Genomic DNA, 121896 nt, shown 5'->3' on the forward strand with positions numbered 1-121896 from the left:
TGTGCCAGAGTCACGGCTGTGCTTGTGTGTACTGCACCAGTCTGATGGACAGGGTCTCTGTTAAAGGGAAAGCTCAGTGGCAAAACTCACTTCTTTTCTTTTAATCTTCCAGTATGAAGAGAATTGTTCTCCTGCAAAAACAAACACTAAATTAAAAAGACTGGAGAGTCATCTGTTACAGTTAATGCTCTGTGCTTTGACTTGGGTCCAGGTTTGCCCTGGCCTCCCTTCAGTTCTGCCTTTAGGGAACTTGAAACAGTTAACTAGAAATTAAGTTTGGAGTTCCTGACACCTAAATTTGAGTATGTCAGGAATGGGTAGTGGCAAGACTTGGCTGGGATCTGTATTAGCATGTTTGCAGATACGGATCAGAGGTTGGAAATCCACTTGTCAGAAGGATGAATGAAGAGGAGAAGTTGCTAATCAAATTTTCAAGGGCTGCAATGCAATAAGGCAGAGTAACTAGATGGCAAATGTAATCAAGCCTCCTAGTCTGTTTTTCTGCTACATTCAGGCTCCAATTTTTCAGCCCTTCTGCCTTCCTCTTCACGTGGACTTGAAAGGGAATGAGATGTCTGTGAGCATCCATGAGGTCATTTAGTGCTATCAAACAAGTCCAGCAGGCCCACTGGATGGATCTTCCTGATGGCTCTTGTTCATAACTGCAGGCAATATTTAAAGGAATTCTCCATCTTCAGACTATTACTGGCACAGATAATTCCAAAGCAGAAGCATAATGCTGGAGTAGAGAGGGAGAAAAAGATATTTTCCACTTATTAGCCAATAAGTGGCTGAAGTTGAAAAGCATTTTCTATCTTGCCCCCTGTTTTTCTGAGTTCCGACGCTTGATTTTTGTGGCAGGGAAAACTGTTAAATATACTCATGTTTGTGAAAGGAGTGCACCTGAATGTAAAATGTTTATCGGCAAAGAGTAGAGATCACAGACCATAATGGATGGGATGTATATTTTATTGATGTGTAACAGATGTCTGCCTGCAATGTACTGCCACCCCTTGATTGAATGAGAGTGTCTCCTTGCTTAAAGCATGAGAGCTCTTACTGGAAACAAGAATCTGAGGTATTCAGGCGTCTTTCTTGTAGGATGAAAGCATCTGAGCAAGTTCACAGCCGATCTGCAGGTGTTGGCTTTCTGCAAAGTAACCCCAAATGCTTTTCTCCACCAAATTATGCAATGTAAAAACACCGCAGTGATTGATGCTCTGCTCGCCTTTTGAGTTTTAGCCAATATTTAACTCTGAACATAATAATGAAGAATTTAGGTTTCTGTAATACTTCAGGCATGTTAGTAGGTTTAGTGCTGTGCCTGAGCAGGAAGCTGTGTGCAGTATTGCTGACTGAAGACTTAGGAGCTCTCTGCAGATCATTAATTCTTCCTAAATTCTTTCTAAAACCTTGCAGCCAGGTTTAATGCAATGTAACGTTTAGCTGGAGCTGCCTGATGATAACAGTAAGCTTTACCTTTCAGGGAGACATCTTTTGGGACAGGAGACCTATAGGATCAAGCTTTTCTGGTTCCAACTTAGAGGTGATTTGTATCTACGTAGCAACGGGGATGTGTATGTATCCAGGGTGTTACACTGTAGTACAAGGATGCTATAAGTTCTTCCAGGAATGAATATATGATAGTGTCCTGTAGGGCTGGTGGAGATGCAGTTGTGATTGTAGCTGAGGAGTTCTAAAGCTTCTTGTTTTATTCGAGCGTCCTTGCTCTCAATGGCCACGCAGTGGCAGCAAAACCCAGACAGGTTACCCCCTTCCTATAGGAGCAGTGGGAGGAGGCATGAGCCCATGGCTCTGTTTCTTGCTGAGGATGACACACTGCGCTTTAAGAGTCCGTTTTCCTTCAGTCTGTTCGGTCATAGTGTTACTTACAGCTTCAGGCTCCTATATGACTGCGTGCTAGCGTGAAACAATCCCAAAACCGAACCACCGAACCTCTGAACCCTGAAGCATAGAGAAAATGCAGTAAAGGGGCAATTTAAATACAGATAAGGAACCAAAGCGTGGAAGTAAAGGATTGCTTTCTTATAGCACAGGGTTTATCTAGACACAAGGAGCTGGATTTCTTTATTTTAAGAGCCTTAGATTCATAAATCAGATGCAACTTCCACAGCATGTAGCTGTTGGAGGGCTAGACTGACCGTGGAGGTGATCTGAGAGCCTTAAGCTTTTGAAAGTATGTCATACATTGGAGATATCTTCTGAAAGGCTTATGTTCAGGTATAGAATCATAGACTATCTTGGAGGTGAGTCTTTCAGCTCCTGCTCAGTGCACAGCCAGCTTGGCAGTACTGCAGTACCAGTGGCTCAGGTGAGCTGGCAATGCACCTCCCTTTCCCAGGGTCCTGCTCAGTGTGGCTTTTTCCCTGAATGTTCCCAGATCCTGTTATTTGGTCTCATTCCTGCTTGCACATATTCTCTGAACCTGGCTGTTTGCATAACCAGAAGCATATTTCCTGACTGGCGTGCAGCCCTGGGGTTTATTAGCTGTAGTCTTGGATGGGGGTGAGTTGGTGCTTAGAGCATGTACTCATGCTTAGTGTGTTCTATTGTTCACATGGGTTTAGCTCTTAGTCTCACTCAAGGTTTTCAACCTGATTTAATTGTTCTTTTCTATTCCTGGTCCCAAATACTGCTGCACGTGAAACTTAAGCAGATATGACTCCCATAGAAATGGCCATGTTAGAGCATGGATGGCAAACAGGCACACCTGCCAAAAATGCAGAGGTACCCAGAAAACAACCCATGCCTATTGCTTTAGACCCTCACGCAGGTGATGCTCCAAATGGGCTTCTACTTGTCTTTCTTGAGTATGAGTGGATGTTTGATTATGACAGGCAGGAAGGTTAGTGATAAAGGCAGGGAACACTAATTAGCACACAATATCAAAAATTTTGTTCTTAATTAGTTATAAAGCGATTCCTATTGGAGATAAGAGAAGAATCTGAGCTTTCCCTTCAGTAAGAGCAATCTTTCTGCAGAGTTAAGATGTTATGATAACCTAAAGAGCAGACTAATCCGCACTGGAAATAGAACACAGCCAGCCTTCTACATGCAGTGTAATCCATGGTCTTCTACAGCCCAAAGAAATTAATGTTCTGTAGCAAGACTGTGACGTGGTATTTTCCCGTCAGTGAGATGCAAAGGAACAGTGGGAGGAAATACTCATTTCAGTGGGAGGAGATGGAGGCACTTCCATTAAGTCTCTCGTATTGCCAACGCTGAGGAGAAATTTCTTCATTTTATTTTATAACTTCACTAAATCATGTGGGAGAGTCAGGCTTTGAATAAAGAAAAGCACGGAGGAAGAGAGTGACTCAAAGGGTGATTTGTCTTACTGAAAGCAGAGCTAAGCTCTGTGCACTTACTGTTCCTGAATCTGTTTTCCCACCTTGTGAGGTTTATCCTTGAAGTCACGACTCACTTGTGGCTATGGAGGAAGCAAATGTTGTAGTCTGCACAGGATGTTTGTGGTATTTCTGGAGGGGTAAAAATAACTTTCCCAGTTTCAATTAGTTGTCTTAGCGATAATTTGGGGTTTGTGTCGTGACAATTGGATTCCTGGAGATAGTGTCTTTTGGGCTACCTGTGCTATACGTAATATTCTCCATGTATGATGCTGCTACGTTGGTTGAGAGAAAGAATGGATTGGAAAAGAAGCAGTGTTTTACTTCCCATTGTTTGTGAAAATCAGAGTGTTCAGCTTCACTTTTAAATGGCTTGATTCCTTGTTCATGGTATTTCCTAGTTGTTAAGGTTCCAGGACATACCTATTAATATTGAAATGCAACATTGCAACTCCCATTCCTTCTTATCAATGGGGAAATAACTGCACTCCTAGGTTTAATTTCTCCATAAAACCTGTACTACTCAATTTGACATCTAAATTTTCCCTTTCTTACAAGTAAAAAGGAGGGGGATTGAAGGGAGAAGGAAGAAGTGGCTATTTGAGTAGGCCACAAGATCATCCAGTCCGACCATCCAACCATTCACTTCAGGTGGGAAGCAACTTGCTCTGTCAGATTCCACATCTGACCTAGCTGCTGCTCTCCTATTACTTAAGAGCTAGGGCAAGAGCAATAATTGCAGTGGGAGTGTGATTTGGAGAAACCATAATGATACCATGGGACTTAAGGTGTCATCAGTGAGTTCTCTGTCTATAGCTGCTGGAAAATACTGCTGCTGCCTGGGTTATCCACGTCACATCCTCCTGCTGGAAGTGGCCCTCGGGAGCCCTGGCAGAGACGTTCTTATGTTGGGTGAGAGTGGGGAGAGGAAAAGGGCAGGGTGAAGGCAGAGTTTCCTTCTGCTGTCACCAGTGTTAAAGATACCATCTTCAACACCACTTTAATCTGTTATGTTTCTGAGGTGCCATGTTCTGTAGTTTGTAGCCTTTTGTGAAATAGAACTAGAATGGTCCTAAAGTACTAGAAGAGTGTTTGTGGCTTCTGGACTAGTAAGACTTGCACATATCCCAATGGACTCAACAACTGTGATAGGTTTGCCTGTAACCCCAAGATGGAACATGATCTGACTACTTTGCTAAATTAAATGTTGTTTACCAGTAGGGGGAGAAGAACTTACTCAGAAAACAAATACATGCTTCCTTTTCCCGGTATATACCCCTCTTTTTCTCATGAGTCCCTGTCTAACTTTGCAGGTTACTTGTGTGTTTTAAGGATGAGAATATGGAAGGATTCCCAGTTTGCTTCATTCAATCACCACTGTAATTCAATTTCACTCCTGGCCTTCAGCAGAATTAAGCATCTCATTTCTTGGAAAGGAACATGGACAGGAAAACAAACAAAAGTACTTACCAGCTGGTGCTGAGTGAATGGCACTGTTTGAAGTTCAAGGATATTGAGAATAGTATTTGGTATTTATGTGGCTGCTTTGCATGTGACCTTTTATAATGCTACTCATGCTTTGTATTTATATGTAAATATATATTTATATATACTCATGTAGCTTCTCTCTTGGCAAAAAAGCTTGGTTTCTCAAATCTTTCTTGATCCCTCCAGATAAATTTATTGTTCCCTGTTAGCAAATGGTCTGACTGAATTGGTTCCTCTCTTTCTGGACTCCAAGAAATAGTTCTCTCTCTCTTTTTTTTTTTTTTTTTTTTTTTTTTTTTTTTTTTATAAACCATAAGCAGAGACAGCATGTAGTGAAGAAATGCCCTGACAGCGTGATTGCAGCACTGAGATATATGGTTTGCTTTCCTGCTGCCATCTCTTGATTCCCACTACTAAACATTTCTCCCTCATATCTATCCCTTCTATTCTCCCCTCCATCACCCAGCAAATAGCTTTAGACATTGTATGCTGAGGGTACAGAGAAAGTTTGGTCTCATCCTGTTGTTCTGACTTGGTTATGTCACAACTTCCTTCGTGAACCACTAGGTCAGTTTGCAACATGGAAATGCTGGCTGTGCTGAAAGAAAGCTTTAAAAGTTAGTGTGGGTGAATACTTTTTCCTCATAGCTTTGAAGGTTTGGATCCCTGTTATTGACTGATCTGGATGGGCGATAGAGAATCCCCTTGAGTTGCCTCCAGGATTTATCCTCCAAGAGTGTGACTTTCCTTGAGTTGCACTGCAAGGAGTTAATTAACTTTGCAAAGCAAACAATGCTACCAAATGCTTGTAGAACTGTGTTGAAATTTCTATAGTCTGTTCTTTAACATATTCATGGAGGGCATTGTGAATTCATTGTATGCTGGAGAAGCAGCACAGCTTTTGTGAGGATATTATTATTATTATTATTGCGAATGTCTCATATCAAATCTGGAATAGGTTTAGGTACCTACAGAAGTTCAGAGGAATTAAGCAGTGTTTTCCTATAGTGAGAAAAATCTTGGGTTTGAGGGCAAATTGCTTCCAATTTGGCTTTGTTCTTTTTCAGATGTTAATCATTCCCATCAACTTAAGATTCATCAAGGAAGTGAATGACGAGGTGCCTAAATAATGCACAACCTTGGAGTGTCTTGCCACTTGATTTGTAGAAATGCTGTAATAACACACGTATTATGCTAAGCATTAGGAAGCCCTTTCAAGCACCCACACAACAGGTTGTGTTTCTATTCCTGTTTTCTTCTGCTCCATGTATTTTTCTTTGCTCCAGACATCCTGAATGGTCAATGTACAGGCACAAAAAAAAAAAAAAAAAAAAAAAAATCATACAGTAATTCTGTCCTATAACATTTGACTTGTATCCCTGTGCAAAGAATAGCACTGTTTCATTCCCAACTTATTGATGCTCGCGTATCTCTTATTGGAAGTGCTGGAGTTGGATGTCTGAAGCACTTGGCTGTCATTTCTGGTTGTTACCTAGAAACATCACTCAATTTCTAGTGCTCTCTCTCCCCTTTTACCCACCGAGTCCTTAGGTAAACTGTTTACATTAAAAACCTTAACAGTAACCTGCTGGGTTTATCAGGATGGGTGGAGCGGAAGCAAGCATGAAATAGATTAATGTATGCTTATTTTATGTCAGCCTTAAACTGCCTGACATGAGGATTAGGCATTCTGTAAGGCTGCAGTACTATAAATTTCTCATCTGGCACTTGTAGTTTATAGGGGCTGAGTGGCTGTGGTGATCCTCTATAAACAATTCAGACATCTGGAAGATGAATTTTAATGAGTACTCTCAAAGCTAAGTGCTTACCTCTCTCTTTTACACCTCAAATTCACCCATTTTTTATCGTTACATCAGAGGGCTTCTCTGCTTTTTGAAATGGTCTGCAGTCAGGGTGGATTCTGTCAAAGCCAATAGAAAGGGAATGTAGCATGACACACAGAGATGGGGTTCTCACCTGGCCTTGCTTAAGTGAGGATTTCAGCTCTCAGCCAAAGCACCTGGACTTTTTTAGAGGTGGGATTAGCATTTTGCATTGAGGAATTGTTTCACTTACTTTTGCCCTATGCGAGAGACTTCCATGTTTCATGTTCTGTCTGCTAAATTTCAACCTTGTTTTAGGAAAGGCTCCAAAGTAAATTGGAGCAGCCTCAGGGGCTGTTTGAAATCACAGCAGGTGAGGCTGCCCCAGCACTGCGTGATCCTCCACCCTGTGCCTCTTGCACCACTGCTCTGCAATAAGCTCAGATCTTCACCTTCCCAAAGAAAACTCTGCTCTGCACCACTGGTAGGTGTTTTCCTTGGTTTAAAATATCTGCTTTAAAATAAGAAGAGAATGAGAGCCCACTGGCTTTGCTGGGAAATGGGCATTCACCAGTTATTGTAACTCAGCATTACTGTTTATATTCTGAAGTGTGTAGACTGATGAAATAGGAAACACGTAGCTGGAATAATTGCTCCTGGGAACTGTGCCTGTAGATGCAAAGTTAACCATTCCTAAAGCTGCCGAGGACAATTTCCCTGAACTTCCAGCATTGTGCAATTAACCAGACGCCTTCTCTGGGGTTTCCACTTTGCTCAAGTCTAATAAATACTGGTTCCTGCCAGAGGCAGCACATAGAAATTGATGGATTGATGAAATGATCCAGTACCAGCAAACCTATGGCTGCAAAAATAGCCAGTTATTCTTATCATTTCCTTGTTCTGATACAATTTCCTGCCCTCCCACCAAGCTGCCCTGAAGACTGCCTGGATGACAGATCTGCTTTGAAGATAGTTATACCCTCTGCAAAGCAACGTACCTCTTCTCTTAGAAATAGCTGCGTTGAAGAGCAGTGACTGGGAGCAGGGTGAGAAGCTGAGCTGATGTCAACAGCCTTTGATCACATTTGGCACGTATCTGGGGTGGGTAGTGCTTGTTCTTAAGGTTTCTGACTTTATTGCACTGAAGCACAGGAGATGTTCTTTGCTTGATGAGTTTTACTGTACCTCCTACAGATGTAGTGGTCGGCAGCCTGCCTGGAGCAGCTCAGAACAGGAATGTGGGGACAACAGCAGCAAGCCACTCCCAGATATGTTATATAGGGGGATGTAGATATGAAGAAGTGATGGAAGTGAAAAGACTTAAGAGTGCGTGGGTTGGTGTTATTCAAAAGTCTGTTTGCTCATAGGAAATCACTTGGAGAGCCTCACTTGGTAGTACTCTAAGCAGTCTTGGGCTTATGTCTATACTGAAATACTTGTTCTCATCCAGTACCCTTAACCTTGTGTAGTGCATTCAACACCTACAAGTGTCTGCAAGACTGATATCCCTCAGTCAACAATTCTAGTGAGTCTGATCAGTCATTTCCAGCAGATTGTTTAATAAATATGGATGGAGTCTGCTGTGCTTCTAGTTTTAGAGTCTGGATTTAGATACCTTCATCATACTACCACAACACCTTATTACGTGGTGATAAATACTGTAATAGAAGGGATATTCATTTATGTCAGTTTTGAAGGATGAACAGCTTGCTTCCTAGCTATTAAATACAAATAAACACAGTTGAGTCTCTGATGTTAAAACTTCGACTGTGTGTGAATTTTCCTTCCTTCAGCAATCCCAGCTCACAATTTATGAGCAAATGCCAGTTCCCAGAGAGGCGGTGTGAGGCAGGGATATAGGATGTACTGCACTGAACACGCACTTCTCTGAAAGTAACCATAATGGAAAATTATGCTGCTTTGTGTTTATCAGATGTAAGAACACAAGGGGAAGAGTATATACTTAGAAGAAAAAAAGGAATGGCTGAAAAGAGCAAATATCTCCTGGTTTCAGTAGGTGTGTTCAAACCATCTGCTGCTCATGTTTATCAGTGCTGAAGGTTGCAGTCAAAGTCAATTTGGTGATTAGGAGTAAAGTTTAGGCTAGAGATTGCTGTGGGGTAAAATGATCTTTATATGTTACTGACCAGTGCTTCTGGTATTCTGTAGCTGCCACAATACTATTAATGATGTGTCAGTAGTAAGATTTAACCTGTAGCTACGTTTAGGTTTAATGTTTAAAGCTGATAATAATGTATCAGCAGTATGAACAAGGCAGCTTAGCTGGTTTCAAAGGAAAATTGGGTTGAATATGAGAGATGCGAACTTCTGACTGCTGGCTCCTGCTGCACTCAGAGCTCAACAGGAGCTGAGACCACCTTCATCCTTTCATGGCAGGATCTCTGTGCTCTTTGAAACACCTATTGATTAACAAGAAGTGGGAAGGAAGCAGTGGGGTCACTGATCCTCACTGATTTCAAGGACCAAATATTTCATTGTAACTCTGGAAAGAACACTGAGCTGGAAGCTGAAAACTTTATGGACTCCATTTTCCTAGAACAAGGAGTACCAGCAGAACAGCCAAACCAAAATAAATCACTTATCTTTTCCTTCCTTCCCAAATACTTTATTACTGGAAGAATCAATGTTATATTCTATTCCTGACTGTTATTGGATTTTTATAAATACATATTCCCATATAACTTTAAGCCAACAATAGAACAAAGTCTTAGCTCATCAGTCATGTTTATGACTGCTTCTGAGATGTATGAGGATGAACTGATGCTGGTGAACTGCTTGGAGATTCTTGGATGCAGCTCCTTATACTGCTCCCTGTGTTTCTGTTGTAGTTGTCAGCTGCTCTCAGAAGCACACAGATCTGGTGTATAGCTCTGCACTATTGTGGGGATGAATCAAAAGCCGACTTTTCAAATGTTCCTGAGGTCCATTGTTTGCACAAGAAACAGTCCTCTGCATCACTGTGCAATGAGCTGTCAGGAAAATTACTACGCAGATAATAAACTATAAGATCTGCCACAAAATGCAGCATGCTTGAATAATTTTCAAAGCTATTAATAAATCCTTTTGTAGTTGAAACAACTGTCCCTGTTCTTTCTCAGCAGAGACAGCTGATGGAGATGTGGTCAGCGCTGAACAGCTTGGCATGGCAGAGTTGCACTCAGGTATGGGTGCATGACTGAAAAAGAGGGAAGAGGAAACTTGAGATTTGAGTGCTTTTCAGCAGCATCTCCTCTGTTTGGGCAGAAAAATGGCCAGGGACAATTCTTCACCTATGAGGCGATTCACCAAGAGTGGAAGGTATGTGTTTATCAGGGTAAGTTATTGAAGTTGGAAGTGATAATTCGAGTCGTAACCAATTAGCATTGTTCATATTTTACTCCCAAACAACCAAGAAGTCTAAGTGTCTCCAAGTCTTTGGTATGTTTGTGTAGTTACACAGTGACTTACACCTTGCACCCAGCTTGGTTTGCATTGTGGGAATGGCTTAATGCTCATGGACACGGACAGCAAGCACGCCCTTGGTCCTGCTCCAAATTCCACCTGTAAACCAGGTGCTCTGCTGCAGTTTAGGGACCTTCAGTTCTGTGCTGGGGTCACTAGGACTTCTTGGTTGTAATTGTTATGTAATAAAAGACATAAAGCCAACAAATGTTGCTGTGTGTGTTTGAAACACATTCATTGATTGTGTGCCTGAAGGTTTTTGTCCTAGGCTAACAAATGTCAAAGAGATCTGTTAAGTAAACTTCTCCAAACAAGTCAGCGTTGAATAGCTGGGTTCAGACGGTTGCTTTAGGAGTCAGCTAAAGAGATCTGTAGAGCTTCTGGTGGTGACCAGTGCTCACAGCAGTGAACACCTTCTACTTGTAGCTGGGACCAGAAATGTTTAGAGGAGTAATGATCAATCAAAGCTTTGAACTCCAAAAACTTGTATTACTACACATAATACCTATAAAGTCAGGGGAAAGGCTGTTTTAATGCATATGGAAGGACTACTTTTTTCTTGTGATTGGGTCTCCTCGTGTCTGATGCTGCTTCCATTTCCCTTCCTCGTGGCCCTGGAAGATGTGCTGTTGGAAGGGAAGCAGAGAGGTGGTTTAGATATTAATGCTTTTCTTGTTGCACCTCTGCAAGATTGCAGCTGAATTTGTGGTTCTGTGTTGAACTATTCTGGACAAGTTTTATTAGCAGCCGATTAAGTTATATTTTTCCAGTAGTTGTACTGCAAGGAAAAAAATAGTGTGGGGGTAAAGCTGCATTTCTTTTCTTTGCTGAGAAAAGAGCTTTTATTTCTTTCACGAGAAAATGAGACATTTTCACAAAAGACAAGTAGAATTTGATAATGCCAACTGTAGGTTTCAATTATATATATTTTCCTCTTTTCTTCCCCTAAAGGAATCGTTAATGCCATCCTTCATAACATCTAGAGAAAATCATTTGTGTGCGTGAAGGGAAAGTTGTACTGTGGCTCCTTGGAAGTAACCCACAGAGCTGCCTGGAAAGGTAATAAAGAACTTTTAGATACATATATTCTATTTATTTTTTTTTTTTCCCAATTGAAACAATTTTGTCTATATTTTTGACCATGCATTCATTTGTTCATGTGCTGTTTACAGCAGGATTTGATTAGCATTTTTATGTCAAAGTCCAGCACTAAGTCAGTTAATATCAACTGATGTCGTAGTTCTTGATGGCTTCAAAGTGCATTGGTTGCATTCATAAAACATCCTCAGGTTGGCTCCGCTTCTGTTTTAGCACTGGCTGTACCAGGGTTTTGGTGATCCTTCCTAAGTGTTGTCTTCCTCCTTTTCTCCACTTCAGTTTCTTAATGATGAGTGCTAGTAAATTACTGTGTTGTTACAGATAGAAGATAAAGACAGAAGAAGTGTTCTCAGCAGTACTGATTTCTTGCCCGTTGGTAATAATTTGTTGTTTAGGTTGCTGTGAATATGTAAAACAGAGGAAAGAAGACTGTGAGTAATTGAAACAAGGTCTCTATAGGGGCTGAAGAGCAGTAATGACTCACCACACACACCAGCATTCACAGCAACTAGAAATCAGGTATGGCTTCACCCTCAGCATCTGCTTTACAGTGAGACAGATGTCTTCAGTAAACAAGCATTATCTGAACCCTTCCTTGTCTTAGATGAAAAAATATTAGTGGTGCAGGCCTACTCTCTGCTTTCAGCTGAGTTAGTTGATGGGTTTTTCTGTCCTCAGCAAAGTTCCCCTTAAAGCATGTATTTTTAATTGCACAAGCTAAGTAAAGCTGGCTGCTCAACATTCAGCAGAATTTTGGGAAGCCATATGCACTCTAGGAGTAGCCGCGTATTCGATGTAACAGTGACTGTGGTAACTGATCCTCTCATTGAAGCAGTGCTGGAACATTAGGAGCTGGCCTCTCAAATAAATCAGGAAGTGAAATACAGCTTTGTCAATACTGCCTTTAGCCCTGCTCCTATAAATACCTCGCACACGTGAGCAATAACCTTAATGATGCATATGTAGTTCTTTGTACCTCATCCTGTAGGGATGTGGTGGACTGGCAAATGTGAATTCGACCTGTCTAGATTTGGTAGAGATGAGGGTGATAATATTCAAAGTTCTTCCTATGTTTTCCTTCAGTGCTTAATGAAATTGTTCATTGCACTATGACAAACCCTCACCAGATGTGCATGGCAATTTGTTTCACAATGGCATAATGTAACTGCATCAGCAAGTTTTACTGGGTTATGTGAGGTCTCGCTATGTCACCTGTGCTCTTGAATATACTCTTTAGGGTCACAAAAATGACCTGAGGGATGGAACACGTCTAAAAGGATCGGCTGAGATCTTGTTTGTCTTGTGTGAGATCTTTCAGGTGTGGTGGAGAGTGAGACCCATAGAACACTGGCCAGAAACACACTGCTGCCAAAGTACCATTTGCCTTTCCATGCTGTGCCATAGTGATGGGGGAAATCCAGGCTTGCTTCAGCTGCAGTCATGCCAGTTAATTAAGGCACCTCACCCAGCCCTGCCTTGATTGCCTTGCCTCAAACACACAGCTGTGCTACTTGGCTCTCTTGCTCGGCACCTGAAGGTGCAGCCAAGAAAACGTGTTACGTGGCAATGCTGCTGTTGGTTTTCTTTTCCTTTGCCTGTAGTCACGCATGCAATTTCCTTTCCAGCTCCACCCTTACTAAGGGCTGTCCACCACCTTCCCCGCTGCCCACGGGTCTTTGGGACAAAACTCACTGGGATGCTGTGGGGAACAGAGTGCAGGTGAGTGGGTGGGATTGGGAGATGGGGAGCTGGTGATGGAGGGACAGCGTACGGAAGGGAACGCACGTGGTGATGGGGCTGCTCTGAGGACGATAATCAGAGAGGAGGGAAACATTGCTGTAGGATGCTGCTGGGGGGGGATGCTGATATAACAGCAGGAGGAGCTGGGAACGGCCCACCCCCCCGGGGCCGCGGCGGAGGCGGGGGAAGAGCGCAGGGAGGCGGCGGCGGCACCGCCCCGGGCCGGGGGTGGGAGCGGAGCGGTTTGCGGGGAGGAGGAAGCGGAGCTGACAGCAACACGTGCCCTCCGAGGGGAGAACAGAGCGGGTCCGGCTGGAGATGGACGTGCCCGGCTGGCAGGTAACCCGGCTCGCCCCGAGTCGCGAAGCTGCGTTTGTTTCTTGTTGTTATCTGCGTCTGGTCGCGGTGGGGTAAATACGGTGGTTTCTCTTAAAAATCAAAGCTGCCTGTGGGAGCGGGGCTTTGTGCTTCTTTTATTGGGCTTAGTGGATTTAGCTTGTGTTGCGGCTGGCTGAGTTGTTATCGGACTTTGTTCTTCTAGCACTAAAGTAATCCAGGGGGAGTAAGTTTGTAGCGGGCGGTTTGCTTTTGCTTTGCAACGTGCAGCTTTTGTAGCGCAAGAGACTCGGAGCAAAGCGGTCAGAGTGCTGTGTTGTCTGTATAAGAAAGTTAGGCTGAAAAAAATCCACGTGCCTTTTACCCTATCTCTGATCTCATTCGTCCAGTTTGCAAACTGCAAAGGAGTTGAGTGAAGTTTAGGCTTGTAATGAGAAATAATCTGTTTCTTCAACTGTGTTTGCATAGCACGGCTATAGCAACTGACAGGGAAATGCTTCGTGCCCTTAATGTTATGACAGTCCCTGGAAGGTAAATCACTGCCGTGTGACGTTAAGAAAATGGAAATTCTCACCTGCGTGTTTCAGTGTTAATGTTTTGGTGATGGAGCTGGAGGAGTTGTCAGGTATCCCGCAGTAGTTTTGGTTCCCTCTCAGCAGTGATGCTATTGAATGGATGCTTCTACCTGTCAGGGTGAATGGGGGCGTTTGAGTAATAATCCTATTTGTTTGATTTCTTGCTGCTGTCATAAAATAGCTTATCGTGATGGTGGAGGTGGAGGATGGATCCAGCATGTGCAGCTTTGCTTTGCAATCGCTGTGGGAAGAGTTTGAGGGCAGAAAGTTTCATTTTATCCAAGTTAGTTTTAAGCACGCTTCATTTTTAATAGTGATGGAGGTGTTGGGAGCATCTTTAATTTTGTTAACATTGAAGAAGCCATCAAATGGGTTGAATGTGTAGGTTTATAGAATCACTTGTGTTGGAAGGAGCACCTAAAGGCCATCTGTTCTAATTTCCCTTTGCTGAATGGGGACACTTGTAGATCAGTCGGGTTGCTCTGAGCCTGGTTCAGTCTGACATATGTATATATATCTGTGTGTTTAAGCTGTTTATTAAAACCTGAGATGTAAGGAGCACCTGCAACTACACTTGGCACAGGTAGGCAGCTGAATAGCACGGGGTTCCCTAAAATGGACCCCAGTGCACCAGGTGGTCGCAGGGGTGTGAACGTATTGCTTGTCCCCTTATTTGAGGTTTTGGGGACATCTATGATGAACTGGGTGGGGCTGGTGTGCAGCCTGCATCCCTTGGTTACCCCCACAGAGATTTTTCAGGTGATATTGTACATCTGTTTGGCTGGTTCGGTTTAAGTCATAGTGATTTGCTCATCTCCTTGTCTTGTTGTTAGCTGAAGGTTGCCGTGAGTCCTCTGTTAGCTGTAGTGAAATTCATGCATATGTGCAGCAGCTCAAGGTATTGCCATGACTGGAGAACCTGTCAGTTTTGGTCACTCATCCCTATACTCTGAACTAATTGTAATGGGGGCATTTGGATTTTGGTCTTTCTGGGCGGTCTCTGGAGATGTGGGGTCTCTTAGCTCATTCTCTCTGGAGGGGAGAAGGCAGCTTCACCTTGGTGGAGGAGGCCAAAGCATGCTAAATATGCCCTAATTTCCTCTGTACTGGTTCCATCGTTGAGTGGGAAATTGCTCCTGATTTCCTCAGATCTAGAGGATTTATGTTGGCATCCTTCCCACATTCCCATTTTACTTCAAGTTGCATTTATTAGACAGCATACATGCAATAGAAACTTGCTTTTAAGTGACAGGACTGATTTTTTCCCAGTCTGTTCCTACCCACACCAAGCAGTTAAATGTTCCCCAGGTCCTGAGGGACTGTTTCTCAAAATGAAATTGCTCTTTGCAGGATTATGAGGCTGTCGGAGACACGAGAGCCTCCAACACTGCATTCAAATCAACTATCAGCCTAACAGCTGCACCTCAGAGTGCCTGTTGATGCTGTAGCAATCAAGTGATGGAAGTAGTTATTTGTTTTGGGGGCAGTTTGTGTCGCTCAGTTTACACTTTATTTTTTGGAGTGGGGGATATCCCATGTAAATGAGAGTCCTGAATGAGGGCTGTAGAATCATGTGCTAAAAGAAACTGGGCCAAGTTTCCTGCCCAGTTGGTCCAATGATATCGATCATCTTATTAAATGCTTGGCAATTTCTCACTTGAAGGAATTAGATTGGGTGTAACTACAGGTTTACCAGCATTGCCACAGAGTGGGGTGATTGCTGCGTCGGTGGTTTTGCTCTACCTTAGGCAGCAATTATAAGGAAGTTGTTAATAGAACACTTAATTTGCTAGCTGTGCTCCGTCTTCCCTGGATCTCCAGTACTGTGCAAGTAGTAAGGCACTGCAGATGCATTGTGTGCCTGTCCTGCCCCTAAAGCAATGAGGACATCACTTCTGCAAGCAAACCATGCTGTTGCCACCCCCATTACAGCTTGTCTTTCTGTGCTAGGGCAAATACCTTCACCTTAAAACAAGGTTAAACTTCTCACAGACAGTTGGAGCCGAGCTGAAAGCCATTGGACTTGTCCTTTCCACTTAACAATTGTTCATCATTTCACATAACTCAACATCTGAAGTGAGAATAAATGGGAAAAGTTCAGTGATTTTATGTATTTATTTTAATTTTGAGTTTCTTGTCAGTGAAAGGAGATGCTGTTTCACACACATAACTTAGCTATTGAACTCATCACTGTTTAGCATTCCTTTTGCTTATTCTATACGATTTAATAAACTTTTAAGACAAATCCATGTAGGAAAGTATTCTAGGGCTGGTAACCTCAAAGCTTCAGATATGGTTTCTAGCTGAAGCAGCCCCTAAATGACAGATTTCTGGAAACCATGAGATTATTTTGTAGGTGGAGTCTATATGATTTGCCAACTTTATATTCTTTGTACATCTGCTTTTGGTCAGAGTTACAGGCAGCATATTGGGCTGAAGCGATATTTGGAGCAATGCAGTTCACTTACATACTGTATGGGATAAAAATTTGGAGAGGTTATTTTCAGGTCACCATTACTTTGCCCAAAATCTGTCCGAGCAGGTGAACATTGGAGAACCCCACTTGTGTAGGTGGGATGCGTGGCGTGGCCACCTTTCATCTTACAGCATTGCTTGGCGGTAATACTCCCTGGTGGTAATGCATCCTAAGCTGCAAGTAGTTGAATTAAATGCTTTCTTTTGGTTTCTTGGTTACTGTATGTGGAGAGTTGAGTTAAACTGACGCAGAGGATGACTTTTCTGCTTGCCACGTTGGTGCTTGTTTTGTATGTATTTACACAGATGCTCCTTGTTAGCTTGTTTTCACTTTCCCACAAGAACAGTTTGCTAAAATACCAGTAAGACAGCGACATAGGTTTGGAAATCTTTTGGTTGTTATTTTGTTTACCTTCTAGATTGGGGGTGGGAGGGGGAAAATATTCATATCCTTCCTTTCTGGAAAGTACTTGTTCCCTTGACCATTCTTCCTGTTACCCACTCCGAAGAGCTCCATTTGTATTCTGCAAAGTAAATTCTGCTTCAGTGGAGTCTTTAGGTTGGTACAGCCTTCATTGGTTCAAAAATTCTTGGAGTTGTGTAGCTTTGCTGCCTTAAAATCAAAGATAAAAGTTTATTTGGAAAGGGTTCCAGCTCTGTAGAATGTGATAAGTTAAAAGTGCCTGTGGGATTTTCCAGCAAGTGCTTTTATTCCTCTTTTGCTCTTACATATAGGAGAACTGCACAAGAACTAAGTTTTAGCTGGGATATGGCATGTAATCTAGGCTTTTTGATAATCTCTTAACAGAGGTTGAGTGAAAATGAGATGACTGTTCTAACTTAAGCAGGCATTTGTCTCTAATGTTGATGTGGAAGTGGTAATGATTTGGAACTGTTGGCAAGGACTGGCAGAGTTTCTCTACTCATGTTACCATGGCTGTGATTTCTTTCTTTTTTAAATCTGGCTTATTTGGCTTTAAGTGGGAAGGGGTTATGGTGCTTAGTTCAGTGGCGTTCTACTGCAGGCCAGTTCCCCTGTTGCATCTGATGTTATTGGCAAATTCAAGTGAAAATATCCACCTAAATTGAAGTAACACAACTCAGTTCCTTATTGCTGCTTCTCTGGCTTTCAAGTGGAATGTTTTCTGGCATCTTCCCTCATGGGAAACATCTGCAGAAGAAAATGACAAATCATTAACGTTAATTCAATAGCCAGCTTTGTTCCAGGTTTCTTGTACTTGGAAACAATTAACTGTAGAGTTTTGTTTTGCCTGGTTTTCTTTTTTCTTTTAAATACAAATGTTTGATCTCTTATGTATGCCAGTGGATTTCTCAGAACTGATTGTGTGCTTATAGTCTAACTCCCTGTTCCCTACTTAGCTAGCGGTAATTGTGATAGCACCATTGTGGTTGGGGTGTGATGTTGTGTAAGTGGCTGCGTTATGCTTAAGTTGATAAAACTATAATATAGAATCGTATGTATAATATATATAACATATAATTTGGTACATAAAGCTTATGACATGCTAGGTAAGGGCATCTGAGTTTTGGATTGGATCCTTCTTCTAAGTTAAGAAGGACTCCAGCTTTTAACACCCACTGAACAATACTGGTTGTCATGGTCACATTCAGCCCCCCAAAAACCTATCTGGTCTTTGATACTAATCAAAAGACAACTGAAGATCAAGCATTCATCTGGTGCAGAATTTGTTTGAACCAGAAAATCTCTTAATCTATTTAGCTAACTGCAGGCAGTTGCCATTTCAGGACACTTGTCAAATTATTGCCTCTTGCCTGTATCTGTTAGGCACAAGTAAATGGAATCTGGATAGCTCTTAAATTCTTTAAAAGAATTACTGCATCTTTTAAAGGTTTTTATTGACAGCTGTTGCCAAGGTTTTGTTTGTGAGCTCTAAGTGGTTGTAATCTACAGAGAGGGATAGGAGGTTGTGTAATGATGCTAGCTGAATTACAGCTTTTTGTTGGTATTTGCCAGAGGTAAACATCACTGATTCATTAACTCTGCTTTTTGTTTGTTAATCATAGGGTAAGTGATCTTAAGTTCGGCACTTAAAATTTAGTTTGGAGAACGTGTGAATGGGGCTTGGTGACGAACAGCGGATTGGTTGGTTTGATCTGCTCTGAAATCTCCTGCCTAAAGCTGTATATACGTGAAAGGAGAATTAGAAACACCCCATGGTGATGCTATGAGCCAATAAGCAGTTGGTCAGTGCAGGTAAGGTGCTGCAGGCATGCTGAAGGAAAGATATTTCAATTTAAACAAAATTTGCCCCACCTCACCAGACGGATTTACCTTGGGTGAGTCAAGTCCGATGGCATTTTTAAGGGCTGTGTGAAATGCTTGGAATTTTTCATGTGAATGAGTTGGTCTGGATAGAAACCTGTCTTTGTGGGGTCTTCCATCTTGGTACAACAGGGGGACATCAGGAACTCCAAACCCTAGGGTTTGTGTTCTTCAGTTAGTCTGATGTCATTGAAATGGATTTAAATTCAGCAAACTCTGGCTCTTGAATAAAGGCATTCAAAATACCCTTATGCCAATGTTTGGGTGTCTCAGGCCAGCAAATGAGGTGATCACCCTGATGGCGTTCAGTGAGAATGGACAGTGTTTACAAAGATGCTCTCCAGACAGTCCTAGGGAGGCCTTAGTGTCACAGTGAGTCTCTCTGAACTTATGTAGCTAAAACCCTGGATGGTTCACTTCATCGTTGCATTAAGTTGAGGCAAACTCATATCTATCTATATCAATCTATCTATCTATATTACCTTCTAGTAGTTACTGGAATTGTAGCTTGTGATTTTCTTGAGGATGATGTCAGTCTATAGGGGCTTCTGCTTTAGCAAAGTGAAAAACTGGTGTGTAGGCTTGGGTACGTGACTGCTAACAAATGAGAGTTAGATTTACCAACTTTGTCTGATCTTCTCAATGGGAAAATCGGGCTGTAACACAACCCAGAGTCAAGTTGTGTGTTTCTTTTTCCTGGAGGCTGTAAACTCGTGTGGTGTGTGGAAAGATAACCCTCATAGTTTCACTTCTGTGAGAAATGACTAGTGGTTAGAGAGACCTATGCTGGTGAATGCTTAGTCAGTACAATTAAGAAGAAAGAAGTTTAGAGGAGTCATTAGGTTTATTCTGCCATTTGCAGGCTGACCATCTTAACTGCCACCTCACATGGAGGAATGGTGTGACTGGTGTTAGCTGCTGCTATAGCCAAGGAATGCCAAAGCAAGGCTTTCAAATGTGTATATTTCCAGGAATCTTTCCCTAATAATTTTCTTCTGCCTTATTAATTTCCTTAGTTTTTTATCTCAGGGTATTCTAAAGTTGAATTTTGGGCTAGCTGAGCCAAATTACGAAGCTCTATAAACTGCTCAGGTTTACACTAAAAGGATTGTGGCTGTAACATGGGCATAAGTGTGCAGTAGTTCTGTGTGCTCAAGCTTAATTTCATGGATAGCCTTCCTGCAATGCTGCCCTAAAAATCACATCAGTGAGAGAGTTTTTGTGTCCCTCCAAAAAACACTTGTTTGAGATCTATCGTATAGAGATCAGGAACATATTTATTGTGGCTGTGAATGAGCTCCCCCTGCATATGGAGCATCTGCTGACTGCTTTGCTGAACATGAGATATTTGTTTTATTCTTCATTTAAACTTAAAGCGAGTCTGGATTCTCCACTTCACTTGTGGTTGTGGTGACTGTCCATCATCATCTCTGTGCTGTGGTCACATGTTGTATTCTGGGTTGCGTGACAGCACGAAAGATGGCGCTGAAAGCCTCAAACATTTCCTTTCACCAAATGCTTCCTGTTTGCTTCATTCTATGCAGCTTTTCCAGTCCCTCTTTCACCTTTCCCAGTGGCAGTGCCTGATGCAATATACCAAAATGCAAGGATTTGCTGCATGGATGCGAATGGTTCTTATCAAGGTCTTTCCCCTGTAGCTACTGACTCTTCATAAGTGGTATGGCAGTAATAGTAGTTATTTAGGGAACACGCACAAGTGATTTGCATATAAAAAGATTTGCATATCTTTTTTTAATAAGAAGATTCTTCAGTGCTTGTAAAAGGCGCTGCCTTACCGGGCCTCCTCTGGAAATGAGTCTCCAGTTTCCTTCCTAGGTTTGTTTTCCCCGTGAGTTATGGAAAGGGATGATCTATTTCTGTGCACCTCTTGTTACAAAAATATACCTCTTGTTATGAAGGAGGCGATCAGCTTGAAGGAGAGAGTGAGGGAGGAGGCTGCAGGCCTGAATTCCCTCTGGAGCTGCTGGAACACGTGCTGCCTCTTTTCCATTGTACTGCTCCTCATGTGAGCCATCGTAAACCTTCCATTCTTCTCTTTGATTTAGGCATCACTCTATAAGTACCTACAGACTTCCCACGTCACTCCTTCCCCTTGCCGCTCATCTTACCCTCTTCCCATACTCCTGGATGTGCTCTGCTCCATGTACTGAATTTCCAGGGGTGTGATTGGAATCCATGTGGTGACTTAGAGAATCCAGCGTTAAAGTAGCATCCCACTTGCTGGCCCAATCTTTACCCGTGACACAGTGCCTTTGAAGGGCAGTATCTGTCGTTCTAGGGTTTTGCTTGGGGTATGATTAGATGTGCACAGCCCCTCCTTTGATGGATGGCTGCAAGAGGCAGAGCATCATACCCAGGTGTCCTTGGGGAGGTGTGATGCTCAGTGTGGGATGACAAAGAACATACCTGATTGTAACACCTTCGTGCAGTCCTATGAATTAGAAGGAGGGAGACCTTCTGGCACACGTAGGTACAAGTGACAGTATTTTGAAGGAAGCTGAAAGAGTGGAAGGAAATTGTGAAATATTTTTAGATAAGTGCAGCCAAGCACTTCCTCCTTCATTTCCCCACATACGTACTCATCATTTTTCTTTGGTTTCAGAATAGGCAGAAACAAACCGAAAGCAGTACTTAAGCTGCAGTCAGGCGCAGGGTTTTAACAGCAGCTTTCGCTATCAGGTGCTGTCTTAAGGTACTTGTAGAGCAGCTGGTGGGTCTGTTACTTCTTCTACTGACTGTCTGCACGTTAATGGTCAGATGGAAGCTCTGCAGGCGCGCAGAGCCTGAAAACCCTGTGGGATCTGAGGAGGATAAAGGTACAACAAAGAAACTAGCAGCCATAATTAAAATCTTATTGAAGATTCTTTTATTGTCTGCACTGAACAAGCATATTCTTCTTAAACTTTGCATTTTCCTTAAATGTTATGTCAGTTTAAAGAATTCAGCATCCTGGCATGCTTTGCCAATGAATCTGTCACAGCAGCACAGGAGTGATGTGGATAGACTTGCATTATTTGGAGCCCTGAAAGGGAAACCTGAATCCAAACACAGTGGCATGATTTGGGAGCTGGCCAAGACCTGACCCTGCTTTTGCTGCAAGCTGCCTGTGCAATGGAGATGTTAGCTACACTTCAGCAGTGTGCTCCCTTTGATGCTTGTTAGTACTAAAAATAATTCTGACACTGATTTCCCCAGGGTAATTAGCCCGTGCAGAATCAGACTGAGATTAGACTTCTGGTGCTGTCACAGATTTAAGCTCAGGTATTTACCCTGCGCTGCAGGGCATGCACACAGGAAGAAAGATCTGTCTCACTTGTTGTATATTGCCATGTATGTGTTTGATTCAGTGGCCCTTGCTGGCTTGTGTGATCACCCCCAAGGGGATGGCCTCAAGCCCACCTAGATCAGATTTCTTTTTGGACTTGTTTTTTCTGCAAAAGAAGCCTGATGCTTGAAGGCCTTGATAACCAAAGAGATATCTTGTCCATGGTGAAGTATGCAGTTCTATTTCAATTATTTTAAGTATGGGTGTAACTGGTGCTGAGTTTGGAATGTTCCAGGAGATACCGGTAGCTCTGAACAAAGCTCTGGCTTCACTTGGATGTGCAGATGTTTTGTGGCTTTGTTTAGATGTACTGATAAATATTTTCTTATCTCTATGGCAGCTTATGGTTAAGCATTGCATTTCCAAAGAAGCAACCAAAAGGAGCCACTGCAAAGAAGGAGGAAGCATGGGTTTCTTTTTCTGAAGTGATTCTGCTCTTGGTTGTTAGAACTGACAGAGATTATATAGCGTGGGGATTCCATTAGTTATTATCCAGTGTGAACCTATGGTAAGATGTATGCAACTGAGGAACATCTTCCTAACAGCTTCTAACACATGTTGCTGTTTTCAGCTACTGAGGGTCTAAATGTTGGCTAGCATTTGGTCACAGCTGAAAACACACTGGTGGACCCACTGTGAAGATGAATGGTGTATAGACTGACCCAGTGTTTTCACTTGGACAGGGGAAGTCAGTTCATGGAGGTTGTGTAGTAGTGGTGGTGGCATGTTTGGCTGTACCCAGATCTATCTGCTGGCTTTGAGGGCACATCTTAGTGCTTTGGCAGGGAGTGTTTCAAGGGCGTTTCAATGAGCATTGAGCACTTTGGATGTGCAGAGTGTGGTTACTTAAGGAGAAGAGCAGGAACATATTGTGATTATTGTGATTTCCACTATGTAAATCAGTTTGGTTTTGTTCTGGCTTCCTGACAGGGCTGTAAGCGAAACTGAATTACATGATGATTTCTCTGTGTTTTCAATGACTTTTGAAATCTCTCTTGGAGCTGCCTGTTAGAACATCTAAGCAATGCTTTACCTCTGAATATTCTGACTATTAAGGGAGTAAGTAGCGTGTGCTACAGTGAGAGGGAGCAAAACACGTTTAAGAAAAGGGAAAAGTAAACCAGAGGGCTGTGATCAGAAGGTACTTAAGGGAAGATAAACAGCTAGAATGACTCGTTCCATCAGTCAGATGATGTGCTGTTACCAGTTGTTGTATCATTAGTTTTGTTTTTTTTTTTCCCTAGTCTCTATTGCCCCCAAAAGGGGAGGAGATGAAGCAAAAGAACAAGATGTAATAAAAATGACAGGTGCAATCCGGAGTGGTCTATCTAAAGGAAGGGATTAAAATACATGGATTGCTCTGAGCCTCTGAGATTTAGCAGCACATTACAGAATATGCTGAAGAAGATGGGCTAAAATGATTTATTTTTTTTTTTTTAGTATTATTATATACTACTTCTTGCATAAGAGCAAGGAGCCATTCAATTAAAAACAACCCAGTTAACATTGATAACAGGAAATGTTTCTCCCTGAATGATCATTGTTTGCAGCTTTTTGGTACAATGCGCCGTTGATGCAAGGAAGGAATAGAGGCTGTACTTAGAGCCACTATTTGGCAAAGCACACCTCTCCCCGTGGGTGCTTAGGGGATATTTGGAGATAAGCTTGGCACCGAGCTTCTGAGACAGTGGAAGGAAAAGGAAAAGCTTCTGGCCTGTGGCAGATAAGGAGTACATGAGTGAGCAACATGTTGACACGGGGAATGTGCTTTAAGAAGAAATGGGCAATTTTTCTCTATAAAATGTGTTTTTATTGATGCTGCTCAGTGCGAGAAAGAAAAGTAGAGGGAAATTGATGGAGGAAGAGAGAATGGACTGGATTTATTAGCAGCGCAATCCAATGCACACTAGAAACAACAGTCTTACAAGTCAATGTGTGCTCTTGGGTCTGGGTTACCTCTGTTGTCTCCAGTACCAGCGTTGGGTTGTGTGGTGGTCCCCATCCCTCACTTTGCACCGTTCTCTCTGGGGAACGAATTTCTGCTCACGGGGGTGGTTTTGTGTGTGGTTTTGTTGTTTTTTTTTTCCTCCCCTGCATGAAATAAGGAAGTGAAAGAAGTGCCAGTCTGCATCTGGCAGATGTCAGACTGCATTTGCACTTCAGACTGCATTTGGGCTTTATTTTGTTTGACTAAAACCAGGACACTTGCTGCTGCAAAATAATTTTTGCAGTTGTGCTTTACAGCAGTCGTTTGGATTAAGTTGCTTGTCATGACAGCATTTGTAAAATGAAAGTGCCAGTTGCAGCAGGAGTGTGGGTGTGTGGATTCAGGGGTGGAATATGGCCAAACCTCTTGGCAGTGCAGGGCTGGGCTAAACAGCTTCTCTGGCCTCACTTCAGGCATCCCTGTGCTTTCCTTACACAGCAAATATTGCCAGCACTGCTTGGTGGCAGCTGTTGGAGCATCTTTGCTGCTGTGCTAGGAAAAAAAAACAACAACAACCAAAAGCTTTTTGTGCTTTTTCTCGAATTGTTTTTTTCTTCCACTGTGGTTGTCTGCTGTGGGGAAGAATTTGCACAAGGTGGGTTGAGTGCAAGTGGGTCTCATATACACTGCGTGGTCCCTGTGTGCCAGCCTTGCTGAGGTGACTTCTGTAGCACAGAAAAGACATACCTAGAAGAATGGAGCCACATAAAACTTAGAGGAGCTGCTAAGAAACAAAATCTGTGAGCAAACAGAAAAAAAACCATAGCAGTGGGTCGTCAAATTGAGAAGGGTGGAGAATAACAGGAGAAGAATGGGAAGCAGCAAGAGCCTTGGGAGGTGAGTGTTGCGAGCTGGGTCCTGCCTTTATTTACACTGAATTCACTTTGGCAGGTTCTGTGTGTGTAGACAAACAACGTGGGGAGTGCTGGCGTTAAAGGAGTTGTTTAAATGAGTCCCAGCAGTGGTGTTTCATAATGTTTTGTGCAAACATTTGGCCTAATGATTCCTCGTATGTGATAAAATGCTATGAAGAAGTCCTCTTTCTGCTTTATGAGTATTTTATCTAAAGAGGCAAGAAAGAGAAAGCTGTCAGCCAGGGTGAGCAAATTGAGCCATGTCTCCAGTGAACATGCGTGGGGCTCTGGGTGCTTCAGCATTGGTTTTGCTTCTCAGAGAAGCCATGAGTTAAATATCATTCCAGTTTGTCCATGTGCACTTCGATACTGGGCCTGACTGCAGGAGCTAGAGATGAAAATACTGTGTTAGGTGATGTATGTATATTAGCAAACACCCTTGTATGGAGAAAACCTGATACTGATGAGTTGAATGCATGTAATGCTGTAATAGCGTATTAATTTTTGTATTGATTATAGCTATTCTGTAGCAAGCAGTGTAATGGGAGCATCAGTATAGCTACACAGATGGGAGGCAGGAGGGTTTGTGTGATTCTACAATGGGTTTACATTGCTATTGATGCTGGTATGTGAAGTAAGCTGTATTGCATGTGTCGTCAGAAACTGTAAAAGAGCTAATCTTGAAAGTTTCGTTAGCTGTTTTCTTAATGACTTGGGTGATGATTTGACTTTCTGCTTTTCTGAAGAAGGATGGTTGTTCAGCTGTCAGCCACGAAAGACCCTGTCTGTGAGGATATTCCTGTGCACAGAGGCATCCGTTTGACCCTTGCATTACAATGCAGATTTGGTGAGTGGTTTTGGTTTGAATCTTTCCTTGTCACCCCTCCCCACTGCAGGTAGAGATGAGAGATGAGAGTCCACCAGCAGCTTTTCAAAATCCTTAATTTCTCCTGTTTGTTTCTATCCTCATTTGCTCTCAGCTGCCTTCTTGATGAGGAACATTACTTCCACAGAGGTGACTTCCATTGAGAACATGTTAACAAAAGGGAGTATTTTTAGGTCTTACTCAGACTTTCTGATACTCAGACGTTATATATCAGGACACTCTTCTGCCTCAGTCCCTTAGTTTATGGAGTTGGTTTTTTATGTTGCACTGGTTCACCTGTAAGTCACGTAAGAACCCTCACAGCTTAAGAAATAGCAAAGAATTTGTGCATTGCCTGGAAAAGCATCATCAGAAAGTGCAATGCCAGCTTTTCCACCTTTTGTGTGCTAGCATTATTTTAACTCCCATCAGTACCTTTTGTACAGAAACAATTTGAAATGCGATAAGTCACCGGTTTTTGCCTGTTGGCACTTAGCAGAAGAAATGAAACAGTATCTCCTTGTAGCAGCCATAAAACAGAGGACAGACTTTGCATTTTAGTGTAGGACTTCTGTTTTCCCCCTAAACAATTAAACCTACCTACCAGATTTCATCAGGAAGCACTTACTAATGCTTTCTGTCATGCTTTATTATTTATTTTTTTTTTACTATTTCGAAAAATGACTGAAAGTTTGAAGATGACGCAACGTGAATCATAATCTTCAACTGCTGTTCATTCGCATAATTGACTTGCTTTCTTCCTACGTTCCTTTTAATCACCCCAGGAATCGCTGATGCTGCTTCGTACCAGAGGCACTGCTGAGGTTCCGTGTGCAGCCATGGACTTGGAGAAATCATCTGTCTGGGGATCCCTGAAGCAGAGAACGAGGCCATTCCTGCAAAACCTAAGTGTGAGGAAGACGAAGAAGAGGTCGAGCAAGGTGGTGGTGAGCAAGGTCCGCTCCCTGGACCGGCGCCTTAGTGTGTCAGTGCCTGACATGCTGGAGGTAGAGACTCTCACGGAAGAAGAAACAACATATTCAAGCACTCAGGTGCTGTCCAGTGGCTGCCCCAGTGGTGCCCCCAGGTCCATGTCTATGAAAAGAAGAAACTCATCGATGAGACCGGAGGGAGAGGACTGGCCATGGCTGCAGCCTGCGTGCACGGAGCCGGCTGTGACCCACTTGGATGCACGTATGGCAGACAGCCCTGTGTCTGAGGGGAAGCGACCGTCCGGCGATGACCTCTTGGAGCTGCTGCAGAGAGCCCACCTGAGCACTGAGCTGACAAACGAGATGATGGAGGTAAGGGGCTTGGAATTAGCTAGTCTGAGCTGACAACGTGGGACTTGAGTGAGTTTTAAGGGATGGAGAAGGGCGCCTTGTGCCAGGAATGTGTAAGGAAATAAATAATGAGCATAAACCAACCATGATATTCAGACATCCATTCTGCCAGTCTGGAGCAGCAAGAAAATAACATCTTTTTTCTCACCACCTTTGTGGTCTTTGCTCCATTGTGACAGTGCTGCAGGAACTGGAGGATCCATGTTGAAATTGTTCTGAAACAGTAAATCCTGCCTGACCTGAAGTGGGGAATCTGTTGGTGCATGATAGTTGTTTGAAATGTTTTAGCCAAAATTTGTATAGTTTGTCATGTGGAAATGTGTCTCTTTCAATTGAGTTATTGCTAGAAAGGTTAAATTTTGAGCTACGTGACCTTATCTATCACTGGGATGGCAGTTTTTGTCATCTGAGATGCAAAAGTGAAAGATGTATTTTTGATGTAAAGCTCTCCTTTGAGATTTCACAGGCAAGTTTACCTTTTGAGCTCTGCATTCAAAATTATGGTCAGTGCTACTACAGGGAAAGTGATCTTTGCTGGTAGAAAACTACATGTTTTGCATTTCATAGGTCTGTGCAGTATTGAAGCAAAGCTAGCACCAAGCCTGCTGTGATGCAACATATCCCATGAGTAGCCACCGACTATCGCTTCTAGTTGCTGAATTTCAGACTTGTTGGCTTGTTGTTGTCTGCATTAAAAATAGCTAAAATAGTTTGTAACTTTATTTCTAAGAGTTGGACTCGCTCACCCCTATGGGTCCTTTCTAACTCAGGATATTCTACAGTTTATTGCTGTACCACATCTCACTTAGAAGCATCTCAGGTTAATCAGCATATACAGCTGACTGGAGACTGTGGACACGGTGTCATTTTAGGACTTTGTTTCCAGGTTGTTGATGGTACTGATGGAATAGATTAACTTCAGGTTGATTTTCCCACAGACACAGAGCAGTCTGTCTTATTCCCTGTAGCATTTAAATCATTCCCAATGTATGTGTGTGCGTTTGTGCATATAAGCATTTTAATGTTTAATCTCATACCAAACCATTGCTCTGTGTGAATGCACTACTGTCCTTCCTGTAATCTGCCTCCAGTAGCAACTTTTAAATGCAGAGATTATTTCTAAGTAACAAGTGGCAGAATGAAGCTAGTGAATGTAGAAACAGATAAGGAATATTGAAGTCAATCTTTTTGTGTTTAGCTCTTCTACGTGACTGAACAGGCACTAAATCTGTGCTGTATGTGCCTCAGGTTGAAACAGCATGTTGCATGCCTACTAGTTGAGGTTGCTGTAGAGAGCACAACAATCAACTCATTCTTTTGTGAGCAGCATTTGCTGATTAGCGAGGTGTAAATTAAAAGGAAGGCAGATCCCTGGAACAAAAATAACTAAAAAAAGCAAAGATGTAGGTTGGGCTTTTTTCCCCCTGAGTTGCTTGTCACATGCCACCTACTCATTTGTTGGTTTCCTTTGGTCACCCAATAGCATGAGATACTTCCTGAGCATCACACACGAGCACAGTGTGGGGTTGTGGCTGTCAGTCTTCTAAATGCTAATCATGGAGCTGTCAGTACATGGAGTGTTCCATCTTCAGTAAAGCTTCTCATGCACGTACTACATATTAATTTGCTGAGAGATTTACTTACTTTATCCTCTGTTGCAGCAAGTTAGGCAAATTAGAAGGGTGAAGGAGTTCCTGACCTTGCCTTTAACCCCTACCTCATCTGCTCTTGTTGCAGATGAGGTAACGGCACTTCTAAGGACACTTTCTGCCTGTGGTTGTGCTTCACTGCTGCAGTGCACTAACACCATTTCTTCATCTAACACTTGTTGTGCATCACTAGCAAACCCAAGACCTGTCTGGTTGCTGATGCACTTGATGAACTTGTTCTGAATCATTCTTCCACACCAAACAAGAGATGGTAAAGACTGTGAAGCCAATCAGGAGGAAAGTTTGATTTATTTATATGTATTCATGCACATGCTCTTGTTTTACTTTTGTACACAGATACATTTGAGACTATGACCCACTTTGTGAATGTGGCCTCATTTGCTCATATTTTAGTTCAAAGTTATCTCTGTGGTTAATTAAAATCAAGATTTCAGGGATATGTTTTCAGCTGAACTTTGAACTGTATTCAGTGATGTTATTGCAATCAGCTACTAGAATAATAGCACTTTACACTATATGAAGATAAAATGAAAAATATATTTTCGATTCTGTGTTAATGCAATGCAAAACAAGCTGTGAGGTGAAAGTATTATCAGTGCCAATGATGGTGCCTGTAGGGGATTCCTGCGAAGCCAAAGATTACCGTAGAAGTACTTGGTTTAATGCGCACAAGTGAGATTTTATGCATACTAGTCAGGATATTCCAAGTTAGGGTTCCCCTAGCAGCTGTAACTCAGCTCTGTTGTGCAAGGAAACTCTTCTGCTGCTCTTTATGGTGATAATTTTTCTACTTCTAATGTGTTTTTGCAAGGTGGCCAAGTTATGATTACTATGGGAACCATAATGTTAAATTTCGTCTGTCATGTGAGTAAAATTTTACTTGCAGCACAGAAGTATTGTGCTTCCTGATACGAAATATGTGTATTCGGGGACGGGAGAAGAATAATTACATGGAAGCTTGTATTTATTTTAGCATGTCAGTATATCTTGGTTTTACGTGTGATGCAGGAACTGGTTCTGTTTCTCTTTGTATACTGCTCAACACAATGCTGCTCTCATCAGAGAGATGTGGATGTTACCACACTGCACGCAATAATATTTTCACATGGGGATCAAATTCCACTTTGTGTGCATTTCTGTGAGGTGAGGTGGTTGTTCTTATAGTAAATCCCTGTGTTTGAATGGGCTGTGACTGCCCTGCATTAAACCAAAGAGTTGCTCATGCATGTAGGTCCTTCTCAACATAAGTGATGATGGTAGACTGTCCTGGTAGTCAAAATAGCATCAGTGGTGTCCTTACCATGGAGTGAACCCTTTGTGTGTCCAGGCAGTCTAGACACCATACCACCATAGCTTCAAGTTTTTGCGTGATCCAGTTTTAGGAGGAAATGTTTGACTTCCTCTAATGTGCTCTAATAACAACCATTTGAGCCTTCCAGTTTCTATAGTATGTGGGGGAAGTACGCGTCCAGCATTTTTTTTCCCCCTCTTTCCCTTCGACCATTTACTGCTATTACTATTACTATTTTCATGGTCTTTCCATCCCTTGGAGTTACACACATTGTATACGTGCATAGCTGAGTTACTGAGTATAAGCCAAAAGGCAGTTAATCTTTAGATCACACCGAAGATCACATTAAGTGTGCAATCACTGTAAAACAATTGAAAAGATATCCCATCTCAACTATTTGGGGGCCTGTAAGCAGAAGTATAAATAGGTTTTAACAAATAATGTAAATGGTTATGAGGGTTTTCTTCATTAATATTATGACTTGAGGGGTGCTAGGAGAATTTTCTTGATCCTTACGTTACTGTTGTCTAATTCTTTGTACTTATTTTTTATAGGAATGTGGAAGAATGAGTTTAGATTCATCAGTATCTTCTCAAATGTTTGATGATGGGATGGTAAGTCCTTGAACCTGATCAGACTGTTTGGTGGAAGCAAATATTTGTAGGCTCGGGATGTAACACTGGCGGCAATTCTGAACAGGAATTATTGAATTTTCTATGGCAAAACCTCATAAGTAGCATTGCCCACTGCTGCTTTTCTATCTTCTAGAACTGTATAAAAAAACATTATCTGCTTGGTAGCTTTATGAAGTGTGTACATCCCCACGAGTTCATTACATGATGGTGAATGCACAGTGAAAAAAACAATGCATGAGGTTGCTAGGATTTGGAAATCCTATTCGTGCATTTATGCTGTTTAATGTTACAACCCACTTTAGGGTGTAATCCTCCTTGTGTTACTCTTGGCTTTGTGAGTTTATCTGACAGCGATACTTAGCTATTTACGTAATAAAGTCTCAGAGAAACATCTTTATTCCTCCTTCTGACAAGCAAGGACTTCCAGAGTGAAAGAAGGTTTGTGAGAACCCTTGCTCTGTTCACATGTCTGCCTGGTGGGTTGTGCAGCAGGGATTGATTTCTCTGTTCATTTTAGGGTGCAGAGGAAGGAAGTGATTGTTTGAGCCATCTGCCCAGCCCCTTTGCTTACCTGCTGACCATCCACCTGAAAGAAGGCCGGAACCTGGTTATCAGAGATCGCTGCGGTGAGCTGCACCTTTCAGCTGCTTCCTTTTATGTGTTGCACCACTCTGCTTTCCCTGACTTGAGTTTGGATGCACTTTGCACCATCAGCTTCTTTTCTTATCTCTAATGCAACAAGTCGTTGACTTGCATCCAGATCAGAGCACTCAACACCTGGGTTTGTCCGCCTTATATACACAGGGGAGGGAGCTGCCCTGTGTTTGCTGCTCCTCCTGCCTGACTGTGCAGCTGCAAAACCCCTCCCTTGTACTCAGCATCTATGGTCATTAATCTTGGGAAACTCTACTCTAGCTTAAAGAAATAATAATTTTGGGGTGTTATAAATGAAGTGCCGAGTGCTTTTTGGGTTATCTGTGAAGATTTTAGTGAAAGGGAAACTGTGAGAGTAGGGGGGGTGTAAGCCAAATGTACCCCCCATCTAAGCTATGATTTGAGATGAAGGAATAGGGTTTATTCATACAGGTTTAAAGGAAATAAGCTTAAACCAGCCATAGACTTATGAAGGTTTGCATCTGGGAGAATCTGTATGGGTTAATTCACCTTCATATGGGTGCATGCTTTTAGGATTTCCATCTTCTGTTATCTCAGTTGACTTTTTCCATGTCTTCACCAACCAATAACTCTTGGCCAAGCATGTGCTACATTTGCCTTCTAGTTTCCAGCTTTTGGAAGGAGCAAATGAATACTTAGATTAAGATCATCAGTCAGATGATGCAGACAGAAGCATGTACTTCCTGACAGCATAGTAGTTCATCAGTTTTACTAGCAAGCCATGCAAGCCAGGACACATCCAGCTGTTTCTACAGAAAAGATACAATAAATGAGCAATTCCAGTAGAGGAGGACTTCTATACAAGACAGAACACAGTTTGCTCTTGACTGTGGTTTCCTGCGTAAGAGTGCAAATGCTTTAACTAAGCTTTGTACAACAGTGTACTGACGTAATCAAGGGGAAAAATCAGTTGGGGTCTGGCACTTTCTGTGGCAGATGAACTGTTCATTTAGAATACTGTGAGGTGGTAAATAATTCAGTAAAATTCTTGCTTTTTTATTTCCTTTAAGTGAACATTGGGTTGGGGGGTGGAAATAGTGACTTAGTAATTGTTCTTCAGGCACAGTTGTGTTGGTTGCCTCTTCAGGTAAACATGCTGGTGATGCCTGATGCTCAGCTACAAAGATCTGTGCTGTCCTACCGGTTACTCAGGATTTTTGTGAGATATTTAGGTCTGAGCTCCAGCTGCTGTGGTTTTGCAGTGTGCTTTTATAAATGGGAAGTTGTTGGAGAGATGAGCAAAGCCAACAGGAGGAAACTTCAGAAAACTTGTGGGCTGGGAGAATGCAACTTCCCTTCTCTCTCCCTTGCTGTGAGTCCGGATATGGCCGCTGAGCTGGGGTGTAATGTCCCCCTTCAATATTTGACTGTAGGAACATGCTGCCTGCAGCCAGTGCATCCTTCAATTTGGCTGTGGAGCTGGGGCTGGAGGCCAAATCGTGCTCATTCATGTTTTGGGAACAGGAAACCCCCAGAGGTAACCAAGCAAATCTGTCTGACGCAGCTGTGTTTCAAAACCTCTTCACCACATGTTTTTAATGTGCAGCAGGGTTCTCTGGAACTCTGCAGTGGGTAAATGCTGTGTTGTTGGTCGTGTGTTTTAGCGTGGGCAGTAGGGGTTTGAACATCCTTTGGTCAACACTGTGTGAACATCTGCAGAAATGCTCAGGTAGGTAGCAGGGATGTCAGGCTCCGTGAATAGGAGTTCAGCAGTGCTTACTCACTCACGGTGGTCATACAGTGGTGGTAAGTGATCGGAGATGGAAACGAAAGGACAGAAGGTTGTCATATAAACCACAGAGCCTGAATGAAGAGTGTATTGCCAGCATCTTCGGCTTAGATCTGTTTTGTTAAATTTCCTACGTTTTTGTTTTTAGTCATTGCAATAACAGCAGTTGCTTTGGGGGAGGAAAGACTTGGAGCAGCCTCTCCATGTGTCCCTGCTGCCCTCTGCTGCCTGTTTCCTGCCTTGTCTGCATCCTGTGCCATCCTCAGGGCTCAGGGAAGAAGCGGCGGCTTCATTGTGCGCTTTAATATTGTGTGTATGTATGGATTAATCTAAGGCATTTGGCAGCGAAGATATCAGTCTGCCATTGGAAACAGCTGTTGCTGGATAGTCCTGATTCTTCTTAGCAAATTCATATCTTTCCCTGAGTTGACTTCATTATAAGCTTGCACTGAAGGAAGTAATTGCACTTGGCTGTGTGAAGGTGAGGAATGGTTCTGCTCTAAGACTGGCATGTGGCTTCGCTTTTCCTAAACCTTGCAGATACTCTTCTGAGCTCCCATTCACTGCATACTGCTCTTTTAGGGACATGTTTCTGGTTTATTTGCTTCTTGGGATACAGGCCACCGTGGCCATACATTAGAGACTGCCTATGGAGACAGGGAGGTGTGCTTGGCAAGTGGAAGTCACGTTCCCTATGTATACATTGTGCCTTATGGCAGATGTGTGTGGGTGCTCCCATATTTATGATTGCAGCTAATGAACCAAACACTGTGTATGTGTGTAGGTACCAACCCATTACCAGCATTTTGCTTTTTGTGCACTTTGTATAGGGTTCTTGTTACTAATAACCCGGTGATATCATGGTAATGGTAAGGAGTTTGTGACTTGTGTAGTTTGAATACCATAAATGGTAACAAAGCAGAATGCATTTTATTATTGAAATGTGCCTATCTGGGAAACACTGCTAGTTCCATACAAGTGAAAATTACTGGATATCTTATTTGGCTTTGATAATATTTTAGGAAAGCCAAATGTATCCTAAGCTTCATCCAAAGCGATGTGGCCAGCAGGGCAATGGAGGTGATCCTGCCCCTCTGCTATGAGACCTCATGTGGAGTCTTCAGTACGTGAGAGGCCTGGACCTGTTGGAGTGCATCCAGAGGAGGGCCACAAAAATGACCCAAGGGATGGGACACTTCCCCTATGAGGACAGGCTGAGAGCTGGGGCTGTGCAGCCTGGGGGAGATAAGGCTTTGGGGAGACCTGAGAGAGGCCTCTCGGTACCTAAAGTAGCTCTAAGAAAGAAAAAGGAGAGAAAAGGGGACAGGATGGCACACAATTCCCTCTTTAAGCACCAACACACCTGTGGTACACCTGCACCAGCCATAGCTCTGGGCTGTCTCCTGCCCAGCACTAATGTGGTGGCAGTGCTGGAGGCGAGGATGGCTTTGCGCAAGACTTGGGGGTTTGTCGGCTTGCGCAGAATAAATCCATTGTTTGGTAAGCAAATGCTCAGAGCAATTAGGCTGAATCACTCCCTGCAAACACACTGATTAATTTAAATTCCCTCTGTTTTCAGGGTATCTGCAATTAGATCATTAGCTCTTCAGATTTATTAATTATTCAGATGTATTAGGCAACTTTTCACACTTCTTTATGAAAGGCTTAATCACGTCTAATTTACAAACACTGCGGGTTTGAATGGCTTCAGTACTCATTTGTGATGTTTTCTGGATTCCTCGTGGCTCTCCATACAGCAGCTCATGCTGCAGTGGTTGCTGTTGTGCTGAACCCAGTTTCTGTAGGGATTTTCTTCCTTCAGGTATGGATCTGCATGCATCCTTCTCATCCTTCCTGCTTTCCCCTTTAAGCCTTGATCTCAGCTATTTCACCACAAGGACAGTGGTTTTCCATTTAAAAAGTGTGTTCCATTCTAAAATGTCTTTTACTACTTGTTGTAAATAACTCCAATAATTCTATTTCTAGGAGGATTATAAGGAATCTATTCTTTATGTGCATATAAAATAAATCCTTCATTTCCTTCTGAAGATTCAAATGTAGGATTTTAATCAAACCTTGAAATGGTCTGGGTTGTGTTTCACACCGTTCTTGCTGTGAACTTTTGGGATTCTAATGCAAATAAGTGGTAATTTTTCTATTCATGTAACAAAACTTGTTTCATATGCTGCAATTCCAGTAAGTTTACTCCTGTAAAATGGAGTGTGCTTTGAAATCATATGGGATCTGGAGTTCTTTTTATTTCTAAATATGTATCAAGTGTGTATGCTGTTATGTGGCCGATGTGGCACATCCCTTGCTGGCTGCTAGAGGGCAGCAGTATCCATTTAAAAACTCCATTAACAGTTTCTTGTGCTGCTGTGAACCCTGTCTAGCTGCCGTGTCTCAACCACTTTGGCTGTGTGAGTTTGCTCAGGTTTTAGCTGGGGTTCGCTGTGCCTGGACTTGTGGCTTTATAGCGGTTGTGGGAGGTAAGAGAGGCAAAAGAATGGAGGTGAGCATCACTTTTGGTACGTTCTTGTGCAGAACCAGGTCTAGCTGGTAGAATGATCGTCTGTTTGTTGTATGGAAGTCATCCTTTCTTTTTTTGCTATTAACTGTCTTGGTTGCCTTTGCTGGAAGATCACTTAGATCACTTCTCAGAAGCTTTTTTTTAATGGCCTGTCTTCTTCAGAGTATTCTCAAGCACCTGTTGTGTCTATTAGAAAGCTAAAACAACCTCCTTTGACATCGTTTTCATATCATAAATCGCCATTCACTGATTTGAAAAGCTTCACTGTTTGGCTAGACTGTAGATTGCCCCTAATTAATAACATTGAATAAATGCAAATATCTGTCTGGTCTTGAATCCAGAACGCTTAAAACCTTGAACTCTGCTGCAGTTAACAATAATTGGCAGCCTGTGCTATTCATCCCATCAGGTGTGGCTACCCCACTGGCCCTGCTTCTCATTCCCTGTCTCCTCTTAGACTGTGCTGACCACCTGAAAGCAACCTGGGGTATCTTAAAGACCACCAGAAGTAAGTGCAGTGACCCAGGGAGACACAGCAGCTTTGCTGACACGATGCAAGGGAAACCCTGACAGCCTCAAAAGGAGCCGCTGTGCCTTACCCCCTCCATCCAGCCTTGTAGCCTAACTCCATCAGCCCGAGGAAATGCCACCGAGCCCCAGTTCGTGTCCAGCTGCCACCTCAGAGGCTGAGGTCCGTCTGCCTGCTGGCACAGAGGTGCCATTCTGTCATTTTTAGGATGCTGGAGCCGCTCTCCTGCACCGCTGGCCCCACTCCCCTGCCTGCCTAGTTGAGATGTTACCCCTCTGACAGCCCGACAGCCAAGCGCTGCCGAAACCCACGCCCGCTCACAATTATTTTCCCTAACAATTAACACCGCACTAACTTGACACCTTTCCCTTGTTTGGCTTTTGTTAGCCATCATCCCTTTTTCTATTAATTCCAGGCATTAATATTTTCTTTTGCGCAAGTGCCGCCATTCACCCGTGAAACAGTTTGAACATTATGTAGCTGTCAAGATAGCGAGGGATTACCCAGTGTGCCTTGCCGGAGTAAGTGACACCACTGAGGCCCGGGTTTGAGATGTTTATTTTGAGAGTAAGCTGACAAGCATGAAGGCCTGATCCCAGTGTGGCAATCTTATTTAATTAAAGGCCTCTTTTTTTATTAAAGCTTTCCCCCCGCTGTTTTATATATTTATATATATTTATTTGTATATATTCTTTTCCTCTTACGTGTGTGTTTATAAAAAAGAAAGAGTGCTAAAGCCTAATTCACACAAACAGCACCAGGCAGCCCCTTCCCCCTCTTTTTATTTCCCTTTATTAATGATCTGGAAAGCTTTCAGAGCAATAATGCAATTAGGATGCTTACTTAGATATGGTCCTCTTGCTTCCCATCTTCGGAGAAAGGGCTTGGAGTTTCGTGCTGGCAGATATTGAACTTGTTGGCTGTTTGCTTTCTCTAGCTCCTCATTTTCTATTTTTAGGCTTTGCCCACTCTCATGGGTTTTCTGTGCCAAAACCAGTTGAGTTACAGCCATAGACCTCCTTCAATCCTCTTCATGCTTTAATTTCATCAACCGCTTTCCTTATCTAAGCTGGTTACTATTTTGTGTGCAGGATAGGTTCTGGACATCGTTATTACTGTTACTGTTTTTGAGCGTGCAGTTTCTTCCTACCCATCCTTTCTTTTCCTTTTAAAGCAGAACGGAGTTGGGTTCTTTGGAGCTGGGAGAAACCGACACCCCAGAGCTCAATGATGTCGTTTCTCAGCCTGTAAATCCTTTGAGGGCCACTACCCACATAGCAGGGCTATGTTTTATCTTAGTATTTCCATTCATTGTGTAAAGCGTGCTGTTTTTAAGCCGTTTGCTTTATGTGGAACTTTGCTCATAGTTTTGATAGGGATCCTAGTGGAAGATCTAGTCCTAACCCGCTAAAACCAATGAGAAGTTGACCTCTAACTGTCCTGGCTTTTGGATCAGCCCCTTATTATTATTATCCCTTCTCAGAGGAGAAAGAAGTTTGTATTTGTGTGTGATATTTTTTTTCCAACAAAAACAACAACAAAAAAAAGTTAATTTCAGCAATTACTATTTAAGAAAAGAATCAGTTATGGGTAGGATTTGAAATCCAATCAGTATTTTCCTTCTGTGAATGAAACACCCACTATGTGCAGAATGGGACAGGACTCTGTGATTTATCCCTTTTGAAGGGAAAGCAGGATGAAAACTTTCTATAATTGTTAAAAATAACTCTGTGTATCCCCAGACATTCCATTCTTCTTGGTATTTACTAGTTGTTATCCTGCATGGTTAGAGGTGCTGGTGCAGAAACCATACAGTTTTCCTCTGACAGCTGCAAGTCTGTCTATTGCTGCTGAGTGGCACGAGTCTCATGGTCTGTCTATGGACATCTGCTCCATAAAAATATGGAACATGATTGCCATGGCAGGGTTTGTTGCTTGGATTAAAAAACGTGTTACCTGTGTATTGTTGATTTTCTTTATGGAATCTGCTCTCTTTGTGATTCTATTCCGAGCTGATGAATAACATTAGTATTTTTTCCAGTAGAACTTAAAATTGGGATTTAAGTAAATGGGCAAATGACACCAGTGATGAAATCCTGATGGGTTTTAGCTATTGTTTTACCGGTGTCCTTGGCACTCCTATCTAGAGTTATATTGCCTTTTAGTTTTGGTCTGAATATTTGTTGTCTTAGGATCACATTTTCTCTCTCTTACTGTCTGCGTTCCTAATTGGCCTGTAAAGATTTCTTCATCCTCGTTTGCTTTTTACTTAAAATATTAACAAGATTACTGAAGAATAATTAATACTCCATAAGAATAATAAGGAAGAGATCAAATAAGCTATGAAGATGTTGCTGTCTGCTCTCAGAGAACTTTCTGGCTACATTCAATTGATTTCCTGTGCAAACTAGAAGTTTTTATACAGGTAGTTATGCATACGAATGCATATTAGAAGAAAGACGTTACCATTTATTGTTAGGTATGGTTTTATTAGGTTGTGTTTTAAGACTGTGGGTTTACACAGGGGCAGAGCTTATCTATTTCCTTATAATGATCACAGGTACAAGTGACCCTTATGTGAAGTTCAAACTGAATGGGAAAACTCTATACAAAAGTAAGGTAGTCCAGAAGAACTTAAACCCAGTTTGGGATGAGACTGTCGTGCTGCCCATACAGACCCTTGATCAAAAACTCTGGGTAAAGGTAAGTCTTGGTTTTAAATATTTTGTAAGTGACATAAATAGCATTTTAAGCAGTCGTTTTCTGCTGTACAAACATAGTGATTGTTTTATTCACCGTAGCAGCATGATGTAAAACACGATCCGGTTTAAGGGTTTCAGCCATTTCAAATTAAAATGCACGTATGTCTTTTCCAGATTTCACTTGAATGTTTTGCTTTCATTCACTGCAAATTCAAGTCGAGATGAAATTCCTTGACTGGATATACTTAAGATTACAGAGCTGAATTCTGCTGTGCCTCACCATGCTTGTGCAAACTCGGTGAAATCAGCAGTGGTTTCATACGCTCATTTTAAGAGTGCAATTTGGCTGGATTGAACAGAGTTATTGCCTGGGATGCAACCGTGACAAGTAGCAAAGCTTTTTCTCATTATGAGTACCATTACAGTTACCAGAACTGCAGGCTACCAGTTGTGAGCACTAATTGCTAAAACATCTGTAGCGAGAACTACCTGATGTTGTGTAGCGTTTCATCATAGAGCATAAAGGAACAGGCACAATCTGTAGCAGCACACGTCTTTGTTTACATAATATTAAGACGGTACTTTCAAAACGCAGTTTAAATATTTAGCTAGAAATACAAATTAAAGCAGGGAAATGGAAAATTATCCCTGAATTATGTGTAAGCTTTGATCTGAAAAGCCTTAAAATATCCGTTCTTCTATCAGCTGGATAAAACTGCCTTGTGATGTGAAAATTCTGAATATTCATTTTGTTTTGCTGCCAGGTGTACGATCGAGACCTGACCTCTTCTGACTTCATGGGTTCGGCATTTGTAGCGCTCACTGAACTCGAACTCAATAGGTAACACGTTTATTTAATTAAGGTTGTTACTGCACTTTAATTGAGAGATGTGATAAAATAATGAAGTGCTAGAGCTTGGGATTTATCTGTCCATGGAAACTTTTTTTTCCTGATTGAAGGGTAAGGAATATGTTTTGAAAATGAGAAATTAGCTTCAGATAAATCCCTCATAGGTGTGGTTTTGTCTGGCATCATGTACTGGATTGCAGTTCTACCTGGATGGAGCCCTGTACAGAAGAAGCTGCTATTTTTGTATCTAGAAATCAGAACGAGTTTCTATATGCAAGGATTATTTATTCTAGCTGCGCCAGAATAATTTATGGAGGTGGATTTATGGCAGAAGAAAGGGGGTGGAAAGCTGAGAACCCCCTATAGGCCCCCTGTAGAGCAGGGTGCATTTTTCTGCGGGTTATTTGGCTGGGGAGTGGTTTGCCTTGCTGCTGGCGAGCTCCCCCAATTCCATCCTCCCCCCTGCAGCCACCCAGCCCTGCTGCAGCCGCATCTGGCCCTGATTTAGCGCAGAGGCAAAGCCCTTCGCCTTTTGTCTACTGCAGCTTGGTCTGAATGTGAATGTGAAGCTGGAAGCCAGGAATTCAAGTTTTATTTCTCTCTTTTATACTCACTCACTGTGTGACTTTTTTCTTTTTTTTTTTCTTTTTTTTTTTTTTTTTTTTTTTTTTTTTTGGAGAAAATGAGTTCTCTGTGTGCGGGTGTGTTAAAGCTCCCATGGCTGTTGTTTGTGTGTTTCAAGAAACATTAATGAATTTATCTGTCAGGTAGCGCCACCAAGTAAATGCCAGCATTACTGTTTTCAGAGGGGGAACTGAGTCACAGAGGGAGATTAAATGCACACAGAGGGTAAGGTAGGATACATATCCTGAGTCAGGTCTCAGGCATTAATGTTAGAAAACTCACTTGGTTAAGTTTCTCTGTCGCAGTTCTTCCTTGAGAAATGCTGGCAGCAGTAACTCATTTCAGCTTGTACCCACATCTGAAGAAATGCAGATAAGATAATAGCATTGTGATAGGATGCCCTATTAAAAGGGTTGTGCGTTTTGTTGGGACTATCAGTGAACCCTCCGGACTTCCTTCTTTCATATTTAAACTCAATATTGGGAATTCAGACAAGAGGCTGAAATTTGCACAGCTCTGAGTGACCTTTAGGAATGAACTCGAGTTTAACTGAAGACAACAAATCCACATCTTTTATGTTTCATTTTCTTTTTTCTTTTGCTTGTAGAACTACTGAACAGGTTTTAAAACTGGAAGATCCCAACAGTTTAGAAGATGACATGGGAGTGATTGTATTAAACTTGAGTCTAGCAGTCAAGCAAGGAGACTTCAAGAGAAATGTAAGTGGCTTAGGAAATCAAATTTATAGCTGCAATGTGTTGAGGCGAGGGAGAAAAAAAAAAAGAAAAAAGGACCTGACCTAATCTGATTTACTTTGAAATGCCACCTTTATTTTCATCTTCAGAGAAATCTGTATTGAAATCAATATAGACGATGGCTTTAGGGGGGGAAAAAAAACAGCAACTCTGTATTTAACTGAGTAAAAGATGCTTAGACATCTGTAGCTAAATACTTTTGTCTTGTAGTTATGAAGTGCGCTGTGTCAGTGCTCTCCATGTATCATGTGTGTGTTATCTTCCACTCTTGCAATTGCCATTCCAGAGCACGCTGTTTTCTGATTTCCATCAAAGAGCTTTAGACGTTAACACTGAGAGAAGAACTATTGGTCTCTTAATCTCATGATGGAAAAAAAATAAATACATCTAATAGTAGGGATTTAAAATCAAGACTTAAACTGCACCAGTGTAGCAGGAAAAGCACGTTGGCTGAGAGGAAGAGATTTCTCATTAACACTGATTTTTGCTACTGAGTGTCTTGACTCGAGTTCACTTGAACTTGGCTCCTGATGCAGAAATATGGTGCAGATTTGGTGCTAAAGAGACAGGAAAAAAAAACCAGGCATATACTGCGAACAAAGAGCTCAAAGCTGATGATGGTTTTTAAGTTTCTTGTTGTACATATGTTGGTTTTGTTGTTGTTTTAAACTTTGAAGATTACTACCAGTGTTGGATACAGAGTGCCATACTGGTGAACTCACATTGCTGCTGTCTACAGAGCAGCTTTGCAAGGGGTGGGGAAGAGACACAGTTTGGTATTTTCTTAGCTCAGGTTTTCAAGCTAGTCCAGTTTTAAATAGGAGACTGAAATATAAATGGAAAAATCCTCCTACAGTCTTCTGCATAGTCCAGTATGGAAGTTGCTGTTTGCAACACACTAAATTACAGGTAGGAGATATTACTGTCTAAGTGGGATTATTTACAGAAATGTAAGTGTTTCAAAGGGTTTGAAAGCAAAATGAGGAAAAGTTGGCATGGGATGCCTGCTCTTCAATCATCATTTTTCATAGTGTTGCCTTTTTTGAAAGTTCTGAAACCCTCTGTGTTAATTTTATGATAATTGTACATTTACTTCTACTTTGGTATGTGATTATTTAAAGACTTAATGACATCAAAGCTTTGTTGCTGTATTTATATGCCTATAGTATAAGACAATGGCTTCAATCTGAGATGTGAATTCCCCTGCAAGCTTGTACGAGACAGTGTTGTTGGCAAGTGTCACTGGATTACACGAAGGGGTGAAGAAGAGACATTGCATCCAGAAGAACCTTTGGAATTCCTTTGGGATTTTTAGGAAGACATGGAATAAAGTGGACTTAGCCAGTGAGACAGAAAATACATTGGTTTAAAGTAAAGGCTTTTGGTACTCTAGGGTGCTTAGTTAACATTCAGAGTGCGGATGATAGAAGAGTTGGTGCACACTGTAATTTTTTTTAAAGATGATGTTTTAAGCCCTCGTATTTCAAATGCAAATTGCTCAGCCATTTCCACTGGAATCAGAATAGTGAAATGGCTCTGTCCACATTAGCACTTAACAGCAAGATGATTCTTTTCTTTTTTTTTTTTTCTTCTTTTTTTTTTCCCCTTTTTAAAATTAGCTTACTGTAGAACCAGATGGCACCAAAAGTATAAGCCATGTTTCTTACTAATGGCTCTCTGTCCCTCAGATTATTTTTCCTGATTTTTTTATGTCCTCTTATTTTTGGTGCAATGCAGGTATTTTGAGTTTTTGATGGCGCCCTGAAATAGGAAGGTAAATTAATGCAGTAATAGATCCAAGCCCTTCCTTGTTAATGAGAGTTTCCAGTAAGTTTTATAAGCTGATGTTTGAATTACTTTACTGAATAACTTTCCCCATTTTATTCCTCCTCTGTCTCCCCTCTCCTTGGTACAATGCTGGGGACTCCCGAATAGAGATGGTCAAGTCGGAAGAAGAGATCTTCATCCAAGGTAATCTATACTTTTTCTTTTCGAAAAAGCCTGTTCCCAAATCTTTGTGCTCTCCTCTATAATCAAGTGAAAAGCATCATGACTTCTGAAGTCTAAGTGCAACCTAAGTGTGGTAGTTGCCATTCCCTTCGTTTCTGTTTTCTTACAGTATGTCCTATGGTAGCATCTATCAGCAAATGAGAGACAGGCCTCATTTACCAAAGTTCTGTAGAAAGAGTCTGAACTAACTGAAAATGAGAGTAAATTCATCCTGAATCCAGCTTGATCTGGAGGCTGGCAGCCCTGCTTATATCAAGAGTTTGGAACTACATGATCTTTAAGGTCCTTTCTAACCTTAACTATTCTGCGATTCAAATAGAACTGCAGCAAAAAGTTGTGGAGGATTTGAATTGCTTCGGAGTACCTGAATGTGGCCAGGAGAAGGTACTGGTGTTGAAAACGGGGTCTGCTAGTTCCCAATTGGATTGTCTGTGGTTGTTTCCTCTGGAGGAATTTGTGAGGCAGTACTTATGTCTTCTGGTTACTTCTATGAGTTTTCAAATTCCCTTTGTTCTTGGGGTAGAGAAAGAGCAGGCACAGGCACCAGCAATGTAATAGGATTTCAAAGGTTTGTGTTGCTACAGATCTATGGAACATGCGTTCCTTGGTCTTTTTGAGTAGCCCTGAATGCTGCCATTACATCTGCTTTCCTGCAGTATCCTATTTTTGCATGAGGTTTTAACTAGCTCAGGAAATGGACCTGTGGCTTTTCATTTGTTCTGTAAAGCTTAATTTGCTGTTGAGTAAATAATAATGATATGGAAACTGCAAGGCCCAGCACTCAACTTGAGAGCCATGAAGACTGACCTCCTGAAAATCAATATCTGGCTCCTATGAGAGCATGTATACACCTTGATATTTTCCCTAAGTAACTATTAAGTTACTATTAAGCACACACAGTTGTTTCTTGGTACTGGTTGGCTTTGGGTCCCAGGAAAGGGAGCCAGGTTTTAAACTCTGCTCCTTTTTGTGCAGAATAGCCAAACTTCTGTCTTGGTTGCTGTCATTTATTTTTTCTGTACTGTATGCGGTATCTCATTGCATTTTGAACTTTTTTTTCCTATATACACACTTGGTTAGACCTTCAGCTGTAAGCCATATTGTCAGGTCTGACGCTTCTCAAGACTCTGGCTCATGCCGTGGCATCTTTTTATATAAAACTGAGATGCTAAGGCGTGTAACCAAGTTATGAGAGATGCAAGTGTTGTTTAAAAGAGAAGGGGGGGGGGAAGCTGCAACCTTGTGCTCTATTCATTTACAGTCACTAGAGGGTAGGAGAGCTTCAGTTCTTCCAAGGGAAGACATAGTTCATGCTCCAGTGTGATCTCTAAAGAAAAGCTCTGTGACCATCCAAAGGCACTAAAAATATTTCCCAGCATGCAGTGGCAAAATCTGACAAAGCAGTATTTCCTGGTTTATTGATTCTGCTACTGCACTAAAACACTAGTACTGTACATCAATAACCATCTTTAGTTAGGAAACTCTGGGCTGTGGAAGCAGTACTAGCAGTTTGTGGCAGAACATAAAGGCAAGAAAGAAAAATGGTGTGCGTGTGGAATATAGGTGTCTAGGGAAGGCACAAGAGGTTATGGAAGAATGGCCAGAGAGTATGATGGGGTAGAAAACAATGTTGCTGGACCAGATAAAGATATAGCAATAAGGGGGGCAGGGGAAATGGGAAGAGCTCTGTAATACATGCACAGACTCATCTCCTTTTTGGCTCCTGAACTGATTCTGGTTGGTTGCTGCAGGAATAAAGGCCATATACTTTCCATTTGAGCAGCTGAACTGAGACAGATCTGAATTTCATCTCCAAGTTTAAGCAAATAAAAGTTTTCAATAAGGATTGGTTTTCCTGACTCCATTAAAAGTGAACTATAGCTGACCTATATTGTAATATTTAGCTTTCCTTTTTCTAAAAAATGCAAAGAAAATGACTTACTGCAAGGATGGGCAAACATGAATACAACTTTAGCTTTTCTTTACCCTATATGAGGGAAATTGGGCTATACTCTGTTATGGCCATTTTGTGTGCTTGGCAGGTTTGGAACATGAGTATTTTAAGTGAATTGTTACATTAGCTCTGGGGTTCTTACTGTATTCTGTTACTCACCCCAACTGTGTAGTACCTCTATTGGTAGTATTAATGCCCAGTGCGACCTGGTGTCAGACAGGTGAAGGGACTCATCTGAGCTGTTGTGGATACTACATACTTTCCATGTGTGTTCTCCACACTCCCTTGTGTTTTCAGAGAAAAAAAAACTGCATTTCAGACAACAATAGAAACAGCAGCAGTACGAGTTCATCCAGTCTAGCTACAGTAGTTTCACAGTCGTTACAAATATTACGCAGGAAGGATTTCAGCGAGTGAATATTGTCTTTTAAATCATTTTGCTGCAAGAGCTGTTAAACTGGATGATTTAGCTCTCTGATGACTGCACAGCATATATCCTTCACTGCTGCTAGAGGGAATCGTTGCACATTTGGGCAGCACCCCAAGACATGAGCAGCACATCCAGAGCCCTCATTTTTCATGGGAGCTGAGAACTGCATTGTCCTCTGCAGGAGCTGTCTCCTAAAGTGCAGCTTTCTGCTTTCTCACGGAGAGTGGTGTTCCAAGGGGAAGGGGATTCTGTTAAGTAGCATTAACGTATGAGCTCGTATGTGTGCGTATTGGCAAGCTCTCCCCTCTTTAATGGTTTTATTTCTATTTTTCTGGAGCTATCTGGGGTGCAGAAGGAGTTGGTAACCATCTCAGCTGGAGCCCAACGTGGTGATGCTCAGTAGCCTTGTTTGTCCCGGGTGGTTTGAGTCTCGCCCCGAGAGCCCCACGTGCTGTTCCCAGCATTTGTACAGCTGAGTAACCTTTAAGTGTTGAACATCTCTGAAGCAAATAAGCAGGTTTGCTTGGGGTGGATTGACCTGCAGTAGTTCAGTCCTGAAACAAAAGCGACGCAATTGCCACCTTGATAGCCGACGCTGATTGAATAAATTGGTTTGAAAGGCTGACCAGACCCAAGCGCTTCACGGCATCTCATTGCAGGGGCAAATCCCTCGCTCTGCTTTTTCTGTGTGGGCTGTTAGGTTTCATTTTGGCCTGCCTCATTCTATTTGCCTTTCTCCCACAATACCCCGTGGGCAGCAACGTGCTCGGAGCGTTGTGTGGAGCTCAGGGATTCAGCTGCCACGGGGTCACGCATCGTGGCGGCAATCTCGTGTCGCTTCACTTGCCTTTCTCGCTGCCCTCTCCTCTATCCCAAGGGGGAAGACCGCCTCTGCAAAATGGTTTCCCTGCCTAATGAGGAGAGGTCCAAAGAGTCTTCTATTTGCGTGTTGTTGTTTTCTCAAATGGCAAATTATGTGGCCCAGTTTCTACGTTGACCTCTTCACAGGGATTGCAGCAGGCTTTCTGTTGTCCTGTCTCATCCTTTTAAATGAAAGATGTGAGAGATGGGCTCACTTCACACTTGGCCACCTCGCTGTGTCATTTAAATGTACAATTTTTCTGCATCTCTTTATTGCTTCAAAAACAAGTTTGAACTTGAGGCGTGTATGTGTGGGTCAGGGAGAGAGACAGATTTGAAAGCGCTCCTGATGCACTGGAGGGGATTCACTGGGTGCCTTCAGAGGGACATTATATCCAATGGTGTTCACAGGGAGATTCAATCTCCCAAAGGGTTTTGTGAAGCTGTGGGTCAATGAGTCCTTTCTTTGCCCTCTAAAGCTCACTCTCGCTTATCTCTAGCATTACCCTCTGTGAAGGCAGTGTGGCTCACCTGCTTGTTCTCGTCCAGCTTTCTTCTTGAAACCAAGACTGGAAAGCAGCAAAAAACTTGAAAGTTGGTGCGAGAAGCTTCTCTCAACTCATTTTTGAAACCAGCAACTAAATTTGGGGAATGGTGCTGGCAGCACTGATGGTTTTTCCTGTTCAGAGATGTGCTCTTTTCCAGGAAGATGCCTTTTCTAAGCATATGGAAAAGAACCACCTCTGTTCTTTATGTGGCAAGGTCCTGCTCCACCACAAGGCTTCATAGAATATTACTGCTTGCCCCGGCGATAAACATAAGTGCTTAGACTTTAAATCCTCTGCGTGTTTTTGTGTTGGTTTGTTTTTACAGTACAGCTTTCTTGGATATTCGTGTGCTCATTTTCTTTGTCATGCTTGTGTGGGAAACATTTTGCTTCACTTCTTCCCCATTTTTACAGCGTTGAGCTGCTCATAAAGATGACTTTTATGGTATTGCTGGTGGTTATTTGCAAGCCAACACTTACATTAGATGCACGTATGGATATTTTTCAATGTATGGAGAGCTTGAATGAAGTCAGGGCTCTTGAGGCGACCCCTCAAATTCTGATCTCAGGGCCAGAAGTGTAATTTCAGAATGATGGATGCTGGATTTTGGAGGGGAGGGGGGAGATAAGTGAACTTGTCCAGTGTCTTTTGCTCGGGACACCTGCCAACTGCCATCATAAAGCATGTGTTTTCTAATTTCCAGCCCTCTAGTCAAATTCTAGCTGCAGCCAACTTTTCTGTACCTCGGCAAAGCACCTTGATTTTGTTTTGGGACATAGCCAGAGTGTGAGTTGGCTGACTGCAGCCTTTGGAGGAAAATGCAGCGAGAGAGAAGCCTTGAAGCCTGGCATGTGGTTGGGAAGCACAGCTGGAATGAGGTTCAGGGACAGGAGGAGCTGGAGCACCCACGCTCAGAGCTGTCTGCAGCTTGGGAGGCAGAAGGGAAGGAAAGAGCTGAATAGCTAAAAATGTTGTCTAATTATCACTGAACAAGCAACCTTTGCTGGGTGGCGTACAGGGACTTTGGTTTCCCTGGTATGAAGGCAGATCAGTTCAGGGATGGTTGGGGGAACAGAAGTGGTTTCCCTATGCAGGAACACTGAGGAGGGGGCTGCAGAGAAAGCACAGCTCAGGTCTTCAGTGTTTACGTAGAAGATAGAAGGTATGGGAGACGTCTCAGACCTGCTAAGCACTCACGACCTGGTCAGGGGTAGGAAACACAAAGCATTGCTGGTGTGACTGGGGCCTGAGGGGGTCAGCTTTCTTGGGACATCATGCTGTTCCACTGAGAGAGAGGGTTACAGGGACATAATTGCTGTACTGTGGAAGCAGGCAAAATTGCTGAGGTGGTGCAGATCAGCACTATATCCTGAACCAGCTGAAAACATTTTGGTTCTTCTAACAGTGTGGTGCTTTAAAGCGATGTTTGATCTTGTCCAGAAAATAGTCAGGTCCTGTTTGCACAGCTTGTGGCCAATAGACTCCACTCCTGAGCTGGACTCAGCATCCCAGCACAGGGTGCTTTGCAGCTGCCCAGCCATACAGTAGGGCTGCACAAGGCTGTTTGTTCAGGGCCGGCTGTTTTGGGAGGTCAGAGTTGAAGCATTGCAATGTGCTCTGATAATACTGAGCTGCAGGTGCTGATGTTTGCTGGGAATGGTTTGAGTACCTCCCAGCTCTCCTTTGAACTATCAAGTTAGTGGCTGAGAAGGCAGGGTTATATTTCAGACCGTATTTGGGTAGGAGGACCCCCCCCCCCCCCCCTCAGCACCGTGTGACTCCCTAAAATACCAGACTAGGTAAAAAATGAAAAGTATCCAAATTTGATTTGCAAACTGAGTGATAACAACTCTTTCCATGTTCGGCCTGGAAGCTTTGAAGAGAACGAACAGGATGCTTTGTTTTTAAAAGAAATTGTAATGTGAATTATAAACTTTGCAGGGTTTTTTTTGTGGACTAACATCAAATACCTCTTCCTCCTCTGAGGAAGGGTGGGGGGGGGGAGAGAAAAGCCTTGGTCCACAAACAGCGAGTACATCACATCAAACATGACTATGTTAAATACTAAAATGTTCAAAGTACAGCTAAGATAGATAAAGGCTTTGATGGGAAGTGGATATTTCCCAGGGACATTACAAGCAATAATCCAGATGTTATGGTGTAATGCAACGAGTGTCCATGGATAGATCGGGAGCTCAAGCCAAGCAGTGCCTGCTGTAGGCCTTAGCCCTCCACTCCCATGCTGTTACGCCATATGGAAGCAATCTCCAGGCCCCTTTAATAGCCAGCTTTGGATTCCATTTTCACAGGGCTCATAGAGCTAAGTGGAGCTGTTTTATGGACAAGTTAGATAGAAGCTTTTCCAAGATAAACATCCAATTTGAAATTAGGACATACCAAGCTGCAAAATTATTTTAGGGCATATTTCATGGAAGCACTGCCATTTTTCTAAGGCGATTGCCAGACTGCAGAATGCCCTTTGATCCCTTGTGGACATTACTCCCTTCTTTATAAAAAGGATTTTGAAATAGTTGCAGTGTTTAGGGAGGAATATATCTGCCGGGTCTTTGAAGTATGTCCATGGGAACAGCCATGCTTTAGTTTTTTGGCCTAAAAGACAAACTTTAAAACAAAAATAATAAAAAAAAAGAGAGAAAAAAAAAATTACATTGCAGCTGGATTTATGAATCAAAATCTCATTTTCTTTTTAAAAGTAGGAATTTTTTCTCCAGTGTGCCAGGAAAGCCAAACAGGGTGTTTAAATAGAAGTATATTAATATGCTTGTGGGATCCAAAGAGTTGGGTATTCTAAAATAAAAAGCGAGTAAAACTTTGTGAGTTCACCACCCGTGATTTAAGCATTTTGTAGCTGGGTAATTGATCCATAAAAAGTAATCTTCTGACATCAGGTGCTTTTTCAATCATTTTATTTAGCCACAACATTTCTTACTTGCTTTTAAAGCCAACATGTCCTGCTTTAAAGTGACTTGTGAAATCTCCTCCGTCTTGCTCCCACCTGTATATGGTATGATTGAGGCTCCAAAGCGTGGCGAGTTAAAAGTTGCTTCCTAAGAATAAAATATGGCAGGGCTTTTACTGCAAGAAGAAGAGGATAGCCTTGAGTTTTAATGTTTCCAGCTCTCACTCTTACTTCCTCCAAATAAAGGCCTATTTAATCATCCTCTGTCCAATAAAATACTGCCTGTTAGCAAACTGTTAGTGCAGCCGTGCTATGTAGGAGGAAATGGTGAAGGTAACAAATGTGCCTACTAGGTAACCGTAACTCCTGATAAAGGGCCCAGTCGTGTCAGTGCTTTTCATCAGGCACTGGTGTTTTTGGTTCCTGAGCTGGGTTTCTAGAAGCTGCAGCTCCCAAAGTCAGCAGGCAAAGAGCTGATGCGGAGGACAGACAGTGAGTGGTGGAAGATGTGGCTTCAGTCTTATACCTGTCCATAGGCTGTGTATGATTGTGGGATGCTTCACAGGGAAGGACAGACCCTGGTTTTATGGGTGTAGCTGGATATGTTTAAGTTTGCTTTTGGTTCTCCCTTCTTCTGTCCTTTTTCTGCAGTATTCTCCTGTGTCAGGGTCAGCTGTAGCATGGAATAGGCAGAAAACCCTTAGCTTTTTTGTGCCCTCATTTCCTTGCTTGCTATGAGGAACTTCTGGTACCTCTCTCACTTCTAATGATTTCATATCCCTGTCAACAATTGCATGAAAACATGGCTTAGATTGTATAACTGTTTTGTGTCTCCAACTTGCTTTTCAGTCGAGTTTCATGCGGAGCATGCGGCTCTCTGACTCTTTGCGTAAGAACCAGCTGTGGAATGGGCAGGTCACCATCACACTACTGGAAGGGAGGAACATCCCCTTAGGGGGCTTGGCAGAGGTTTTTATTCTCCTGAAACTGGGAGATCAAAGATACAAGAGTAAGGTAAGTACTAAGAATTTCCTCTAGTTTGGAACTGTTCTTGAATCTTACTATTTTTTTTTCATGTAAGCGAGATCAAAAACAGGATACCAGATCAAGGATGCTGATGTTTTACTGATATGTTATATACAGCAATACAGAAATAAGGAAGTTGGGAGCAGTGTATCTGTTTTTGTGCATATAACATGCTCATCATATTGATGGATGCTCAGCGTTAATGTGAAATGAAACAAGCCTACATGCATCACACATGTTCACTCTTCTCTGCCAACACAGAAGTCAGGTTTGCAATGTTAGGAATGCTGGGAAAGCAGACCTGAAATGGTTCCTGGTGAAGGTGAATGGTGCTTTTTTTTTTTAAAGCACTTTTCTTGTGAAGTGTTACCTTTAACAGAAAGGGGGAAAGAAACAAAATAGAAAGGAAAAAGCCCACCACAAAACCATAAAACACCTGGAATATTCCAGAGTTTTTCTTTAGAGTTTTGTTCTTTTAGGCTGCATTTACTTGTAACACTTTACCATTTCATAGGAAACTAAGAAATGAGTAGGTTCCCAAAGGTACGTGTTTCACCTCCAAAGCCTAATAAGGAAATAAGCAGTAATTAAAATACTATTCTGTTGAGAAAGCAAAAGCTCCTCGTGTCATGAACTGGAAATGTGGAGGGAGGAGGAAACAAACAAAATCCCTCCTGTACAAAACGTGCAGTGGAAGTTCACAGAACACAGCGTTCAGATGTAGACTGAAACCTGCACTCTGTCCCCCGCAAAAGACCTCAAGCAAGGTCACGATATGATGTTTTTATTTTGTAAAGCAGCTTTGAAGAGTAACAAATGGTATAGTTATTTTAGAATAAATACACAGTATTCTAGTTAAGATCCCTTTTTATGTTTCTCTTTATGGTCCATAGCTTGTGTTATGAATCCGAACGACTCTCCATTGTTTGCAGTCACAGAAAATTGAAAAGTTTAAAAGAGGGAGTTCAGGCCAATGTTGCCTGCACTGAATTAATTGCTTAGTACTTCTGTCTGGAGTCCAGCAAGAGTTGGGGACTGCAGCTTTAGCACTGCAGTAGGAATTCAAATTGTCTGTACTTCATGTTCTTTCCTGGAGTTTATTTAACTTATGAAGTACAATCTCATGGCCCAGAAAAGCAGCCAGGGTGGAGGAAATCTCCAGTCATGGTCCAGTTAATCCTATCTCCTGTTCTCTCAGTGGCCACGCTGATGCTGATGGTGGTTAGTGTAGTGTGATATGAATTGCAAGTGATTTAAGTCTCAATCCGGTGAATACTTGCATTCTCAGAGTAACCTGAAAGTGTGAAAGACTGAACTCAGAAGGACAATTTACAGATATCAAATGAGCAGCATGTTAATATTACGAAAGCTTCGTCGCTGATATCTTAACATTAAAGAGTGAAAAATACTAGCTTGGATTTCTGAATTAATTCAAACTTGCTTTTAAGGTGATCATCTTCATAAGGCGAATTCCTGATTTCTTCTAGCACGAATGATGCTGAACGATGACCGTGGTTCAGTGAGAGTGGAATTTGGAGGATCCACGGTTTCTCCAGCCGTTCATTGATATTGCATTTGAATAGCTAGCATTGTTGTGACAAAGAATGATGAAGTTCTGTTTGGCTGACTGTGGAGCTTTTAGTTTGAATGACCTTCTTAGCATTTGGTGCCCTAACATCTGGCTTTGTTGTAGAAGAAATGATATGTGCTTTACTGTGGAAATACGTGCCATTTAAGAAAAGTAAATATTATAACTGCATGTTTTCTAGACACTGTGTAAGAGTGCAAATCCTCAATGGAGGGAACAGTTTGATTTTCACTACTTCTCTGACAGGAAGGATATGTTGGACATTGAGGTCTGGAGAAAGGATAACAAAAAGCACGAGGAGCTTTTGGGAACGTAAGTTCTTTTCTTGGAGGGGGGTTAAATGCAACAGCTAACGTAATTTATGTTACATTCGTTTATATTTGGGTTGGTGCCCCAACTTACTGCATAGTCTCTAGCAATTTAGAGCATTGCCTGCAGGTGTGACCTCTCAGGTAACATCTCTGTCCTGACTGATGCCAGATTTTGTCCTGCTGCAGTATTATGTTCTAACTTCAGATTCTCAATCTCATACCATATAAGCAGCAGACATTATGTGGACTAGTTAGCTGAACCTTTCATCTTAATTTCTTAGTGGTAACAGAGTATGGCTCCTTCTGTTAAGGCCTGATCTTTTTTGTCTAACTCCGTCCATTTCTGTGCAGTACTAGCACAGTCTTAGTTTCCTAGACATAACTGTAGCTTCCTTCCTATTGCACTCATCTCTTCATTAGGCTTCCCAAACTGTGTCTGTATAGCTGGATCTGTGCTCCAGTCTCTAAACTCTTAGGGGCAGGGATGCCATCTGCAGCTGTTTGCATTCTTACCTGGAGAATATTTCACAACTTGCTGACTCAATTGCAGTAACTAATAAGAGCATCCTCTTCCTTTAAGTATTAAAATAGTTTGAAGCTGTTCACTGAAAAGAACAATCCCCTTTGGCTCTACAAATGTTTGTGGTTTTGCAGAGCAGGAAATGCTTTCTGGCTGAACACTGTTGTTCTTCACATGGAGAAGTGGCTGGAGATGAATTTGTTCCTTCAGTTCTCACAGTTACTTTTATTACTTCTGATATTTTCTGTTTAGAGTTAAGAAATGTAGCACTATTTGTGGCCTGCCTCTGTTCAGCTTCCTTGACACAGCAGGAATTTCTCCTTATATTTTTCCCCTTCTTTTTTTCCTCGTTTCATGCAGGTGTTTGGTGTGGCAAAAAGTGATCAGCTTATTCTATGAACAGTGGCATTATTAAAGATTCCAGCAATGGGAAAGCTTGTTTCCTCACAGTGATTTCACTGTAGCATCAAAAGAGGGGGAAAAAAAATAAGCTAAGATTTGGTGATTGAATGTGTAGGTGAATAGCAAATATGCAATGACCAGCCTTGTTTGCACAGCGTAGTAACATTTGAAACCCAGTAAATGTTGTTGTTTATTGTGATGTTTGGTTCAAGTGCAGTCTAATCTGGAAAAGGTTTTTGTAGGGGGGAAAAAATGCATTATGAGGTGCCATGTTTATTGTCACTGTGACTTCCAAGTTGAGTTTTGAAATCTCCTGGCTTGCCAGCTGTGCTGTAAGAAAGATTCTATAGTGAAATGCCTATGGCTTGTACCCAGTCATTACCTACAGCGTTACATCCCATCTGCCTTCATGTATCTTCATGATTTTAAGGAAAAAGCAAAATCTGCTGGATTTTAATAATTCTGTGGTTAACTTGTGGATAGAGTACAATTCATTATGTTCTCTCAGGGCTGTGTAGGTTGGACTGTGTTGGTTAGATGTTAAAAGAACGAGTTGTCACATGCTGCTGAACTTCTGGGGAATAAAGACTTCTGTTCATTCCATTAGGCCCATGGTTTCATGTAGTATGAACGCTCTAAGCTCCTGGAACGTCTCTCCTAGGCATAATTTGGTTTTAAGGTAAAATATTCTTGAAATAGAGCCCAGAGTGTCTGCGAAGCTTATGGAACGTATAGCATAAGAAATGCATTGGACCTTCAGTACTAAACGCTAACACCTGGGGCATTGATCTGCTTCTGAATTAGCGAAGTTGTGATTTCATGTCACCCTTCTCCTATTGTGCAGTGAACCCTCATTGTCAGGGTGCGCTGCAACCTAAATCATTACATTCAGCCTACCTACATTATCCTTATATTTCCATTGGGATCCAATTTCTCACATAATATACTGCAGCACTGAGGGCTTCAGCTGCCAGAGTCTGACGCTGGGGGTGGCTGTTCTTTGGTGCTGGATGAAATAATCCCTCTATTTAGTCTGCACAGAGCTGCTGCTAACGTTTACGGAGTGCTTTTTGTATCCTTTGGGATAAGAGGCATGCTATAAACAGGAGATGATGTTAATGTATATTAATAAACAAAGGTGTTAACGTGTGCAGAATTTGTCCAGGCTGTGTTAAATTGTTTATGCCAAGTTGGTAGTGAGCATTTCTGCATTCAGAAATATGTTTTGAAGAAGTGATATTGCAAAAAAAATTGGTTCTTTTCACCACAAATTTGCATCAAGAAGAAGGATTTAGAAAAATCACAAGTCTTGAGGCCATGAGCAGAGTGATGGGAAAGCATCTGATATCTCTGAGGAATGCCTCAGGGAAACGGTGCCTTTGCAGGCAGGAACAACTTGTTCTAAAGGCCGTACAGTTGGGATTTAGTGCTAAAATCTGTGATGACTGGGACTAAACCTTTCAATTAAATCTCACTGAATTTATGTCTAGTATAAGACAGAATGGGACCGTGTTCACCATCTCTGTGGCACCCCATGGCATTTGGAATCCCTCTCCAAATATTAACCTTAGGCACATCTTAGTGTATACCTGTGATGATTCTGACCTCTTTTGTGAAGGGCTTGCAAGGGTTCGGGAGGAAAAAAGGCAATCGTTTCTTTTGGCATTATCATATATACTTATGCATATGTAAGGATACTTAATGTTGTTTGAGGGGCTGCTGGGAAGTGACTAATCTCAGCTCCTCCTAGTGAAATTTTAATTTTTTATTCCTTGATAAATTAAAACAAATGGTCCCAAATGTAGTATAGGCCGTTCTCAAGTGAAGTTTCTCTGCAAAATTAATTGGAAATGGGTGAAAAAAAGATATGGCAGATACATATAAGGGCTGTAAGTCATAACGTCGAAAGAGCAATCTTAAATGAAAACTAAAGCTGTGGCATATTTCTCTACAGGACTAGAGGTCGGTATAGAGGCTTAGACTTCTATATTGATCAAGAGAAGGAAGAAAAGCGTTTAATTGAGGTAACAGACCTCTGTCCTCTATAGATCATGCGTATGGCCATGTGTGAAATATTATGCCTGAATTTAATTCCTTGATTTATGGGAGGATGATGACAAACAGAGCCACTCTATTCTGAAATAAGCTTACTACGTTGTGAATTTAACTCAGGAGATCATTTGCATTGCCTCAGGTGCAAATAATCAGTGGGTTTTTCTCTTTGTGTTTAGATCTGGCTAATTTTCAGCAAAGACCATGGAATGCCTCCATTAGTTTTATGCTGTGGCCATCCTCGTAGTCTCTTCTTGCCTTCCTGTGAAATAATTATATAAGGTTGTTCAGATATGAAGCTGAGAGTTGGAAAGTGGAGGATTTCTCTTTCAGGAGGATGGGAGATATAGTTAGACTCAGTTTAGAAGTGCTTGTATGAAAATTTGTGTGTGTATATATATAATAAATTGAACATCTAATTGCTTCACCAAGATGCATTCGTTATAGTCTGATCAGTTGCCTTCTATAACCTTAATGAAACATTGTCTTTTTTCTTAAGCCTTTTGCCATTTGCCAAGTGCAAATGTGGATTTTCTTTTCAGTTCCTCAAAAGAAACTGCAGCAGCATGCTGTCACCTTGAGTGAACACAGATGTTTTTAGGAAGTTAGCTTGCACGGAAATCAGACATGATTTGAGGAAGAAATGCTTATACTCCATCTCCTGCTGCTTTCCCCTCCACATGTGCATCCCTCCTACTCCCACACCCTCATACTCAATCTTTTCTTTGACCTTTGGCTAATGAAATTCTTTGAGTAAGTGAAACAATTCCAATTTGCCAAAACAAACTAGAATCATATTTAACTTTGCCTTTGAGATACGAGACATTTCTAAGGTTATCTTCTGGTGGGAGCTGCACCTTTGTCTGAAAGTGTTGTCTTTTCTCTCCCTTTTTACATGGAAAGTTCTTAACCTAAAAAGCAAATGCAGCCTTTCCTGGTCCTGCATTGTGTTAGAGTGGGTGTATGAAATACTGATGTGGGAGATGGGGTCTGTGTGGCCAGCTGGATGACCCCAAGTTTCTCTTCTCTCCTTGATTCTATTTCTTCATCTGTAAAAATAATAACAAAAAAAAAAACAACCAGATAATTGCACATATTCCCTCTGCATTGAATATGTACGCTATCAGTAACACTGCTGTTAGCGCAGCCAAGGCAATGCTGAGCTGAGGGGTGAAAGTGACAAGGTCTTTCTCAAATGCTTGTCTTTTTGTTTTATTTTTGGTTTGTTTTCCTTCCTTGAGCATCTTCTCTTGTCATGTCTTTGAGGAGGGTCCAGGTGTAGCAGTGAGCTTGAAGTATGACCTCTCACACTTGGAAACTGTGGAGGGGCAGCTTACTTGCCGAACTGTGTTAGGACTCTTCTTGGCTTATTTTCCTTCTCTTTCAAAGCACTTGAAAGCAGTTAATAAGAGTAAACTTGCAACCTGTTGCGTGTTCACCATGGTGAATAGCAAAGAGTACGCTCAGAGTAAAGTCATTCCCATTGACTCTGGGCACAAGCTTACACACTGAGCTGTGCTGCAATACACAGAGCTACTAGATGACTTACAAACTCATCAGAGCCACGAGTTTCACTTCCCAACATAGCTTGTTGGGTTTTCAGGCTGAAATGTTTTGGGTTTTTGGTTGCTGTTGTTGTTTTTTTTTTTTTCCACCTCCCTTAGCATTCACAGAAAATAGGCTGTTAAGAAGCGGAAAGCGTGCAATTTATAGCAGATGGGTATAAACTGCTCCAGCTCTACTACTGGAATGGGATCAATCAGGAACACTACATGCACCATTTACCCAGAAGAAACCCACCTGGGGGAACCCTGTGGAATTTTAGCCTATTAAGACAACACCTTAACAAGTTTTAGTTTAAATAAAAACTTGTCGGCAGGCATTAAGCGGAGTGAAATCTCTCTCCCTCCATCATCCGCTAGCCGTCCCTTGGAGGAACGCGGCTCCCTTTGCACTGTGGCAACAAAGCCTCTCCCTCCTGCTTCTTTTTTTGTTTCTTCCATCATCTGCAACTTTTGTTTAGGTTGTTCTTGAAAGCCAGGACCCACAGAGGTTCAGATTTCCACTCCATTTACTGGACTTCTAAGTAGAAGGCATTTAGCCGAGCAAGGTGATTAGGCTTTCAGTTGCGCTGAGCTGCTTCCTTCACGTGTAACTGGATGTCTGCTGATCTCCCCTTTAGCCCATCCTTATCTTTTATTCTTGTCTCTTCACAAATGTTTCTCTTTGTTTTATTATTTTAAATTAGATTAATGATGCATAGAATGCACTGGGGGAGGAGGGAGCTTTCAAGACAGCCCTTCCCCTTGGGAAATATAACAGTACAACTGAAAAAGTAACTCTAGTAAGGCTTGTAAAAGAGATTGGGGCATACAGTATAATGTAGCATAAAATCGAGTATGTGACTTTAAAGCAACGAATCTATTTTAGGCTAATGTTTTAAGTTTTGTGTTTGCCCCTTTCCTTTTCCCCCAGGTGAAATAAAATTCTTTGAAATCCATCACAAAGCACCGGGGGATTTGAGAGGGGAAGTGAGGCAGGCCAGAGTTAAGTTTTCTACTGTACAACCCAAACCTTTTACCTTTGCTTTACCATTAGGTGAACCAGAAAGCAAAACCAACATTAAGTACGATGGAAACAGGCTGCTTTGTTTTCCATGTTTAGTTCCATATGTGCACACACATGTGCATACCTTCACAATGCTTTTGTTGCCTGCTTGCTACTGAAATCAATATTAAATATTGCTTTATTTTACTTACTTCCTCTTATTCATTAACCCTTGGCATTGTTGTTCTAGATGTAAAGTTGACATTTCTGCCCTGTCAATGAAACAGACAAATTACTTAGAGCTGCCTCTGGAAAAACATCCGGGGTCCCTGATAATGCTGATTGCTGTCACCCCATGTACAGGAGTGTCCATCTCTGATCTGTGTGTCTGCCCTCTGGGAGACCCCAGTGAAAGAAAACAGATTGCACAGCGCTATGTGAGTTTGCATTTCTTTTTTCTTTTTTTTTCTTTTTTAACCCCTTTTCTGCTTCATTTTTCAAACCAGCCAAAACTGCGACCAAAACGAGACAAAAAGAGAAGGGAAAAAAGAAATAAGATTTGTCCAGTCATAATAACATGTTTCTTACCACAGAAAACTATTACTTGGAATAGTTATTGTCTTTAGAATGACAAGTAGATTGGCAGGGTGGATAGACTGGAGCAATTTGGATGCTTGTATTTGTTGAGGTTTTAAGCTAATGCTTTCCTTTGAAAACTTGAATTATGTTAAGACCTTATCAAGAGGAATGAGAGACTCTGAATATCAGGGAGAGAAAATAGTTTTCTTCTCTCCCTTGGGACGATATGTTTTGAATTTTCCAGTTTGGGAGGGCTAAGTCATTTGATGGCTTCCACACTTCAGTCCTTTAAAGCTGAGCGCAAAGGAATAAGCCTGTCTCTCTGTAAAATGGGTTGTGATTCTGAGGCACCATGAATTCAGAGAACGTGATAACATTTTGTAGATGACCGGATTGAGCGTGCTATCTTCCTAAACCCATGCTGCTTCTCCTGATCTACCTCTGTCCCATATTTGGTTTTGACAGGCAGATGATATTTCCATAGGCAAGCAGAGCTCTTTCCAGTTTCCGTCATGAAATAAGGTTCACTTAAGTGAACCCAGAATCCTCTTAAGAGCTGCTACTTTGAGATGTCATGAAATGTAGGGTTGCCATGCATTGAGAAGGGGATAGTGGAAGGATGTAGGTGGATATTGGCTGCTAAACTGAAGTGCTGTAGAAACAGTCAGTGAATATTACTAAAGCCATTTAGTAGTTCATCGATTTGTTTCTTACCAAATTACAATTTAACGTATCCTAAACTAAGTGTTTTTCTCTTTGCAGAGTATAAAGAATTCCTTTAGAGACATGAAGGATGTTGGTTTCTTACAGGTCAAAGTTTTAAAAGCAGTTGACCTCCTGGCAGCAGATTTTGCAGGTATTCCATTTCTGTTTTCCAGCATCTGATGGGATAGTATGTTCTGAGTGTTATTTACACTCTATGCAGTACTGTCTGTTGAACAAAGGAAAGCAAATCTCATTGCTTCTCTGCAGTGTGAAGCCTGCCCCAAGAAACTGAGGGCATCTTTGACTTGCACTGCCCAAATATGTGGGAAGGGGCTACTGGTTGGAGGTCAGGTTTCCTTTTGGATTTATGCTAGGTAGCCAGTAATCTAGGATGTCCTAATCAAATTAAAAGGGGGCCTTCTGAAATATGTCTCTCCAAATTTTGTTGGGTGTAGCGTGAATTTGTGAACAGGAGGAGGGATTTGGGGGCATCTGACACAGCGCTGAGCACGTGGGTTTGGGTGGTACTGTGGGCTCTCTCCTGAAAAAGAAAGCTCACCCGTGATAGGGAATTGAGGCTTCAATTGTAGTGATCTTCATGGCTGTCTCTTCAAGGGAAGGACAGGTTTTCCACTGTGCTTTACCTCAAGTGGTTCCTGGTCCTGGCAGCAATGGAGACTAACACATGTTAAAAATACAACTTCATATTGTTTCTCCAGGGAAGGGCTGGACAATTGATATTTCTCTGTAGTGACTGCCAGGTTATTATTATTTTTATTATCATCTTCTCCAGGATTCTGGAGACTTTTAATTCCCCTCTGTATCTTGCAGCATCTCGTAATTCACAGTCAAGGCATTGTGTGCTGTGTGTTTGCTGACAGTCTGCTGCTTTTTCTTCTTCTTTTTTATTTTTTTTTTTTTTTGTCAGAGATAGCTTGTTGATAAAGGCAAGAAAGATGATAGAGAGAAAACGCTCTTGCCCTATTCTCTGGAATTCATGCAGACAATGTAATGTAGGAGAACACTGCTCCTAAAATAAGGTCCAAAGGATAAAACCTGGCATTAATCATGACACTGTTTCAGTTTCAATTCCCTTGCACTGGGAGAGATGATTTCTGCAGATTCTGGTGCTTCAAAGAACTGAGTAATTTAATTTGAAAACAAAGGAAAAAAGCCTTCCCATAAGGGAAGGTAGCTTGTGCAGTAACTTTGCAATGGCAAAGCAGGACCTTCCTCAGATGACAGTGCTGCATCAAAACATGTGCTGTGTTGAGGGGAAGAACTGAGCTTAGGAGGTCATGGGCTCTTTGGAAAACTTCACTGATCCTAATGCAGTTGCATCAGTGATGGATTTTGGCCCCCTTTCCCTCAGTTCTTAACCGGGAGCATGTGGTTGGATAATGAACACTGGAAGAGAAACACAGGTTCTTGATTCTGAGATTCAAAGACTTTTCATACATGGTTTGTGACACACATTCCTTGTGCATAGCAGAGAATGAAATTCTGCTTAAGGAAAAGGTTACTCAGTCTGTCATTATATTCAAAATAACCCAGGCTTTGAGCCTGATTCATGAAGCAAATGACAAATTGTTTTTCAATGGCAGTGCTGAAAATATCCTAGTATTATGCTGTAATAGACCCACCAAATTGCAAAAGGATGCAGCCATTTTAGGTAAAAATAGCATAATTTCTGATCATGTAATGAGAGACATAAAGATTAATTATCTGTTCTGAGCCATTCATAAATGATTAGTGCAGCAATTATGGGCTTCCATAATAGAGCCCTCCTAGAGCAGTGCCATATTTCCTGCATTACCAGGGAGACTGCTCAGATTTATTGTTATTGATAAAAGTAAATTCCAAGTCCGGCTAAAAGTCTGATAAAGGAATAATTGTGGAGACAATAAGAAGCACGCAGATTTCCAAGGGCTTAATAAAGGAACTGTCTGAGCAGGTGGCATCCCCTCCCTGTGCTGTCCATGGCAGTAACAAGTCTCAGGTATGCAAACTGCTTGAGATGAGAAGTGCTGTGCCACTTTTTACCTCCTTCCTGACTTAGTGTGATTGGGAATTCTGTTTGCAGGTATATGTCAGTGCTGTGGCACTCTATCCCACGGAAACAACATAGATGTACCGAATACGTAGACTTTGTTCATGCATATCCAGCCCAGTTTGAGCCTTCCATACTTTAATATTCCTAGATAATAGTTTGTTGATGTGAAAATCACTTTCTGCTTTGTTGGATGTTTTCGGTGTTTGCATGGGAGTTCTTCTCAAATGTTGCATTTGCTCGCTGACCAAAAAATAGCATTCAGAATATCAAATTATACAGTGGGATTGTTTCTGGCATATACCAGTTTGCATTTCAAGCAGTTTCTCTGAAGAACTGCTTTATAGGGAATGTGTACGTAAGCTGAAAAGAAGACAAGCAGATTCTAGTAATGTAAGCGATTCTTAAATTTTACCAGTATTGACTAGTCAATACCCACTGTTTATATACTGACAAGATTCCGTGTTATTTCATAAACTTTTTAAGAGTGAGAACCTTAAGAGCCCTTCACTAATAGTACCAAAAATAAAGATAAAAAAACTAAAGCTTTGGCTTTAGTATCTTCAGCCCACTACCTAAATCCCTGCATTGCTGCCATACTTACTTGCATACATATAAGTTAGGCTGGATTGTCTGTGGCTGAATTGTTTATGAAAACTGATGATGAGATTAAATCAGATACTGAGTCAGACACTGGTAAATGGAGCTCTGCTCATGATGTAAACTGCATTATGTTGTGAGAGCTACAAATTCATGCAATGTGCTTTATCAAAACAATATATTAATGCGTTAGCAAACTTCTGCAACGTAGTATGTACCATACCAGCATCATTCTCTAAAGAGGGTTTTGTTTTGTCTACTCTATTTGGTTTTTGGTTTTTGGTTTTAAATACCCTTCCTGCTTCACACCTGGATTCTGCAGTTGGATCTTTTAGTTGATTTGGGTTTTACAGAAGCTGCAATGCCATGTAGGGTTTCCTTAGCTTCAAGGACTTGCTCACGTGGGATTGGCTGATGAATTGCTGCTGTTACACAAACACAATGCCACATTGCTCTAATTGTGCTCACTCTAATCAACTGGAGAAGACCACACACTCTAACAAGGGTGTAAGAGCTGTAACTAAAGCCCCAATACTGACTTGAGTCAGAGTAACAGTACTGCTTCCATAATGTCACCTGAGTAGTTGTTGACTTGAGCAGATTTTTCTTGCTCAACAGCTTTAGAGATTACTGTCTGTAAATCTCAGACTTCAAGTATTAGAGTGAAGACACCTGAGTGGATTATATGGTGGTGTTGATTTCAAAACTGAAGATGCATTGGTGGTATTGTTAGTTTAGCACAAGTCGTTTCACAAGTGGGAGGCCACTTCCAGTTACCTTAGTGGGTTTATATTTGGCCAGTCAAGTTCTATGGCTGTACTACAAGGAAAGAGTGTGTATTCACTACAATAACTGGTCTACTTTTCTTACTTTTCTTAATTCCAGTCTGATTTTTTCCATAGGTAAAAGTGATCCTTTCTGTGTATTGGAGCTGGGAAATGACAGTCTTCAAACACACACCGTTTACAAGAACCTCAATCCAGAATGGAACAAAGTTTTCACATTGTAAGTGAATTGCTTTTGAAAACATGATGAAACACCAAACTGTTAGCAGCTTATCTATAAAAGCTATTGACTTTGGAAAAATACAAAGGTCAAGTGTAAGATACGTCATTTTTTCATAGCCAGAAGAGGATGTTGGGGAAATATCAAATATAACTCAATTGGAGCTTTTTGCCTTTTACTAGTTCTTGCATGGAGTTTATTAATAGAAGTCATTAAGACAAGAATTACTGTGATATTTATAGAAAGAATCATGACTGGACATAATGGAGTTGTATCTGGATCCAAGAGATAATATAATGGAAAGTTATGACCAGATACTCACGCCTACGTTTTCCATAATTTAAAATGTTTCATTGAACCATGGCAGAATACCTCATTTAATCTGTAAGCAACAGGAACAACACAAGCTCTGATTTTCTGCTTGTGTCTTATGAATTTAAACTATAACCAAAGATGGCTTAACACAAATTAGAAGCTTAGATTTTTATGAAAGCAAATGTGTGTGTTTTGAGGGTGAATTCCCAAGTAAGAAAAAGTGATAGGTCAGTTATAGGCAGTCAGATAGTTTATCTTTTATGCTGAAAGGTTTTTGTGAAGATCTGATTGAAATAAATATCTGCAAGGTTGTAGTAGGCCGTGTCAAAGGAGAAAGCAGTGAGGGCTGGCAGTTGGGTATTTGTAATGTTTACAGCTCTCTGGAAACACAGTTTGAGAACTACAGGTTCCTTGCAAAAGCAACATTCCAAAACACTTAGCTCGATGCAAACACAATAAAAAGTATCGGATCTCTTTGATAGAAGTACTTTGCTGGATTTCTGTTTAAATTCATGGATGCAGCTGAATGCGTGTCTCTTGGAGTCCTTTCCTTGGCTTTGTCTGTTTTCAAGAAGTTCCCACTTGTTTACTCTGTGATTGTGCCAACAGATGAGTCTTTTCGGATGTTCAGCCAACAAAATAAACCTTAATAAGAATCCCGAATCATTTTATTTTTTTTTTTTAAAAGAAGGTTTGTTTCTACACTTCCTGAGGGTCTCAGGAATGTCAGCTGCAGGCCATCACTAACTTTCTTATTGCTGGTGCACGGCCACTCTAAGCAGCAAATGCGCAGAGCCAGGCAGGCTCTCATAACTCTCTTGGGATAACTTTCCTTACTTTCCCCCAACCCCCCAGCCCTTTAGTCAAGATCAAACTACTTAAAAGCTATTGGAAATGGTTTAAAGCAGAGTGGATTGTTCAGAGTGAATCCCTTTCAGATGGAGCATTCGATACCACCAAAGAGCCTTTCCCGTCATACTTGGATTTTCTGCAACACACTTATCTGTGTCACACTGTGGGTTTCTTAATATTTCATACCATTGGTTGCTATAATGAATGGCAAGTTGTAATGGCTTGTTAGGGGTATGTGGAGGTTTGGTGTCTGAAGTGAGGAGTTTTCATGTGTTTTAAAGACGAGGTCTTGTAAATAGTGCATATGTAGTGCAGATAGTACCTGGGTCACACTGAAGGATACGCTATGGCTGCTAGGTGGAGGGACAAGCAGATGGCTTCAAGCATGACTGCTCTGCAAAGAGCATCTCCATGGTGCCAAAGGGAGAGGTTTCATGAGCAGGACTGCCCTGAGACAGCCTTCTAGGAAGGATAGTTGCACTGATATAAATAACAAGCAGGCACTATGCCATGTGCCTCTTACTTTAATTCTAGCATGTGGTGGAGGGAAAAGAGGAAATAATGAAGGCAACTCATAAATCATCTCCGGTTACCCAGGTTTTGCAAGCACATGTGTAACATTTTTGAAATGAGACTGATTTACTGATGATCTGATAAAATACTCAGTGTTGAGCGCCTGCTGCCGCACTGGTTGAAAGTTAGGGTTGAATGGAATAAAAATATTGTACATTTGGCCTTTAATTAGGGGTTGTTAGGTTTATTATTTTTTTAAGTAATTGGTTTTGCTAATAGTTTAAAAGGAGCATAATAGCTCAAGTCAGATGAAATTGCATGTTTTGCTTCCTGGATGATTTTTCATGTATGCTCGGTGTCCTGGAGCCTGGTTTTGAATTCAGCCCTGGACCCCTCCTGGCCACCAGCTTTCTCTGTTTGAGAGCAGAGTTAATCCACTGTCACCATCAATACAGATACACAAAAAATGTCACCGTCTGGTAGTTGTTTATTCTTCACCTAGTTATGTGACTGCAACACGAGGGGAAAGCTTGGGGAATATCCATCATTTGATTCAATTTTTTTTTTGGAATTTAATTAAATTCTAGTTTTATACTCCAAGGTAATACAAACTTAATTAGTAAAACAGCATTCTCAGATCTTTGTGGGGAAGACTGCTTGCATGTGTATCGAATATCACTGTTTGTGTCTGCCCTTTTCATTTCAGCCCTATTAAAGATATTCATGACGTTCTGGAAGTGACAGTGTTTGATGAAGATGGAGATAAACCCCCTGATTTTCTTGGGAAGGTTGCTATCCCTTTGCTGTCTGTAAGTTACCTTCGTATGTCTTTCAAACATCGGTGGTTTTGCTGGGAACAAGTTGCATTTCTTTTCTTCTCTGTGCAAAGCAACAAAGATTTGGAGACAAACAGCTTTTGTGACCTATATGCGCCTTAGTTGGCGGTGTTTGTAGTCCTCTTTAGCGTAACAAGCGTTGCCAGCCCATTTTAATAGAAATTTAGTTGATTGGAAAGAAAATTGCAGAAGTGTCTGTACTTCATCAGCACTACATGCCATGTAGGTCTGAAAACATAATTGAGTTGTTCTGTGTGTTTCCACATCATCTTCGGAAGGTAACATTTTATGCATGTCTTTGTTCTGTCTTCTTTTTGCTCCAAGAAAGTAATTGCACATCACAGTAGGATTGACTAGAGATAGCTGTTGTTATTGGCACAACTGAATAAAATTACCTAAAAGGGGTGTTTTCTGCTCCACAGTGCTTTTAAAGACGGGTGGCTTTTGTTCTGTAAACAAATATGTGAAGAGTGAATGCTACCACGGGAGTATAAAATCAAAACTGGAAACAAAGCAAGCTCAGGGGAAAGGAGTTGCTCTGGAGATGAAGGAAGGAGTGTTAAAGCTTTTTTTGAAATGGCCAAAAAAAAAAAAAAAAAAAAAAAAAAGGCCAAGCCAAAGAGAAGGGAACATGAAAGGGTCATTATAAGGCATTAATAGAGAAATGGGGTAAAGCAGTTTTGTGTTTCGTAAGGCTGATTTAATTTGGAACAAGGCTGGTAATAACAGAGTAAACCAGATCAAGAGGATGCAAACAGCTCCATGTGTGTGTTTGTGGTATCATAGAAGGTTCTGGTAAATTTTGCAGTGAAGTTTGGAAATAACTTTCTGGGTTATTGCCTTCATTAAATCAGTAGCTGAGGATAACAGCCTTGTGGACTCTTAAGCTCCTATCACTCTGGTTCTGTAAGCACACACTTAACTTTAAGCATGCGATTTTCCTCGAGTTTTGAAGCATCCCCTTTTGCAGTCAGTTCCTTATAGGGAGGAGTGGGTACTGCCTCATGCCCTGTACAAACATTCACGCTTACAACATATCACACAGTGTGAGCGATGCTTGCAGCAGTGCAAACCTCTCAGTAATGCACAGTGTGATGCTGTGAGTAATAGCTCTCCTGAATAGGCAGTTGGTGAGTCTTGATTGAAATTACAGAGTACCAAATTGCTGTATTGTTTCACAAAGCATTACTGTGAAAGCATATTCACCTCTGCAAAGGCTGGCACCCATCTCTCATATTTAAGGCAAAAGAATTTGAGTCTCAGAGGTGGGCAACTGCAGGGAAGGCTCTGTTGTGGGAATGGCTTAGTGGGGCTCCATCCTTGCCCTAAGTGGAATAATGGGAGGTTTCTAGAGAGAAAGCAAAAATTCCATTAAATCAAAGGAGCCCCTCAGGGTCAGCTGGGAAATATATGGACGTAGGTTAGGTAAGGGACCAATCAAGATCAGAAACGGGAAGTTGAACTACAAATATTTGATGTTTCCAAATAAATAATGTAATGCCTGAAAAGCTCTTGAACTGTTTTAGAGAATATGATCACAGCTTAAAGAATGCTTTATAGTGGTGGAGGAACAGGCTAATGTGCTCCAGTTCTGTTACTGTTTTGTTTAAATATGTATATTTCTCGTGCACTCAAGTTGAAAGCAATGTGGCTTCTGAATTTCTTCAAGAACGTGTGTTTATGTTTGTTTTCCTCCACCATGTGCTTTTTCCAAACTATCCTGGAGTCCAGATCGTGGGCACCTCGGAATACTTTACGGAACCATAGAATGGCTTGGGTTGGAAGTGACCTTAAAGGTCATTAGGTCCCAGCCTACTTGCTGTGGGCAGTGTTGCCAGCCACTAGGTCAGGCTGCTCAGGGCTCCATCCAACTGCCCTTGCAGAAAGTGGATAATATGTGCATTAACTGCAGGAGTGGCTGTGGGGTAAATACTGGGCTTAAGGAGCCTCAGTGCTGCACTCAAGCAGCATTGCTGGGCAGAGCTGCTCTATCCATGCAGTGCATGGAGATCTGGGTGCTGGTTTGACCATGGTCACTATAGGCAGAATAATATTAAAACTTCCATTTTGGGGCTTTGTGGTACAGAAATGTACATTTTATTTGTATGCACCTGTGTTCGAGCTGCCTTGTATTCTGTCTCCCTCCATGGCTTACACTGCAAGTTCTGTCTGATGCTGTGGATGCGTTAGACTATTTGTCTATTTTTTAGTGGCTTGAGTCTTCAATATCTCCACTTTCAGAACAATATTAAAGTCAGTTTGGCACAAGGGATGGTTTGATGTTTACAGGGAAGAAAAACTCTTAACATCTTTTATTCCATTTTTGATCACTTGGTTAATTTTTCCCCAAGTCCTCATATCTCTGATGTTCCTGGAAGAGAGTGGCTGGAGCAGCTGCTCTCCTGCAGACCCAGCGCTTGCCAAATGGTCTGCATGATCGGCAGCAGGCTGTGTGGGCTCACAGCGAGAAGATGTTAGAGTTGGATTTTCTGTTGATTTTATAGGCATTTGTCAAGTATCCCTTAGGAAGCATGTAACAAGGCAGAGCAGGGGAGTGTATGTGTGTGGTAATGTCCAAACTCTATTCAGCGTAGGGTTTTTTTTGTCCAAAGTTTGAGGCAAAAAATGAAATAAAAACTGTTTATGCTTTCCCTTGCCAACTGATTTTCTTCCTTCCCATCCAAACTTCTCTGCCTCCTGTTTCGGTCAAATCTAGCATAAATATATTCATCTCTGTTTCTGATTAAAAACATTTTGCACCTATTAACTTGGTTCAGACAGAAAATGGCGGTTTTTCTAAGCTCTTTTTCTCAAAATTGAGTATTTTGACGTATGTTGTGAATTTAGCTGTGAATTTGAATCCTTTGAACCATTTAGATAAATATGCTAAAAACGAACAGTAGTTAAAGATTCAAGGAAACCTCACAAATCATACAATTTTAATTTCTCAGGCCTAATATTTGGCTTGCATTACGCTCCCTTTTGAAACAGAAATGCATTTGCTTCTTTGTTCCCCTCATCTAAGTTAAAAATGCACCAGCCTGAGTTGTGAGCTGTCAGCACGTGAAATAAGTTTCCTTCAGGAACTGCTCGTGGTTGGCTGGATTTTCTTAGTGAAGAAATGCTTTGGATAAGGGATATGAATACGTTGGAGGAATAGGAAAAGTTTAATTTGAAAGAGAATTTTGCTTTGAATATGTCCAGAAGTCTTGCAGAATAAAGCTGGAAACTTCACGTTCTTTTGATAGGCATGATAACTGCGGGATTTGCTTTGTTTCTCGCGGATCTCTATTAACAAGCAGTGCAGACATTGATTTTGGTAGCATTACACCAATGTTGGTGTTTTCTCTATGTGCAGGTAGTTGTGGACAGAGGGAGGGAAGTAGTGATTTGCCTTTTGTCATTTCAGGGAAAGGAAATGTAAATACAGAGCTTGCTTTTTACCTTGAGCTTTTCCATGTTCATTAACCTATTGCTTTCCAACCCCCCCTTCTTTATGTTGAACGAATTTCCACCTTTAAGACATGTAAATGAGACCTCATCTCAAATAATGTTTGCAGCTCCAGATATCCGCAGTCACGGAAGTGGCAGATAAACTGAAAAAGATGCAAATTACTGCTACTAGCATTGGGCAAAATGGAGCTCTGTTGTGCCAAAGGTGACCTGTAGAGTGGCTGCGAGAGGGATTGCATTCGCAGACACTGGGCAATGAGATGGAAGGTCAGACCACGTACAGCCCTGAACATAGCAGGTTTTTGTGATAGAAGCTGAAGAAGTCACTGTGAAATGGAGAAGTGAGGCAAAAAGTTAAGTGCTTCAAGAAAGGAGTTTGATAGGTTCAGTGATTTTTTTCATCACTTGTAGGTTTTAGGGGACTTGAACTCATTATCAAAGTAGTCTTTTCCCATCTCTGTGTTCGTTTGTGCCCTTGGTCTTACCAAAAGCAGCCATGTTTCTGTCTGTAAGGCTCTGAATTCTTTGCTTTGCTTCAAGAGGCTCCTCTCTCCTTGAGGGCTGCAAGTGAGAGGCACGGGATCATATCATGTGCTTCAGTAAATCTTAAAGCAGGGTATATCAAATATCCTCATATAGAAAGTCCTTCGAGTGAAGAGTTGTATGGCAGGCTGGAATGTTTTTATCTGCTGAGTTATCAGCTAAGAGTACATTTCAGCTGCGCTCTTTTTTCAGCAAACAGGAAGAGGTCTCTGAAATGTTTCCAAGTGCTGCGCAAGGTTAGTAGCTGAAGATACGGTGGAAACAACTAGCATGACTTTTGCAAGCTTAATTGTCTGAAACATGGCCTGGATTCAGAGAACAGACACCTGCCAGTTGTGATTACATAGCACTTGACCGTAAGTGTACAGCCTTTTGCTGGAGGAAGCTTTAGACTTGGAGAGAGCGTTGGAAATGGTGCACTTACGTTGCAGAGGCTGCTGTGCAGTAGATCATCTCTTCTGATTTTTACTCCTCTCATGAACCAGAAATGTTGCAACGAGGGTAAAAGATGTTGCTTCCAGGGGAAAAAAAAAGGGACACCTTATATCTGAAATAAAATATTCTGCTTTGACAATGCTCTGCTTATTGCAAATAGTATTGATGAGACAATGTGGAAAAAGTTGGGGTTTTTCTTGAGCGCTGCTTGAGATACTGGCCTCTACTTGAGTGCTCCTGGCTCTGCCTGGGATGCTGCATGCTTTCAGACCATTGACCCCATGTGCATTCAGTCTTTGGACATCAACCTTCCGCCACAAATCTGCACTTCTATTGTAGTTTAGATCCTACAGTAGGTTATTAAAAGCAAAATGTTTGGGGGAAAGAGTTTGGCATGACTGAATGGCCATTTTGTATAAAATCTAATGAATGTGTATTACAAGGCTGAAGGGAAACAAAAAAACCTCCTTACTCATATCCAGGTGGATCAAATATGTGCCTTGCTTTCATCTTTTCCTGGGGAAATATGTCCTTTGATAAGAAGAGGTGTGTGTCTATAACAAGACAGCTTTATGTTATTCAGGGCAAATGGTATGACATTGTGCATCAGCAATGAGCTCAAGCAGGAATATCAGAGGTCCCAAATGCTTTAGATGAATTACCTTTGGAGAGTAGCCATTACCCTTTCTGCACGTCACGGGTGTTGATGTACAGAGGTTTAACCCGGCATTGTTCTGTCAGGTCATCGATATATGACATCGAATCTGCATCAAAGCTGGATACGGAGTGAAGTTTTCTTAAAATCAATGTACAAGGGGAAAAAAAAAAGCCACTAAGCCATATTTCTTTGAGACAAGAGCAATGAAAAAACACCCTTTGCTGCGTAAGGGTCCTGTCTTCTCCGTGTTTTGTGTCATATCAATCTCGGCTTTCGCTATTTCATTAAAATTCCCAAGCGGTCAGAAGGTTGTTGCTTAATAGATTTAGCATTGGCTGGCTACATCAATACTGTGTTTAGTCACATTTGTTTTACTGGGGACATCTGTGGGAAGAGTTTAGCAAATACATTCACTCATTTGAAAGGAACTTGATGCACTTTGGGCCTTGACTGTTCTGTGGTTTCATGCACCTTGAATGTCTTCTTCTAGCTGGGAGGGCAAGCTGAAGCACTGCCAGAGGTTACCTCTCACTGAAGTGCTCTTGTAGATATGAATACGGAGTGCATGAAGAATTTTAGCTTTTCTTGCAGCTCATGGCTTCCTTTGCATGCTCCTGCATAGAGAAGGAAGCATGTAATAGGAGAAGGAGTGAACTGTGCTGTTAAAATGGTGCTGCTGGCATTTTGGCTTTCTGAGTTGATTCAGAACATGGAAATACCACCCAAATATCAGACATTTTCATGGGATGAGAATGCTGATTTTTGTTCTTTTTTTCTTGATGGTAACCTTGTCCAATGAAGCTTATCAGTGGGATTGGCACTACTGTCCCCCTTTGGTTATGGGCAGTCTTAATTGTCATTTGCACCCCTGTGTTCCATGCAGTTAACAAGCTATCCATGAATGCAAGCTTTAGTGTTCCTTGAGGAGATAGATATACACATAGATGGAATTAATAAGGGGATAATATTGGTAATATCTCTTGACGGACCTCTCCTGTAGATGTTTTCACTTTTAATTCCCATATTCCATTCCATTCTTGATCCTTTTACATAAGTTAACAAAGTTTAGACCTGGCTATCAGGACTGTTAGTTCAGGTATCTTGTGAAGACATTTGGATGACAGAGAAATGTGATCTTTCTGAATCTATGTTCTTAGTAGGACCCCAGCACAGGATGCAACATTGTCTGCAGCTGGAGAGAACATCTGAGTATTTTTTGGAAACAACAGAGATAGGAAGAGAAAGAAACGGATCCCAAATGAAATTAATACAATTGCTTGCCTCTTGAGACAGAGGGAAATGTTGAACAGAATCTAAACTCTGGCCCAAGAACAGAATGGTTTGGGGTGTTTTCTTCTGGGCACAGTTGAGACATGCTACCAATTTAAACTCCGAGCAGTCATGGGTGTTAGAGTTACTTTACACCTTTTTCTGAGCCTCATTGCTTTAGCATGATGCCAAAACTATTGAGAGACTTCTGTTTGACTTTTTTTTCCCAAGGATTTTTCTCTTCATCCAAATGAAAATGCAGTGGAGAAATGCCAGTTTACAGCCAATTGTTCTTTTCTCTCATGTTTCTCTCCCCTTGAGGAAGGTCAAAAGCTAGGAAGCCTGTATTAATTTTAATCTTACGAGGCCTTCTCCTTCCTTTTATTTTTTCCTCTGAATTTAGCAACTTGTGCAGTGTCCCTCTTTATTGGCTATGCTCTTAAATATGTTGGTAAGAAATATGGGATCATAGGGATGATAATCTCAAGACAAGTCCATTTGGCCTTTTATCTCTACTTAGAGGAAATCCAATTTTCAGTTTGGAAAATGGTGCATCTTTTAGTTTCTGAATAACTTGGAGTGGTTTTGTTTTCGTTCCATATCTTTGTTTCTGATGGGCAAACAGTACTTTACATGGCAGTGGGTCTGAGGACCATCTGATATGAGTGATCCTAGAAATGGGGCTGGCCACTTCCTTTGTCTCTAACTCCAGTGCTTTGTGTTTTCCCTTACATTGAAGGCAAGTTCATGATCGGTGCCTGTTATTATTAAAGAGACTCTACAAATGACTGCATAGTTCCCAGCATCCTTTTAAGCTCAGCTTCAGATGAAAACATAGTAAAAGCTGAAGTTCCTGTTTGGACCCTACTGAGGATGCAAACTTGGTCTTTATGAGAGCCCTCTTCCCTTTTAACTGTCAGCCAGGAAAGCCGTCTGCCCTTCGATGAGCTGTTTGGTACAGAAAGGGTGGAGCAGCATTGGGAAGGAAAGTGACCTTTCCCTTGTAATGTGAAATCGCTTGGTTCCTATTATACCATTTTTTTTCCCCTCCTTCTCCTTACTCATTTCTGCCATGGTTTATATGAGTTCCTCTTCTAAATGCCAGAGCAGCAATAGCCGTTTTAAATATGGTTGCAATTTCATGCCCCCAAATTTCCTCCGTTATCTTTAATCTTTGATCATTACAGTCCCCGAATGTAGCTTTTTGGTAAACTGCAGGTTTTTTTATGTTACTGCTGTTTAGAATTAACTGGTCTGCTTCCTAAAAAGCCAAATGTTTAATCAATACATATCCTACTGTGTATAATAAATACATTTCTGCCATCACTTTTAGAAGAGAGAATGCTTTTGATTTGAGCCAAATAGTTTACAAAATGGTGAGGGAGGGAGGTTGTTTTTCTTTTTATAGGCGTTTAATGTGATAGGGCCAACCGGCAGATTAGAGCATGGAAATGGTGTTGAAATTCAGAGGTGTAGTGGGGGGAGAAGTCTCTTACGTGAATTAGTTCATTTTGAACATTTGTTACATTAACATTCATTCTACTTAAGCCGATTAATTTCTTTGGATTGCATTCGTTTCCTGGGTAATGATTTGACAACCTTGCCATAAACTAAACATTTCAAGTGAGTTCGTGTACCGCAGTGTGCAGTAGGTGGGTAAGTTGTTGTCGTGGCTCTTTTTCTGAACTTTGGAAGAAAAATTCCATTTTCAACCTGTAATAACGGAGGCTGATTACTTCCCATCAACTCACTGGCTTCCAGGGCAGAATTTTTCAAACTGGCTATTGCGTGCATTGCTCTACTATAAAGTACAAGGTTTGTAAATTAAAGTTGGACCGTAAGAGATTTAATCTGCAATTTTATAGGTCTCTAATCCAATGGTCATTTTGTATTTCATGCTCTGAGTGTATTATCATGGTTTGGGGAGGATTTTTGTGCTTCTGAGGTGTTTTTTTGTTGGTGGTTTGTGGTTGTTTTTTTTTCGCTAGTGTCTTTTAAAATTACATTGTAAATTACAGCTGGGAAAATATTGATGCTTTTTCTCTTCCCAATCTATAGATCAGAAATGGCAAACAAAGTTGTTACATGCTGAAGAATAAAGACTTGGAACGTGCTTCAAAAGGAGTAATTTACTTAGAGCTGGATGTCCTATTTAATCCTGTAAGTTGAAATATTTTCTCTTTGCTCATCATTTATGTAAGAAATGTGGGAATGTGTGCACCTGGGAGGGAGGTAATCGATCCTTTGAAAGCAGCAGCCAAGCAGGAAAAGTCCTGACCTCACTGCATCTGGTTGCAATGTTTCATACTGCGGGTGAGGAGACATTGGCACATCATAACGTGACAGCCCATCTGGGTGGATGGAACAACGCAGGGGCAATTCAGGACTTAGAGTGACCACAGGAGCTTTAGGAAGGAGGTGTCAATTACTGTACACCAGGGCTTCGTTTGCAGCAGCCAGAAAAGGGCTTAATGTTTAGATTATTATGCATTACTTTTAACACCTACTTCCTCCCAAAAAAGCTGACCCACAGTGTTCTCTTCCCAGGGTGTTGACAGGAAAATTAATGAGGCATGTACGTGGTGCACTTAGTTTTTAGGTGGCTTAGTCAGTCTCAATTGTTTATGCCCTCCAGCCTTCGCTGAATGGAATCCCATTTATTAAGGCCTCTGTGGGCTGTGCTGCAGCTCTGCCTTTGCTGGCCCCGGGTGTAGTGAGAGTGATCAGCAAAACTCCCAGGTACAGGGCAGAAGCAGTCCAGGTTCTTCCACCTGTACATGTTGAATATGTAAGATGATGAATATTTACTTCAGTTCCTCTGTAAGGTGTCCCCTTGGTTTCTGATAGTCTTTGCCTAGATGCCCCTTAAAAGAGAGAAGGATCCGAGTGCTATAAAGAATTATGAATTTAAAAGCACACGACTTTCTTATTTATTTTAGATCAAAGCAACTATTAGAACATTCAAGCCCCGCGAAAAGCGCTTCACTGAGGAGAACCGCAAGTTTTCTAAGAAGGTAAAGGTTATCTCTGGACTTAGGAAGGGTTTAAGTTGCTGTGGCCGAGAACAACACCCATTTATGCCTTAAACACTAAACACGTGCAAATTCAGTGTGTTTCATTACGTTTGAAGGCTTTCTGATCTCATTTGCATCGGTACTTCAGCTTTGTGCTTCAGAACAGGGAAAATGATAGGTGTGGGTAATGCACAGTTAGCAGCACCTGAAGCAAAGCACAAGCCCTGTTTTTTTATTTCGGAAGGAAGAAACCTGATTTACATTAGTTAAAAACTCCACAGATTTTAGGAGGATGACTGTTAGCCTTTTAAAAATAAAGCTAAAATCCTCATATTTGTTTCTATGGATGAATCTAAAACACAGAGAAGAGGTTCTGTGTAAGGGTTAAATTATATCTAGCCCTTCCTTCTAAGACATTACAATATTATGAACATTGAAAGGTAATGAAGGTAGGTTTCTGTTGCTGTTCTATTTAATTTTGGCAGGATGTGCTTTGTTGTGCTTTGGTTTCTTTTATTATTTTTTTTCTTGGTGGATAAGGAAAATCTGGGAGGTATGAGTGTAATCAGAAAGCAGACAGGTGCAGGAGAGTGTCTTTGAAATAGAATCTTTATTTGTAATATGTGCCCTGGCATGTGTTTGTAGCTTAAATTATCCCTGTTTCTACAGAAGCAATGGTAGGATATTAGAGTGTTTGATTAAACTCTTCTCCTCCCCTCCTCCCACTCAATATTTATCAGATCTTATCGAGAAACGTTGATCGTGTGAAAAAAATCACCATGGCAATATGGAATACAATACAATTCCTTCGGAGCTGTTTTCTCTGGGAGTCCACGGTAAAGAGCGTGATAGCATTTGTGGTAAGTGGATTTCTTCTTTTATTGGATGTGGCTAAGTGATATAAGATCTCGAGTGTTAACGTGCCTTCCTCTCCACCAGTGTAAAGCCATTTATCGTTTGCTGTTATTGGTATTTTGTAGCTACACGGCTGCAGGGTGTGCAGATTTCAAAGGCAGCTAGGTCAGCGCTGGGTCTGCTGGACGTGGAAATTAAACCTTCAGGAACAGCCTTTTTTTGCTGTGCGTAGAGGCTCTTGTTGGCCTGGGCCTGCCTGTGTGTGGTCAGTGACAGACCCTGTAAAGGCTATGACTATATGGCTGTTCTATATTGCTGTGATGGTCTTTTTAGAGTGTGGAAATTGGATGGTAGGAGAGAAGAGAGATGGTGGCCTAGAGAGGAGGCACCAACTGCAGTGACATGTTGTCGGTTGTCATGAGGCAGTCAGCTGCTGGTTACCAATGTCTGCTCTGTCTGCTGCTCTGATTCCCTTAACCATCACAATGCATTTATTTATTAATTTGTTTGTTTATATTTATATATATGAAAGGACAGAGAAAGGCTGGTCAATGAGTTCTTTCCTCTGCAAACAAAAAGCCAAATTCTCTACCTGCCATTCCTACTCTCTCCATTTTCCTCTTGGTAGTAAACACCCCATTTGCAGTTTTCTCATGATCCATGCAAGTGCAGAAAGGTTTTGCATGGTTTTGATTCTGGGGTGTGACATTTTTCTTCGTGCTTGAAATGTTTGGCGCTCCATTAAAGGTTGCGAAATCATTTTGTGGTGGTCCAGCATGCAAAAAGAAAGCTTTTGAGTGTTGATTAAGCAAAAGAACAGCCACATCTTCAAGATTTTTCCTTTTACGCTCTGTGCATTTTAAATCACTTAAAGGCTCTTTAGAGGAAGGCACTTCACAGTGTATTTCTTAAAGATAAGTAAAGTGATGGGAAGGAAATCAGAGCAAAGACCCTGCATGTTATAGGCATGACATGTACTTTAAGAGTAGGTAGGATGAGAGGATCTTTTCTGTGCGTTTTTTTCTGCTTTTGCTCAAAGCTTATTCAGATCATATCTAGCATTAGTGGCTCAAGAGCTGCTTACTAATACATTAAAATGTTGTCTTCATTGAAGACAGAGATGCTAACTGATATGCTGTAGACTTTGCACAGACATATTGGAAGTGCTCAGAGAAAGAAAACTTAAATCAACCTAGTGTTGCCCTTTGGGCTTTAAGATGATGGCTTTCCTGAAAGAGTTGGAGCTGCTATACATGCATGTTTGTCTGCAGTATTGGTAGCTCTGAAACCTTTCTCCATGTTGTGCAAGAAAGCTGCATGGTTGTGCACAAAGGAATTGTATGCTTGTACACACAGGCTGCAAAGGCAGTAGGGACTCAGGTAAAATCCTGGTGCTGACACTGTATTGTCATTGTTAAACAGGAACCTAACTATGTGCTGAAGGGATGTGTTCTGTGAGGAAATACAATACTTGTGAAGTTATGGCCGTGAACTTCATCTTTCTAGTCTTAGGAGAAGGTTGTAAGTGGTAGAAAGGCATGAAAATAAGGATCCGGGATAGCAGGTCCACAGAAAAAGGAATTGATTCCAGCTGAAAAGGAAGATGAAACAAAAGAAGTGGTACGTTACAAGTTACAGATGTTAACATCTTCACTGGGTAAAATAATGCGCCCAGTTTCCTACAGAAAGTGGGTAGTGGGAAAGGAATAAAATACGCTGCTAAGGATAATAAAAGCAGTTTTCTTCTACAAACCAAAAGTTAAGTGTATTTGAGCTTTTCCACATGGCAGTGATTCCATTTAGGCATTTATAATGAAGTGTTAATTCCCTATCTTCTGCTGTTTCCACTAAGTACATTCAGAGTTGGGAAAATATGTACACAGCAAGATAGGTGCTATATCCCACTGCCCTGACCTGTACCTATAATCCAGTATTTAACAGTTAAAATAAAAGGTATGATAATATGCTGTTTGTTTTTCCCACTTGTTCATATGAAAACTTGTGTTACCTTTCCAGTGCACTTTTAAGCTGAATTCCTGCTCCTTCCTTCTATGTGCATGCACTCCCTGCTTGCTCTGCTCCATCTTCTCACCAAGTTGGTTGTGGAGGTCCATAATCAGAACTTAATCATTCCTTCTGCACAATATGTATTTTAAAAAATATTTTAAGAGTTAATTTTAGTCACAAGAATGATTTTCGTGAGGAATTATGCATCGTTGAGCGTTGTGCTTGTGATTTTATACAACATAATTACACCTTCTATTGACAGTTTTCCTCTGAATTAGTGGTAATTATGTCATTTAATGAAATTACAGTAATTGCTTAAAAAAAAAACAACTATAATCTGGAGGAAATTAAAAGGATATATTGACTGGAATTTTTTACGATCATGTATTTTTTCTTGCGAAGCTTGCATGATACATTGACGTGTTCAGGCAAATGATGGGGAAGCGGCCACTATGGCACCTCCAGTGTGACTGGCAGCACTCGTTGGCAATGTTCTTCAGGGTCCCTGCACACAAACCCCTGCCAGAATACTTCATTTTTACTGGCAGTGTCCCCCCGCATCACATTCAGGCCTCTGCTAATCAGGACTGCTGCCAGGGTGGTACAGGTGGGAGCTGTATTTCAAGCTCTGACCTGTCTGGTAGGCAGCGGTGTGCAGCGTGCATGGGCAGTATTTATTTTATTTTGCAGTGACATTGCTGGGTAATTCTTTTATGACAGGATAGTACCATCACAAGGAAGGAATATGTGATGATGCAGCGTAATTGTGGTTGAAATGTGGAGTTTCTGGCCAAACTGCCTGTAGTTATTTAATGGTGCACAGCTGGGAAAAATGACAGGCATGGGATTGTTTTGGAGTGTTTGGGTTTCCCAAAAGCCAGCTGATTCAGGAGGAGGGAAGCACTGGGGATTTGGGATGTCCAGAAGAGCTGCTGGGAGCTATGGATGCAGCAGCAAACTCACACTTAAGCTTTTGTACTCTTTTCTGGAGAGGTGGGATGTTGGCACCCTTCTCCAGTTTAGAGTTCCAAACCTTTCTGTAAATCAGAAGGAGTTGGAGGATGCTTTCTGGCATTAGGCTCCTGGGGCTTTGAGAGTCATGGGGTGCATTGGCTGAGACTGCACTTTACCACATTGCGTTGGTCCTATCCTGGAATAGCATGAGAAGTTCAATCCATGAACTCTGCAGCTCACATGCATCGGGGCAGTGTCTTTAGTGCCTTTAATATGCAGCCACTTAAGCTTTTGATATGGAAGCTGGATCTGAGCCCAGTTAAACTCATCTCATAGAGGAGACACCAACCATCTTAGTAGACATGAATAATTTTTAATCCCCTTTTGAGCTGGGCTATATTTACACTGATGATACAAAGATGAAAGGCTGCGAGCTTGTTGACAATGTCTTCTAAAATCACCAACTGTGCATCACTAGGAGGGGAATGTACTTTTCCCTCAGGAATGATGTTTGCTCACTCAAAATTTAAGCCTTCTGAAGTTAGCTGGAGGTGGATCTTTTATTCTGCGTATGTGCAAGCATCTTCTGAATGTTATGCTGAGACTTTTCCAAGCAAAATGTCCCAATCCTTTTTGTGCTAAATATAATGCTGCGCTGGACAGGACAACAAAATACTGATAGAACATCCAGTTTAACTCAAAGTCAGGTGTTGCTTTGCAACCTGAGATATCTATGTAGAAATGAGACCAGCTGCATTCAAACAACTGAGGATAGAGACTGAGTGTCACCAAGCATCTCTCAGTCCTTGGCCAACCAAGTAAAAGATAAAGTTTTACCAAGAGTTCATGTATGAATTACCAATAGGCGGTAACAATTAACCTGCAGGGAGTTGTAAGACTGTATACTCCTTCATTACCTTCCCAGAATTCTTATATGCTGTTTGAACAGCCCACTCATTTTGAGCAGGCTGTTCTCTGATACAAAGGACAATCCAAACTGTCCCACTACTACACTACATGTGTAACCAATGAGAATGGTATAGTCTTTTTGTTCTCCCTTTTTTTTTAATTCTCGGAGCTGAAGATGAAATATAAATCATTGTTCCTAAACTATTTGGGAACGGCATTAAAGTAATGGTAGATTAAAATGTCTCCACATTAAAAAGCGAAATAAAATGAATAGATGTAATCCTAAAGAGAGAAGAATGAGTATTCTTCAAACACTGAATAGGGAACTTGGAAAAAGAAAAAGCTTTTTAAAAAATAAAAGTATTAATGCAAAAGAGATGGCCCTCACTTGGGCTTTACTGTAGAGCTTTAGCTGAGGGCTTTTCTCAGCCCACTTACAGCTTGTGCTGCTTTGCTGCAGTTTAGAAGCAGTCGGCAAAGGAACGAACGCAGTCCCTTTCTTAAGTAAGGAAACTGAGAAGTATTCCTCCGATAGAATTCCTTTCTCATACTGAAGACTAGAGCTAGTGCTGGAGGAGCAGTCAGAGGCACCGTTTCAAGAATATGACCTAGCAACTAATTCTTCAGAGCCCCCAACGTTTCCTCTGCTCTTTCCCCCTGCAAATCCCTGGCAAAGGTACATGTCTGAAATTATTGTCTTGAATTCCCGTGAAAGGGCTGGATCAGAGGTATATTTTTATTTCGGGCTATTACATATCCCTGTAAAAGCATTTTTCTAATGACAGAGGAAACGTTTACATCCTGCTTCCTCCACGCTGCTCATGGCACTGCCTGTGAAAATCCAGTGCTGGTGCACACGGAGCTCTTACAAGCACGTTACCTGACACATGCAAGTAACGGCTTGGATGAGAAACGGGCTTCTCTATGCAATTAATGGGGGTGGTTTTGCCATTCTCCCAGTAGTTTTTACATTTCCAGTATTATATTTCTGTGCTTTAGGAGGATACGGCTTAAGCCTGAGATCCCAGGCTTTGCTTTGCTGCAGCAGTTGAAATTCCTGGAATAGCAACAGCAATATTGGTGATGCCGAGAGCCACACAGCGAAAGTAAACACATGTTATTTCCAGCTCTTTCAGAAATGCAAGAACAAACAAGGACAAAGTTAATAGGGAAATAACTACTTAGAGGCTTGACAGCACTATAAACAAGATTTAAAAAACAAAGTTTGAAGCTTTAGTGTCGGAATGGGATGGAGCATAGCAGAAACTGATACGAGGCTCCTCATTTTAAATTTGCAGAGGCGAGGTGGTCTGTGTCTCTAGCTCAGGAGTTCAGGGAGCTTCTTTTTACCAAAACAAACAAATAACAGGAACAAAAAAGGAATGTGAGGAATACTGGTCATCTCTTCTGGGACTGCTTACCCATCGCTCACTCTCTATGCAGAGTCCCTTGTTTTTCTGGGGCTGGGGAGCTTTGGTAGCTGCACTTTCTGTGCTGTGTGTTGCAAACTTGTATGCATTGCGTTCTCACTCAGTCCTCACTCAGACCCCTATTTCTCTGCCTCCCCCTCTTCCTGTAATTGCATTATGTTGCTACTTGATGACAAAGCCTTTTAATACATCACCGGTACGCGTTAAACTTTATGGGCAGATTGTTAAGTTAAAAGCCCAATTCTGCCATAAGCTGAGCTTCTCTACAGCTGGTCAGTAGGAATGTGTATGCAGGCATCCAGCAAGGAATTAAAAGGCAACAAGGAAGGATTTCAGCTTTGTTACAGGGTGTAGATGTATCCTTAGAAGGTGCTCGTATTAACATACGTTATCTATCTGTCACCGAAGCAGAGTTAGAAATAGATAGTTTTCATCTGTTCAGCTATCTAATGACAGCCCACAAAGCCAACCCCAAATGTGCAAACATTTTGCTTAATAAAAAAAAAGTACGAAGGAAATAAGAGGCTCTTTATAGCTAAAACCTGACCTAAATGCATCTGAAAACAGTTCCAACCAGCTTTCTGCTCGAGTTGTGACCTGTTGGAGAACTCTGCTCAGTGCTTGCATTCCCAGCTAATTTGATATTGCCTTTTTTTGTGGCTGAAGCTTTGTCATTTGTTTCTAAGCTGTCATTTTTATTAGTCTCCCTGGCTGATCTTTTTGGGCTCTCGTCAGGTGGTGTATGTTCTCCATTGTCTGCCTGGTCTTGGCAAGCTATAGGTCCTTTTATTGCCATATGACGTGGGCGTGCTTGCAGCAGTAGCCTGTAATTATACCCACCACAGGTGACAGTTACAAGAGAGCTTTGGTAATAATTTTAGCTGCCTGATCTGATGTTTATGAAGAAAGAGCCCTCTTTGCGGTCTGGCTGGAGTTTGCTATATTGTATTGTACTTTAGCTGTTTGATTTATGAAGCCCTTTCTTTTTTAATATATAACGCCTTGTGTCTTTTGAAGTTCGGAAGTTTTGTGAGAGACAACTGTTGCTCTTATACTGTTTTGTACATTTTCTACTTATTTCGTATATATTGAGTTTGTTTTGCCTTTTTTTTTTTTTTTTCTTTTTTTCTTTTTTTTCTTTCTGGTAAAATCCAGCCTATTGGCTTTGTTTGTCCAACATTGCAGAGCTCCTGTTCCCAACCACGTGTTAACAGACATGCTGTGTGCTTCCACTTGTAAATCTAGGCATAGATATAGCATTGAATTGCTTTCTTTAATTTGGCCTTGGGTTTTAATAATTTTATAAAGGTGAAATTTTGTATGTAAAAGTTTGCATTTGAAGTTCAGAGAGGGTTATGTCTCAGTAAGACTCATGCTGAGCACAAGTGTGGGAGAGAAGCTACTTGCTTAGAAGCGTATGCATAGAATTCCCTTTGTTGGAGAGGACTGTGCACAGTGCAAACTATATGGGAGAAGGGCTCAGGTCAAGTGTCTGCTGTTCTTGATGTCAGAAAGTGGAGAAATTGGGGGGGGAGGGGGAAGTAGAAAGTCCACAATATCTGTTAGGAAGTGAAATCTTCATTAAAGGTAAGAATTATCTTATTCTCTTAGCGTGCTTTCCCCCCCCCAACCAGAACTCAGGTGCATTGATTTTCTTTCAGTCAGGGTCTGGTTGGTTTGACCATTATGCATTACTTTGACCTGGCATCTCTTAGTACTGTAAAACCCTCAGTTTTACAGGAAGGTTGCAGATGTTGACTATTACTTCCCATGTCATTGGTGGAGTAACCCTATCAGTACTTCGTGGTTTCTCTTTTTTCCTTTACTTATAGTGTGTGTAATATTAAAACAGCTCACTGCCTGGAAATAGTCAGGTTCAATTCTTCTAAAGTGAGGGAATTAGTAGAGAAGTCAGTAGGGGATTAAAGTCACCAGAACTCCATTGACTTCAGCAAACTTACGTTATTCAGCATTGGTTAGAAAGTTAAGTCCTGCTCCAACATGAGCATTTCCAAAGAGGAGGAAAATCCTGTAGGTGGCGATGGCCTCTCATGAATGAGCCAGCTCTGACGCTCCTGCTTTTGTCAGATTTTTCTGTCAGGTTTTCCTTCTTCTTGCTTGAACTATTTTATTGTTAATTCAATTCGCTCGTTCTCTCGGTACTAATCTAACACTAGTTGCAGAAATGTTGACAACTGGAAGAAATTTCATGTTTGAAGGTAACGCGACGTTTTGGTTTTATGATGGAGACAGATGCACCTTGAGGGGTTTCTCTGGAAGCACTCTACTACTTTTTTAAATGAGAAAGAGTTGGATCCTTTAAAGGATCTGAGAATAAAAGAGGATTAGTGTAGAAGCTATGGAGCGAAGAGATTTTTTTTAAAGCCTATTCTCTTTAGTTTTATTTCTTTTCACGAGCAACTAAGAGTTGCTCTGACTGAGGTTAGTCTTAAGCAACTGGGACATTCCTAGAGTGTCAAACATAAGGTTAAGGATAAAAATCATAATGAAAGTATCCTACATCAGATTATTATTATGATTATTATTATTTTAACTTCAGAATTCCAGAAATCTGTTTTTAAAAGTCAATCCTGTTGATTATTAGGTAGTTCGACTACTGCAGCAGTAAACAATTAGGCTGGCACAAGTAGCATCCTTGAGTTCTGATCTCTTTCTCCCTGTTTTATTAGAATTTAGTGTATAAGTCGTAATTGTGACACCCACATTGTAGTCGAGCTTAGCTTGGTGGCAGGTGCTCTTTTTTGTTTAGAATGCTGTGCTGTGATTTTAATAAATATGTAGAGCATTCAGTGTTTTGTACTGGTCTAATACTCTGTTTTATTTTAGCATGAACTTTACCCACGGAACCCTAGCATACTTAATGAGAGATGGGTGCCATGTGTGAGCAGAAGCATCCACCAAAAAAAGAATAAGCAAAAACAACAAAACAGCCTTTATATGCTCTGCTAGTTGAGATGCAGAACTTTCTGCTTGCTTTTTGAGAGAAGTCGCTGTCTTCTGTACTTTCCTTCAGCTTTCATCTTTTAATGGAACAGAGGAGCTGCACAGCTTTGTATCAGAGCCAATTGTCAACTTTCATTAGATGCAGCCTATTGTTTGTTCAGATTAGAAATAACTGCATTACACTTTGACTTTGAAGACTTGTTTCTTTTTAAATATACTAGGTATACGTGACCTTTTTGTCATTTTTGATGCACTTGGCTTGGCAAATTCGAGATACACATTTAAACAGCAGCAAGAAGCATTTGTAATGCAAGGGCTTCACAAAAGGCACTTTCTGTAGTTCAAGGAAAGTGAAGCAAAGTCCTGTAGCTGATCCACAATGTTCATAGATTAATATTAAGTCACCTTAGCTGGTGTTGTGCATCAAATCCATGGCATGGGGGAGAAGAAAGACCTCTGCACCCGTTATTTAGCAGTGGGTTCTTTTTAAGATCCCGTTATGCGTTGTCCTCGTGAGGAGTGTTCAGACGTGGCCTCTGTCAGAAAATGACAGTAAGGAGCTCTGATTCCATTAGAAAAATGCACTGAACAAATTTCCTTAAAATGTTTAGAATATTAAATGAGAAATGCTAATATCACTCTATCAATTCCGTATTTATGGCTTTTTTTTTTTTTTTTTTTTTTGCATAGCATGCCTATCAGGAATTAGATGGTGACTTGTTCTAGCAGTTAAGAAAACATCCCCAGATACTTTCTTGCCCACGTTTGGGAAAGTTATTTGCAGTGATGTATTTCAATTTCCTTAATAAACTAGAGCTGTCTTCCTAATTCCCTTTCCCTCAAGTCCCTCCACAGGGGCTAAAGAAATGGAGTATTTTGAAATTATTATCAGATAACTGTTTCCACGAATAAAGAACCAATGTACGCCTTTTAAAACAGATTTATATTGCAAAGCTGGGAAGTAAACAGTGGTGACAGAAAGGGAAATATGAGATTATTAAAAAATGAAGACATTTTGCAGAGATACTCTGGTTTGCTTTATTTTTTTCTTCCCCTTCTTTTTTCTGTTCGTGGGAAGTGGCAGCTCTGTGACTGCATGCACTGCAATGGCTTTCCTGCTATTTTAAAATTAGAATACCAGATAGTGGTCCTTCAGTGCCCGGTGAATACTGTCTTATGCGCTGATACCTATAGCAACACACAGGGAGCGACTATGAGATCAAATGCTCTGCTTAAAAAGCCTTAGGGAAGCATTATGTGTCTAAGGTCTGATCTATTGTCTGAGAGGTCGGAGAGTGTTAATGCACTCGGCAAAGATTAGACTCCCTCTCTAATTGCTCCAACACTTCCTTAAAGGATTTCAACAGTTGGGAGAGGTGACGCTCCGTGTCCGTTTTTGTCTTCCGACAGCTGTTGAAGTTTATCTGTCTTTCCACAGCGACCATTCGATCACGGCAGCCAGGCGATGTCAGAAGTAAAAACCCAGTTTGGGTTCAGAGCAATGAGTGCCTCTGCTTACAACTTTGTGTTTTTTTTAATACAAGTTTTAGTTACTTCTTGTAGTGGGAGCAGAATTGGTCTCACAAGCCTTTTGGATTAAAGGTGGCGAGGGGGAACTCCTGGAGTCCCATGAAAACTTGAAGTCGTTGAGTCTGATGAAAAGCCATTCAAATTCCAAAGTGGTTCAGATGATTGTTTGCATTTCTTATAGCGCAGCAGATGTTTCCCAACTGGATCTCTATGGAGCCAAGCCAGCTCAGGGAATAGCCACGGTTACGCTTTGTGTCTATAGAGCTGTGCAGTGCCACTGTCAGAGTTAGCCAGGTGCTCATTGCTGCTTATCCCAAACTTTTCCTTTCGCTCAGGAAGCTGATTTAAGCTTAAATTTCAGCTTGAATTTCAGCTGGAAGCACTAAATGGTTTCATTGTTTGTTTAAAGCACTGACCTACTGCAGTAGGTTCTGTTGGCCAAGGATGCTTCTCCTGCACTTTAAAAGCAAGGTATGAGAAAGGCTGAATGTGACTGGGAAAAGAGAGAGGTGGTTCAACCCCAGGAGAACCTGTTACATGTCATATTTCTGCAACAGGGCCTTGATGCCAGAACGTTCACAGTGCAGTAACATTACTGTAGCAAGAGGGGAATTGCACCCATCTTTAAAACAATAATTAAAAAAAACACTGGGCCTCCTTGGCAGATAGATGTGCTGTTATGGTGCAGTTCACACCGCAGGGCCTGTCAAACAGTGGATCTTCCTGTAGGCTTTTTTTTTTTTCCCCGGTGGTTTGGAAGCTTTTGAATCTGGTAGTGTCAGTGGTTTTGCTGGTCTTGTTGGTGCATACAATCCATTTCGCGCATAAGAATGTATAAATACGACCTATATAAATACGTAAATTTAAAGCATCCTTTCTAGACTCTGAACAGATGATTCATACAGCTGTTCAAAGGAGAAAAGCTTGGGTTGTTTGGTGTTGTTTTTTTTTTCTGAAGAAAAAACCCTCTTGGCTCTGAATCGGAAATTGAGGAGCAGAATTCATCAAGTGTATTCTGGTCGTTCTCACATGGGTAGTTCCTCCTTCCTTTCCTGCATAGCGTGTTCCTTTGCACTGTTGCTATATTACATGAAATGTTTCATCTGTATATAAAAATTAAAAATTCAAACAAAAATCTGGCCCACATGAAGAACAGGCCCTTTGGGCATATGGTTCATTATGCATATTCGTTTAATTACTAAAACACTTGGGATGTCTCTACTGCCCTTGCTTTCAACTTGTAAAGTTGGATCTGTTCTGCAGCACAGAATATGTTGAACAGGCATGTGTTATAAAGGACTTCAGTCTTCTCCTATTTAAAACTCTGTATAATGTTCTTGGCTGGATTGATAGAATTTACTGAATATTAGTTCAATCCGCTGCATCAAAACAGCAGCTCAGGATCTCTTTCCTTAACACCTTCCCTAACCCCAACAAGGCAAGTTTTACAGTGGTTACTTCATAGCTGTGTTTACTATCAAAGTAACACGAGACTGAGGCTTTGGATTTCAGGCACATTCCCACAAAGCACCTCAAGTCACACGTTGAAGCTGTATAACTTTTATTAGCTAAGAAGGGATTGCTGCGATAGTGTGACTTTAATTGATTTTCAGGGCAAACAGGTGGTGATGGTTTCGGCATCCCCTAGTCTCCTGCCATTCCTAATTTGGAGCTGCACATATAATAGCTTTATTAAAATAAACAGTCTTCTGGCTTTAGTTTTACCTGAACAGCTGCCTGAAATTGCAAGAGTCTTGCAACTCCTTCCCCCCCCCCCCTATACTGTTGGGTGTTTTGGAAAGCAGGATGCTCTAGGTCTGTTAGGGGGAGTCTCTGTTAGACAATCTTGTTGTTAATGCTTAGGATTTTTATTTTTTATCTGTTTATTTATTTTGCATCTCTGCTGTTGTTGCTGATTTACAAAAGGCAAAAGGTGCCAGGTGGTTCTGAAACATATGTGGCACTGAAGGACGTGGTTAGCGGGCATGGTGGTGATGTGTTGGTGGCTGAACTGGGTGATACTAGTGGTCTTTTCCAACCTTAATGGTCCTATGATTTCTGTGTACAAGTGCCTCTGTATGTGGGTTTACTACAGCCTTTTTTTTTTTCCATGCCATAGCTGGCGACTGCCAAGGATGTAATGCTATGTGTGATCCTCCTGCCGTTGTATTCTGAATTAAGTCTAATTGAATATGCTTACTTGATTAGGAAGTCCTTTCCTCATTTTAGTTCCAATATTCACTGTGAACATGAAGGAGAGAAGTCATTAAAGTCATTTAAGCATATTGCTTAAGTGTGTCATTTGCTACCAATCGTAACCCAGTGTTGATAGTCCAAAGTTACAAAATGCTTCCACTGGGTCCTGTTACACTTACTGTACATTTACATCACCATCTGACCCCTACAGCTAGTATTTCTCGCCATGTTAACAAATATGTCTCCAAGGTAAATGGACATTTATCAGCTTAGCTAATGATCTTTTTTTTTTTCATGACCCTTTTAAGGTGTTCACCCTATCCAGAATAAATAAAATTAACCTACATTTTTTCCTCCTTTTAAATAGCACAGATATTTTTTCTGACATTTGTTGGAAGAATTATTTATTACACGATCAGGCTTTTAACTCTCATAGTGCCTGCCTTCCCTGAAAATAGATCATAACTTTCTGAATGAGACTGATCCTTAAGCTGCAGCCCTACTGATAAACAAACTAAAACATCAGAGATAAAAATGACCGTTTAATTTAGCTACAATATAAAACAGCACATTTTTGTTTGGCATGCCTCCCTCCCCTTTGTTTTAAGACCTTCCTCCATTGCCTTTGTCTGTCATAGTTGTCCCTTAAGAAGGATCATGCAGATTTATTCTCCTGACCCACTCCCAGTGGACTAACCTAAAAGATAGAAAACTGTCGTAACGTTATTTCCCTATCTCTCTTTTTTTTTCCCTCCCAATTTTTAAGTTTTGTTGCTTGAGGGTCTCTAACTGTATTTTACTTGGCTCAGGAAATGTAGAATATGCTAGAAAAAACATGAGGGAAAAATTAGAGCAGTCAGCATGCTAGCAAAGAGCTATTTCTTCAGTGTCTGCAGCTTGAGAAGATTAGAAGTCTTTTGCTGTAAAACTGTAGTACGTACATAAATATAGAACCCTCAAACAACGGGTGTTGTGCTTGTCTTTGTTTTGATTACCCCCTTTTTGGGTTAGGGATAAAGAGGAAGTGCAGCCACAAGGGAGTTGTTTGGAGGCATCCCATGGAACTTGTGGTGGACCAGTGTGCTTTGTGGTTTTAATGTATGTGTCTTAAAGGAAACAGACAGCGTGCCTCCTTCAGACACCGCTTTGAGAATAGTTGTCCATGGTGATGTTTGATAGATATTCTTCAGATACCTGCAATGGAATATATAAATGATTTCACCTTACTGATTCATGAGTGTATGCATGGGTAATGGCTCTAAGGTGTGCTGGGAGAGGTTCGTGTTAGATATTAGGAGAAATTCCTTCTCAGGAAGTGCTTTGGGCACTGGAACATGCTGCCCAGGGAAGTGGTGAAGTCACCATCCCTGGTGATGTTCAGGAAGGGTTTAGATGTGGCACTGAAGGACATGGTTTAGTGGCCATAGTGGGGATGGGTTGGGCTTGGATCAGGTGAACTGAGAGGGCTTCTCCAGCCTTCATGATCTTGTGATTCTATAGAATTTTGATTTACAAACATGAGAGATATTATGAGTTTGGTGAAATAAGCCAAGTGGCTTTTTTTTTTTCCTTTTTTTTTTTAAGTGGTGTTGGGTGGAGTGTTTCATGTTTAGTGCTCATTCTGATTCTGGACATTGTTAGGAATGAAGAATAAATCCATTGGACTTGTTAGTAACATAAAAGCAAGTCATCCAAGCAGGGACGTTTTGTAAGTGTTTACAGTCAGGTATTCTTAAGTGAACCATCAGAGCCTTACCTGGTTGAACTGCAACAGCATCGTCCCGAGTTGATGGTGGAGAACAGTCCATATTACTATCAGCTCTTCTGAGTTCGCTGCGACTTTTACAGGAAAGCATACTGTTCGGTAAGCTCCATTTCTTGGAATCATTTGATTGCACATGAGTCACAGTTTTCGTTTAAAACACAAATGAGTTTCTACTTCCAAGCAGCAGCACAGAAAATGCGATCCCCCTGAAGAATCTAAACTAGGCAGTGATAAAAAAAAAAATAAAGGGCCCTGTTGCACATTGACTCGAGTAGTATGAGATTTCTTGTATGTTCTTAAGGGTGTTTTTTGGTTGTTTTTTTGGTTGTTTCACATCTTATATTGATTGAAGTAGGTAATATTGGTTTGGGTTTTTGTTTTTTGGTGTATTCAAACTGCTGTTAAATTATTGGCCCTTGTGAGTACAGTTCCAGTCCCTGTGTATTACTTTGAATCCTGTTCTCTGACGCTCATTTTCCTTCTTGCTTTGTCATATGTATGTGGAGCAATGCAGGGATAATTTGTAACATAGCATAAATATTTGAAGATCTCAATTCCTTTACATCATTTTTGATTTTGGTCATCCCCTCTCAATACAACGCATGTACCATACTGCTGCTGTGGTGCTCCGTGTTCTTTTGCTAGGGACACAAAAAGCAAATTGAATCTAAAGTAAATAGGTTTCTTCTGACAGTACTGCTTTATTTAAGTGTAATTTCTCTTCCCGCCATGTTCTTTGTTACTGCATCACAATGAGTGAGTGACTCTGCTCATTACCAGCTTGAGCTCTGCTCAGGTCAGTAGGTGCTCTCAGCAGAGCATGGTATGGCAAAGTAGTGTCCGATGGAATGAGGGTAATAGGAAGGGTGGTAGAGTGCAACTTCGGGAGAGTCTTCAAAAACCAAAATCTGTGGGAGGGGTGGTATACTGGAAGATATTTTCTATGTGTCAACCAGTGTTTGCCGTGCCTCGACATTGGAGATATTTTAGTCAGGTTTCCCTAACTGCTCCAAAAGTCCTTTTCAGTGTTCTCCCCCATCAAATGCACGTGCCGTTCTGTGATCACAAAGATGATGACTGCATTCACATGGCTTCTCATGCTGTGCTTTGATTTCCATAACGTGGGCTCAGCACACCTATCATGCCTGTTCTCTCAAGGAGATGCCTCAGTACATGCAGGTGTGTTTGCACATACGCACAGGTTTTCTGCGCTAAGTAGGTATGTCCATTCTCCCTTCTTTTAGCTCTTTTAGTCTCCCTTTCTCAGGGCAGGAATAAGTATCTGTCAGAAATAATTTGTTGTTGATGAGCTTATTGCCTCAGAGGGATTTGAATGCCCTTTTGGGGAGCTGGTGTCTTATGTTATTGGTTGATATCCTGTATTTTGGGGCAGAGGGTCTGAAAGCTTAAAAAGAATGCTAGGTAGTTCAGAGTCCATTTGTGATGATGTGGAGATAAGTTAGAAACATCTAATTCCTCTTTGCTGTAAAGGAAGGGAAATGTGCCTTTATGCCTCTAATCAAAATCAGCGCTTTGATTTGGTTGAAAACAGATAACTTGGAGTAGCATTAGCTCATTTGTTTCTCCTGACTTTTCCTGAATTGCATAGGCCACGTTTATTAATGGTGAGGAGACGTTTGACAGAGCTGTTAGTCATTTAGAGTTCAGTCAAATCGCGTGTGGTTTTGGAACCCGAAGTTTCAAATAATATTTTTCACAGTTCTACTGATGAGGCATTTCATTAGCATTGGAGCCTATGCCGCCTGAGAAAATAACCTTTTACCATAGGTTTCTTGCATGCATTTAATCTCCTTTCACTTTATTTTTTCCATCTGATGGAATGCATCCCTCTCCTTTTCCCATCGCTGCTGTTCTTCAAGAATTATTCTGTTAAACAACATAGCATTTGTTACTTCTCTAGAAAGAGTTACTAGGCCAAGAAAATCCCGGTTTTAGTTTAAAAAGAAAAAATGAGATAAAATTAATAAGTAGAAAAATTACACAGAAAATCCCATTTAATGCTAGGTTTCTAAACCCCTTAAAACTATTCTATCCCATGACTGAGGGTTTGCTGGTGACAAATGTTTTATGGGCATAGTTTAGTAGACACCCGTCTAAAATCTGTTCCTAATAGTCAGATCCTAAATTGGAACCAGAGGGGCAGAAAAACCAGATTTGAAATGTGTTTCTAAAGGTTTGTTTTTACTTTCAGTTGAGGCTGCCTTCTCTCATCTTTTGTACTGCTGTCAAAAGGGCCACTCTCATGGTTGTTCAAACTCCATGCTTCTTGACAGGAACAGTTGGACCCCTCTTCAATGATTTTCAGATGAAACAGCTTCGAAACCTCCAGAGCTTTAACTTGTAGTTATTAGGCCCTTTGAAACAGCAGCACATTAATCAGCTGAAATCAAGTGGTCCTTTCTCCAAGGCTGTGATGTTGCTGTTCTCTTCTAGGTAGAACTCTAGTCTAAATATTAGTGTCAAGAGCTCTTTTTTTCCCTCTCTGGATATGTCTGTCTCTTTCCTGCTTCTATTTTGATAATTGTTTTATAATGTTGTGAATTAAACTGCTCAGTTCAATAATAGGCTTTTATGTTCTCAAATCGCATTAGAAGATGTAACGCAGAGAGCTAGTTTTTTCTTGTTGATTTGTATTTTAGAAATCAGCTGCAGTTGTTTTAACTTCTCTCATGCACAGTATGAAGCCCAGCACAAAAGGTGTCAGTGATGTCATGGATTACGTTTGGCTGAACTTGGTCTAACGGTGATATGAAATGTGAAGAAATAAAAGTATGGTTGTATCTTGCGCTTGGCATTCCAGGGCTGTGTGAAAACTGAAAAGTAGGATTTGGGTTTATATAGTAACCGCTTTGCTGTGTGATACCATAAAACTACTGAAAAGGCTGCTAGGATGCAGAAATATATCTATTTACTGTATAAACATGCTCTGAAATTTTATTGTGTACTGTATGTTCACAGCATTTGTTTCCCCTACCTCCAAAGCTAAATAATTTTTGAATAGCTAATTCAATTTGTCTTGTATCTGTGTTCTGTCACAGCAATGAAAGTTGCCTCTATTGCAATGGTAACAGTAAAGCAACTCTTCTTAAGTAGGTGTTGCCGTCTGAATTACAACTCAGCAGCTGATAACCAGTCAGCGTTAGAAAGGAAGCAACAGTATGCCTCAGCTATCAGTTGAGCCTGCACTGAGATTTTGTAATTAAATTTTAAGTATTATTTAAGGTCTGAAACTTAATAATACACAAAATATACTGTTGGATCTAAAATCACCAAGGTCTTGAGTTTCCATCTTGCCTAAGTGACCTGTGATTGCAAGGTTGTATTATACTTGCAACAGAGCAGAGTGCCGTTCGTATAGGATGGTGACAGATGCACTAGAATTGGTACAAGTCCTGCAGTTGAATGAATGAAGAAAGGTTCTTCAAGGGCTTCACTGACTCCTGTAGGAGACAGCATAGCTGACTGCTGGTGGAGTCTTTGCTGCACTGAGACAAGAGTGAATTCATGTAGACCCTGAGGAGATGATGTATATACAGCCTCTTCCAACATGCCAAAACAATATGAATTTCTATTAAAGTGCTTTCATAGGGATCAGATATGTATGCGTGTGCATCTATTTTTTAGCTACCTATATAAACCCAAGGTATATATAGATACATACTTGCAGTAACAGTTATTGACCTAATAAAATATTGTTTTACTGACATACAAATGCCAACAAACAGGATGACAATCTAAATCCTTGCACAGTAACAGTTAAGACAGAATCAGGTTGGCTTTAGAAAATGTGACCCCTGTTTGGACAGGGCTACGTGTATGATCATTGGCTCTTGGTTTATGATCGGCCCCTGGTAGATGTGAACTGACCAACTGTCAGATGTCAGGCAAGACTTTTTGTTTAAATGTTACAGCAGCTGCTGCTTTGTAGGGGTGTGGATTCTCCCCATAGGATGTGGTGAGAAGTAGTGTTTTGGTGTGGTGTGGGTAGAGTTTGGGGTCCGTAATGCTATGTATGTTGCCATAAATAGTTTGTTCTGCAAATGCCAGCCTTGCCTTCGTCTACATAGTATGACAGGCTGAGGGTCAGTGGAGCTGGAGGTTTGTCTTGCTGATCACCCACAGTTGTCCTGTGATTGCAGTTTGGCTTGGTATCATGTTCTTGAAAAACCTTAAATGCTTTTTAAATCCCCATCACGGAGGTTACGTGTTTCGCTGATTCAGTTTGCAGAACTGAACCTCAAAATTTGGCTTCTACTTTTGCTGTCGGTGGGTTTTATTGGATACTGCTCTTGAGGTACAGGCTGAGACCTTCTCTGGGTAAAGAGGCCCCAAATAACCAGTGAAATCAGAGTATGCTTTACTGAAAAATGTCTGAGTCTGGAAACGAAGAATGTAATTTATGGATTCCTTCCCAAAATAAAGCATCACATGCAGACAAGAGCCTTGCACTCTCAAAGGTCTTCGCAGTGCTGTGCCAAGAAGAGTGGGTGAACTAATGGTGAAGTTCCATTTGCTAATATCTCTAGGTTTGACTGAAGAGGTGGATGGCTCCTGTTGCACAAGAGGAAGCAACTCTTCTCTAGTCAGTGAAAGACTTGCTGGCAATTAGGGTTTGATGAAGTGGGACAGACATAAGTGGGTCTATTATGCTCTAGCATTAATGACAAGGCTTTCAGGCTTGAGGAAGTCCCAGGAAGGAGTGAACAATGCCTTTGGACCAACCTTATGTTCATAGATTTGTACTTCACCAAAAAAAGGGAACGAGAAGCAAACAAATAGCAGCCTAATGGACTCGAACAGAATAGAATGAGTATGCTTCTCAAGCAGGCTTCTTTTTTTTGCCAAAATAAGAAATGAGTGAGGTTAGCAGAGATTCAAGGATGCGCGTACATCAGGATAATGGCTGAAAGGCTTTCTTGCATCACATTCTCTTTAAACACCTGGATGTGTTCTTTTCTGTTGCTTTATTTTTCTCAGGTATTCGTGGTCACTGTATGGAGCTTTGAACTGTACATGGTGCCTCTGGCTCTGCTGGTTCTCTTTGCATACAACTTCTCCCTCATCAGAACAGGGAAGGTCAACAACACCCAGGATGCTCAGGCAAGTAGAATGGCAGTAATGTTTCTGGCTTGAATTTGTCCTTCAGCAGAATGTCGAGCATTTTAATGGTATTAAGCTAGTTGTGCAGCTAAACATTTTTATTTCAAAGTTACTGAAAAGAGTCCTCCGCCCTCTCAATTTTCTTGATTCAATTCAAGCAATAAACCATTCCATATAGTACAGAGAAGACGACGAGAACGCGTAGGAGGTAAATTTCAATTAAAAATATTTGCAGTTATTTTGTAACTATGTTGAATTAAGAAGGACTTGCAATGTGTCAAGACCCCACAACCCATGCCTCCGCTGCTCTTACACTTTGCATCACCCTGATGATTCATGATTCACAGGGGAGGAAAGTCAATTCAAGCTGAAACAGAAGTTAGCTATTTTCTAAATCTTGTCCTGTTATCTGAAGCTTCAAGAAGAAACCCTTACTCCTCCTCCAAGCCTCCCAATTTAAATGACAAATATTTTTTGTGGAAGTTAGTCCTCAGTTCTTTCAGAATTCAAAAATACAAAAATAATTGCATGTTGCAAATTGCATATGTTGAGATACGAAACTCTGCTGTTGACCACTGTCTTTACTTGCATAACTGCGATAATTACAATGAAAGCAGGGAACAAATTTGTGGATCCTCATAGCATTCCATTTGTAAATGTATCATAGTAATGAAATACGGGCTGAATTAACTCTTACAATTTCTGATAAAAAGATGATTGACATTTGGGCCCTTAATGGCTGCCTTTACACAAATGAATTGCTTGAATTATGTACAGAGAAATTGTATCCTAGATCCCAGGATTAAAAAAAAAAAAAAGAAAAAAAAGTTGATTGCTGTTGTATGAGTTTTAGCAACAAAAGTTGCATCTAGTTCATTTTTGATCCATTCCCAAATGGAAGGATTGTTGGAACATGCAGAAAGTTATGCAGTAACAACAAGGATAGAGGTTTGATTTGAAAATGAAGGGTAAGAAAAATGCTTTTTTCCAAGTCCAGAATAACATAGAAAGGTATTGTACGTCTCTAGGGACTACTTTATTTCATCAAGAAACAAGGTCTACTCGTGAGGGAGAATCTCAGCCAAACGTTTCTTTTTATTGTTTTATTTTAAATACAAAAGGCAATACAAAATCTTGCTAGGTTGCCTAGGAATAGTGCACAGAGACTACCATTCAACACCTGTCACTCATCCTATGGTGAGTTTATTGCATGCTTAGATGAGGACAATCTCACACAAGTCAGCAGGATTGAACAGCAGATCATTCATGTGGATGCTACAGGAAGACCATATTCGCAATTCCAAGTTAAACAGCAGGGAAGGAAAGTTGAATGGAAAATTGGCCCTTTTTGGTCACACATCCTGTGAGCAGTGTGGTGCTGAGAAATTCAGGGGTGTATTTTGCATAAGAAAAGTTACACGTCTGCCTGAGTGCTTTGCAGGATTGGGATCATATGGAACAAGTCGTCAAAGTGCCTTTAATATTACCTGATTCCTTTTTTATGTGTGCCTATGATTCCAACCATCTGTAGGTCAGAAATAGACAATCAGGTGCTACCTCTAGTCACATCTGTCCTGCAGATGACAGAAGTTATTTTCTTCCAAATACCTGTGCTTTATTCACAGTTACTTATTTATTTATTTTAGTTTCTTGAGACCTTGGCTACATGTGCAGTACTTTTCATGTGTAGTTAAGAAGGAGAGCAAGAGTCTTCGGAAGAGAAGTCTCCAATTTCTGTGCCATAAAATGGAGATAACAGTATTAACCTTGTAGGCATGAACCAATTGCCAGGGCATTAAATGCATGAGTATTGGTAAAACGTTTTATGATTTACAGATGGGAGCTTCTATAGAAATGTAAACCATGGTCACTGTTAGCTTAGGTACAATGAGTGTAGTAGAGAGCTGGGGTAAACCCAGATGTGAACACTGAATACTAGTTGCAGCTATTTTGGCAGGAAAGCTAAAAACCGAATCCCAAACCTTTTCTGTTGTCAATTCTTTGCCTTTACTGTTAATTGTATCTGAACTTGTAATATACTGATGGAAATATTAAATAAACAAGAAAAACTTGGAGGACCGTATTAAAGACCCAATTTATAAAATACCTGAATTAAAACCCAACCACTCCTTATTCCAAGCCATAAGCGAGTCTTTTGTTTTCCTTCCCTACCTATCAGTGTTGAAGTTAAAGGGAGGGAATAATACTGCATAGAAATCTGGTTATGAATCATGAGATTGATTATATTCATACTAATGTATTTTCTACAATCTAATGCTTCGGTAATGACCCTAAAGGGAGAGAGCAGTCATTGTAACAGTGAGGATGGAACAAGTTGAGTGTAGTGTCCTCAGCCTTGACATGCTGACTGGTTCGTTTGTCAGACGAAGAACACAGTTGTTTACAGCTAGTTAAAGCTGGCAATGAATTTGAAAGCCTGTTGCCTTCAGATGACAGGACACAACCACTAATGCTTTATTTAGACAAAAATTTGTATAGGGTATTGCCTGCTTTGTTCAGGTTATCACAAAAAAATAAAAAAGTCCTTGAATGCTAAACATTATTTCTGAAAGGTGAAAATTGTGGGTTTGTTAATGATTTGCAGTAGAAGTGGGAGAAAACCTTGTAATGAAATGCTGTGGGAGTAGCAAGCTTTTCGAACATTGCCTATCAATGAGAAATAAGTGTGATTCTTTCTAATATGGATGTATGCTTTTTCAGGAGCTTATGGGCTTGGATGAAGATGACGATGAGGAAGATAAGGTAAATATGTCTTGGTGTTTTGGCTAGAATGAGAAAGAAAGTGGGTGCAGCACAAACTAACCATCCTGTCTCCATGAGATCTGCATTCCTTATCTGTTTTAACTGGGAAAACTATTACCCGTTTTTTAATCACCAGACTGAAAGTTTGAGGATTGCTGGTTGGTTTGTATAATGTTCAATAGTGGCATTACCTGCATGAGACCTGTGAACTTCATTTGAATCTGTGGGGTGCCCAGGGTGTGCTTGAAATCATAGGACATATGTTCATGTGCCAGTGTATGTATGTGTATGGGTGGTCAAGGTGAGTATATAAAATACATCATCACTTCCTCTGTGAGTGTTGGATGAACATTCTGCACTAATGGCTTACAACAAATCACACGGCATTTCCATTTCGGTAGGCCAGAGTTGCTGTGATTTGTGAAGGGCTGCTTAAGGTTTTCTCAACATTTACTCTACAGGCTTGAGAAAAAGAGGTTTTTAGTTTTTCAGCAGAAATGTAGAAAGAGTTGGTGCTGGTGAGGCCTTGTTTTATTAGAGCATACTTCTTCATTCTGCTCACTATGAAAAATTCATTGGATTTATGTTTTTTCAAGTTTATCAAGCCACAGTGACAAATGATGAAGGGATTAGAGGGCATGACATGAAGAAAGATTAAGAGAATTTAATGTATACAGCTTGAGAAAACATAAGTAAGAAAAGGAGAATCTGATGATCTATAAATACTTGAGAGCTAAAAGGTGAGGAATTATTTAACAAGCAACAGCGTGCAAAGGAACATTAGCTGTTGGGAAGAAAGTGCTCACAAGGCAATGTGAAACTTTCAAACTGTGTATTAAGTTAATAAGCTCTTTGTGGATATTCTGTGGTTTAAGAGTGTTACAGTGAAGTTGTTGATTGTTGTGAAGGAAATCAGTGCCACAGTTAGGAAGTGTACTTAACCCTTCTCAGTCGTAGACACTAGAATTTAAGCTCAGCAGACCTGTTGGTGGGAGTAGATGTTTAAAAGTAATGGGCTTTTCTGTGGTTGCTGTATTTTGATGAGCAAACAAAAATCCATCCAAGTAATAACTGGAAGTTTTAGACAATCCAGGTGAATTGTGGGATTCTTGCAATGAGCAGAGAGATTCTCATTTTTGCATTATTCTCGTTGTTAAATTGATCAACATCTGAGTTCCACCAGATCTCCATTTCCCAGAGCCTTTACTGCATGAAACACTGTCACATGGACACCTCCATTAGGCTTTCTTACCAAGATAAGTCTTTTAGCTCAATATTGTGACAATAACAACTCCTAACTTGTATTAATCTGTATACTAGTATTGTGTGTCTGAGATTCAGACATGGAATTACTAGAGAATTGCCAGTCATTCCTCATGTTCCAGGCCACTTACTTTGCTGCGTTGCCTCACTGTCTTCCTGTTATCCTGGGTATATTCGCTGCAGTGTTAGACCACGTTGTGCACATCTTTAAGTGTTAGGTTATTCTAAGTGACTTTTCCAAGTTTGAGGGTGGCCAATGCTCTCTATGCAGTACAAGAAATATGTAATTCTATGACATTATCTCACTGCAATGTCAACATTTAAACAGACAACTGTACTTTGAAAAGAAGTCTGTGTATTTTTTTTCCCTCCCTAATACAAGAACCAAAGTTGAAATCTGTTAGTTGAGTCGTAGTCTACGAGGCCACTGTTTCTGTTTCCTATCATCATGCTGTATCAAAACAGTCGCACACGTAGCCTTTCTGGGTTCTGCTGCAAGTTAGACATAACAGACCACGCTTCTGGGAATTGTAACACACCCTCTAAGAGATGAACTGTTTACAAATTATAAATACACAGACACTCAGTTCAAAAACCCATGAGCAGATTAACTCCCTCCACCTAAACTATCTGTCTTAAATGACAGCGCTTAATTGCCGAATCCCCCATCATTTCTCCCTCTGCCCTTTCCAAATACCATCACGGAGATAAGAGAGCTGTGTCCCTTTGGCACGAGCTGCTCGGTGGATGAATGCCTTCTCGGATTCATTCCATCTTAGATGTGGAGTTCAGGCTCTGTCCTGTCAGCTCTGGGCTCTGTCAGACTGTCTGAAGGATTGTTTTAGAATTATGTCGCTGAAACATCTTTTGCCCACCAGTATAGTGGTATAGACAAGTTGTATGCAGCTTAGATTGCCAGTTGTCTGATCATTGACTGTTTCTGTTTATTTTACTTCTTTTCCTCTTTCTTTTCTTGACAACGACTGTGGAGCTTTAAGAGCAGGCAGCTACTTTGTTAAGTAAGAGTGTGCTCGCACCAGATTGGAAAGAGTCTTGGAATTTTCTCATGGCATTAAGTTTTGTGGAAAAAGCTTTGCATTTCCACCAAAACAAAACAAAAAAATTAGTGCTATTTCCACATTTGGTAATTGAGTCTAAAGAAAATCAGACCCAAAAATAAGTCAGCAGAGATCTCTGTTCTTTTTCTGGGAGGATCCATCCAGTGGTGAGCTGACATAGCTGTGCTGGAGTAATGGGATGTAATAGGGAAGGATTAGATGACGCTGTGACTTCAAGCCAAGTTCATTGACGGCTTCCAAGAAATGTTTAGCACCTCGTGGTTAATTTTTCTGGGGGGGAAGGAGAGGCCAGGAAAAATCCCCAAAGAAGAATTCCTCATTCCCTATGTAAGAAATTCTTTCAGAAATATACCAACTTGTACGAGAAGAGTTTGAAAAGATTCAGCCAAACAAATTAAAGTCAAATTCATCCGGTAGCAAACAGCTGACATTTTCCATTTGTGTTCGATTCAGCATGTGGAAACCTTCCGTATGGATCTTATTTGTACGGGTGGATTAAGATGAAAATTGCATTAATTTCCTCCACAGTAAAGGTCAGTAATTGAAACATGAACCAAGAGTCTATTGTGTAAGACGCTGTATCCCCATACTTAGGAAAGGTCATAGAAGACAATAGCATCTCATTGTTTTATTCTCTGAAAATATAAATAATTTCATTAGACTCTTACTTTTTTCTTCCATATAACAATTGTAGGATAGTATTTCATCATTTCCCCTTGAGGTTGATGAGAAGAAATGATGGTAAAGGCTTGAAAATCCCCCATCGTTCAAAGGGTGTGATCAGACTAAGAGGGGTCACACACCTTCTCCACAAAATTGTGGGCAAGATCGTGTCATAAAACCAAAACAAATCAAGGTGTATGTTTATGTAGGCTTGAGCTTCCTAACATTACTGCTCTCTCTTTAGTAAGTATGATGGATCTTCTCTTGATTCTTCCTAATGAGTCTGTGTACAGACAGCGAATAAGCTGGGCTCCTCCATCATCTATATTGGTACTAAGGGATGGATTCTGCTGCTTGTCCCAGGAATGACTGGTGCAGAGAAAGAGGATGGGGCACTTCTAAGCACACAGGATCCATCTGGTCTGGTAACTGTATTGACTAAAGTAATGAAAGTTTACGGTTATTGTTTAAGACACTATTATGACTTCGGCAAGTTTCCTCTATGCTTCTGATTAACCTAATCAACTTCTGGTTAATCGAGAGTACACAGATTGCTCTGGGTATGCTTTCCTCTTTGCAAAACCTTCTGCGAACCAGAAACAGGAAGAGAGATGATCTGTTATTTCTCAGTCTGCAGTGTGACATGTTTTAGGAATGCTGTGATCCACAGGCAGCCATAACTTGGCACAATCCTTGGCCCATCATCGTGGCCCACCAGCATTCTGGACATCCATACGTTTGAGAGTGATGGGAGAGAGGAATTCATAGCAGGGACTATGCAAAGATTTTTAGGTATACCAGGTGCTGTTGCATGTCTTTCCTCATATAAAACCTTGGGAGTCATATGCAAGCTGACAATTTTCCTCTTGGCCTGCAGGTAGGCGAACCAACACTGTAACTCCTCTAAATCTCTGGAGGAATATTAAATAGCACCGAGCAGACCTCTGGGCTGAGCTCATAAACCTCAGGGAGCTTAAAACAAAATTTCCCTTAAAAATTCCAACTATGTGAAACGTTGTTAAAATTTCTTTTGAATTGGGCAGACATACGAATAGGACTATCTTCCTCCCATACCCCAAATTGCTAGATTATAGATGATGATGCAGTAGTTTAAATCTAATCACTGTGCAATTGTTCTTAGGTCCCGTGTATTTCCAGGAGAAAGCATTTTCTTTTTTTTGCTCAAAGTTGTTTTTCTTTTAAGATAAAAGATGAATGACGCGTTCTTCTCTCTGTTCAGACTTCTCTTTTTCAGTTCTTGTGCACACGTTTCTTACCAGAACGTTGCTTTATTCTGTTGTGACTACTGATATTGCTTTAAGACTTGCAGTAGTATCACCAGATCCTGGGTTATTTTACATCTCCATGCAAATACATACAAGCACAGAGCATGCATTTTAAACTCCTGTATTTCTCATCTGTCCAGAGGGAAAGCAACAGAGTTATGACCTAAGCTTCTCCATATAATCTTAAATTCTAGTTTGGTGTAGAAAAATCAAAGTCTGCTTTGCACAGATGAAATCTGTCTAATGTAAGCAAAGAAAGTGCTGTGTTTTCCTATGAGCACTCCTTAATGAGGCATGAGATGGCCATTTTTGGCCTTTTTGCCCCCCAGACGTAGCTGTAGGATGCTGTGCCCTGCTTTTAAAACACGTCCTATTAAGGCTGGTGGTGCTGTCCTTCGTATCAGCCTGAAGTAATTCTATTGGCTCTGGTGGAATTATTCCAGATTTCACACCTTTTTAACTGAGAGCATAAATTGACCTGTATGTGTTGCATTTCCTCTATTTGGTAATTATTTCAAGTACGCTCAGATTCGCTACATTTCCACAGCCAGGCAGGCACATTTGCAGCATGGTGTTAATAAACAAAACGATCCTGTGATGCACAGTTTTGGGACTGCACAAGGCAATCACTCGGAGTTTGGCAGCCATCCCCTCTGCCTGCTTGTCCTCCTGTAGGAGCCAAGAAGCCTTCCTCAGCATGCAGCAGACATCACAGCTCAGGGCAAGGCAATGACTCAGCAAGGCAGATTGCTGGGATCATTACGGCCACCCTTAGCTCCTGTGGAAAGCAGGAGGTTCAAGATTGCCGTGGTGTCTGTTTTCAAAGCTCTGCCTGGAATTCATTTTAGCTACCAAGGAACTTCCATGACTGCCACCTCCCACAACGGCTTCATTCTGCTGCTGGACTGATGCTGTTAGCAAATGGTTCCCTGTAGACAGTAGAAAACAGCGGTCTCCTATTTATGCCCAGTAAAATCTTTCTAGTTCCAGAAGTTCTTCCTCTGTGATCTGTGAGTATTTTGGCCTTAAGATGTTTGATAGGAGTCTTGCCAGGCAGTAGTGAGTCTGGAGGTCCGCATTCAAGGTGAGGCTGGACCAGGCTCTGAGCAACCTGGTCGAGCTGTAGGTGTCCCAGTGCACTGCAGGGTAGTTGGACAGGATGACCTTTAAAGGTCCCTTCCAACTCAAGTGATTCTATGGCTCTAAGTTACAAGTGAAATCCAACTTTGGTTACATCTCTTTTTCTCTAAGTAACTACAGCATGTTTATCAAAACCCGGAAGAACAGCAGGCTAAAAGGCGTGCATGCCTGAGCTTTTTTCTTCCCCTTTTCTGTCTACCTTGTTTTGCTGCCAATACGTTGGGGAGTTCCTATCTGGTGCATGGGGAGAAATCCTGACAAAATATTGCCCTAATGTGTTTGTAGCTGTGGTAATGTAATGGAATAGCTGTAAGAAAGCTAATCCTGATGGCTAGGCCAGCCCAAATGAGGCAGACTGACTCTTCTAATTCCAGATTTTTCAGTCCTGACTTGGTGGCCCGTGTCTCGCTTTCTTCCTCCTTTTGTATTAATTCCTATTTATTCTCTCTCCTCCCCTTATTCCTCATCCTTGCCCCTGAGTGTTCTTCAGCTTTATATATTGAGTTTCCCTTGGCATGCCAGAAATTTGCTGATGAATACCACTTGTCTGAAAGTTGCATGCAGGATTTCTTTTTGTGCAAGCGCATTGTATGAAATCCGAATGGTACAAAGCATTTAGAAGTTGCTAGTGAGTACATGCCTGAAGTTTTGGTTGTCTGCATATGGTATGTGCAGTATATACAAAGAAAAATTCACTTGTAAAACAGCGTGGCAAAACATCCTCATGTTTTACTCTTTTGGATGTATCCAGAGCAAACTCTAAAGGACAGAGTTAAAAACAAATAGGGAACAGCTTTTAGCCTTTGTGAAAGTGACAGTTGTTAATCATGGAAACAAATGACTGCAAGAAGTAGCAGATCTCCTCCATCCATGTTTTCAATTCAGCACTGAATTATTTGTTCGAGAAGCAGCAGTAAGTAGCATTGTTTGGGCTGTGGTGCAGAGCGAAGCAAACGATGGGTAATTTTTGTCCTCGGTCTCTTCCTCCATAGGTTTCATGATTTCTCTTGCAGTCCTGGCACTGACAACTGTAGCTCACCAGTGGTGAATTGATGTGTTAATGCTGGAGATGGCTCCTCTTGGCCTGCCCCATATTTCATGCACTTTCAAAGTCTCTGTCACTGCAAGTGCATCAATTTTGTTGTCATGCGAGTTTCTTTTGCAACTGTCCCTGAGTGTCTGGGAGCGGGATGGCTTGTTGGGAAGGGAAAAGAAGATCAGAGAAATGCAGCAACCCCTTAGGTGCCTTTCTATGTTCGGATTGTTAACCGCTGTGCATTTCAGAAAGAGAAATCTAGAAGCACTTTTCATTCAGCGGGGCAGAGAGAGAGATCTGGTGTCTTCATGTGGAAGTTCAAGCCGATGTGCATTAACTGGACACAAAAGACTTAATTTGTGAATTTGCTGGGTTTTTGCTTTTTTTTTTCCTTTCCCCCTTCTTCCACTGACATGCTTAATCTTTTGTAAGACCCCTTTTGTGTTTTTGTTCAGGCAATTAATGTAGAAACGAAGGTTTCTTAAATCGGGATATGCAAGGAAGATTTGAAGCAACACACTGATTATATAATTAATTCTCAGTTGTAAGTTCATTTTCATGGACTTAATTCTTTCCCAGAGGCTGCAGACTGGTTTTGGTCCACCCACAGTGCTGTAATCAGCTAAGAAATAAAGAAGAAAAAGGCCTTGAAGGAAAGGAAGTTCCATGACTGATTTAAGGGGGGGGGGGGGGGGGGAAATAAGTGTGAGAAGCAGGTGGGGTATTTTATTTTAAATTCAAGAAAGTGCTTCAGAGCTTTGGTTCTTAACCGCGGGTATCCAAATCCTGTTTTCCAGCAGCATAATACATTGAGCCCAAAAACAACTGGGAGAGGAGCAATATCTGAACAGGAAGGAGAATAATTACCTGTGCTGCAGGTGGGATCATGCACAGATAGAAAAGTAGAATGGAAGGTGAATTTAGGATTACATCTTTAACAAATATCTTAATGCTCAGTAATAAATTTCTGTATGGCAGTTGCTCATTTACTAATAAATATGGAGCAGCGACTGTATTCTTGATGGGCTACAGCTGTTCTCGCTGCTTCTGACATTGTTTTGTGAGGTTCTGACTTGAGAAAGCATATACAGTGCTCCACAGCCTACATAAATTGGAAGATCTCGCTTGTTGTGCTTCATTTGTCTGCTTCTCTCCTGCTTAACCAGTGCCTAATCATATCATTGTCCAACAACTGAGTTCAATTAAAACACTTTCTAATTCCTAACTACCTTTCCCCATTCTTTGCTTGCATATATTTTGTATTACAAATAGAAAAAAGCATATTGTCTGGGTATGATTTCAGTGCACATGCTAGGTAAGGATACAGTTGACCTTTTATCCCATGAGCTGGTGGTTCCTGTTTTATTTTTCTAGTCTGCTTGGTGGCTGCTGCAGGAGTGATGTGGTGTTGGTTAAAGTGCATTATCACTGTGTTTCTGTGCTCAGTGGAAAACGTGTAAATGAAGCCAGCATGATGCAGATAGAGTTGTTGGACAATCTTCCTTTCAGCTGTGGATAGCAAGAGTAGGCTTGCCCTGGAATATCACTGAATATCATCTGAAGTGGTTTCTTTACCCATCTGTCTGTATTAGGATAGAACAAAATCCCCACTGGCTGCTATACTGCTCTCAACTTCTACCAGCAAGTTTGGTGTGTAAGTGCCAACTATGACTAAGCAGCCGTTGCACCATTCTAGTGAAGGAATGGTTAAAAATAATCCTAATGTGTCATTTACATTTGAGCCTAGCAAGGTTATAGCTGGAGCTGTGTGAAAATGACTTTTTGGTGCTATTTTCACATAAGCTGACTTTATTTATTTATTTAGTTCTGGGGTTATTTCACACCCCAGGGGTTTCGTGTTTTTTTTTTGTTGTTGGTTGTTTTATTAATGTAAAAATACTCATTTTCACACCCAAATGTGTGATTATTTAAAAATCTTGCTTCTATTTACTGTGCATTCCCTTGCAACCTAAAGGCAAGTATTCAGATATCTGGAGCTTGATAACTCCGTGGTGGTGTTGGCTGACTTTTTCAACTCAAAAATTACTGTGAAGAGAAATATGCAGTAAGTAATTCAAAGCTTGGCTTTTAAGGGTTATGAGGGCCATGCTGTCATGTCTGGCTCTTAGTATCCGAGGATGGTTCATATGTTATTTTAGCACGCACAGATGTAGGGCAGTGCCCTCTCTCAGATGCACACAGACCCTCTCATGGCATGATAGTGTCAAAAGCCTGTAGCAGTGAGACTTCACCTCTGTGGCCCATTGTGACTGCAGGTGGCCTCTGACCCTCTCTCCTGCACAGCAGAATATTGTGGTTTCATGGCAGTGGGAAAATTGTAGGCAGTATTGCTCTGAATGTTTCCAGTCCCTGCTTACTCTCACGTACTCTGCCTGGCAGGGATGATGGAGAAAGATGAAATCATAGAACAGCTTGGGTTGGAAGGACCTTAAAGATCACTGAGCTCCAACCCCCTGCTATGTGCTGGCTGCCCCCTCCAGATCAGGCTGTGTCCCATCCAGCCTGGCCTTGAGCACTTCCAGAACATGGAAAATGGACATGACTTGCAGTGTACCACCATCATCCCTCTTTGGATGCTGACTGGTTAAAAACAAAAACACAAAAGCACACAAAAAAATATCTTGTTTCTAAATGGAGCTGGTTTTGGAGAGTTTAAATGTGATGTAAAATCAGTGTCCAGGGCTCTGCATTTTGTAATAAGTGAATGTTTTGCTGATTTCTTGCTAGAATATCTGCAACCGCACCAATTTGCATGCCTGTATGTGTGTTAGATTGCTGGCAAAGAAACGCTGAATGCTGATAATTGTATACTGATTTCCAAGGCTGATTTAAGTCATTTTGATTTTTTAATTCATTCTGTGCTTCCTTTTTATTCCTGCACATGTGTAGTAATGTCCTGTAATGTTGTTGCCTAAAATAAGCAGTAAGAAATGAAGTTGAGAGTTGCCTGCTTTAAAAAGAAAATGTCATTTTTTCCTTTGATTCTTTTTTGTCCACCCCCCCACCCCCCCAAGTGAAATAATAAGTCTCTGTATGCAGAAGGATTTAAAAAAAAACACATTGCATCCAGTATCTTGCTGCTAATTTATGTACAGAAAACAGCATGGCTGTTGGGATGCTCAGAAAAGTGATATTCAGAAGTTATGGACTGAGGGGTGCTCAGCACCTCTTTTGGGTTGATATATAGCTGGGTTCTTCAGTGAAATCCTGGCCTGAAATCCTGAACTTCATGTTAGAAGATAAGGAAACATCTGCCCAGGTGCTGAGGAAAAGGAGGAAAATGTGAGGAACCATTTGCCTTCATATTCATTATATATATTAAATGTTTTCTTTCCTTCCTTTAGTGATATGCTTGAGTTCATGGATACATGAACTGGGAATCTCTAACTTTTCTCATGTATCTGTGAACATGTTAGCAAATTCTGAGCATAATGTTTTGCTTTTTCTTTTTTGGGGGGTGTAGGAATCTGAGAAAAAGGGAATAATTGACAGAATCCACATGGTCCAAGAGATCATCATAACTGTTCAAAGCATTCTAGAGGAAATTGCTTCGTTTGGAGAGAGAATTAAAAAGTAAGTGATGGATTTTTCTTGCTTAACCTTGATTTGCAATGAAGCAGAGCTGGGGCAGATTTCTTGCAAGGTGAAGCAAGAGAGCTTGGCCATGGAATTTCTATTCCAAAAATGTTCCCAAAACATAAAGAATAGGAGAGACCATGCGCTCTGGTGGTGTAGCTCTCACAGTGTCTATCTGCTCAGACTTCCGATCTTGTCTGTGATGGATTTGGGATGGGAAATGCTGCTTGAAGTTGTGGACTCAGAACTATTGGGTTTTTCTTTGTATTTCCTCCATAGAAAACACATAGGGGACTGATGGTATTGCCTTTCCCATGCCCTCCCTACCCTGATTACAGGGGTTACCAGTCATTTATTTCCATCTACAGTGCGCTGATGTTCTTCTCTACCATTTTGAGCTTCCTGCTGATGCCACAAGGAAGCCTGAAGGCAGTTTTCTGGTCTTGTCACAGCAGGAGGCACATGGGGTATTCCTGACCCTGAAAGGGAAAGAGGTGAAGAGCCAAAGAGGGGGAAAAAAAAGGAAAGTCCCCCGCACAAACACATATAAACTTTTATAACCCAATCTTTATTGGCAACTCATTGACCCACATTGTTTTCTGTTTTGGGCACAAAGTGATGGTTTGTGTTTGAGACACACTTTAATGAGGAGCTGGGTTCAAGCTAAAAATACAGCAAACCCATGTGCTGTAGTTCCACGCCGTGCACCCCAGCTGGGGTGGAAGTGGCCCAGAGATGTATTCCAGTCTATGAACAGGGCAGTGTTCTGCCCAGCTGTGTGGCAGGAAGACTCACTATTAATTCTTGTATTCATTTTGGTGACAATGGTCTTAAAGAACACATTGGGTATTAATGTGGAGGCCCAGTGTAATTTCAGAAGAATTCCATTGTAACTCAACAGAAATGTACCATTAAAGAATTGCCACCAAAATTTTTTGTAAGTGACAGACTGAATCGTGCTGCAGTTTCCATCTGTCACTCTAGTTATGCAATCATAGGGAATTTTACTAGTTTAACAGAATTGAGCTGTTTTGCTACTTGTACTTTTTTTTTTTCAACTCGAGCTATGTTGATGGCTTCTCCTCCACCTATTTTTACTTACTACTTAGTACGTCTGGTGAAGCTTAAAATTTTTCTCCTGTACTGGTAGTTTTATTGGTCAAGAGAAGTTCATGTTATTTTCTAACCTGGCAGATGATCCACATTCACTCCCTCTTCTTCCTACTCCCTGTCATCATGACATGATGAAGTTAGGAGGTAGATGGCATGAGACGAATGCTACAATCATAGAATGGCTCTTGGGTTGGAAGAGAGTTGAAAAATCATTTTGTTCCAGCCCCTTGCTATGGACTGGTTGCCACCCATCAGATCAGGCTGCCCGTAGCCCATCCAACCTGGCCTTGAGCACCTCCAGGGATGGGGCACCCACAGCTTCTATGGGCAAAGACCTGTAAATCCACCTACCAACTAGTTAATGTTCATATTGTCTCCAGATATCTCAGTGTCTGATGATACAGGACAACATGTTGATGAAGTAACTGCTGGGATGTATTAATAGCTGATAACCCAAAGTACTTAGTAGGCTTACATGTGAATGATACGGCTGAAAGAAAGGTTTTTTTGTGGGCTATGAGTCTAAATTACTGTGGTGATTGAGAGCCCAAGTGGAAAAATGTGGGTGTGCAAAGGCTTGGACAGCTGAGTACGTACAATAGCTGACTTGAGACAGCCTCCTACATTAAGTGTAATAAGAAATTGATAAAAATGTAAGGAAATAGAAGCAAATGTGTTCCTATTAAGATATATTTTTATAGGATATTATTCCCCAGTACTACGCAGAGAAGTGACTAACTGCTCTTGTAAGGTTTAGCATTAGTTGTAATTAATCCATTCCAAGTTACCGGCAGAGTTGACTCTGGCTACCTGCCACTTTCAAGTCATGCATCAACACCCTTTTCATGTCATCTCCACTGTGGTCCAGCAGAGCCAGCTCAGATGGCTTGCACCTGCAGCATGGCCTTGTCTCCAAATCAGATAATCTTCCCATGAATAATGGAGAGCTGACTGGTGAGCAGAGATGTGTAACAAGTGCGACATGTATAAGAAGAAACAAGAACAACTCTCTACTTGGCTAACAACTTCACCAAGCCCCCCTGAGGCTATCCTCTCTCCTTGTCCTGATATCTGCCTCTCAGATATCACCTTTAATCTGTTACAGCATCCAGGTGCAGGACTCTGCTTACCCACTTTACAAAGTGCATCTCTGTATTTGAACGCATAAAACATTGCAAAGAAGTCATTATATTATTATCTGTCACAAATTACAGTGTAGAAATACTGATAAGTGTCATTCCTTGCAGCACATTGAACTGGACGGTGCCCTTCCTCTCCATTCTGGCCTGCTTGTTCCTCATTGCAGCAACACTTATTTTGTACTTTATACCGCTGAGGTACATTATTTTAATCTGGGGTAAGTACTCTGCTGTCTCTCATATGCTTGCAGTGTATATGTTATGTATTCACGGGATTAAATCTTTACATTTCCTGTTACAATCAGTTGCTTTTACTTATAGATGAATTAATATGCTATAAACCTCTTAACATGTTTTTCTTTCCCTCCCTGGGTCACCCAACCATCTTCTTTTCTTAGGGCTCTTTGCTTGTTTTCAACAGCACCGCAAGAAGCACAAAGTGTAGATAAGCTATTTTCATTTATTGTTATTACTGTTATTAGGAAGCAATTAGCTTCCTTGTGCTGGAGCCCCCAGCTGGAAAATGATAGGGAATGGGCAAGGTGTGTTTGAAGAGCCTGACCATGAAGGCCAGTGCCCTGGCAGCCATTTGATTCTTAGCAAAATCAGGAGGAGCATTGTGCTCAATAACCTGTGGTCCAATGGGAGGCAGTGAGAGTATCTTTGGAGCAGGGAGTGGAACAGGGTTGTATGTAGCTCACCCTGCCAGGCCTGAGCTACTGCTGTAGGAAAAAAGAAATTAAATAAAGGATTAAATCGAACAAAAGAAAGAGCAAAAGGAAAAAGGGGAGAAATTGCTGGGAGTGAAAAGTTCTGCAACAAAATACTGTTATTCTGGTATGGAGGACATGGTGAATACATGAGAACTATACATCCATTCAACATCATCTAGACTGACAGGGCCTTCAAATATGATACGTGTTAAACAACTACCCTGTGGCAAGGCCTTAAAAGACCTTATGGTATTTTCTGTTTTTTAAAAATCAGGTACACAGAAAATTGTGTTGGCATTTTGCTACAAGTATATGGCTTAAAAGCTGCATTTCAGATGTGAAGCAGGAGCATTTCACAGAGAGGAGAAGGCTGGAGCAGCCATCTCATTTTGAACTACTTTCAAGGAGACTAGTATGGGATTTTGGACAGGGGTGTTATAGGATTGAATGCTATATTATGATTCTTGGAGGCTGCTGGCATATGAATTTTTTTGGCCGTTCTTTGAAGTGAGCTGGCTGTTTTCTTTTGCTCAATGACACTTTGCTCTTCTACAGTGCCTTTAGATAGCCATACTGATCTCTTAGTGGGGAAGCAGCAGGGTGTTGGGTGTCTTTGCTGATGTGGGATAGTGGATTTAACAGTCATTTCAGTGGCAAATTGGTTATATTCTCCCCACGTTACCCTCCAGCATGAATGCATGCTGCAATCTCTCCCTCCCTCCCTACCCCTTGCCCCATTGACGTGACTGGCAATGTGTGTGTGGCTTGAAGTTTGAGGCATCGCTTTCATACTAACTTGTGACTTCTTCCCTTTTTCACCTCACCTGAACAGTTGAGTAGGGAGGGGGATAGAAATGAGCTGCATTATTTTGTTTGCTTTTATTTTTCCCAGGCATAAATAAATTTACTAAGAAGCTTAGAAATCCCTATGCCATCGATAATAACGAGCTACTAGATTTCCTCTCCAGGGTACCATCTGATGTTCAAAAGGTACGTAATGAAATGGCCAGCACCAACAGAGGCAACGAGCAGCTCTGAGAGCGGCTGGGGTGCTCTGTTGGGGAATACAGTGCCCCTTCACTTTTGAATAACTGAGATAAGGGATTGGGAAAATCCATGGAGGGCAGGGGGGGTGGGGGGGTTCATGGGGAATGTTAGAATAGAGGGGAGCCAAAATCCTTTGTCAGAAGCATGATTGCAGAAAAATTATCCTGAAAAGACTTACTTAAAAATGATCTGGAAAATCACCCAATGTGGTTAGTGAACTATGGTTTCCGTCACCTTTCTGCTCCTATATTTGTACAGAGGAAAGAGAAAAATAGTCTCTTTGATAGAGATAACCATCCAAAAGGCTTTCTGAATTCTCCCTTTTCTCAAAATCGAGTGGGGGGGCAGGGGGGGGATTATTTCCATCACTTTGTGCTCACTGTGTTTTTTTTTCACATCAGCCATCCCTCAAAATTCTTCTTCCCCACCCACCTTGAACTCCAGGCTGCCCTTGGACAAGGCTCAGCTCATCTTTCTCATTACAGAAGGCTTTGAGATGTGTGTAAAATACTCTGCGGTTGATGAGTTCAGTCTTCTACCATTACAGAATTATAACTTTTAATCTAGCCAGAATCTATCCGCCCTCAATTTCAGTCAAGTCTCATCTCTTTTCATATTTCTTTGAAACAACAGCAGTGTCTTTGGTAATCCTGCCAATCTTCCTGGGAATTATTTGAACAATAAGTCCTTTAGAATGTCAGGATCTGTTTATTTCTCCTAAAGAAAAGAGAATGGTCTTGCTGAGTAACAAGGCGCGTGATATAAAGGATTCTTTCTTTTGTTTTAATCAACTGGAATCTGTGTCCTCAGGCCCCGATCCTGATGCTCTGGATCCCACTGACATTGTACCTTCCTCTGTGAATCGTGGTACATTCACAGTGAGGTGCTGCTTACTGTGAATAAGGGGATCACAATCTCGCCTGTAGTGATTTTACTCTGCTGGAGACCGAAAAATAATTGCCTCCATGCAGCGTCGAAGCATCTGGTAGAAACAGGGTTGGAAAGGCTTGTGGTGACATTTATCTCAAGAGGTCACCAGATTGGCTGATGGCAGCACTAATAACTTGAGAGAAATCTCTTCGTAGACTGGTGGGAGCAAAAGAGCTAAACAGGAATAATCATAGAGACGTTAAGCTTGAGTGTATTTTTGGTTGGGTTTTTTTTTTGCCATTGCTCTCGTAGAGCACACTGGATTTGCAGTGATGGTTCGCATATGCCCTTTTGGTGTTTATATTTGAAGATAAGCTGCTTTTCTATTTATGCTTTATTTAACATTTACATTTGTAACATTTCCTTGAGTGGTTTCTATCATTTTGGAAACCTTTGAACTCTCTAAGGAAAATGATAACCATTTACTCTGAGAGAGGACTAATAAAAGTTCCTTCGATGGGACAAACATTTTCAGAGCAGTTTTCCTCTGTTGCTAAAAATAGTGAAGCCCGTATGTTATCCACATAGTCCTCCAGCAAAGAGTCATCTGTGGCAACTCCAAATCCTTTCTGTCTGCTTCCTTTAATGTGCTATTGATGCATCATCATGATGCACTGCGGTACTGCAATGAGTTGGAAAACACCTCTGTGTTTTAGCCATTTACAACCCATGTGTGCTAGGCAAAAGGCAGAGGAGTGGAAAAGATGGCACATTCAGCAAAAGGTTTCTGTGGTTTCAATGGGAATACTTCTCTGTGGTACAACCGGCAACTTGCTGATCCTCCTCAGTTTATCACTTGTTTTACCTGTTAAATGGTAAATGAAATAGTTTTGAAAGGTAGAGGTAACTTTTTCCAGGTTCAGTTTGATTAAATATTCCAGCATCCCAAAGTCTGCGTGCAATTTTGACAAGTCATTTTTGCTGCATATTGGGATCCACTTGATCTGTTACTCCTCAGAGAAGTTTATTAAACTTATTGGTTAATGCCAGAAGAAGAAAAACAGCTCCCAAACCAAAACAAACCCAAAGATCTCTCCTCTGCTACAGAAATTAGGTAGAACCCCATGTATCTCATTAGAAAAATCTGCTTTTAATATTTTCGTTTCGAGAAATGATGCATGACTTCTCAAATCCTTCCTGCAATTAATCCCCCATGTTCCTGTGTTTAGAAAATGATTCATTACTTTTGAACCTTCCTTAGTTTCCCTTGGTTTGTCCTTGGGGAGCCATTAACACACGCTGTAGTGAGCTAGAGTTACCTAGCTGCAAACGTCATGTCTATTTGTTTTTACAGGTGCAGCATGCTGAATTGAAACCATACAGCAGCTCCAGCCCCATTAGGAAGAAACGGAGTGCTCTGTAGGATGAAGCGCGATATCGGAACACAGCATCTCCCTCTGTACCCCCCACATGAACACACGTGCTTCCCCCTTCTCTTCCGAGTTCAGGACAACACAATAATTTGCTGGGGCTTATTTTGTTGTTGTTGCTGTTTCTGGTCTTTTTTATAAACACCTATTTTGAGTTGTCTTTTTGGGCTGTCTTTTGGCACCAAGATGTAGACCCTAAAGAGCAGAATGGAACACGTGAATTAGTTTGTAGGGTGGGGAGGAGTGTGGCAGGGTATGTTGCCACTGCATTCCCTCTTATTGTATATTTTGCTTCAGTTGCAGAGGCAAGGCTGGATGTGGCAGCACTCCATTTTTTATTTTTTTATTTTTTTGTAGGAGGAAATAATTCTGCCTAGCGTAGCAGATCAGCTGAGCTGATGTGAGGAGATGCTCTGAACCAGTTTTTAACATATCCAACAGATTTACATTAAGATATGAAAGCTATTCTTTTCTGAGTTAAATCACTGTGCCTAGAAAGGTTTAAGCTCTGAATTAACGAGTCTTTGATACCCATCTTCTGTTCAAGCAGTGTACATCTTAAAAAGTTTTTTATCATAATTAGCAGAGTGAGGAGCTCCAGCAGTATCTCAATATTTCATCCAGCACTTGTGGGTTTTTCCTTTTTCCCTTTTCTTTAAAAAAAAGCCCACCCTGTGGTTAACTGTTTGGGTACTGGATTCATCGGAGATCCATTGCTGGCAATGGATGCATGAGAACCTTCTGCTGCAAAAGGATTAAGAGACTGCAGAGAAGCCTGACTCACTGACCTGAAAAGACTCTGTTGACTTGCCTTTTATAACTCCATCTCATCAGATATTTTCAGCACAGCTCTTGTTTTTCTGTCTAAATCCAGAGGGGTCAACACTACAGATCCAGGAGAAGAACACTTTATTGCCTTAAAGAAACAAGTGCTCGTGCAGGAAGAGTACATGGTGCCCAAAGATGTGGCTGTGCAATAGCGGGCAGGTGTTGGTCTGCCGCTGATTCCCATTGGAGTCCACAGGGAAAGGATCAGAAAATGAAGTTACGTGGGAAATAAGCAATGAAGAAATGGGAGAAAGGACCCAGTTTTCTGAGAGGAATGTGGTTTCTTGCCTTTTAATTGATCTTTCAGCTATTGTTTTCTGCTTTGTAAAATTCACGTAACCAGCATGATCCATGTGGTTTGCCTTGGGAAACTGAGGTGGAGAATCATGTAAACCTGCTCAGTTTTTATGAGTGTCGTCCTCAGTCTTGTAGTTGCTGTAGGACTTAATGGGAGTGACTTGTGACTTGTCCCTGCGAGTCGTTGTTAGCATGAGAGCTGGAGCTTGGTTCTTGCCATTCCCAGGCAGGTGCTTCCATCAGCATCACCTCAGGTGGTTCACCTTACAAAGAGAATCCTGGTGCTTAAGTTGCTTTTTAAAAAATAAGGCTTTGGAAGTAGTCCAATTGGAGGTAAAACAAGTGAAGCTTTGCTTATGGGTTGGCAATCCAAACTGTGTTGCACTATTTGATGATGCAAACTTGACGGCCTGATGTATGAATTTGGGGATGAAAAAGTAACATTGGAGTATTTTCCATTGGGTTATTGACAGGATTCAGTGGTTTTTAGGTGTTTGTTTTTCCAAAGTAACAATCCCCTCTCTGCCATTGGATCAGGAGCACGTGTTCATAGACTTAGAATAGAATAGTTCAGTTGGATAGGACCTACAAAGGTCATCAAGTCCAACTACCCAACCACTTCAGGGCTAACCAAAAGTTAAAGAATATCCTCAAGGACATTATCCAAATGCCTCTAGAGCACCAATATGTGTGGGGACATCAACCACTTTGTTAGGAAGTCTTTTCTAGTGTTTGGCCACCCTCGTGGTAAAGAATATTTCCTGATGTCCAGTCTCATCCACCTCTGTGCTGTTCTCATGGGTCCTGTTGTGGGCTACCAGGGAAAGGAGATCAGTGCATCCGTTTGATAAAGAATGTGTTTGGCTCTTGTAAGAGATAGAAGAAAGATTATCTCAGTTTAAAATACTGTAAAAATGCCTCTGTGTGTGCACGCGTGCTTGTATACCCATGCATGTACACAGTTGTGTATAAAGAAGAGTACATGTATAATGTATTTATAGGTGAGTATGTGTGGGGAAAATGATTGAACATATAGATTTAAAAACCTTGAAAATGTTTATGAAAAATGCCAAAGATTCCGAAGCTTATCTTGTGTCTGTTCTTCTTCGTTTTGTACCGTTCCCGGCATGTCTCTCTGGCTGAGCCAGATCTCTGCATGATTTGATTTACTTCAAGTTAATGAAGTCGGTTGGAAAGAGTCTTGTAGAAATTATAAAATCTCCAGTAAATCTCCTTCTTGTACAGACAATGGATGTCCACGGATCTCTTTTGTTAAACCAGTTTCTCAATCTTCTGTGTAAACAATGCCTCATTGTCTCGCTACAAACTACCATGCAGTTTATCATACTGTAGTCTTGTCGCTTTGTAGAGACCCAAGTCCCACATATTTAAGTAGGCATGTGAAATCAGATCATTGATATGAGTGAAAATATTCAGCTGCAGCAAGCATTTATTTATTCAGAAGTTGAGAGTGATATTGTAATAGTAATATATTTTTTTTTTCCCTATAGGTTTTTTTCACATTTGATTTCTGCTCAGGATAGAGGATGATGTCTTTATATATAGATGTGTGTTTTGGAATAATTTGTATTAGATTGTTACGTTGGAGACATACCAAACGAAGGGGTCTGGATGGCCCAGTATGTATAAATGTTGTAATGTCTTTGTTTTGATAAGTGCTATTTGAAATGCAATAAAACCTTGAGGTTGTGATGACGCTTTTAATTTACCTGGATTAGGACATACATTTCTCATTCCTTACAAAATATTTACTGAGCTGTATTATTTAGAATCTGGCTAGGTGAGCAAGTACACCACTTGACAGTGCAGTGTATCAGCACCTGTGGTTACCTGAAGTGGATGCTGTGCTGCTGGAGGAGATAAGGTAAAGAGATACCCCACCTGCTTTTAAACATGTTTGGTTGCATTTCCCAGCCCCTGCCTAGGGGAAAGTAAGGTTAACTGCATTTGCTGCACAATGAAGTAATCAAAACCTTTATTCAGACTTTTCATTTGATTCCTGAAGCCGGAATATCAGTTGTTATGTGCCTGAGTGTCCATCTGCCCATGGGAATTATTGTTTTTTACGTTGTTAATCTATACACTGTGTAGCATGGAAATTGTAAACTTATGTTCTTAATTTAAGGTAGTCATTTGAGTCCTACAAGATGTATATTTGCATTCTAATTTCTCTAAGACCAGAAGGCATTCCGAAATGTAAATCTATCTGTGGGTCCTTTGGCTGACTGTAGATTACAGAATATGGAGATTTGTTGGTGGGATATGACCAAACGTGTCTACTGCCTTCACAGCGTGTAAATGACTGGGTTTGACATACGTGTGCAAATGAAATATGTACTCATGTTTGCCCAAACAGAAGCTGCTGCTAAAAGTTGGTTTCTTGACTAATCATGAATAGGAACGAGGACTCGGCTCCCTTATGGATCACTGTCAGGAAAACTCAGTCACTGAAACACACATTGTGGAAAGCAAGCAAGCAGCTGAATAAAGCAGTCAGCGGAAATGTCACAAGCGCCTTTACTTTCGTGCTTGCAAAGCTGCAGTTTTAACCTTCAGCTCTTGCATTCTTCTCCCACAAAAAAACGATGGAGAGCTCAGGCTCAGCCCTGCTGCTCTGGGACTCACACCTATGGCTGCTGCCCTACAGACCTTCCCTCATTTGCATGGGGAAGTGCTCATCCCCAGAAACAAGGCTCCTGCTAATTGACTGCCTGGTGTACTAACAGCTCCCAGGACTGGGTAGTCCCACAGGAAAATGGAGAGTTGCCATTTAATTTCCTGTACTCTACATGGGGCTACTTTGGTTGGGTTTTTATTTGTAGGGCCTGACTTCAGGAATCACCACAACTGGGTTGTTTTTCCCATCAGCTCTGTAGGTTCACACTGGGAAGGAATTTGGCTGCTCTGAAGGGTTAGGACAAAAATCAACAAAATACATTCTAATCAAACCTTAACCTTTAGATTCTCCATCCTTTAAACTAAGCTGATAGACTGTTTGGGAAATGTTAACTTTTGACTCTGGAGACTGTGGTATGTATTAGAAGGGAATCCTCTTCTGACTTAATACTGTACTTGTATTTTATCTTTAAAGCTACACGTGTCAGTGCCCTGGTGCATCTACCCCTTTAAATCACACAGACACACGATAAGAATATCTGCTGTTCAGCATCCTGAAAGTTAGCAACTGGGAAGAAAGCTGAGGTACTACATGCTGCTAACCTGCTGTACTGCAAATGGAGTTTTTTAATTGTTCTCAATTGAGGATAACTTAAACCAGGTGAAATTCCAACATTTTTTGAAATGTCTGCCAGACAATTTTATCAGTGGAGAAGACCCTCAGCAGCAGTTACGTAGTTCCACAGGATATGTGAGTAAGCAATGTTTTGCTTAGTGTAAATATTCCAAAGCATTTAGAAATAAGAAAGTGAAAAAACCTCCAGATGATACCATTTCTAACCCCCCTTCCTCTGCATTGCTTTGACTTAAAACAGTGCAGCATGTAGAAAGTCATTTTGTTTTGAATAAGTGATGTGCTCCTTTGACATGAATCATGGAGCTGAGCACAGGGCAGCAGGAGGTGGCATTCAGGGCTCGGTGTTTTCAGAAGCAGCAGCACCTGGGCAGGCAGGAGTTCAGGTTCTCAGCATGGCTCTAACCTGAGGGCTGGTGATTCTTGTTAAATTTTACGTGGGGGAACACTGCCAATCAGTTTCCCTGTGTTGGATTGAACACCTGCAATTTCCTTCTTGGCTGAACGAGATGATGTGCCTCTAAAAAAAGAAGAAAGTAAAAGCCAGAAGATCGGCAGACATAAACTTCATTTCAGCTGCTTTCTTAGCTGGAAAAAAGCTTTTTTCCAGCCTCCCAACCTCTTTTAGACCTCCTCGTAGATAAAGGTAAGAGGCTTGCTTGTAGGTTGGACACATGCATCTGGTTCTGGGTCTTCTAGATGCAAATATGTTCAGGTTTGGATGTGGACAGGTTGCCCCTCACACTGGTGATCTATGGTTCAGTGAAGGTGCGTGCTCAGCTGACACGCACAGTGGCCTTCAGTACACAAAGGGTGGATAATGCTCTGGGCTTTGATGAAATGAAGGGTGGATGGCTGTAAGGAATGACCAGAGGAGTGCTTAGCTATGGGTTTCCCATTTACACTCATGTTTTGATCGAATTTCTAGCAGGTGAATGAAGAAACTTTCTGGCTCTTGATCTCTGCATTCTGGTAAGTTTATTCTGTCAACAGGAGGAATATTGAACAATGTTAAACTGTGTCACCTACCGAATGAAGGTGATAAGAACCAAAGAGTTGGTACTTGCAAACAAGCCCGAATGCATTGTTTTATTTCTTGAGCAAACCCTTTCTACTGCTTCTGTTATAGCACTTACATCTGAAAGATGGGATCCGAATATCTTTGTGCTCATTGTCATGTAGGGCAACTGCTTCTGAGGGCCTAAGCCTATGCACAGTGAAACGTGTCTTGCTCACTTGCAGGGGTGGGGGAAAGTCTCCCTCCATCTCTGGCAATGGAGGACTTTACTGAAAGTCATTGCCATTCCCTTGCATTTATCACTGCCACTCTTGCTCTGCATATTTTTGGTATTCGCCATGCATTGTTAACAGTGATTGTCATGTAATTAAATCACTGCTCATCACAAGAGCCTATTTTTATGCTGAGATAAGCATCAGAAGTCTGCTGCAGCGTCCCCCAGATCAATAAAGATGTTCCCTGTAGGATTACAAATAGTCTGGGGTTGTACAGGGCACTAGAATTAATTAGGAATGATTTCTCTTTTTCTTTCTTCTTTCAATACATTTTTAATTGTTTATCCATTTTCGATGGGCTTGTTTTTAACTCTGCCATGTTGCCCAGATGCTTCTGTTCAGACCTTCTGAGTATTAGATACGATATCAATTTGGACAATACCATTTGCTGTAAGCGCTCACTATTATCATCATCTTTCCATAGACATGTGTGACTGTTGCCTCAAAACACGTTTCTGGATGTGATATTTTCCTCTCAAGTTGTACACCTGAGATTACCATTAAATGGATCTGTTAAGTGCTGGGATTTAACCAAATACAATCCATAACCTTCAGGCTCTCTCCTGAAGATGTGGCATTGTGATCGGACGATCCTGGGGGTGAGCAGAGAGAGTCAGGCCATTTACCAAGGAAGTGTTTGCACAAAGACTCTCTCTCATTTTCACACAGTTTGAGAGCTTGATTTCTGGGGTAGGACTGCTTCTTCATATGTTTCTTTTTCTTTTAGGTTTGTACAATTGTATAGAAATCTCTTTGGGGGAAATGGATAAGTAGCAGTGCTGAGGCGTTTGGGAGCTGCTTCTGGGAGAAAAATGAAGTTTGATTTTCTTTCTGTATGTGCGTGTGTGTCAAGGGCTGGTTGTACTCCAGTGAAAACTGTGGTGAAAGATCAGATCTGAATCCATGGATTTCCAGGTGTCTTAAGGTCAGCGCTGATGTGATTTTCTTTAAAATTAGATTGGAATTGGTCTATGAAGTTGTGTTATTCTTTTATCCTGAGTGTGTGGGAAATGGAGAAAGCCCTAAATCTGAAACCATCTTTACCTTGGAGGATTGATGCCTTTTGGAATTTAATCTTTCTGCAACAAAACAAAACAAAAAACAACAAAGCCTCCTTTTTGTGTATAGTTATCTTAAAAAACAAGAATCAAAAACCCAAAACCTCTGTTTTTGCCTCCTCAACTGTGTGCAGCATCATCCAAAGCACATTGGATTATTTAGGGCTGTACTTTGCTATACTCAGTTATCTACTTTCCTCAGCCTTGCTCCTTCTGTTTTTGTCCTGCTTACATTCCAGTCTGTTTTTATCATCTTCCATTGGTCGCTGATCTGTGGTGTTGACTGGATGTGTGAACAGAGCCTGTGGGCCATCTGCATAGGACCCTGGTGAGACAGAAGTCGCTTAAACAGAGCAGTGGTGTCCATGAACGAGGCACATGGAAGGTGAAAGTCAACATCCTCACCCATGCCATGTCCTTCTCATCCAGCATCATCAATAATGGAAACAGATTTTTCAGCTCTGCTGCAGAGGGAGTGTTTGCTCTGCTGGAGACTCGGGGAAAAGGTAAACTCCTTTTAGGGAACTGAAATTAGTGTAAGGATTCCTGTAGGAAAGTACAGCCACTCTCGCTATGTGAGAAAGAAATTAACAGTTGAGTGTTTTGCAATTGCTGTGTGGTTCTTTGTGAGCTGTACTTGAAGTGCATTGATATAAAATCCTTGCTGAGCTCAAAGGCTTTGAATCAGCCTGGCTACTCTTGTGAATTAGATAAATAGTGGCCGAACTTGATGCTGTTTGACTATGATATATTGTTGACAGCAGTTTGTTGGGGGAACAGATGATATTCATGCTTTGTCAATATGTACAACATTATGGAAAGCTGGGCTATGTACCCAAAGTGGAAGTACATTTTTGTTAAAAACTGACTTTATTAGTGAGTAGTTACGTAAATACAGTGAGCACCACCCCAGTGTTGCTGGAATCAATGCAACTCTTCTATTGCTCTGAGAGCTTCTCCATGGCTTAGGTCACTTGCAGCTGCTTGGTTGCCTTGCAGACAATGCTGGCCCAGTAGCCAGCATAGCCATTGGATTTCCATGCAGTGTGTACAGGATATCTGAAGGATGGGCTCAGCCTTCCCTTCACGTTCAGGATCTGTCAGATGACTGTGGTGGAGATATTTATGTAAAAAGAACACCACCCATCCCTCAAAATTATCTAATTCGTGCATGGGTGTTACAGAATCCTCTTTCAGGGTTACAGGACATGTCTGACCCTTATCTGTT

General features: G+C 41.2%; 1 protein-coding gene across 5 annotated transcripts; it reads left to right on the forward strand.

The window, feature by feature from the left end:
* The first annotated feature begins 6983 nt into the window (after window positions 1–6983).
* On the forward strand, window positions 6984–116771 carry MCTP2 (multiple C2 and transmembrane domain containing 2). Of its 5 annotated transcripts, XM_015873144.2 has the most exons (28): window positions 6984–7163; window positions 7609–7780; window positions 9799–9997; window positions 11093–11200; window positions 12865–12958; window positions 25604–25704; window positions 26508–27026; window positions 30581–30640; window positions 31179–31287; window positions 38685–38827; window positions 39591–39667; window positions 40908–41019; window positions 42991–43026; window positions 50628–50792; window positions 52574–52704; window positions 58475–58661; window positions 59566–59659; window positions 63061–63163; window positions 65550–65652; window positions 74096–74197; window positions 74977–75051; window positions 75792–75911; window positions 94660–94782; window positions 97504–97545; window positions 107497–107606; window positions 109970–110079; window positions 111467–111564; window positions 113846–116771. In XM_015873144.2, exons 7-28 carry the CDS (start codon window positions 26517–26519, stop codon window positions 113912–113914), a joined length of 2679 nt encoding a protein of 892 aa, XP_015728630.1. In that variant the 5' UTR covers window positions 6984–7163; window positions 7609–7780; window positions 9799–9997; window positions 11093–11200; window positions 12865–12958; window positions 25604–25704; window positions 26508–26516; the 3' UTR covers window positions 113915–116771. The 5 variants fall into 5 exon arrangements, with proteins under 5 accessions (XP_015728630.1, XP_015728632.1, XP_015728631.1 ...); XM_015873146.2 differs by lacking the exons at window positions 6984–7163; window positions 7609–7780; window positions 9799–9997; window positions 11093–11200 and adding an exon at window positions 11653–11758; XM_015873145.2 differs by lacking the exons at window positions 6984–7163; window positions 7609–7780; window positions 9799–9997; window positions 11093–11200; window positions 12865–12958 and adding an exon at window positions 13215–13318.
* The last annotated feature ends 5125 nt before the right edge of the window (window positions 116772–121896 follow it).

Source organism: Coturnix japonica, chromosome 10 (assembly GCF_001577835.2).
Source record: "Coturnix japonica isolate 7356 chromosome 10, Coturnix japonica 2.1, whole genome shotgun sequence".
NCBI classification, from domain to species: Eukaryota; Metazoa; Chordata; class Aves; order Galliformes; family Phasianidae; genus Coturnix; species Coturnix japonica.

Coding starts and splice junctions, on each gene's coding strand:
- MCTP2 (XM_015873144.2), top strand. CDS start 26,517: ATGCTGCTTCGTACCAGAGGCACTGCTGAGGTTCCGTGTGCAGCCATG. Junction 63,164..65,549: donor TGGAACAAAGTTTTCACATT/GTAAGTGAATTG, acceptor TTTTCATTTCAG/CCCTATTAAAGATATTCATG. Junction 75,912..94,659: donor AGAGCGTGATAGCATTTGTG/GTAAGTGGATTT, acceptor TATTTTTCTCAG/GTATTCGTGGTCACTGTATG.